General features: G+C 42.4%; 1 protein-coding gene across 5 annotated transcripts; it reads left to right on the forward strand.

Moving 5' to 3' along the window:
- Nucleotides 1–2,226: 2,226 nt before the first annotated feature.
- Nucleotides 2,227–72,667, forward strand: GXYLT1 (glucoside xylosyltransferase 1). 5 transcript variants are annotated; one of them, XM_075124414.1, is made up of 8 exons: nt 2,227–2,537; nt 25,522–25,614; nt 38,732–38,906; nt 42,998–43,123; nt 43,596–43,847; nt 65,090–65,213; nt 65,571–65,743; nt 71,385–71,750. In XM_075124414.1, the coding sequence occupies exons 1-8, from the start codon at nt 2,314–2,316 to the stop codon at nt 71,436–71,438; spliced, it is 1,221 nt and encodes a 406-aa protein (XP_074980515.1). In that variant the 5' UTR covers nt 2,227–2,313; the 3' UTR covers nt 71,439–71,750. The 5 variants fall into 5 exon arrangements, with proteins under 5 accessions (XP_074980515.1, XP_048691980.2, XP_048691978.2 ...); XM_048836021.2 differs by lacking the exon at nt 71,385–71,750 and adding an exon at nt 71,821–72,664 and having other exon boundaries at nt 2,230–2,537; XM_075124415.1 differs by lacking the exons at nt 2,227–2,537; nt 71,385–71,750 and adding exons at nt 5,197–5,281; nt 71,821–72,661.
- Nucleotides 72,668–144,179: the final 71,512 nt, after the last annotated feature.

The raw sequence follows: 144,179 nt of genomic DNA on the forward strand, positions 1-144,179 counted from the left end.
AACAGTTATTTTCTGGTATGGAAAGTAAGTCCCTTCCTGCAGCTGTTCAAACAGACCAGAGTTCCTGAAGATGTGAGCGTCATGTACCTTTCCCGGCCATCCCACGTTGATGTCGGAGAAACGTCCCTTATGATCCACCGGTGCTTGCAGCACCACTGAAAAGTACCCCTTGCAATTTACGTACTGGCTGCCAAGATGGTCCGGTCCCAAGATAGGGATATGTGTTCCGTCTATCACCCCACCACAGTTAGGGAATGCCATTGCAGCAAAGCCATCCACTATGACCTGCACATTTCCCACACTACCCTTGATAGCAGCAGCTCAGTGATTGCGTTGGCTACTTGGATAACAGCAACCCCCACAGTAGATTTGCCCACTCCAAACTGATTCCCGACTGACTGGTAGCTGTCTGGCGTTGCAAGCTTCCAGAGGGCTGTTGTCACTTGCTTGTGAACTGTGAGGGCTGCTCTCATCTTGGTATTCCTGTGCTTCAGAGCAGGGGAAAGCAAGTCACAAAGTTCCATGAAAGTGCCCTTATGCATGCGAAAGTTTCGCAGCCACTGGGAATCATCCCAGACCTGCAACACTATGCGGTTCCACCAATCTGTGCTTGTTTCCCCAGGCCCAGAATCGGCGTTCCATGGCATGAACCTGCCCCATTTCCACCAGGATGTCCAAATTGCTGGGGCCCATATTTTGAGAGAAGTCTGTGTCCATGTCCTCATCACTCTTGTCACTGCGCTACTGTTGCCTCCTCACCTGCTTTTGCAGGTTTTGGTTCTGCACATACTGCAGGATAACGTGCACGGTGTTTACAATGCTCATAACTGCCGTGGTGATCTGATCGGGCTCCATGCTTGCCGTGGTATGGCATCTGCAGGAGAGCAGAGTTGCAATGGAAGCAGAGGCTGACGACGGATGCCACGAGAATAGATATTTATAGAGAATGACGAAAGGACCTGTGAGGTACATTCATGAAAGCAGGAGAGCAGAGTTGCAGCGGAAGCGGTGGTTCAATGACCCTTAGCAGTCCTACTGCAGTCTGCTGAAAGCAGTGTGGCATCTGCATGGAAAAAAGGTGTGAAAAGATTGTCTGCCATTCACAGAGGGAGGGGTGACTGACGACATGTACCCAAAAAACACCCGTGACAATGTTTTTGCCTCATCAGGCATTGGGAGCTTAACCCAGAATTCCAATGGGCGGCAGAGACTATGGGAACTGTGGGATAGCTACCAACAGTGCAATGCTCTGAAAGTTGACGCTAGCCACGGTACTGTGGACGCACTCTGCCGACTTAATGTGCTTAGTGGGGACACACACAATCGACTGTATAAAATCGCTTCCTAAAAAAGTGACTTCTATAAATTTGACCTAATTTCGCAGTGTAGACATAGTTTACCTAGTTGATCTGCTAACTCATATGGACACTAAAACTCTACTTTGTCTTCACTAGGATTTTACCGTGTGTTGACTTAAGGCCACACGTTTTTTTCCCTAATGAAGGCTGAATAGCGGGTCAGATTTGTGCTCCGCGGCCGTAATTTCCTAGCAGCTACTTTGCAAGACAAAAGCTGTGATTTTTTTGCCTTAAAGGGAACCGGATCAGCCTTTCACCACCACCACCACCGCAGCAGGGAAAGCAATCACCCAAGGAAAGGATTCAGAGTAGAGTCGCAGCCGTGTTCGTCTGTATCCGCAAAAAGAAAAGGAGGACTTGTGGCACCTCACGAAAGCTTATGCTCAAATAAATTTGTTCGTCTCTAAGGTGCCACAAGTCCTCCTTTTCTTTTCACCTGAGGAAAGTTGTTTCCCCCCTCCCAAAGGGCAGATCATCTCTGCTAGCATCACCTAAAAGTCAGGGAGAAGGGAAATTTTGTGTTTTTCTTTGTATGTTGCAAGCGCGGCCACTGTTTCCCGACTCTGCTCGACTGGAAACCAGCCGCTATTTAAGGCTGCAGCAATTAACACGGCTTTTGAACGCACGGCCTTGGGTGGTGAGACGCACACCCTGAGCGCGGTGCAAGCGCCCCCGTGTCTGACTGCCCCTGCCACGGCTCCCTTTCTTCCCGTTCCCCCTTCTACCTCAGCTCCTCCGGCCACCCCCGCCGACCCGTCATCACCGCGCCACTCGGGCGCCCCCTCGCCTTTCCCCACTTGCCCCCGCCCCCTGGCTCCTCCCAGCCCCGCCCCCTCCCACACGCAGGACGCTGCTGCCTCAGCGCCACGGTGACCCCAGCGCGGGGCTCGCGCTGCCGCTGGGTCCGGGCTCGCGCTGCCCGCGCTGCCGGTTGGGCCCCGGCCGCCGGGGCAGGATGCGGCGCTACGTGCGGGTGGCGCTGCTGTGCCTGGGCTGCGGCTTGTGCTCGCTGCTCTACGGCTCCAGCCAGCTGGCCCTGGAGCAGGAGCCTGGCGGGGGGAAGCCGCAGGCCCCGGACCCCGCCGCTCCCGTCCGGAGACAGCGCGCCGGCGGCGGGAGGGCGGCGGCGGCGGCGGCGGGGGGAAGCGCAGGCCGCGGGGAGCCGGAGCTGCCAGACAGGTACGGATTGGCCCCTTCCCCTCCGCCGCGGGGGGGCCGCGCTCAGGGGCTGGTGCTGCCGGGGCTCGTGTGGAAGAGCCCCGGGTGTGCGGGGATCCGTGCGGGCGGGCTCGGGCCGTCCCGTCCCGTCCTCCCTACACCGTAGCGGTGTTAAAGGACCCGGGCTGGGACTCCAGCGTCTCTCCAAAGGTGGGCGGCTCCAGCCCCGGCATGAGCGGCGCTCTCCTGCCTGGCGGGGGCCGCTGCGAGCCCGGGCGGGGTGTTCGGGGCACGCCGCCCGCTGGGGATCGAGCCGCTTTTCAACAGGAAAGTTTTGAAGACGCTTTTCAGGCCCTGGCCCCCGCCAGCCTGGAGTTGGAACAGTCCCGCCCCGGGCTGCGGCTTGGCTTGTCCTCTCGTGGCAGGGTGGAAAATCCCCCGCAGAGGCGGGGGAGAGATTCGCCAAGGTCTCTGCCCCTCAAGGAGCTGCTCCTGCGTGGAGCAGCTTGCGGGACTGGTACCCAGCCGGCCACCCAGGAGAAACGGCGACGGGGTCTCAGTACAAATCCCCAAAGGACCCCTGAAAGAGGGGGGCAGTATCTTCTCTCCCATCACAGTTATAGCAGCCGTTCTCAAACTGTGGGTGGGGACCCCAGGCCTGGTGTTAGATGTGTTTGGGCCTGGGGCTGAAGCCCAATCTCCACCACGCTGGCCGAAGCCCTGGATGGCAGGGCTCAGGTTACAGCTTCCCCCATGGGGCTGAAGCCCTTGGGCTTCAGCTTCTCCACCCAGAGTGGTGGGGCTCACCCTTTGACTTGTGTTCCCCTCAACCTGGCGCGGCAGGGCTCAGGTGGGCTCAGGCTTTGGTCCCTCCTCCTGGGGTTGTATAGTAATTTTTATTGTCAGAAGGGGGTCGTGGTGCAATTAAGTTTGAGAACAGCTGAGTTATAGTAATTTTATAGGGTGTAGGATGAAAGGGATAAGGTTAGTTTAGCTTGGATAGGAAAATTACGTGTGCTTTGTAGCTTATGTAGGTGGTTAAGCAAATTAATAAGGCCTTGAAAAAGAGCAGGTTCATGGGGTAGGAGGAGGGTGGCATCTAGTAAGACAAGTTTTTGGAGGATGCCAAGCTTGTTATATGGCTAATAAGACAAAAAGGAGGCTTCTGGGTAAACAGTCTGTAAATGATAGAAGACTGTTTAGAAAATGATTCTTACAGACAAGTATTTTTTTTAATCTGATAAATGTATAATATCCTCACATACATATGTTATCTTAAAATATGGGCCTTTGTGGGAAGATAAAATGCTAGGTGCAGCTAGTTTTAAGATCCACACATTTAAGATAATTTGAAAGAGAGAATCCCAGCTACCATATGTTTCAGATATCAGAGTAGCAGCCGTGTTAGTCTGTATTCGCAGAAAGAAAAGGAGTACTTGTGGCACCTTAGAGACTAACAAATGTATTTGAGCATAAGCTTTCGTGAGCTACAGCTCGCTTCATCGGATGCAGGCGGTGGAAAATACAGTGGGGAGATTTATATACACAGAACATGAAGCAATGGGTGTTACCATACACGCTGTAACAAGAGTGGTCAGGTAAGGTGAGCTATTACCTGTAGGAGAGTGGGGGTGGAGGGGTAGGTGTGCAGGTGAACGAGCCTCTGATAGTGTGGCTGATGTGATTAGGCCCTATGATGGTGTCCCATGAATAGATATGTGGATATAGTTGGCATTACAAAAGGTTCCCTCCCCCGTCCTCCTGCTGGTAATAGCTCACCTTACCTGATCACTCTTGCTACAGTGTGTATGGTAACACCCATTGTTTCATGTTTTCTGTGTATATAAATCTCCCCACTGTATTTTCCACTGTGTGCATCCGATGAAGTGAGCTGTAGCTCATGAAAGCTTGCGCTCAAATAAATTGGTTAGTCTCTAAGGAGCCACTAGTACTCCTTTTCTTTTTCCAGCTATATATGTTGTTTTAGCCAAGGCGAAGAAAGGGGTCGTACCCAAACAGGCCAAAACTTGTTTTGTAGCTAAGCTAATAATGGTCAATATGGAAATATTGTTTTAGCCCTATATAAAGGAGCAAGGCTTGTTAGGGGTTTTTATCAGATCCTATCCGAACATGTTGGAGCAAGCCAGGATGAGTGTTATCCCTGGGACTGATCCTTTCATGAGTATTCTGATCAAATGCTTCTGAATGTTTGTTACTGTATGAATGTAGTAATTGCTTATTATTTAGACATTTAGTATTTATACAGTTGTTCTATTTGTCCTTTTTATTTAATAAAGGAATTACTGTCTGATGGTACCCGTATTCATAAAATTAATTATAATTTCAACATCTTGGTGCCCACAAAAAGATACCACTGACATTAATTTCAGTTGCTCTAAATGCTGCCCCATTTCTCCCCCAACAGAGAGTAGTGACCTATCTTCTGGGGCCACTGTAGAGTTCTCTCGTAGAGCAATTTAGTAAGATAAGGGAAATGAGGATGTACTTTAGGTACCTCTGTAGAAGAATTCTTGGCAAAGCACGATGTAGGTGCATTGAATGCCATAAGTAAATTGCTGAATACAGAGGTGAAGGTTTGTTGAATGCCGTTGATATTTTAAATGAATTTATGATTGAAATGGTTTAGGTGGTGTATATCCATGGTGTGATGAATCATTGCCACAGACTTAAAGTCAGCTGGAAAGTGGGGGAAGAAGTGCAGTGATGACCTGGGTGATGTCTGGCACTGGCTGTTCGCTGGCATGGTAAGCTGTCCAGGAAATGGCTTGATCTCCACTGAAGGTATCCAGGCTTGCGGGTGGCTTGAATAAGTAAGGCAAAAAGCATTCTTCTTGCAGGGCTTGGTAATCAGTTGGCAGTCAGTCTTGATTTCAGCATTTGCAGTAAGAATGGGAACATTGGTTTTCTGGAATTATGAACTATGTTGTGTACGCAACAGCAGCAAACAGACCACCATGAAGTTTTAGAGGACAGACTATTTCTCGTCCTCAGTGTTGGCATGCGCTGTTTGCCATGCTGGTAGAAATGGCTAACGTTTTGTCATAGGAGATGGACAATCAAAGTTTTAAAATGGTATCTGCAAGCTCCCTTTTTAATGTCTCTGCATGAAGTGTCAAACAAATGAAGATTGTAAAGTGGTGGTCCTCACATTTTTGAGGGTTGTCTCCCCATTCCCCTGGGGCTGGGAGCGGGGCCATGGCTTTGGGGGGAAGGGGGTGATGCAGACAAGGGTAAGGCCCCTGGCTGTGGCCCCAGCCTGGGCCAGGAGTGGGGCCTGTGGCTAGGTGTGGCTCCACTCCCAGCCTTGGCCCCAGGCTGGGAATGGAGCAGTGGCTGAGGGCTGGCATGGGATCAGGAGCGGAGCTGTGTTGAGGCTGGTGATGGGGCCAGGCGTGGGGCTGGGAGCCAGGGACGTAGCTGGGGGCAGGACTGGAGCAGAGCTGCGGGGGGGAGGAGCTGGTTGGTACTCCCTCCCTGCCCCTGGGGAGCTGGCTCAGGCCCCACCATGGCTCCCAGACGTTCCTCCCTGCTCCCTTAGGGGGGTGTGCCCCACATTTCAGGGACCACTGTTGTAAAGGCATTTCTTGAGCTTTGTCGTGGTACAAACTTTTTGTTCCTTCACAGCGATGGATGTTGCTATTGTACTGTAACTGTTGTGCCAAAGTGAGGGTAGCTGGATGAATGGAAACTTGTAATGACTGAGTTCTGATGTTTTTGGGCCATCTGATACCTTGGACATCGGCGCCAGCAGTGACTTGCGCATAGCTTTTGCTTCACATCCTGTGTTAGATGATCCAGTAAACTGTTTTCATTTGAATCATGTCTCTTTGAATGATTTTAGCTGTTTAGGACAGGTGAAGTACTTCTTTGTCAGTCTTTCTCATATGCTTTTTGGAGGACATGTCCAATATCCTTTCTGGAGGCAAGGAACATGGGATTTTAGTTCAGTGCTGTGAATGTGCCCATCCAGGGTCATCCCCTCATTATGTAGAGCCTTATGAGATCTGCTAGTTTTTAAATGCTGAAACCATGCCTTTATTCCGTCTTGTCTCTTCAGTGTATGTGGTCAGTTAGTTCATCAAGGGGAATCCCATGCAACATCATCTTGTTTTTTCTGTCGGTGTTCTTCTTCGTGACTTTGTAGAGAGATACCAAGCATCTTGCATGATACTTTGCCTTTTGGGCTACTGTGTCCCCTGCACTTAGTTTTGCAAGCAAGTACTGGTCTTTTAGCTGAAATGCACACTGGCAGACTTAACTCTTAATGCCAAGGGTAGAAACTTCATTGAGGTCTTCTGATGGTATCCACAAAAACTACGAGTCTGGTGGCACCTTAAAGAGTAACAGATTTATTTGGGCATAAGCTTTTGTGGGTAAAAAACCATATGCCCAAATTAGTCTTTAAGGTGCCACCGGACTCCTCGTTGTGTTTGTGGGTACCAACTAACATGGCTACCCCTCTGATACTTCTGATGGTATGTTCATTTCACAAATAAAACAGGCTTCTTTTTCTGGATAGCATTTGTGTTGGGCACTTAAACGTGTGTATTTGCTCTGCAGTTTGTCAGCTTTCAGAGTTGTTTTTTTCCCTCAGTCTTTTTAAGTTTGGTCCTGTTAAACTTGATGTAGCAGGATTTGTGCTAACATCCATTGTTCTTCTTTATGGTTATGGTATTGAAAAGACTAATCTAATTGGCATATGTCCGTGAATATAGAAAGTGCGTTCAGCTTATGAAAATGTCTGAGATTTTCTACTGGAGTTTGATAGCCAAATCTAACATACTCTTTTTGATTCTGCTGGATTAATCAACTCTGGACCCGTGTCTCCTTAGACAAAGCACATGCTTGCTACAGTCAGTAGAGGAATGGGGTTTCTTTGTTGATGGACTTGGCTCTTGAACAAGCTTGTATCTTTTTGACATGTTTGAAGCAATAGTAATAGCCAGTAATAATCTAATAACTTTCGATAAGGTGTGCAGTTAATATTACTGAATCACCAAGCAGCTTTCACACGACCAAAGTAGCATCTAAAAGGAAAAAGAGAAATGATATTAAATTCTACCAAGACCACGTTGACAATCAAAAGTAGTACAAAATGTCTTTGCATCAATTATAAGGTCTCGTTGAAGCAAAGCCAAGAATACACTCCTTGTATGTCCAACTGTAAAACAATGTTATTTGCCAGTTATGACAATGTTGTTAAAATGGCTGCTACAGCCAATATGCTATGAACTGGCAATGGCCCCATTTCTGAAAAGCTTTATTAGGTCATGCTCTAAGTCTGTAGCAAATGTTATGCTTTTATCATGAAACCCCCAATTACTTTTTTTTAACAACTCTGATTGGCTAGTAGTGCAAAGCAGGTTGCTGGATAATTGGGTGAAATCTCGTAAATTACTGTGCTAAGGAGCTGTTTGTTTCTAAGGCTACAGAAACCAGGAGAACAGGATGACTGGGAACTAGAAAGCATACGGGTGAGGTAGAGAGAAGTGAGAGATAAGGAGGGGGAAAAAATGAAATGGTGGAGAGGACCAGCAATGAATTTGGCCTAGAAAGCAAAAGCTGCTGGGTTTTTTTTTCCTTGCAGTTATAATTTAGGATGCTGTAATATTTTCTGCAGAAAGCATTACATCTGCTGCAGCATTTAGGTGGAATGTTTGGAGACCATATACAAGTTCTAGAGTCAGTTAAGTTTGCAGGCAATGAGTTCAGTGAGAAACTAGAGAAAGCAGTTGCAGAACATGTAGGGAGCATTTTGTCTCTGACAGAAGTGGAGAAATCTAGAACAGGGGTTCTTAGCTTTAGGTTATTACCTTGGAGGGTCTTGAAGATACAACCAATTCCCTCTCCCTTCCTCCCCTCCCCCTTCAAAGAATCTATAAGAACTTGTTTTGCTGCAGAAGAAATATCTTTGAAGCTGACCAGCAGCCAGTTCTTGCAATTGCATTGGATTGGCATCACTGAATTGATATTTGCCCTGATAGTATCCCAGCTCTGATGGAAAAACACAGCAACCTTGAGACTCAGATTTCAGTCATTTGCACCCTAAACCATGCAGCAAAGAGGATGCCAGTGGAATTGAAGAATGTATTGGATAAAACTGCAAGTTATGAGCTTTTTAAAGATAAATCTACTAGTGCATCTGTCTTTGTTTTATGTAAGAAAAAAAGTGCACTTAGCTTCAGCAGCTCCTCTCAGAAGTTAATTGGCTTTCCCATGGCAAAATCTCAAATTTCTTTGTTTGAGCTCAGAGGATGCAAGATTTTTTTTTTCTTCCCTTATTGATTGTAGCTCTGCCATTTCTGAATACTTCACTCCCCATTGTTGGCTTGCTGTCAGTGCTTTGTTTCAGGGGCAGAACATGAAAATCCTCATTGATTGAAAAGGTTGAAATCTTTATTGACTACTTGCTGAAGCTAAATTATCCACCAAACTCTTCTCAAACTCCTGGATGTCTATGAAGGAGAAATACCCAGAACTTTAAGTAAAGCTTTGAGAATACTTGTGCATTTTGTCCTGACTTAGCTCTGTGAATCAGGCATTTTTGCTTTGATTTTTTTTTTTTTGAGAACTCCTTGCTGTTAAAACACATCCTGCTCTCACCTCTCTGATGAAGATGATCTCTGCTCTTGCCTGGCAAACACTGAGCCTCAGGTACAACATCTTTGCTTATTAAAGCAGGCACAGCACTTAATGAATTCTTTGAACTTTTTTGATCATGACACCTTATTATTCTAAACCTTATAAGTATCTTCTGCCAAACGTTTTCCACTAATTTTCAGATAGTTTTATTTGATTATTGGCTTTTGTTAACTACTTTCTGATGGTTAAGTCTTTAGAAGGCATACAGGAGATGTGAACTTGCAATCTGAATTTCACAATTTCTTGCATCTGCAAAGGGTTGTGGGATATAATGGGATGTGGTGAGAACTTTTTTTCTCTAGTCATTTGGTGGGTTGCAGACAAAAAAAAGTGGAAACAAATGCTGTAAGTGAATTACATACCAATGATATACATGCGTATATATACATGCACAGTCTCTCATCCCAAACAAGTAATGGCACTTGAAGATTGCAGACAGAAGTCAAAGCATCATGACAGCCCTTTCCTTCTTGTATTGCTAAATGGCAGGTAGGGAGGTTCTGATATGGAAAAGGCTGATTAGAATAATGACTAAACTCACCTTCCTTTTTGTTATCCTGCCGCTTTAGCTAGACAAAAAGTGGCTAGCTGCAGCTGAGGAATATATTGATCTAGACTAGAGACTTTGGAAGGAGGAAGCCCTTTATGTCCAGGGCTAATAAACAATTGCTGTCTTGCAAGAGAGCATGTCATAAATATAAAGGGAAGGGTAAACCCCTTTAAAATCCCTCCTGGCCAGAGGAAAAAAAATCCTCTCACCTGTAAAGGGTTAAGAAGCTAAAGGTAACTCACTGGCACCTGACCAAAATGACCAATGAGGAGACAAGATACTTTCAAAAGCTGGGAGGAGGGAGAGAAACAAAGGGTCTGTGTGTCTGTCTATATGCTGGTTTCTGCCAGGGATAGACCAGGAATGGAGTCTTAGAACTTTTATTAAGTAATCTAGCTAGGTATGTGTTAGATTATGATTTCTTTAAATGGCTGAGAAAAGAATTGTGCTGAATAGAATAACTATTTCTGTCTGTGTATCTTTTTTGTAACTTAAGGTTTTGCCTAGAGGGATTCTCTGTTTTGAATCTAATTACCCTGTAAGGTATCTACCATCCTGATTTTACAGAGGTGATTTCTATTTACTTCTATTTCTATTAAAAGTCTTCTTGTAAGAAAACTGAATGCTTTTTCATTGTTCTCAGATCCAAGGGTTTGGGTCTGTGGTCACCTATGCAAATTGGTGAGGCTTTCTATCCAACATTTCCCTGGAAAGGGGGGGTGCAAGTGTTGGGAGGATTGTTCATTGTTCTTAAGATCCAAGGGTCTGGGTCTGTAGTCACCTAGGCAAATTGGTGAGGCTTTTTACCAAACCTTGTCCAGAAAGTGGGGTGCAAGGTTTTGGGAAGTATTTTGGGGGGAAAGACGTGTCCAAACAGCTCTTCCCCAGTAACCAGTATTTGTTTGGTGGTGGTAGCGGCCAATCCAAGGACAAAGGGTGGAATATTTTGTACCTTGGGGAAGTTTTGACCTAAGCTGGTAAAGAGAAGCTTAGGAGGTTTTTCATGCAGGTCCCCACATCTGTACCCTAGCGTTCAGAGTGGGGAAGGAACCTTGACAGAGCACCTCTAGTCAAGCTCTGTTTCACACATGGAGTCAACTAATTCACCTTAACAGAAGCCAGTATCCATCTATTTGACGGATTTTGAAATCATTGTAAGTCCATAAAGGATTGTGTTCTTCAGATGGTCAAAGAAACAGGTTTCTAGTGTGCCTTGCAGTTCCTTAGAAATCTCTTAGAAGAAGATTCTTGAGGTTATACTCTACATTTCCGCCCCCCTCTCCCCGACCCCCAAAAGTGCGAGTGTACTATCAATCAAGATGTGGACAAGTTAATGCTACAATCCATGGAAGTGGTTGTAAAATGAAAGGGACACATTGAAAGATAATGAATGACAGGAAGATTTTCATGACAACCCTCTACCCAAATCTATTTATTCCACAAATTGGTTCAGGAGAATGATGGTTGTCTAATTTTTATTTCCAGTAGGTTTATGCTGCAGTTTGTCACCTTGCAGTTTCAGAACATAAGAATGGCCATATGAGGTCAGACCAATGGTCCATCTAGCCCAGTATCCTGTCTTCTGACAGTGGCCATTGCCAGATGTTTCAGGGGAAATGAACAGGACAAGGCAGTTTTGAGGGATCCATGGCCTGTTATCCAGTCCCAACTTCTGGAAGTTGAAAGTTTAAGGACACCCATTATGGGGTTCTGTCCATAACCATCTTGGCTAATTGCAACTGATGGACCTATCCTCCATGAACTGCTCATTCTTTTTTGAACCCAGTTATAATTTTGGCCATCACAGTATCCCATGGTGATGAGTTCCAAAGATTTACTGTGTTGCATGAAGAAATATTTCCTTATGTTTGTTTTAAACCTGCTATCTGTTAATTTCATTGCGTGACCCCTGGTTTTTGTGTTTATGTGAGGGGGTAAATAACACTTCTTTATTCAGCTTCTCCACACCAGTCATGATTTTATATCATATATATATCCCATACTTACTCATTTCTTTTCTAAGATGCAGTCCCAGTCTCTTTAATCTCTGCTCACATGGAAGGTGTGCTATACCCGTAATAATTTTTTTGGCCTTTCTCTGTACTTTTTCCAGTTCTAATATCTTTTTTGAGATAGGGTGACCAGACCAGCACAAATCCAGGTTTTCTCACCCTCCGCCCCCCCCCCCCCCAAATTCACTCTCCTGTAGCTTTGGATGGGCTATTACCAGCAGGAGAGTGAATTTGGGTGAGGGGGGGGAGCGGAGTGTGAGAGAACCTGGATTTGTGCTGGAAATGGCCCAACTTGATTATCATACACATTGTAAGGAGAGTGATCACTTTAGATAAGCTATTACCAGCAGGAGAATGGGGTGGGAGGAGGTATTGTTTCATGGTCTCTGTGTATATAATGTCTTCTGCAGTTTCCACAGTATGCATCTGATGAAGTGAGCTGTAGCTCACGAAAGCTTATGCTCAAATAAATTGGTTAGTCTCTTAAGGTGCCACAAGTACTCCTTTTCTTTTTACTAAAAAATTTGTATGCTGTTCATTTTTGTGTCCTTTGCTAGTTGCTCTTCATATTCTTTTTTGGCTTGCCTAAATTGTACTTTTACATTTGACTTGCCAGTTTGTCCTTTTCTCTTTTCCTTAGTACACTGTGACTTTCAATTTTTAAAAAATGTCTTTGTCTCTAACCGCCTCTTTTACTCGGTTGCTTTAGCTATGGTGGCATTTTTTGGGCATCTTACTGTTTTTAATTTGGAGGTATACATATAGTTTGAGCCACTATTGTGTTTTTATAAAGTTTCAGGGTGCCAGCTTGTGGTGGTCTGCCAACACGTGGGTAGGTATAAAGTAAGGTGGTACCAGAAGCAATGATCTCCTCTAAATTATGCAACTGTCCAATTGGACAGACTATTTAGCTTCAATTAGAGCTCATGAAAGAGACTCAGGCCTTGTCTACGCTACAGTTTCTTTTTTTTTTTTTTTGTGACAAAAGTCAGGTTTTGTTGACAAAACAGTGGAGGTGTACACACTGCAATGCTCCTTCTGCCACAAAACTCTTCTGCTCTGATGACAAAATGTGGCAAAGTTATATTGACAAAGTGTTAGTGTAGACACTATGCTTGGTTATGTCACTGTAAACGGCCTCCAGGAGGCCCATCCTGACCACTCTGGCCGGCAGTTTGAATGTCGCTGTTTTGCATTCAGATACACAGGCATCTGACCCTCCCCCTTTCAGGGTCTGGGAATTTTTGAAATTCCACTTCCTGTTTGCTCGGTGCGAAGAGCTCACTTTGCATCTTCCTGGCTGATAGGGGCTCCATACAGCAAACGCTTTTCCCCTTGAGTTGTTAGATCTGTTGGCATTGTGGGAATAGGGGGCTCCACTCTAGGCATAGGAATTTTGGTACCTCGTGGCATATTGGATAAGAGCTACGAATGGGACATGCATCAGTGCTGTGCAAAGATAAAGGAGATGAGGCAGGTATACCAGAAGGTAAGGGAGGCAAACTGTAGCTCTGGTGCTGGTCCAAAGACCTGCCACTTCTCTAAGGAGCTGGACAGCATCCTCGTTGGCGATCCTACCTCCACCGCCAAGAACCTGGTGGATACTTTGGCGTGACTGGAGATAGCGGACAGTGGACGAGGAGCTCGAGTTGGCGGATGAGGTGTAGCACATGGCAGAGTTGTCCAGTAGCGTGGTGAGTCAGGACCTCATTTTCACTTTGGAGGGATCTAGCTAGTCCCAGCAGTCTGTTTCTGGCACTCATGCAGGAGAGGAGAGCTCTGGTAAGTGATCTTTTTGAGTTGATACTGCTCAGTTATATGAGGTAGAGCTGTCCTTTGCCCTGTATATTCTAGAAGTGGGTGAAGGGATAGATATGTACAAGACTATCTGTGTTCGTGTGTGTTCCACATTCAGTTGTGGAGCTAAGCAGTGTGGCATAACAGTGTGTTAATGCACACCAAGATTTCACGGGAATCCTCCAGAGAGATCTTGAGGAAACTTTCCTGGAGGTACTTGCCAATCCTCTGCCGAAGGTTCCTTGGTAGAGCTGCTTTGTTCCTTCCCCCATTGTAGGAAACTTTCCCGTGCCAATCGATAATCACTTGTGCAGGGACCAAAGTGGCACATAGGCGAGCAGCATGGGGACCAGGTCTGAAGCTGCATGCATGCAGAAGATGCACCCTTGCATCCTTGCCCTCAGGAATGAGGCATCGGCTTCAGTGACACACACACATACACCCCTGCCTGTAGAAAATGGTGGCAGAATTTACAATGTTGTCCCTAGTCACCCGCAGTGATCCCCTTAAAAAGCCACCTAGAACCTTTCCCCATCTTGTGCCCCCACCCCAGGCCAAACTCACAATGTTTAGGGTTCAGAGTAGCAGCAGTGTTAGTCTGTATCCCCAAAAAGAAAAGGAGTACTTGTGATACCTTAGAGACTAACAAATTTATTTGAGCATAAGCTTTTGTATTTCAAGGAATCCCTGTTGAGGTCACAGGGACAAACCATCCCAATGAGTCGAAAGAATAGTAAATATGGCAGGCGACCAGCTTGGCTTAATGGTGAAATCTTAGCGGATCTTAAACATAAAAAAGAAGCTTACAAGAAGTGGAAGGTTGGACATATGACCAGGGAAGAGTATAAAAATATTGCTCGGGCATGTAGGAATGTTATCAGGAGGGCCAAATCGCACCTGGAGCTGCAGCTAGCCAGAGATGTCAAGAGTAACAAGAAGAGTTTCTTCAGGTATGTTGGCAACAAGAAGAAAGCCAAGGAATGTGTGGGCCCCTTACTGAATGAGGGAGGCAAACTAGTGACAGAGGATGTGGAAAAAGCTAATGTACTCAATGCTTTTTTTGCCTCTGTTTTCACTAACAAGGTCAGCTCCCAGACTGCTACGCTGGGCATCACAAAATGGGGAAGAGATGGCCAGCCCTCTGTGGAGATAGAGGTGGTTAGGGACTATTTAGAAAAGCTGGACGTGCACAAGTCCATGGGGCCGGACGAGTTGCATCCGAGAGCGCTGAAGGAACTGGCGGCTGTGATTGCAGAGCCATTGGCCATTATCTTTGAAAACTCGTGGCGAACCGGGGAAGTCCCGGATGACTGGAAAAAGGCTAATGTAGTGCCAATCTTTAAAAAAGGGAAGAAGGAGGATCCTGGGAACTACAGGCCAGTCAGCCTCACTTCAGTCCCTGGAAAAATCATGGAGCAGGTCCTCAAAGAATCAATCCTGAAGCACTTGCATGAGAGGAAAGTGATCAGGAACAGCCAGCATGGATTCACCAAGGGAAGGTCATGCCTGACTAATCTAATCGCCTTTTATGATGAGATTACTGGTTCTGTGGATGAAGGGAAAGCAGTGGATGTATTGTTTCTTGACTTTAGCAAAGCTTTTGACACGGTCTCCCACAGTATTCTTGTCAGCAAGTTAAGGAAGTATGGGCTGGATGAATGCACTACAAGGTGGGTAGAAAGCTGGCTAGATTATCGGGCTCAACGGGTAGTTATCAATGGCTCCATGTCTAGTTGGCAGCCGGTATCAAGTGGAGTGCCCCAAGGGTCGGTCCTGGGGCCGGTTTTGTTCAATATCTTCATAAATGATCTGGAGGATGGTGTGGATTGCACTCTCAGCAAATTTGCGGATGATACTAAACTGGGAGGAGTGGTAGATACGCTGGAGGGGAGGGATAGGATACAGAAGGACCTAGACAAATTGGAGGATTGGGCCAAAAGAAATCTGATGAGGTTCAATAAGGATAAGTGCAGGGTCCTGCACTTAGGACGGAAGAACCCAATGCACAGCTACAGACTAGGGACCGAATGGCTAGGCAGCAGTTCTGCAGAAAAGGACCTAGGGGTGACAGTGGACGAGAAGCTGGATATGAGTCAGCAGTGTGCCCTTGTTGCCAAGAAGGCCAATGGCATTTTGGGATGTATAAGTAGGGGCATAGCGAGCAGATGGAGGGACGTGATCGTTCCCCTCTATTCGACATTGGTGAGGCCTCATCTGGAGTACTGTGTCCAGTTTTGGGCCCCACACTTCAAGAAGGATGTGGATAAATTGGAGAGAGTCCAGCGAAGGGCAACGAAAATGATTAGGGGTCTGGAACACATGAGTTATGAGGAGAGGCTGAGGGAGCTGGGATTGTTTAGCCTGCAGAAGAGAAGAATGAGGGGGGATTTGATAGCTGCTTTCAACTACCTGAAAGGGGGTTCCAAAGAGGATGGCTCTAGACTGTTCTCAATGGTATCAGATGACAGAACAAGGAGTAATGGTCTCAAGTTGCAGTGGGGGAGGTTTAGATTGGATATTAGGAAAAACTTTTTCACTAAGAGGGTGGTGAAACACTGGAATGCGTTACCTAGGGAGGTGGTAGAATCTCCTTCCTTAGAGGTTTTTAAGGTCAGGCTTGACAAAGCCCTGGCTGGGATGATTTAACTGGGAATTGGTCCTGCTTTGAGCAGGGGGTTGGACTAGATGACCTTCTGGGGTCCCTTCCAACCCTTATATTCTATGATTCTATGATTTTGTGAGCTAGAGCTCACTTCATCGGTGTTCGCCAGGTTGTGTGCTTACCAAGGGTCAGTGAGAAACTGATTCATGTGTAAAAAGAGGGGTATTTTACAATAATGATTCGATGCTGTGCATGAACTAACAGTCATGCTTCTGTTTGTTGTGACTTATGGTTTTGCAGATGTTGCCTTCTGGGGAACCCCTTACACACTGGAGGAGTGCCTCTGCCAGATAAGGAAGAGCCCAAGGAGGACATGTTCTGAGACGTGCTCCAATTCTCAGAGGCCAAAAAACAAGAACACAAGGAGTAGAGAGAGATTTTGAAGGAAAAAATTAATGTAGACAGGCAGTTCAGAAAGGAGAGCAAGGAGTGAATTGTAATGGGCCAGGAGCAGATGATAAAAGTTTTGGAGGAGCAAACAGAGATGTTGAAGTCCCTAAATAACGCTCTAGGCAGAACACATGCTTGCTTCTCCCACCCCTCTCTGCAGCCAGTACAGAACTACTTTCTATGCCCTCCCCAAACTCCTCCCGCACATTCCTTGCAACTTCTTGGAACATCCCGGTACCCTGTTCACTCCACCCCTTCGGACAGCTTTCAAAATGAAAGCTAGACTTACACACAGCTATGAGAGCCTACATTGCCCTGCACTGTTATCTCCCTTCCCACCAAGCCTTTTGTGTGTGGTTTTAATTGGTATTTAATAAAAACAAACGCTCTGAAAAGATAAGCAATCTCTGTCTTCTTCACGTGGTGGTTGCTGCTGGCATTAATACTCAGTGGCAATATGATCATTTTCTGACTGCAAATCACAATTTTCATACAAGGCGGCAAGTTAAAACATGGCAGTATGCTGTATAGAAAGACACATTACTGGTGCTCATTGTCAAAATGTTGCCTCAAAGTCTCCTTGAGTCTAGTAGCCCCCTGTTGTGCCCTTCTAGTAGCCCTGCCATCTGGCTGCTCAAAATCAGCCACCAGGCAATTGGCCTCCGCGCTCCACCACGGAGGAAACTTTTCACCCTTAGCCTCATAAATATTACGGAGTATGCAGGAGGCTGCTATGACCATGCGAATATTTTCCTCATTTAGGTCTAAATTGCAATAAAGGAAGCGCCAGTGTGCTTTTAATCTGCCAAAGGCATATTCTGTGGTCATTCTGCACCTGCTCAGTCTATTGTTGAAGTGCTCCTTGCTGCTGTCCAGGTTTCCTGTGTAAGGCTTCATGTGTCGTGGGAGTAAGGGGCGCTCTGGGTCTCCCAGGGGCACTATGAACATTTTAACATCCTCAACTGGAATCTTCTGGTCTGGAAAGAAAGTTCATGCTTGGAGCTTTCTGTACAGGCCAGTGTTCCTGAAGATGCATGCATCATGCGCCTTCCCGGACCACCCACGTTGATGTCAATGAAATGCCCACAGTGATCCACAAGTGCCTGCAATACCACAGAGAAATAGCCCTTTCTGTTGATGTCACAGGATGGTCAGAGGACAAAATTTGGATGTGTGCCATCTATCTCCCCACCGCAATTAGGAAATCCCATTGCTGTAAAGCCATCCACTATTTCATGCACATTGTCAAGAGTCACAGTACTTCATAGCCGGATGTGATTTATGTCTCTGCACGCTTGCTTTAATGCAGCTCCAAAGGTGGACTTCTCGACTCCAAACTGATTTGTGACTGACTAGTAGCAGTCTGGAGTCGACAGCTTTCGCACAGCAGTTGCCATACACTTCTCCCCCGAGAGGGTAACTCTCATTTTGGTGTACTTGTGCCGCAGTGCTGGGTGAAGCTCTGTGCACAGTTCCAGAAAGGTGGCTTTCTGCAGCCACTGGTCGTCATCCCAGACTTGCATAACAATGTGATCACTCCATTCAGTGCTTATTTCCCGAGCCCCAAAGCGATGCTCCACTGTGTGCAGCTGTTGCGTGAATGCTGAAGGTAATCTGGTGGTGTTTTTTTCCATGGGACACAGCAGTTCAGGCAACTCTGATTGTTGTTCAGATTGGGAGTTCATGATATACTGCATGACCATCTGCAATATGGTCATAACAGTGACCACATTAGAGAGCAGTGTGGGATGCATCCTTTCAGACAGAGATGACAGGCTCACAGTAAACAAGAGTCATTGAAAAATGTCATGAAATGCAGCTGGAAGCCCATGGAATGATGGGATGGAAAAAACTGCATCATGGGAAGTTGAGCCCTGCACCCATGATGCACTGCTATCCACTCTGCCTTCCCACAACTTATAGCTTTAGAAAGTTGTGAGTAGCACAGTGGGATAGCTACCCACAGTGCACTGTTCTCACTGTCAGTGCTAGAGCACCAACTGTGTACGTGCTCTTCTGACAGGAGCGTTGTGTGAACATGCACAAGCGATGTAATTATACTGGTTTTTGATTGTTGGTGTAAGTTGGGTCTACAAAACTGTGTAGTGTAGATAAGGCCTCTGTGTAGCAGAGACCTGATTTTGCAGCAGGACTGTTCATCAGAGGAGTGAAATCTGAGCCGAGATATATTTAACAGGGCTGTCAAATGATTAAAACAGTCGTGATTAATCACAAAGTTTTAAAAAGTCGCAATTAATCACCATTTTAAGTGTACTGTTAAACAATAGAATACCATTTAAATATTGTTGGGTGTTTTCTACATTTTCAGATATTGATTAAATTATAAGATGGAATAGAAAGTGTACAGTGCTCACTTTATATTATTTTTGATTAAATATTTGCATTGTAAGAAAGATAAAAGAAATATTTTTCTGTTCACGTCATACAAGTACTGTAGTGCAATCTCTTTATTGTGAAAGTGCAACTTAAAAATGTAGAATTTTTTTTTGCATAACTGCACTCAAAATAAAACAACTTAAAACTTCAGAGCCTACAAGTCCCCTTGGTCCTACTTGTTCAGCCAATCACTAAGACAAACAAGTTTGTTTACATTTATGGGAGATAGTGCTGCCTGCTTTTTACTTACAATGTCACCTGAAAGTAGAACAGGCATTCGTGTGGCACTGTTGTAGCCGGTGTTGCAAGGTATTTACGTACCAGATATGCTAAACATTCATATGCCCCTTCATGCTTCGGCCACCATTCCAGAGGACATGCTTCCCTGTTGATGATGAGTTCTGCTCGATAATGATGCAAAGCAGCGTGGACCAATGCACATTCATTTTCAGCCTCTGAGTCAGATGTCACCAACAGAAGATGTGGCTTTTGTTTTGGTTGTTTTTTGGTGGGTCGTGTACTGTAGTTTCCACATCGGGGTGATGCTCTTTTAAGATTTTGGAAGGCACTTCAGATTCTTAAACCTTGGGTTGAGTGCTGTAGCTGTCTTTACAAATTGGTACCTCATATTGGTACCTTCTTTGTGTGTTGTCAGATCTGCAATGAAAGTATTCTTAAATCGAATAACACATGCTGGGTCGTCATCCGAGACTGCCACAACGTGAAATATATGGCAGAATGCAAGTAAAACCATGGAGTGGGAGACATTATTCTCCCCCAAGGAGTTCAGTTACAAATCTTCAGGGCTCCCGTAGTGTTTCTATCTTTTTGTCAGTTTTTCAAAATCCTTGTTGGCACTGATAGATTGTGCTTTTGAAGAGCTAAGGTGGCTGTGATAGCGACTTTGTTGCAAAGCAGGAGCTGAACCATACCCAATGTGGAGTTCCATCTGGTTGAAATACCTTGTTTCTGTCCATTTGCAGCTTGTGGTATTCCTAGCTCTGTACTGTTAGCTGCACTGTTTGAAATGGCCCTCAACTTTTCTGTATTTTGCAAGCACATTTTCAAAACCACCATCACTGAGCACCACTGTAATGGATTGCTGCAGACTGTGAGCGATGCATGCTTTGTGTTCAAAAGGCTGTCTGCTGCTATCATATTATGTGCACTGTCAGGGCTAAGTGTTACCTTTATTTGAATATTTCACTCTTTTGTAATATCCAAGAAACACTTTGCACATGCTTCAGCATAATGTCTCTTCAGTATGTATTACTGTTTAAAGCAAATGACTGCAGTGTCCATGCAGTAATCAGTCAACGCCGAGATAGCTGTAATTGGTCAAGGATGTCCAGTGATCACCAGTCAAAGCAACAGCTAGTGCATTTTTCAGAAACTCCAACTTTATAGTAGTCTTGTTGTGATATAGGTCATGTATTCCTCTGGAGGGCAAAGTATATGACTGATTGATTGGAAGATGCAATTTGAATAACATCTCTTAGCCCCCTGTCGTTTACAATGGTGAGTGGGCTGCAGTCCATAGCCATCCACTTTGCAATAGCATTGGTTAAGCTGTTGTACTTTATTTGATCCAGGGGCTTGTAGTGATTCTGAAACTCTTTAAGCATACTCTGTTGTTCATTTGCTGTCGGTGGGTTTTCTGTAGCATAAAAACTGGCAATTAAAGCATGTTTAGTGCGTAGGTGGTACTGCAGACTTGAAGTACTTCAATGGTGTTGGAACTCGGCATTGCAATAACTACAGATAAGTCTTTTTTATCCAGAGAACCATCCAAAAGTTTTTTTTAAAAATTAAACTTCCCCTTTAAAAGACCTGAACTTTTACTACATTGCTCCATTAACTTTTTCTGATATTTAATCACCCCAGATCATGAGAACACAGTAGAACTGTATCAATGTCCACCAAGCGATGAAATACTAGTAAATAAAGTGGGTCAAAAGAGAGGTGTGCAATTAATGCTTGTTTAAAAAAAAAGTGTTAATTTGTTTTGTGTTAATTGCTTGTGTTAACAGAGATTGACAGCCCTAATATTTAACCATCTGATAAGTAAATGGAGACATCACCTAGTAGACTCACTTTTCTTTTGGCAAATGAGGAGATCATATGTATGCCCTGTCATGTTGTTTTCAGCAGCCTATCCACAAATGTCGCTTGTTGAGAAGATGAAGATAATAATATATGTGTAATACTCTACGCTGAGTGAAGAAGCACAGCTATTCCAATAGTATAGAGATTTTGATGGCACCACTGTCTTTCCTGATTAAGGAAGAACCTATTATACTGAGACCCAGTTCTACCTCGAGCCATCTGACAAACTGGTTGAATTAAATTATATAGATTTTGTGGTGTTGCTTTAATCTTCAGAAAGGACTCAAAATCAAAGATACAGTACTGCAGAAAATACAGTATTGCTGGTGCCTCAAGGGGGGAATCTAAGCTTTTGAAGCATACCGTCTTACAAAGTGCCTTTTTATAACAAAGTGTATCTATCTGCACAAGCATTTTAGACAGTGAAGCAGTATCCTGGAAGAAACTGAATATTGGATTTACATGAGTACTGAACCATACTGGAAATATTCTGTCCTCTTTGTGTTTCACCCAAGGTTCAAAGACAAAAAGATTGCTGGAGTCAGAGGTGTAAGAAATGTTCTTGTCTTTCAAGACAAATGATTCATCACTTCAGGGAACTAAAGCCAATTCCATGAAGGTTTTGATGGTCACGGCACAGAGCATCAGTGGAAGAAATGTGTAAAATAAGTACTTCTTCATTGCAGTACAGAAAAAGCTTTTAAAATGCCTATTCAAAAGTCTTAGTGTAAGTACGGGTTGAATATACTGGTCTGGTCTCCTCTTGGCATATCTGCAAGCTTTAGGCAATGGTTTACATAAAAAAGCAAAAATATAGGACTATTTAATTTTGTCCAAACACTGTCTGCCTCCAATTTTTTACTTTCAGCAACTTCCCTGTGGTGGTGATTTGACATCCTTTTGATATGACACAAGATTATTTCTTATCAATTTCCTTTTTCTAGTTAATGCATGTCTGCCAATTTGGTACACTCATTATAGTAGGTACATGTGTGTTTAAAAAAAGATTTTGCTGTCCTTCACACTTGAGAGCTCATGCTTACATTAGCCTCATTTTTGGTTGTCATGGTTACACACATTTGATATGGTATGTCAATTGAATAAACTTTGAAATAATTCTGTCAGGAACATTGGATGAATGGGCCTTCCTATATCTCTTGTGAGATTTACAGTTTTGTTGCAATTTCTTTTGGCATATATGAGAAGGGGAGGTGGATATGCATTTTAGCGCCTGGGGTAAGCAATCATACTCGTACCCTCTAGAGGCAACATATGTGTGGGGGGGCCATGGTGTCATGTCCCCAGATTTCTACCTCCCATTTAGCACAGAAGTTTTTAAACTGTAGGGTGTGCCTCCCTAGGGGGATGCACCCCCCAAGTTAGAAAACCGTTGCTTCCTGCCAGGAGCCAGCAGATGAGTAGCTGGTGGGAGCCGCTTGGGCCCGTAGTTCTCTGTGCTGTGGGCAGCACAGCTCCAAGCTGTGTCCCTGACATGCTCTTGCCTCTGCCATGAAGGAGCTTGGTGCGGACTTGTGACACCTCCTGGAGCCAGCCCCTGCCCATGGAGTGTGGATGCTATTAGATGCTCCCTGAGGTTTTTCCTGCAGTACTCATGCCCCTTGGGCACCTGCCTCTCAGCAGCCTGGTCACACCCTGGTTGCCATCCAGCAACCTGCCATTGCAGCCGGGTCACTCTCCCCTACTCCCTGTCCGTAGAGCGGAACCGCACCTTGCTCTCCTTTGCTGCCCGGCCCCTGCCCCAGCCTCAGGGCTGCTGGGCTCACAATGACACAGCCTGATCTCTGAACTCAGCCATCTGAGCCCAGTGCCCAGCCCAGGAACTGGGAACCGGCGGCTGCTGGAAGGGTGGACTCTTTCCTGCCAGCTCCAAAAAGCAAGGCTATGAGAATGTTGCAACCTCTAGGCTTAAACACTGCCCCCCTTCCCTGCCTCCTCCCACTATGGGCACGCATCGTTGTACAGAAAACAGGATGGTGGCCAAATAGAGGGCCCAGCACATGTAGAAGGCACTAGGATTCAGGAGATGGCATGCAGCTGCAGAGGTACTGTTTCCGGGAGAAGCAGCGTCATGCCATCCGCTCCCGGCCCGGGTCTCTATTTGGGGGGAGGTACAAAACCACACCTCACCCCAGACTATGCCCTTGGACTCCAACCAATGGTGTTGAGTCCAATCCTGTGGGGAATGAGGAGGGAGACCTGATGCTGTTGGGCCCAAGCCTGCACTGCCCCATTTTTGTGCCCCTGCCAGCTCTGTGTCCTAGGCAGCTGCCCATCTTGCCCCATCCTAGTTGTGGCTCTGGAAAATGGGGAAAGGAGGTCACTTCAGAGGATATATGCACTTTAGAATCCTCAAATTTATCATTTTTAAATGTGTGTTTAAGTGAAGTGTTTAAGTGTTTTGAGGTTGGTTTGCTCACGTAGGCCTTTGAACATGCATTTAAAAAGCTTTCCCTAATCATTACTTGACTACTACTGTGTAAAAGTGGGTAGGGCAGCAATAGTAGCAATAGCAACTGCTATTTCAGTTCTTAATCTAGTAGAGGTAAGGAAATTATTGCGCATGTCATTAATATGAAGGAGGGAAAACTTGCCAAGGATGGTTCTGATGACACTGCACAGCACTGTAAACGTGACTACAAAGAAATAAGGTTCTGCCATGTCATATCTTACCATCGTCCATGAAAATAACTTTGTGTAGACTTGTTAGATTCCAATATTAAATGAAGGTTTTGGGTGGATGGGAATGACATTTAAATAGACAATGTCATTTTAAAAAGATTACATTTAAAAAGCTATTCTAATTTAGGACTGATTTAGGCTGTCTAGAGGGAAAAACACTTATTTTTTTAACAGGTTGAAGGGCTAGCATATGCTATGGTGAAATACTAGTGGCCCCCATCTACACTAGGGCTTTGAAGCCTGTTAGTTTAGCGAACAGGTTTTTTTGTATAGAAAGCATTTATTTTTCTAGACTAGACAAGGCCTTAGAAAAAGAAAATTCCTAAGAATACTTAAATGGAAGTTCACCTTGCTCCTTGTGTCACAAGAGATCCAGTATTTACAAGGTACCCACTGATTCTAATAAAAATATCCCTGTAATGTAGATAGTGGTTTGCCACTTGCCCATGGCAAATTAAAAGCTTGCTCTGGACCATTGTGGGGACCTACACCATCAATTTCTGCAACTTTTAAGTTTTCATTTAAAAAAAAAAATCTGGTTCTTGGGGTTGCAAAAACTACGTCTAAATCTATGTATTGTATTCCTGACTTACCCATAGCAAACAATTCTGCTGCTCACAGCTTTGGTAAGCAGAATGAAATTAGACTGGTCATTTTCACTGCTGTTACTGAAAACTCTGTGGGCAGCAATGAAAATGTCAATTTCATGCTTCTATAGCTTTAAAAAGAACCGAGGAACAGTAGAATCAAGCACTGGAAATAGTCACCAGGGAGAAAAATCCAGTAAATAGTATGTGCATGTGGAGAGGACATATACAGTCACAGAAATCCTCCCTCCTCACAAGAGTAAGAAGTATGTGCATGTGGAGAGGATAGAAAGCTCCTCCTTGCCAGCCTTTAGAGGTGAAGCATTTCAAAAGTATGATGCCTATTAACGCCAGGCTAATATCCAAAGGGAGCCCAAGAAGAGTCTAGGGCAGAAGCCTGGTAAAAAGCCTAGCCTCCTCTCCCTTCCTGGCATCTGGCGGTAATGGTGGGGTGGGGAAAAGGGAGAGCAAGAGTGGGGGACTGGGCTTCTCATAATAGAACTGCTCTTGGACATTGCTGATGGTGCCCAATACTCTTATAGCTGTACCTCTGTGGGGCCCGCATGCATGGGGTGTGCCCCCTGGGGATCACCGAGGAATATTCGGGGGGGGGGGCACAGCTGGGCCTGGGACAGCCGCCATGGGGGGCAGGGAGGGAGTCCCACCCTGTTCCACTCCTGGCCACAGCCCCAGTTGCCAGTCCCCCCACCAGGGGTCCCAGCTGCAGCCGGTGTTTGGCTGTTGGCCTGTGCCTGGCGTCCCGGCTGCAAACCCGTGCCCAGGGCTCCGCTCCTGGCTCCGCACTCAGGGTCCTGGCTGCCCCCAACTGTAGCCCCAGCATTAGCCCCCTTACCCCGTCTGCATCCCCTGTACTGGGGAGCAGTGGAGGGGCGCGGACAGAGATAAGAGGGGCACAAGGTAAAAAGCTTGGGGACCACTGCTCTAGCTAGTATGTTTAGTGTTTGGGCTAGTAGGTATCTGGTTTATCTAAGCCTTGACACAATATAAGCTAGTGTTCTCTGTGGAATTGCTATGCCATGGAATAACAGTTCAGATGTTTGAGCTGAAAATAATCAATTTCATTTTGATGTAAAACCAGTAACTTTCTTATAGGATTGTTATTTCTGTCTTATCCTGTTAGGTGTAAGAATTTGTCTATATCTTACTGGAATTCCTATTGGATGCTGCCCTCTGATGTTTGTGGAATGAACTGCTTTTGGGAAGCTGCTTTTAGGTAGGCTCTAATATTAAATAGAAACTTATTACTGGCAGCTAGTATCGTTGGTTATATAACAAACTGGCAAATTAAGCACACTTTAAAAATTACTTCAGATGTATTTTCTTGTGCTCATAGTGCAACTGTCTTCATAAACTGGACTTGTATGCCCCTTAATGACACTTTGTGCGTTATCAGTTATCCTGAGAAATTAAATATCAAGAAGAAATCCAAAGAATATTTAACTAATTTTCTTTATTGTATTTGTTTTCTTTTTATTACTACTTATTTAGGAATTATTAACAGGCTTACAAATCCTTGCCATGTAAATATCAAAAACAAAAGAATAATTGTTAAAACAGTGAGCTTTTGTTTCAAAAGACATGTAGGAATATAGTCTTTAGCTCTCTATTTAACAGGGTGTTATGATATTACAAAATGAGCATCATTACAACACTGACATCATTTCTAGTGATTTTATTAAATTGAGTAAAATCTCTATTTACTCATATTTAACAGACCAGGCATGTCTATCAAATGCTGATATTCAACATTATCTTTTTCTTCTAGCCATTCTTCTAGCCTAACATAATGAAAAACTATTTGTGGGTCACCATTTTTAACAAACTGATAAGATTTGTTGCAGTGAGCTGTAAACCTGCAGATTAATTCAGTAGAGATAGAACAAGTACACATTTTTTCAATTACTCATTTCCAGTGATCAGATTTATTATTTGAAACCAGGAGTTCTAATTAACTTTTTTTCCCTAGGATCTCATGACTAGCTGAGAGCACTAGCCAAACAATTCTGAGCTTACTACTTTACAGCATGCCATAAGTAACCTGAAACAATAGTTGTACAGTACGTTGAAGTGTTGGCATGACCTCAAAGTTTCATCTTTAATGAGTAGTTTACACACATTACAGCTGTAATGTAAATTTGTTTTCAAATGATGCAAATAGTTCATTCTGAGAAGTAACATTGCACGTCTGGCATGCTTCAGAACTACTTGACAAAGACGCGGTCCCCAAGCAACACAGTGCTTTTCAGTGTACATCTAATACGGCAAGTTACTTGTCTTCTGTTAAAATCTGATCAGGTCCTCTTTAAAGATATCTTTGTGCAGTATATCTGACTATCTCTGAGGACCCCTTTCTAACCAGCATGGCAATCCATCACCACAGACAACTGGGTACTGGAAATAATGCATTCAGGCTATATGATACCATTCATTTATCCATCCCTCTTCAGGGACCCCTCTCACAAACACCTTCTATGGAAAGAAGTAAACCACCTCCTACATCTGGGCACTGTGGAACAGGTACTATCACAGCACAAAGGGAAGGGTTTTTACTCCCACTCCTTCTTAACTCAGAAGAAGAAGAACAGAGGATGAAGTCCTATTTTATACCTCAGAAAACTCAACAACTTCACAAGGGTCCAACAGTTCAGGATGGTCACATTAGCAACAATAATACCAGTGCTGGAGCAGTGGGACTGGTTTTCGGCCCTTGACCTCCAAGATGCCTTTTTTCATGGAACCATACGTTCTGTTCACAAGAGGTTCCTCATGTTTATTCTGGGGACAGAACATTATTAATACATGGTTCTGCTCTTTGGCCTTTCGACAGCCCCTCAGGTGTTTTCCAAAGTGTTCGTGCAGTGGTGGCACACCTCCGCAAATAGGGAGTGACAATTTTTCCCTATGTAGACAATTGCCTGTTAGAAGCACCCACCCGGGTAGATGCCATAGACACTATCAACATGACAATCATCCTCTTTTTGCAGCTGGGACTACAACTCAGCGTACAAAAATCAACATTGATACCCATGCGGAAACTGGACTTCATTGGGGTGGATATCGATGCTCTAGAGGCCGAAGCATCATTACCACTGACAGGATTCCTCACTATAGTCAATTGGATTTCCACCATACTGAACAGCCCACAGGTATCTGCATGGATCTGTGTCCAACTATTAGGCCAGATGACAGCAACCACATTCATGGTACGACCAGTGTTCCCTCCTAATTTTTCCCACCCGTGTGTGGAATGAACTTTTTTATGTGCACCAATATGGAGGTGATGTGTGACACATCACCTTCATATCGGTGCACATAACAAAATTAATGTGGTGGGGGTGGGGCCGAGGGGTTTGGAGTGTGGGAGGGGGCTCAGAGCTGGGGCAGAGGGTTGGGCTGCAGGGGTGTGAGAGTTCTGGCTGGGGGTGGGGGGCTCAGGGCTGGAGCAGAGGGTTGGAGTTGGGGATGGCGCCAGCTGGGGGTGTGGGCTCAGGTGGAGCTGCCGATGACGGGTTTGGGGTGGAGATGGGGGCTACGGTGGGCGTGAGGACTCCCCCCAGCAGCACCTGGGCTTGGGGGGAGAGGCACCTCTCCCCGCTGTGGCAGCTCCGGGGCTGGAGCCATGGGATAGGCGCCCCTACCCTGGCCCCCGCAGGTCCAGACAGGGTTGGGTTCAGGGAGGGCCGCCCTGCAAAGGGGCCGGGCCACCCCGGCCGGGGCCAGGCTGCCCTGGCTGTGGCAGGTTGGGGCTGGGGCGTCCCCCGGCGGGTTCCCTGAGCACCTGCGCAACACTAAATAGGCTGCTGCGTGGCCGCGCACCTTACAGGGAACTCTAGGGTATGACACGAGCATCTTCACGTATGCTTCCTTCAGGCCTGGCTAAGAACAGTCTACATACCACACAAACACAGCCTAAACAAGTGCCTCTTAATGCTGCACAAAGACAAAGACTCGCCATACTGGTGAATGCAGCCCAACAATGTGTGCGTGGGAGTCCCTTTCACACAGACTCCACCTTCAGTGATTCTCACAACCAATGCCCCTTGATAGGCTGGGGAGCCCATATACAACACTAAACAATTCAGAGCTGGTGGTCTCCTACCAAGACGCTGTTACACATAAATCTCCTGGAACTGTGTGCATTTTGCAGTGCGTGCTTGCACTTCCTGCCATTGATCAGGAACAAGACTATATGGGTAATGACGGACAACATTGCCTGCATGATTTATATAAACTGAAAGCGAGGGGAAAGGTCACACACCCTATGCACCGAAGTCATGAAACTATGGAACTGGTGTATCTGACACAGTGTCAAAATGTCAGCTTCATATCTCCCAGTACGTCAAAACACCACAGCGGATACATTGAGCAGGGAATTCTGGCAGGACCAGAAGAGAGAGCTAAACAACACAGTTGTGCAGAGCATATTCAAACATTGATGTCACCCATCCATAGACTTCTTCGCAGGCTCCCAGAACTGCAAATGCCTGCAATTCTGCTCAAGAGCAGAGTTGGGTTCCCATTCCTTGGGTGATGCCTTTCTTTTCAAATGGGATACGCTTCTGCTGTATGTGTTTCCACCAATCCCCTTGCCATTGAGGGTAGTATACAAAATAAGAGACAAGATCAGAGTCATCCTTATAGCGCTCACGTCGCCCAGACAAACTTGGAAATCGTACCTATTGAGGATGGTGGTATGTGCACTGCACACTCTTGCTGAATCTTCTCTTGCAAAATGCTGGACAGGTTTACCATCCAAACCTGGAGAGAATTCACCTGAGAACGTGGCTTCTACATGGTTCCAGCCTGACAAACTGACCTGCACTGCATAGGTAAAAGACATATTAGTAAACAATAGGAGGACAACCACATGGAATACTTACCTGCATAAATGGAAGAGATTTGCCATCTAATGCCAAAACAAATGAGCCCGACCTGTTACCTCCCCTTTACCAATGATTTGAGAATACGTTCTAGAACTAAAGAACTCCAGCCTATTCCTTAGCTTGCTTAGAGAACACCTTACCACTATTACTGCTTTTCACCACAAGGTGGACAGGATATCGATATTTGTCAATCCTACCACCAAGCACTTTCTTGGGGGTATCAGAAACCTTTACCCTGAAATACAAGTACCTACCCCACCTTGGGACTTGAACTTGGTACTACGACTGCCTTACCTGGGCCCCACTCAAACATTAGCAACATGCTGTCTAACACATTTGTCAGTCGCATTCTTAGTGGCTATCACGTCCGCCTGATGAGTGGGAGAGTTAGGAGCCCTCATGGCGCACCCACCACATACCATCTTTTTCAAAGATAAGGTCACCTTAACCTTAAGATTTCACCCTGAATTTTTACCTAAAGTACCCTCCTCTTTTCACTTGAACCAACCAATCCATCTTCTCTAAACCTCATGGGAGCAAACAGGACTCAATATTACACACCCTGGACATCAGACACACACTAGCGTTCTACCTTGAGATAACCAAGACCTTCGGAAAGTCAGAGACTTTTTATTTCAACTTCAGAATGATCTAAAGGTTCCACCATTTCTAAGCAGAGACTGTCCAAATGGATTTCTGGATGCATCAGAACCCACTCTACCAGGTCATTATCAACCTCAGTAGTTTTTCTCAACAATATCCTATCATGAACCTATGTGAAGTGGCCACCTGGGCATCCACATACATGTTTACAAAACACTGTACGATAGATCAGAGCTCAAGATCGGATGCACTGGTAGAACTTACTATACTATCATCAAGTATCAGGGTTCATCTGAAGAAGTGGAGTTTTACCCACGAAAGCTTATGCCCAAATAAATCTGTTAGTTTTTAAGGTGCCACCAGACTCCTTGTTGTGTTTATACTATCAGTTACCAATGCAACTCTGAAGCCCCTTCCATCCACTGAGGGGCACTGCTCGACAGTCACCTGAAATGGAGCACCCACAGAGACACTCCTTGAAGAAGAGACGGTTACTCACCCTGTGCAGTAACTGAAGGTCTTCAAGATGGTGTCCTGTGGGTGCTCTATTACCCACCCTTTCCCCCCTCTATTTCGGAGTTTAATCTATGGACTTGGTGGTGGTGAAGGAACTGAAGGGGGGGAGACCGGGAGAGTGCATGCAGTGACCCGGACAAGCACTGCTGCTGAAATTCTCTGATCAAAGGCACAGTGAAGCACCCTCAGGGACACCATCTCGAAGAATCTGTTACCTCACAGGGTGAGTAATTTTTTTTCTGGTTTTAATTCCAACACTTGTAAGCTTTGAAAACCCTCCCAGCAGTTGTCAGTCAGCAAGCTTAGAGTGTCTATTACTATCTGCCTCTTCCCTTCAACAGAGGACCTCCTTTGTTAAGACCCAATGTCACAGCAATCATTCTTGGCCACAGAGGGCTGGATAGGACTTTATTCAAATCTTGTTAACGTAATGTCTATCTCATAGAGCTCATTCTAGAGCAACACAACGCATTTCTCCCCAAAGCCTGCTGTCTTGAAGTGTCTTAAGACTGGACACAGGTTTTTATTTATATTTGACCGAAAATTTCCTCCCCAAATCAGGGGAGAACATTAGACGTGAGATCGAAAGATAAGGGAATGAGAGGGAGGAGGGAAAGGAGACGAAGTGGGGGTAGGAAGGGAAAAGGAGAGAACATCTCTTCTGTTTGGTAGGAATTAATGAAAGGTTTCTAAAAAGTTAGATTAAATCTTTTCAAATTTGTCTGTGGTGTCATCTCTGAAACATTACCTGTTCTTTAGCTGCTAGATTAGGTGAGTTGCTGTGACAAGCTTCCATCCCTGGGGGCAATGTGCTCTTTCATCTAAGCAAGTTGTTTGGTTGTAAGCAATGCTATAGAGAACCAAGCTTTCTGGGAGTTGGAGAGTTTCCAGGATGATGGGATATATCCCAAAATGCAGGTCTGGGAAGTAATTTTTAATCCTATTAATCCTCCAATCTACTTTTAGTCAAATGGATTATGTTTTGGGATAGTCCCAAAACATGTGACCCAGTGTGGCTGGATCCAAGTTTTGTAGCTGTGTCAAGTTCATTTACATGGGCACTGGGCTAATCCAGTTTTCTTTATTAGAAAACATTTATAATAGTGAAACCTTGCTGTATTTGATTAATTGAACATCAAAACTTATAACCACAGAGACACGCTCCATCTCTGAACCATAAATATTCTGCAAACATGTAAAACTTCTATACTAATCAGATTCCTGATTTGTTGCCCCTTAGATCTGTATAGTGCAAAGGCATTATACGAGACTACGTTCTCTTGTGGGAGAGGGTAGGAAGTCGGAGAAAAGAATATGGACTTTGAGGAACATTACAATTTTGGATTTGTGTTCTAAAAATATTGTTTCACATCTGTTGATTAAAAGTGTAGCCAATTGCTTGACAACCCTTGTGTTAATTATTAAGAATGTTTGAGGCCAGTTAACTATGTTTAACCAAACGTATTGCCTAAAGACAAAACAGTACAATACAAAGAGGAGACGTACATATCCTCCTTCTGGGAAGCAATTCTTCTCTCTGTGTATTCACCGTACTCAGAAGGTGTGCTTCAAAGATACATCCTCGCTCATATTGTGGGTTGTTCATATTGTGGTTGTTTACAGGCTAAAAGCCTCATATGTTAAAGTTTTAAATTTAACCCACTAGTTTGTGCCCGCGTTGTCCTTCATATCTCCCTGTATTTTCTCTATCTTGTTTTAAAACTACATTCCAAGTGTTGTTGAACCATGAAAGTACTCCCTAATTGTTGCAGGTACTGGTCCATGAAAGTACTCCTCCAACTTGTATCCGGGCAAAACATTAATATATTTTTGGTTCGATAAGTTTCTTATTTTCTAATGCCAAAGCTCACTCAGCATAGGTGACCAGAATTATAGAAAGACATAGGCCAATTCAGGCCATGTAACTTCTAGAAATATGTATATATATATATATATATATATATATATATATATATACACAATATATTACATCAATACTACATGTCTAATGCATATTAATATATCTGTGGTGTGAATAATACATATTGACGTATACAATAGCTCAGCATATATTGGTCAACATTGTACTTGGTACATTCTTATTCATGCATCTTGGCGTAGACATATTTCCTATATTCAAATGCCAAAGCTGACTTCATCTTTGCAAAGTGTTGTGGGGTACTTGACATGGATGAACAGACTTATGGAAAGAACATATGTATTCAATTAACATAACATCCGAACACCCCTATATATAATGTACTACTTTCTTTGCTCTGTCCATGCAGGTCATTGTGGTTCTCTAGCAGACAAGTAGAGTGTCTGTGGTACAGAACTTGCTAAATGACAGCCCAAACCATCCATATGGACCTTTATCCGTCAAGGGACTAGTGTTGTTCTTACTTTCTGGACCAGTGACATTCAAGTATTTGATACAAAGTGATACAGTTTCAACAGGAGAGGATAAAAGAGACCCACACCAGAATATACCTGGTGGTTAGGTCAGTCACTCACCTGGGAGAGGGGAGACCTGAGTTCAAGTCCCTGAACTAGAGCAGGGATTCACATCTGGGTCTCTCACATTCCAGGTAAGTGCCCTGGATATTGGGTATAAAAGAGTGGGTAAAGGGAATGGCACCACTGGTTCTGTGAATAGTGCCTAAATCCCCTTTTGAATGTAGCTTGAAAGCAATGTTTGTTTTGATAATGTCAAAATGGTTCAGTTAGATATTTTGGAAATGCTTTCTTTTTTCAGCTAAAGCAATTTGAAAATTGACAGACATTCATGGAAACGTTTCTCTCTCCAAATCTGCAGATTTCAGGGAGAAGTTTCCTCTGAAATAGTTCATCCAGCTTCATTCCAGAGTTGCTGGATGTTATCACCCCTTGAATCTTATCATAAGAACTCCCTCTTGTTGAGAGAAAAGCATGGTCCACACCCAGTTATTAAGTTTAATTAACTTTAAAGTTTTATTGGTGAACATTTTAGGATTTAGAAGATTTTATCACCACTTTAATTAAGCAAAAAGCATGATTAAAGTGGAGTAGGACAGGGTAGTGATCAGTTGTTTTAAAGGATAGAAGTTCACCAGTTTCTTTTAATGTGAATTCTTTTTTATTATGAGTAACATTTTATTTCATTTTATAGGACTTGGAACTGTACATATTAATGTGTTTTTGCCTGATTGTAAAAAGTTAACATATTTGCAAAACAGCTTTTGATAACTTGAAGGCAGCTTTGTGCATAACTGTCTTTAATTAAATACATGTCTTAATGGCATACATTGCATTAAAGATTATGCACTAAAGATCATATTATTTTTCATTTTGAAATGTAGCTCTCATTTTTGGAGGATTGGTGAGAATGGATAATACGGTAGACAGATTCTTTGTGTTTTCCTCTGTATTTATTGCTGACAAACTTCATTAAAACAATTGGATTTATGCATCTAAAATATATTTCTAATGCTATTTTCCCATGTATGTAATTTCAGTAACAGCTACAAGTAGTTATGTGCTGGGGCAGGAGGATGGATAGGAGGAGGAACTAGGGGAGCAACTGACACTTGTGGAGGTGGGGTGGGAACAGGATCCAAGCTGGGAAGGAGCATCCTGACAGTTGCTATTTCTGTTCCTCATCAGCTGGTGCTTGGTGCCTTGTGCTCTCCACAGGCTGGTGCACGTGTTCCTGACCCTCTGGTGGGCTGGGTGACTCTGCCAGAACCCACAATTGCTGGAAGGCAGGGAGAGGAGAACCGTTCATACCTTCTCCCCAGGGGGCTGGCCTGATCCCGTGCACTGTGATGGCTGTTTAAGCCCGTTCTCCAGGTCCTGCTCTGGCCTCTGCAAGATAATGTGTTGGAAAAAACATACATCAGCTCCCCCAGTAGGCATTTGTCCTATCCCTCCAGTTCTGCTGTCCATCTTTATGAGATCACAAATGGGAAGGGATCAGGTCTGTATGGTGGAATGAGGGTTGCAGGGGATGCTCAGTCGTGAATGGGAGATGCTTTACACATGTCTAATGAAATATGGCTTTTAGATAAAGTTTGAGACCCCTGAGAGATCCTTTAATCAGATGTTATGTATGGTCTCAAACACTATGGTGTGATATATACAGTGAATTTTGATTTGCTGTTGTGGAATCAGTAGTTTAGTTGTCTTCACAGGGCCTCTAGATACTTTTCACCTCAGTTCACATTTAATGTTGCATACTGTCCTCTGTTGGTTAGCTAGTAAGAATAGGTTTGGTAGTCAAAAGTTTAAAATTTTAAAAAAAGTTTCTTGGTCAAATAATTATTTGTGAATGATTAAAATTTATCCCTGAGCAGTGTTTTGGCTTTTTCTTTCGTTACTCTAGGGGGAGGAAGGGAAACTTGGGTGGGGGAATAAGAAGTTAAATTTGAGTTAAGGTTTCTGGACTACATATCCCACTAATGCAAACCATAAAGAGCATTCAGTTAAGCAGCTAAGTCTTTCAACAACCCATCTACATTCTACTTCAGCAGTTTTTTTCATAATATCAATTACCTCCCTTCCACCACCCATAATTCATATGCCTCTGCTCTCTTCTTAAACAGCATGCAGCCTTAACTCTGGCCAGAAATGTAATATATGAGTGCGCTTGCTTATATGGATTTGAATTATGTAATTTATATGAAAAAAAGTTACTACAAAATTCAGAAAAATGTCTTAAAACAGACGATCCATTCACAGAACTTTGTAAAGCGTTGCAGAAAAACATCTCACAGCCACCATTTGCAATGTAACATCTAATTTACTTAGATCAATACAAAACCAGATGAAGAACTATTCTGAATGTTATTTATGAAAGTCTTCCACCAGTCCTCTGTTATGAGGGCACTTGTGGCTCCATAGTTAAGGTTGAGTTGAGGGTTTTTTTGCACTTAGTGCAGGGATTCAACTACTTGGTTTATATATGAAAAATAGACTGTCTTTTCCCACAAATTGCACCACTTTTTGACAGGAGAAAGAATTTTCTGAGATTTTGTATGTGAATTAATTTGAATTAATTGTGGGAAAAAAAGGGGGGGCATTTGAAGAAATCTAGTATTGTCAGAATTTTTGTTGTTCTGAATGATCTCAACAATGGAATAGTTCACTCTTCAAATTTCCTGTGTAGTTAAAACTCATGGAAATCTTATGCACAGGTTAAATTTTGAAGAAATTTGTGCGTAGGATTAATAGTAATTCTTTGCTGTTGATTCATAACTGAAGGTTTCTTTTCTAGAATGGTGTGACACAGATACTCTTCACAAAGGATCCTCGGTTCTTTGCAAACAGCTCTCACTTCAGACCTGACAAACTCACTCCACCAAACATGTCTTACTTTTTATGGATAAATATCCTTTAACATGTAAGATATCAATAGAAAGCTCACAACTTGTCAAAACTCATAATCATTGTGAGATGTATGTACACATAATATTTAAGGGATAATGTATTTATATTGAAAGTATGTTTTATGCACTTGGAGTAGAAATTAGTCACCAGGTGGTAATGTGTCTCTATGATGACCCATTCAAACAAAAGGGAGTTGTCACCCCTTCCTGATCGGTTGGTGAGGTAATGAATGCATGGTTCTATTGTCTACCCTTGCCACAATCCATGGAAAACTATCAGAGACCGAGACGACAACAATCAATCAAAACCACTTAAAGGTAGAAAAGAAATGCTACCACAGGGCAGGGGTTCACCTTTTTGATTAGAAACAAAAGACTGTTTTCAGTATAACAGAGATTAGGGAGAGGCACTCTAGATCCATTCACTGAGGAAAATCCCAGGCACAAAGGGAAGCGTTCTTGCATGTTTGTATTCTGGTTCTTGAGAAACCAGTGATCTTGGAACTTTGGGGTGGGGAAGATGGAAGTCTACTAAGATAGGAAGGGTAACTCTTCGTGTAGAGCCAGCTTTGCATTTTTATGATTTTGTTTTGTATTGCAACCATTTGTTTCCACCACTATCTTCTTCCCAGTTAAATTTCTGTGTGGTTTACAGGAGCAGTGGTTTAAGGTAAAATTGGTAAACAGGGTACAATATACCTCTCTGAGAATAGTCAGTGTCGGGGGCTGGATGTCACATGGGAACAATTCAAAGGGATTTGTAGATTGGGGTGCACCTTATTGTTAGCTTGCAAGGTGAAGAAAGGCTGACATAAGTCTAGAGGAGAGCTCTTGAGTGACTGAAGGGTTGACAGGTCAGAGAGCTGACACCCAGCTACAATAAGAGAGACTTCCTCTCACTAGAGGCAGGGGGTAACAAGGTGACTCTCAGTCCTGGATATCCCAAGAACCATCACACACAGGTTGAATAATGTTCTTCAGAATTCTATTATACTGCCCTGTAGTGGTATCAAGTGGGGGGAGGGGGTGGTAAAATCTAATTTGTCATTAAATTAAATTGATTGATTTTGGCACCATAAACACAATTTTGTATTAATCATATGATTATTGCATTGCTTAACTACATAGTGGTGATAAGGTTGTTTGGGTGCCTTAACTGCATTTCCCTAAGGTAATCCAAACATATTAAACTAAGTTTAACCTTAATTCTGAATTTCCTTCCTTGCGGATAATTACAACATCCATGTCATTTTTTTTAACCTTACTTTTACATACTCCCAACTTTAACTCCATCTAAACAGTTAATTATTAAAACACATAACCTCTAATGACCAATAAATATAGTCAGAGCTGCACATTGGTTATGCAGGATGTGGATGGAGATGCACAGGCTATGGATGATGGAAGGGAGGTAGCTGAAATTGAGAAAAGGATGTGCTGAGTGGGGAATAGGTGGACTGTTGAATGACTTAACTTGAAGTTGACCATATTTTTTCTATATTAGTTTTCCAGTTTATATAAATAAGAATATATGTTATCTATCTCCTTAATTGCCATCCTCTGCTCTGCTCCTCTGAATCCAAATCCCTACAACCCTGTTTCTCCTCCTGGTCTCTGGGGAGATGCATTCTTTCCCCCATGTCACGTACTTCCCTGCCATATTCAGCTTTTAAACTCTTATATATATTGATACTTAACAGTTGAATGGTGTAGGGGAGCATGGTGAAGAGTAAGGATTTGGATGGACGGAAACACATTGAGGAGCAGGGCTGTAGGGTCATGGTTCAACATGAAAGCAATTTGGGGATGGGGGAACCTGAGGGGGTGTGGAAGTAGGTGCATGGGCCGGCCAATAGTAGCTGTTCAGTAAGGTGTGGAGTGCTGAGTGGAAGTTGGGAGAGCTAGAGCTGGAAGAAGTCTGGTTGGAGAGGATCTGTGCTTTGAACCACTTGTGGCCAGTCAGGGTTTCTCTCTGCTTCCACCACTTCTCTCCTGCAATATTACTTCAGTTCAAGCCCCTTCTCCCTATAATTCTGCTTCCCTTGCATTTCACCCCTATATGCTCTGTCTAGTTTCATATTATGGAATCTTCTCTAGAGATGTAGATGTCCTTTCTTTTATTATAAAAATACTATTTTTAGGCACTCCTAAATCAAGCTTACCAGATTAGGAAATGCCAGTGTTAATTCTATCTGCTTGTATATATGCATTATGTTTATTATATGCTTGCTTTTCTTGTTTAATCCAGCTCACAGTGAATGGGGTGTGCAGCATTTATTTCAAAGTAACTTACGAGAACAGAAAAAAGCTGTACCCAGTATAACTGCTTAAGTCATCCAGAAATTTTCATCTGTGGAAAATTGTTTTTAAATGACTTATAAATATTTACCCTCGTTCAGTCTTTGGAACCTTGCCTCATTTACTGCACATTATCTAGACTCTGCATTAAATTAGGTAGGATCCCGTGAGAAAGGAATATAATGAGCATATAACTAAGAACTTCATTGTAAAATAGATGCATAAGATTTAAGGTTGCTCTCTCAACCTTAATTGTGGCATTTTTGACTTCATGACGTAACTCTGTAACCATATTCTGTTAATGTAATTATTTTGATGGAATTACTCAGTAGGTGAATTTACAATGAAGGATAGTAATGCAAAGTTTTTCCAATAATGTGGATATTTCCTTTTGTGAGTGTTGCTAACATTTTGTATCTGTATTGCTGTGTAATTTTGTGGATATGAAACTAGATCCAACTAAACTTTGATCTAGACAAAATGTAACTCAGTTCCATTTTTTCTGTCCTGTTCCAAGTTATCTTTTGTTAAAGATATCCCATTTTTACTTCCTAACCTCAGTTTAGAGCAAGAATGTTTTGTTAATCAGATTATGCACTTAAGAAGACATAACTTTTTATATCTGTTCTTGGAAAATGCCAATTTAATTTTTACTATTTTTCATTAGATATGATTTTATGAAAACTCAGCCTGCTGAGAAGATGCACCTAGCAGTGGTTGCCTGTGGTGAAAGGCTGGAGGAGACTGTTACTATGTTGAAATCAGCCATTATTTTCAGCATCCAACCTCTACAGTTTCATATTTTTGCAGAGGGCCAACTGCACAACAGCTTCAAAGGCATAGTAAGTATCCAAGTCATGCACTGAATCAGTTTGTAGCTTAGTGGAAGTATGTGTGGCTTTCTCTTAGACATCTGCTACTGGGTATTGTTCTGTTAGATGTAGTTGCAATGATTCAGGTGTGTGTAACATTATGAAGTCCTTATATTCTCTGTTGGTCAGACCATTGCACTACACTTCAGGCCCACTTCACTGCTTCCATCAGTGAGCACACTTGGTCACTTTTTTCCTTCCCCCGCCCCCCCAGTATTTTTTCCAGCTGTGTGTCTCCTGCCCACTTCACCCCCGAGGGGTGGGGTGGGGTGGGAAAGGCAGCACGGGTAGTGTTCCAGAGCCCAGTCTTGGATGTGGGATTTAGGGATCCTTCCTTGCCAAGCACTAATCCAGTTGTGCATTTAGCACTGGGGAAAAAAACTGTGTAAAAACTGTCCTGCAGCATACTGGATTATTGCAATCTGACAGGCCTCCTTTTTAGTGTTTCTCAACAAGCTTTGCACAGAAACAGTAGTGCTGTTCAAATTTTTATTACTGGTTCTGTTCCCTGTTTCCACTCTAGGGCTACTGAAGGATGGCTATCAGAGTTTATGTAAAAGTTTATGTAAAAAGTGGCCTCAGAATGGGAGGGGATCCATAACAGGTACTGTGGCAGATTATTTCTTTGCAACAGTGCTTTCTCCTCAACCTCAGGCCAAGGGTTACCCTCTGTTTCATTGGGGTTGGTTATGGCTCCTCTCTAACCCTAATCATCATTGTGGCTCCAAGCTCAAGTTTCATTGATCTGACCTGTTAGTCTCTGGTTTAATCTCTGGTTCTGTCCTTCAGTGATACATTTTCAACTGTTTTGGACTCTAAGTCCAGTTCCCCTCTGGGACCCACACTTTCCCCCCTGCATGGATGCCCCTCTGCAGGTCTCCTGCCAGGCGTTTAGAAGAACCAACTTATTTTGTTTTGTGGTGTTTTGTTTGGTGGTGGGGGAACAAAGGGTTCTCTCTGTCTGCGTGTGTCTTTTGCCGGGACCAGAGCAGGAATGCAGGTCAGAACTTCTGTAAAGGGTTAATAAGCAATCTAGTTAGATCTGCGTTAGATTCTGTTTTGTTTAAATGGTGATAAAATAAGTTGTGCTAAATGGAATGTATATCCCTGTTTGTGTCTTTTTGTAACTTAAGGTTTTGCCTAGAGGGATTCTCTGTTTTGAATCTGATTACTCTATAAGGTATTTACCATCCTGATTTTACAGAAGTGATTTTTACTTTTTCTTCAATTAAAACTCTTCTTTTAAGAACCTGATTGCTTTTTTCCTTGTTCTTAAGATCCAAGGATTTGGGTCTGTGTTCACCTATGCAAATTGGTGAGGATTTTTATCAAGCCTTCCCCAGGAAAGGGTGTGTAGGGCTTGGGGGGATTTTGGGGGGAAAGACATTTCCAAGTGGGCTCTTTCCCGGTTATATTTTGTTAGACGCTTGGTGGTGGCAGCAATAAAGTCCAGGGACAAAAGGTGAAATAGTTTGTACCTTGGGGAAGTTTTAACCTAAGCTGGTAAAAATAAGCTTAGGGGGTTTTCATGCAGGTCCCCACATCTGTACCCTAGAGTTCAGAGTGGGGAAGGAACCTGGACAACCGGTCACATAGTCATCTCAGCCTCTTACCTTCCTGGTATACAAAACACCATGGCTGATGATGTCACCAGGCACTTCTTCCAAGATTATGAATGTGAGCTAGACTTGTGGATTCTCAGAACTTTTTTTTTCTAATCTGGAGCTTTCCACAAGTGGTGCTCTCTGCCACCATTGCCAAAAGGAAGTGCATGAAATTCTGTTTGAGAGGAAGACTGGGTCCTCATTTCCTAGGGCATGCCTTCCCCACTCCTTAGATGAAGGTCCTTCTCTGTGCATACCCTCTGACACCATGATCTTGAGCATGTTGAACAAGAGCAAATAAGAAAAGGCCAGAGTCATTTTAGTTGTACTGAACTGGCAGAAATAAGCCTTTACTTGATCCACCTCGCTTCCTGTCCTGTGTGAAGACTTCCAACCTAGTTCTTTGACTAGGAGTTTGGCTCCTCAATAGCTCTCAGGAATAGAAACTTCCTGTTTCTAGAAGTACATGTGGTGTTAAACAGAAAACTATATACGCAAAATGTTTACCTTCACAAATTGAAGAGATTTCACCTTTTCGCTCTCCCTCTCTGCTAATCTCAGTTTATATGCCCTCTATTAGATTTAAATCTCATCTGTAATTAGCGTATGAAGCCTTCTTTTGAACCACTGACGACTAGTTCTCTACTTCACTTGTCTCTGAAGAAGGCTTTCTTGGTGGCCACCATCTCTGCCTGAAGTGTCAGATAAATGGGGACTTTAATGGCTGATCCTCCCTTTAAAATATTTTTTAGGGAAAAGTTTGTTTCAACCACACCCTAAATTTCTACCTAAAGTATCTTTTGAATTCAATATTAACCTGATTATTCATTTTCTGTTTTGTTTTGTTTTTTTCTCCCCAAAGCCACACCAGAACAGGGAGGAGGCTGCACTACATACCTTAGATATCAGAAAGCCGCTGTCCTCCTCTTAGGACAGAACCAAACCATTTAGGAAGTCTCCCAGACTTTTTTTATTTGAAGACAGATCAAAAGGATACACCATCTCCACTCAAAGACTCTCAAAGTAGATCTCTGGGTGTATTATCTCTTGTTTAGAGGCTGCCAACATTGAAACTCCTTCTAGAGTACTACCCCAAATCTATTTCTATGGCATTATTGAAAAATGTTTCCAGTTGTTGAAATTTGCAAAACTGCAACCCTGGACTTCAATACATATTTTCTTCGAACACTGTGCGTTGGTTCATGCTTCCAGATCAGATGTTGCAGTTGAAAATTCTGTCCTGTCTTCCGTGTTGGATCTGATTCCAAATCTCCCTTCTCCCTCTGGGGATACTGCTTCTGAGTCACCTGAAGTGGAGTACCCATAGCAATGCTACTTGAAGAAGAGGTTGTGCACCTTGTGCAGTAACCAGAGTTCTTCAAGATGTTGCTATGGTTGCTCTGCTACCTAACTTCCTTCTACTCTGCTTTGAATTTCGTCTCATGGGACTTTGGGTAGAGAAGGAACTGAGGGCAAGACACCCGTGCAGCTCTTTATGTCCTCGGTACCGGGCATGAGAGTGTCTGGATCATATGAACAGGCCGAATGGTTATTGTGACCCATAACTCTTCAATCATAGTTACATGTGCACATGAAGTGGAGCACCCATAGAGGAACACATCTCAACTCCAGTTACTGCATAAAGTGAGTAACCTCTTATTCACTGCATAAGCTGCAGTGACCCGGTTCTGCCAGCATGAGTTCATTTTAAATCCAAACCAGCTTCCTGCTCAGAACATCATCCAGCTGAGAGCTTCTTTCAAAACAGCCAAGGAATAGTTTATTTTCAGGAGAAAATCTGACCTGTTCCTTCTGACCAGGCACTCCCACCAGCTGTCTGCATGGCAGTGTCTTTGCAGATTGGAATGACAGTAGTGGTAAAAATAATCAATTGGTTTATGTCTCTTCTTGGCAAACTCCAGCTGCTGAATAGAAAATTATGACCAGATTGACAATCTGAGGCAGGAATTGGGTTCATTGATGCACAGTTACGGTAGGTTTGGTTATTTTTGCATTTAAAAAGTGGATACTTTAAATTACCAAGGTTACTTGAGACCTATCTTGTTCCGTGACAGACTAATGTGACTCTGCTATATACCAGTTTTGTTTTTAATTTTAGATTCCCCTACAAAATCAGCAGTTTGCTTAACATGTTTTCTGTGTCCTTTACTTTTGTATCCCATCTTTGATTTGCTCTAATTTTAAAGTCCTTCGGTGAGTCACTTTTTGCTTGACATTAAGCATACTTGAACAATATTCTAGCAAATTTTTGTAGTTAAAAAAATCTTTCTGGTTGGGGGGAGGGAGGAGAAGATTAATAAAATCAATTAATTAGATCAATACATACTTCTGCATGTCTTCAATTAAATGACCAATCTAAATGGTCAGTTCTTCTTATGATACATTATCCTCTGGTAAAATTAAGCTTAAACAGATTTATGTCCTTTCTTTACCTAGCTCAATGGTTTGCCATATCAAGGAAAATTTAATTATACCGTATACCCAATAACATTTCCGACTGAGAGTGCAGCAGAATGGAAGAAACTGTTTAAACCCTGTGCTTCACAAAGGCTATTCTTGCCAGTAAGTTAGCTTATTTCATAATAGTACAGTGTTTACAGGTTTTTTATGAATTCATTAAGATTTGTTTTCGAATTTACCAAACTTTTGGCTGCAATTGTGCAGGAAACTGTTTTCACTAAAAATCATTTTTGTCACATTTTACAAAAACAATCCCGTTTTTTCCCTTTAGCAGCAATGTACTAAAATAAAAAACTTGCATTTTCGATTGCATGGTACACCAATGTCTTAAACTGTTCTACATCAGGTTTCAGTTTCTTTCTGTTCTTATGATGTATAATAAAAGAATTCATACATTTGTAAACTATCTGTCTGAAGTGAAGTCATTGGCTCATGAAAATACATAAACTAAACTACTCTGTAAGGGCGAGGAGGGAATGGTTTCCAAATAATCCTTTTGTCTATGTAAGCTATAAAGACAAAACAAATACTTCATGGATCACCCTAGTTTGATTTTAACTTTTTTTCTTCACAGTTAATCCTCAAAGATGTGGATTCGTTACTGTATGTTGATACTGACATCCTGTTTTTGAGACCTGTTGATGATATTTGGTCTTTTCTGAAAAAATTTAATTCCACACAAATTGCTGCAATGGCACCAGAACACGAGGAACCTCGTATTGGATGGTATAATCGCTTTGCTAGACACCCATATTATGGAATAACTGGAATAAATTCTGGAGTAATGCTAATGAATATGACACGTATAAGAAGAAAGTATTTCAAGGTATGTATGCTGCTTTGGTTGATTTGTCAGCATTCACCTTTTTTCATTCAAATTGTGAGGGGGAAAAAATAGTTTCAAATAATGAACATCAATTTTGAAAAATAATGCTCCAGTATATTTTTCTCTTGTTTTGGAATCAGAATATTGCATAAACATTTTTTATTTCAGAAGTGCACGAGTTCGCATTTAGTTGCAGGGATGTTTTTAAAAAAACTGAATTTGTGACTTTTACTAAAAACTTGTTTGCTCAGTTTCTCGAAATCTGGAAAAATGTTTGCTTGTTAATAATTTTCTGTCTTTTGCATCAAGTTGTATTTGTCAGCAGATATTTTAATTTACCTTTATTTCTCAATATACTTATATCTCTTTGAGAAAATGATTTGTGCATTTTTTGTTGTATGTGGCAAAATTAACAGCAAGTAGAATGTTTTGAGCCTTCGAGTATATGTGCATGGTAATATGACCAGGAGGTGGTGCTACTAGATTACTTATTAGGGCATTGTGACTCCTTAGTGCCATATGCTACATTATTTCTTAAGTTTAATCTTTACTTTTAGAAGATCATTCAGTTAAATTAAGTAATGGTGATTGAGTTGTTTCTTCAACACCTAAATCATTAAAATGACTTATTTCTCTCCAACTTTTATTTTGTATTGTAACCAGTTGTATCACTACAGAAATTGAAATGTTTATTAAAGCAAAGTGTACAACAGCTGAAAATATACATAGGAAATCTTTCAAATCAGTGATGTAATATGCTTGAAAAACCGTATTACAGAAGTGGTGCCATATGTAGTTACAGTTGGAGAGGGCACTTGTCCTGAAAACAATTTTTTACAATAAATTATAACTTCAGCCCAATTGTTAATTTCTGGTGAACATTCTTTGTCCTAGAATTTTGTTTCACTTTATTTTAAGAGGGAGGGTGGGGCAATGGGGAGTCCATTCTGCTAGCCCTAAGTTATCAGAGAGTTAAAAATACTGGTGATTTAAAATTTTTTTAAATGTTTTTCAAGTTATTTTCTTGCCTACGGACTAGAATGTGGGGCTGGGTGTCAGGAGATCGAGTTATGTTTTTAATTCTGCCATTAAAGTGCAGTGTTACCCTGGGCAAGTCGCTTAGCCTTTCTGTACCTAAACTACCCACTCTGTGTGACAATAATCACATCTAGAGAGTGGTGGAGCATTTACCGCAGGTGTGGTAGGGTAGGTCTGGCTGGGCCCAAAATCCCTTAATCTCTTGTTCCCCAGTGTGGGGCTTGTATACCCCATCACACGGGGAAATAAGTTATGCTAACTAGGGGGAAAAATAGTAATGAATAGACCTTGGAGGACACAATAGCATTTTGAGGTTCAGCTAAGTTTTGCTCTCTCCATATAGTCCAGTACAATAAATTGAGCTCACTTCAGTTTGTGGTGCGTTTGTGAGGAGCTGGGAGCAAGAGGCACTAGGAGCTGAGAGTGAGAACGCGGACTGTGTGAGGACTGTGGAGTACAAGCATTATCAGACACCAGGAAGAAGGTCCTATGTTGAGAACAGGACCATTGGGAGGCGGCCATGGGGAAGTAGCCCAGGGAGTTGTAGCTGTCGCACAGCTATTCCAGGAGGCACTCTAGACAACTGCATTCCACAGGGCCTTGGACTGGAAACCAGAGTAGAGGGTGGGCCCGGGTTCCCCCCAAACCTCCCCACTCCTGGTCAGACACAAGAGGAGTTGACCTGGACTGTGGGTTCATGAAAATGGCCAAACTGAGGGCTGCTGTGAAGCTCTGAGGCAAGCAAATCCGCCAATATGTGGAAGACCCACCAAGGTAGAGGAGGAACTTTGTCACACTATTCTATACTTTTGACAAACTGCTGATGTATTTTTTGCTATAAGCATGTGTGTCTTGTCAGGTTTTTTTATATTATAAACTCTTTGGGGCAGGATCATCTTTTGTTCATACAATGCCTAGTACAATGGGGCCTAATCCTGGTTGGAGCTTTAACTGCTAGGAAAATGTAAGTAATGAATCACCATCAGTCACCACACTGTCTGGAATAAGGTAGTACTCCTTTGCAACCCTGCCTCTTTCAGTGTGTGGAGTCACAGATCATATCACATCCATACCTACTAAAAATGAAATTCCACTCAACTTTCTTAAGCATCAGTGGTGTCCCTAGCATCTGTTTGCCAGAAGCTGGGAATGAGCGAAAGGGGATGGATCACTTGATGATTACCTGTTTTGTTCATTCCCTCTGAAACACCTGTCATTGGCCACTGTTTGAAGACAGGATACTGGGATAGATGGACCTTTGATTTGATCCAGTATGGCCATTCTTATGCTCTTAATAAATTGAGAGTATCTGTTCATTATAAAGTTTCTCTGCAGTTTTATTTATGTATGTACATACTGCGTTGATAGTACACTGGCACATTTGTTTCCCATAAAAACAGAAAGCAATGCACACGCATGAAGTTAATTTTTAATAGTCAGAATTCGGCCAAATCCCAACTATCTTTCACCAAACTACTAAAAAGCCATCTCTTCCCTGGAAGTTAGTTCTTTTGAAAATTTTAACTCTAAAGTCACTAGACACTTAAGTTCCATTATCAAAACTGACTTAGACCGTTTAGATGCTTTTGGAAATTTTAAACTAGGTGCTTGCATAGGAAGTACATTCCTGCTAAATGTCAAGTTTCTGCCAACTCTTGTTGAAGTACTAGAACTTAGTTCAGAGGTAATTCTTATATAATTGCAAGTATGTATGCTTAATCAAAAAAGGCTTATATGGCTTGGTCAGCAACAATGCAAATTCTGGGTTCCTTGCTTACTTTGAAAGGCAGGGTAATTACCATTCACCATCCAGGTATTGCCTACTATGAGCAATTCCCTCAGCTTTCTCCACTTGTATTCCTGCCTTTTTCAGCATAGTGTGAAGGAAGGTGATCTTTGCGGCTGAGCGTTATGGATTTGGCCATGACCTAGTGCGGTGGTTGTGCTGTATCTTCTAAGCTTCGTATTACAGCCTGTCACTTTTGACAGGACTATCTCATTTGTCAGGTAATATTTCTGAACCAATTTACCAGCACAGAAGCTTCTAATCTCTCTTCCCCATAAAAATGTTATTTCACAGTCAGTAGATTCCTTCCTAAGTGTAAACCTTTTTCCTGTTTTTAGGAGCTGTTGTGACTTCTGTCTCCCTGGAAATAAGTCTAAGCCTTCTTTTTCAGCCTGAAGCTGCTATGACTGTTTACGGACTATCAGTTTTCTTCTTCTGTGCATTTGGGTAGGACGATGATCTCTCATTTTCTTTTCTGCTTGTGGAAAGCCACCTCCTCAGTGTCGCAAGAATTTCTGTTCCCTTCATCTTCTCCTTTTCCCAGATTAGAACTGGCTTTTTTCTGTGCATAGCTTCCCAGTTCTGGGGGTTGAGGGCCCTATCTTGATGAACAGCGATGTTGAAGGGAGGGTTATTCTATATTTTTGTGGCCTCAAAGAAGGAGGCAGTAGACCATTTTTAGAAAAAGTATATATATTTTTGGATGTTAATTGAGTGAATTGGCTCCTAAAATGTCAGATGAAAAATGAAATATTGCAGATCCACGCTTCTAGCAGTGGATCAGGGCGTTTTCCAGGTATAGGTGGACTTGAAGATTCTTGCATGTGCAACCCATATTCTCTTCCTGAAAAAGTTTTTGAGATTCACACTGGACAGTTGGCATTTCCAATTCTGCTTTCTTCCTTTTGAAGATCTCCACCCCTAGAGTGTGTTTATGAATGTCATGTCATTTGAAACGGCATCCTGCCATCAGTAGAGGGATTTGTATTTTCTTTTTGAACAACTGAATTTTATACTCTGGAGACCGAGCCACCAAAATAGCATGTGAAACAGTAGCTTTGTTTACTTCAATTAATTATCATAGTGAACCAAAAAGTGTCCTAATTTTATCCAACATGTTGTCTTCAAAATGATCATTTGAGGTGAGGTCACATGGATGCCCACTCACTGCTTGGAATATTAGCTTCATGGGAAAGAGTTGCACAAAAATACCCTTAAGCCTTGGCTGATCAAATTTAGTCATATTAGTGTTTGGAAGATTAAGATGAGAAAACACATTCTCAAAATCTGACATGTCTGTGTACTGAAACCACCAAGGAAGCATGAGAAACCAGAGTCTGCTAAGGAAGTAGTCTACCCCTTTTTGTTTTCTTGGGTGGAGGTGAACCAATTTTTAGTAAGACCCTGTTCGTTCTGGAACACCTTAATAGTGCAGCAACCTAGTTAAATCGATCTAAAATTTACAATCATTGCTTACCTTCCAGAACGAAACCTTCTACCTTGACAAAACAACTTGGTTTATTTATTGATAAGGAGAAGACAAAATATATGGCTGTTAGTGTCCCCGAAGTAACTATTAGAGTGGACAAAGAAAAACTAGAAATATAAGTCATTTTACCTATGTAGGGAATGAGATGTGAAATGATGGTGAAACCATGTTAGATGTCAAGCAATTAATATAAAAAGCAGCAACAACTTTTGTAAAGATTTGGACAAGGAGCATGATTGACACTGATATTGAAGTACTTTTTTTTTTAACACTGGTATCATGTCTGTCTTCTTTTATGAAGCAGAGTCATAGAAACGTACAACAGAAATTGATAAGAACAATTAATTCCAAAGTAAATGCTTATGGCAGATGTTCAGAGACCACCAGAAAGAGTTCTTTTGCAACATCAGAAATTTTAAGAAGAGCAAACCAATTTTAAAGTATCAAATATAGTAAAAAGACAAAGATGGACATATTTAGGACACACTTCAAGTATGCCACTAACTTGACTTCCATGGCAAGTGATAACATGGACATCAACTGGAAAGAAAAAGAGGGTTGCCTAGAGAGAGACATAGAACAATAGAGAGAGAAGCCAGATCATCAGTTTGAAACTCAGAACAAACCAGCACAAGACTAACATAAATAGTGGAAACTGATGGATGCCCAGTACACCTGTGGGTGCAGGAGGATAAGGAAGAAGAGCCCACCTTCCTTCTGTTTCAAAGTTTGCTGTACACCTGAAACTTACAGTTCAGGCCAAGGAATGGAGATGAAGAGGGCTGCACTTATAAAATAATTTGGGTATCAAATATTCAGCATTATGAGGGGGCATGTAAGCCACTGGGGCAATTCACTAGCTGGAAAGTGGAATGAAGATCCCAACAACCGACCATCTAGTTCAAGAACCTTTCTGTAGGGTTTGGTTTATTTAAATAACAAAAAATGCAAACCAAAATCAAATAAACTCAGAGTACCAATATGAGGCTTTCCCTGATTTTACCAGCTGGGAAGGGGGAGAACCTACCACCCATCACCTTTAATAGCTTTTCCTGACCGCTGTTCAGCCCTTTTTCCACAGCTTCACAGTCCTTCCAAGCTGAGGCTCTCCCACTACCCCCCAAGTTGGCACCTGCTCCTCTCAGACTTTCACAGACAGGTACAGAGAACCCTTTACTTTTTCTTGGTTTCTCCTGTTTGTTGCCTTGCCTAAGAGGCAGGAAGCTTTGAGTATTTTCCTGTAGGTCCCATGACTAGGAACAAGTATGTGCCCTGCAACTAACAACTTCCAGTTTTAAAGGGCCCCAGGGCCATAAGTTGCACTCTGGCATCTGTATATATGCCGCAAGGCCCATCATCCTGTTAGATGACACTTATGCATCCCCTATTGACTTGGATTTCTGGAAGCTTAAGCTACTAAGGGATCCATCCCATGAGTGTGATTGTACACTGACAACTCTCTGGCCTGGTCTATACTCAGGGTTAGATCGATGTAAGCTGCCTTGTGTTGACCTAGAATTTGGAATTGTCTTCAGTTAAATTTGGCTCCTGCCAACATAAGTGCCTCTTTACGCCTATTTAGTAGCACCACCTTCCTCAGTCAGTCGATGTAATTAGGTCAATGCAGTGTCTGTGTATACACCGCGTTGCTTATGTTGACTGTTAATGGCTTTCAGGAACTCCCACAATGCCCCATGCTGACAAGACAATCGATACAAGCGCTCCTGGTGAGGATGCGCACCACCGACTAAAGGAGCCAAGTGTGCACAAATAAGCAATTTAATAACTCTGGTGGCTGTATGCTGATGTAAATTTGGTTGACGTAATTTTGTAGTATAGATGTGGCCTCCAAGAACTACAGTTACCAATAAATAACCTTTCTTTCCTTTTCTCTTCGTCCTCACCACCCTTGTTCATGTGTTGGGGATTGGTCCTGCTTTGAGCAGGGGGTTGGACTAGATGACCTCCTGAGGTCCCTTCCAATGCTGATATTCTGTGATTCTGTGATTCTATGTTGGTTGGGCAGTACTACTTAAATCCCATCTGTTAAGGTTAGAGAGACTGTTGGAGGGGGGAAGGCTTTCTGTTCTTTTTGCAGTGAACTAGAACACTCCCAGACTTGTTAGTCTATCCTTTCATATAGACCCTAGATTCCTTAATAGTCTGTATATGGTATTAATTCCAGTAATCCGAATTCCCTTTACAAGAAAATCATAATTATTGAAATCCACAGTTTTCCCCATGTAGCCCTGCATTAGTTAATCATCTGCTAATAACTCCTCAACTAGCCTCTTAGTGCTAATCAACAGCTTTGTACTTTTAATGCTTAATATTTTGTAATTTAATACAGAGTAAAAAAAATTAATGAGTTTACTGAAACACCAAAATTGTATTAAAACCACTGTGGACCTAATTGTAATACGATGTTGGTGTTTTAATAAATTTAATAAAGTACAAAATATTAAGTAAACATCTTGTGTTTGTCTGTCTTTGTTTGTTTGTTTGAAGGACCGTGTGCTGTGGCCAGCAGTTGGAAGCTGTGAGCTTCTAAACAAGGTTTGAAATCTAGAAGCCTCAGTTCACTGGCTGAGCCTTGGTCAGGGGGTGGGGCTATCAAGGAGGCTAGGGCTTTATAAAACAGTGAGCAAGCAACCAGGGAGCTTTGTGAACAGTGGCCACTAACAGGGAGTTTCAAGAGGGAGTTGGGAAGGGGAGTGGGAAGGGGGCAAGGTACACTTGCCATTCTTTAAAATCTTTACACTAAATTATAATCAAAACTTCTTGATTTAAACAAAAACCCTATCATTAACCTAGGTAACGGTAGGAGAAAATGCAGGCAGAAGCCCAGCAGCAGAGTGGGGGCTATCCTGTTTGTTGCACTCAGTGTAGCATGTGTGATTACCTGGCCTGTGGGCGGGTGGCATATGTGTGCATTCGGTGCAAGGAACTCCTGACCCTCAGAGACTGTGTACGGGCTTTGGAGGCCAGGGTAGCAGAACTGGAGGAGCTAAGGGAGGCAGAGAGGTATGTTGATGAGGCTTTCCGGGACACTGTAGATTTGTCCCACATCCGGTCAGACAGCCTCTGCATTGTGAAGGAGAGCAGTAAACGGGAACAGAGGGAAACCTTCCCATGGTTGGGACCCTCCTTCCAGGTGATGTTGGGGTATCCTCTCGCACTGAGGTTACCTCTCCGGGGGAGGGAACTCCAGTCATTAGGAAAAGGCAAGTGTTGTTAATAGGAGAGTCGATCACTAGAAACATAGATAGCTGGGTTTGTGATGACCGGGAGAACTGTATGGTGACTTGCCTGCCTGGTGCGAAGGTTGCGGATCTCTCGAGGCATCTAGATAGACTTATGTGTAGTGCTGGGGAGGAGCTGGTGGTCATGGTACATGTAGGTACTGTTGCCGGCACCCAGTGCCGAGAGGCTGAACAACAGCTTGAGTTGGTTCGTTACCCGGTGTGCTACACCCAATAATCACAACGGGGTGGAGAAGCAGAAAAGTTTATTTGCAGCTGCAAAAAGGTACAGGGAGAATAAAATCTCAAATCCTGCACAACAGAGCAGGAAGTTACACAGGCTTTTATACATCCTTTTTCCCAGCATACTTATCCAATAGCAAGCTGCCCCAAGTATCCATATAGCCAGCCAATCCAGTTCCCAGCTAGTTCCCTGGTTCTCTGTATCATTTGTTAAACTATACATAAAGCTGCTTTATTCAGCATTGTTCTTCCATATCTCCCCTGTTCGGCCTTGCTTTGTTTCAGGCAGTCTGACTCTGCAACATATTGTTGCAGATTCTCAGCATAACTGCTGTGTGTGCCTCCAGGTGGGGGGGCCAAGGACACTTGGGCCTAATACGCAGAGCTGCTGCGAGTGCCTCCAGGCAGGAGGTGGGGGGCAAGGACACCTGGGCCTAGTGCGAGGGGGCTTCATCGACACTCGTGGTCTTCCATCCCCTCAAGTTACCTAGTGGCCATGCCCCAGTGTCCCCAACAGTACCAGTGACGTAGGAGGGACATGATGGATGCCAAATTTAGGCTGCTAGAAAAGAGACTGAAATCCAGGACCTCTACGGTGGCATTCTCAGGAATGCCACAAGTTCCACGTGCAGGGCCAGGTAGGCAGGCAGAGCTTCAGAGTCTCAATGCGTGGATGAGACGATGGTATAGAGAGGAGGGGTTTAGATTTATTAGGAACTGGGGAAACTTTTGGAATAGGGGGAGCCTATACAGGAAGGATGGGCTCCACCTAAACCAAAGTGGATCCAGATTGCTGGTACTAAACATTAAGAAGGTTGCAGAGCAGTTTTTAAACTAATAGATGGGGGAAGGTCGATTGCTGCAGAGGCGCACGTGGATCAGACAGACACTTCTCTTAGAGGAGAGTCTATTGATAAAGATTCTCTAGGTTTTAGTCAGGAGGAGGGGATGAAAGAGGACAAAGTATGGGCCAGATCAGACGAGAAACATTCACATGAAGAATCTGACATATCATAAAAGAGCAGACAAATAAACAGTGACAAGTTTTTAAATTGCTTGTACACAAATGCTAGAAGTCTAAATAATTAGATGGGTGAACTAGAGTGCCTCGTGTTTAAAGCAGGATATTGATATAATAGGCATCCCAGAAACCTGGTGGAGTGAGGACAATCAATGGGACACAATCGTTTCGGGGTACAAAATATATCTGAAGGACAGAACAGGTTGTTGGGGGTTGCGGGGGAGTGGCACTATATGTGAAAGAAAATGTAGAATCAAATGAAATAAAAATCTTAAATGAATCCACATACCCTAACTGCAGGGTGCACTATGTGCAGAATCTCTATGGATAGTAATTCCATGCTTTAATAAGAATATAACAGTAGGGATCAATTATCGACCACCTGACCAGGACAGTGATAGTGACAATGAAATGCTAAGGGAGATTAGAGAGGCTATCAAAATAAAAAATTCAGTAATAGTGGCGGATTTCAGTTAACCCCATATTGACTGGGTACATGTCACCTCAGGACGTAATGCAGAGACAAAATTTCTCTGTACTTTAAATGACTGCTTTTTGGAGCAGCTGGTTCAGGAAGCCGCAAGGGAAGAGGCAAGTCTCAATCTAATCCTGAGTGGAGCACAGGATCTGGTCCAAGAGGTAACTATAACAAGACCACTTGGAAATAGTGACCATGATATAACAACATTTAACATTCCTGTGGTGGGAAGAACACCCCAACAGCCCAGCACTGTGGCATTTAATTTCAGAAAGGGGAACTATGCAAAAATGAGGAGGTTAGTTAAACAGAAATTAAAAGGTACAGTGACTAGAGTGAAATCCCTACAAGCTGCATGGACACTTTTCAAAGACACCATAATAGAGGCTCAACTTAAATGTATACCTCAAATTAAAAAACACATTAAAGAACTAAAAAAGAGCCACCATAGCTTAACAACTATGTAAAAGAAGCAGTGAGAGATAAAAAGGCATCTTTTAAAAAGTGGAAGTCAAATCCTAGTGAGGTAAATAGAAAGGAGCATAAACACTGCCAAATTAAATGTAAAAATGTAAATAAAAGCGAAAAAGGAGTTTGAAGAACAGCTAGCCAAAAACTCAAAAGGTAATATGTTTTTTAAGTACATCGGAAGCAGGAAGCCTGCTAAACAACCAGTGGGGCCCCTGGACAATCGAGATACAAAAGGAGCACTTAAAGACGATAGTCATTGCGGAGAAACTAAATGAATTCTTTGCTTCAGTCTTCACGGCTGAGGATGTTAGGGAGATTCCCAAACCTGAGCTGTCTTTTGTAGGTGACAAATCTGAGGAATTGTCACAGACTGAAGTGACACTAGAGGAGGTTTTGGAATTAATTGAGAAACTTAACAGTAACAAGCCACCGGGACCAGATGGCATTCACCCAAGAGTTCTGAAAGAACTCAAATGTGAAATTGCGGAACTATTAACTATGGTTTGTAGCCTGTCCTTTAAATCAGCTACTGTACCCAATGACTGGAAGATAGCTAATGTAATGCCAATATTTAAGAAGGGCTCTAGAGGTGATCCTGGCAATTACAGACAGGTAAGTCTAACGTCAGTACCGGGCAAATTAGTTGAAACAATAGTAAAGAGTAAAATTGTCAGACACATAGAAGAACATAAATTGTTGGGCAAAAGGCAACATGGTTTCTGTAAAGGGAGATAATGTCTTACTAATCTATTAGAGTTCTTTGAGGGGGTCAGCAAACATGTGGACAAGGGGGATCCAGTGGACATAGCGTACTTAAATTTCCAGAAAGCCTTTGACAAGGTCCCTCACCAAAGGCTCTTACGTAAATTAAGTTGTCATGGGGTAAGAGGGAAGATCCTTTCATGGATTGAGAACTGGTTAAAGGACAGGGAACAAAGGGTAGGAATAAATGTTAATTTTCAGAATGGAGTGGGGTAACTCGTGGTGTTGCCCAAGGGTCAGTCCTAGGACCAATCCTATTCAACCTATTCATAAATGATCTGGAGAAAGGGGTGAACAGTGAGGTGGCAATGTTTGCAGATGATACTAAACTGCTGAAGATAGTTAAGACCAAAGCAGATTGTGAAGAACTTCAAAAAGTGATTGGGCAACAAAATGGCAAATGAAATTTAATGTGGATAAATGTAAAGTAATGCACATTAGAAAAAATAACCCCAATTATACATACAATACGATGGGGGCTAATTTAGCTACAACTAATCAGGAGAAAGATCTTGGAGTCATCATGGATAGTTCTGTGAAGACGTCCACGCAGTGCACAGCAGCAGTCAAAAAAGCAAACGGGATGTTAGGAATCGTTAAGAAAAGGATAGAGAATAAGACTGAGAATATCTTATTGCCCTTATATAAATCCATGGTACACCCCCATCTTGAATACTGCGTACAGATGTGGTCCGCTTATCTCAAAGATATACTGGCATTAGAAAAGGTTCAGAGAAGGGCAACTAAAATGATTAGGCGTTTGGAACGGGTCCCATATGAGGAGAGATTAAAGTGGCTAGGACTTTCCAGTTTGGAAAAGAGGAGACTAAGGGGGGATATGATAGAGGTATATAAAATCATGAGTGGTGTGGAGAAAGTGAATAAGGAAAAGTTATTTACTTGTTCCCATAATATAAAAACTAGGGGCCACCAAATGAAATTAATGGGTAGCAGGTTTAAAACAAATAAAAGGAAGTTCTTCTTCACACAGCACACAGTCAACCTGTGGAACTCCTTGTCTGAGGAGGTTGTGAAGGCTAGGAGCATAACAGTGTTTAAAAGAGAACTAGATAAATTCATGGAGGTTAAGTCCATTAATGGCTATTAGCCAGGCTGGGTAAGGAATGGTGTCCCTAGCCTCTGTTTGTCAGAGGCTGGAGATGGATGGCAGGAGAGAGATCACTTGATCATTACCTGTTCGGTTCACTCCCTCTGGGGCACCTGGCATTGGCCACTGTCGGTAGACAGGATACTGTGCTCGATGGACCTTAGGTCTGATCCAGTACAGCCATTCTTATGTTCTTATCAGCATTAATCCCTTTTTCCCCCATATTTCTGACCGTGAAACTGCTGCTCAAAATAACACTTCCATTTATCTGAATGGCCAGTTACCCAGAAGTTTTGGATATTAGGCAACTTGAGAAAACAGGAATGTACTATAGATGCTGAATATTACTGTTCTTATTTGACGTGTAGTTGTGGTCTCCCAGTTGTGTATTGTATAGTTCTTGAAGCTCTTGACTGGAGCAGCAGTATGTGGAGTTTCCATTGGGGCAATAATCCTGCATTCTGATTGGTGTGCCTGCCTCCACTCTTAAGACTAGAATGCCTTTCTGCCCAGATTATCATCTCTTCTACACAGAGAATTAATGAGCACATGTAATTTAGCTCTTTTGCAATGGGAATCATAACTTTGACTGTCCTGGTTTTTGTGCATCTTCTCTGTAAACGCAGGAGCTATTGTAATACAAGTTAATATTTTTCCTATAAAGTTTAGTAAGTTGATATGGGTTTGTATTATACCTAACACAATAGGTCCCTAGGCACTGTTACAATACAAACAAATAACAATGTAAATATATTATGTTAAACGGGTTTTTAAAGCTTTTTGTACTGCATTGTTTGACTGCACAAATATGTGTGATGTAATCTCTGAAACATGTATGTTGCTTAATTTATTTTGACTTTGTATCACACACTCTCACTTCCAATATTAACAGAATTCAACTACATTAAATAGTATCTAACTTTTCAAATTAGAAGTGATCTTAAACAAGATACTGAGTTGGTGGAAAGGTGTCTAGTGACCGCCATTAATTCTGTTTTTAGATCATGATCAGAAAATGTGGGGTAAACCTAGAATATTAAAGAAACTTTTGGGAAGATACTAAATGGGGGGTGCAGCAAACAGCACTGAAGATGGAAAATAAAACAAAATTACCTAAAGAGATTAGAAACATGGACAGAAAATAGTTAATTGGTTTGGAAAAATGCAAGCAGATATAATTGAGGAAAAAATCTGAATGTGACAGTAAATGGAACATCAGATGAATTTGCAATCCAGTGTTGCAAATAGTTTCACTGTTTTTGGATATGCAGAGTTACCCTGGGAAAAAAGAAGGGAGATAAGTCTGAGGCCATACTTGGAAGATTCTATTCATTTCTATAAAGCTCAGTACTAGAAAAATTAAATTGGAAGGATTTAGAGAAAACTAACAATGATTAGAGAATTGGATCATTTAATATGCTTCAGAGTAGTAGCCGTGATAGTCTGTATCTGCAAAAAAACCAGGAGTACTTGTGGCACCTTACAGATGAACAAATTTATTAGAGCATAAGCTTTCGTGGGCTACAGCCCACTTCGTCGGATGCATAGAAAGGAACATATAGTAAGAAGATTTTATATAAATGTTCCATTCCGTGCATCCGATGTAGTCGGCTGTAGCCCACAAAAGCTTAAGCTCTAATAAATGTTAGTCTCTAAGGTGCCACAAGTACTCTTGTTCTTTTTTATATAAATAAAATCTTCTTACTATATGTTCCTTTCTATGCATCTGATGAAGTATATACACACACATACAAAGAAGGTGGAAGTAGCCATACCAACTGTAAGAGGCTAATTAATTAAGATGAGCTATTATCAGCAGGAGAAAAAAACTTTTGTAGTGATAATCAAGATGGCCCATTTAAACAGTTGACAAGAAGGTGTGAGGATACTTAACATGGTGAAATAGATTGAATATGTGTAGTGACCCAGCCACTCCCAGTCTCTATTCAAACCCAAGTTAATGGTATCTAGTCTGCATATTAATTCAAGCTCAGCAGTTTCTCGTTGGAGTCTGTTTTCGAAGCTTTTCTTTTGCAAAATTGCCACTCTTAAATCTTTTACTTAGTGGCCAGAGAGGTTGAAGTGGTCTCCTACCGGTTTTTGGATGTTATGATTCCTGATGTCAGATTTGTGTCCATTTATTCTTTTGCATAGAGACTGTCTGGTTTGGCCAATGTACATGGCAGAGGGGCACTGCTGGCACATGATGGCATATATCACATTGGTAGATGTGCAGGTGATTGAGCCCCTAATGGCATGGTTAATGTGATTAGGTCCTATGATGGTGTCACTTGAATAAATATGTGGACAGAGTTGGCATCGGGCTTTGTTGCAAGGATAGGTTCCTGGGTTAGTGTTTTTGTTGTGTGGTGTGTGGTTGCTGGTGAGTATTTGCTTCAGGTTGCGGGGCGGTCTGTAAGTGAAGACTGGTCTGTCTCCCAAGATCTGTGAGAGTGAGGTATCATTTTTCAGGATAGGTTGTAAATCTTTGATGCGCTGGAGAGGTTTTAGTTGGGGGCTGAAGGTGATGGCTAGTGGTGTTCTGTTATTTTCTTTGTTGGGCCTGTCTTGTAGTAGGAGACTTCTGGGTACTCTTCTGGCTCTGTCAATCTGTTATCATTATTATCACTACAAAAGTTTTTTTCTCCTGCTAATAGCTCATCTTAATTACAGTCTCTTACAGTTTGTATGGCAACTTCCACCTTCTGCGTGTATGTGTGTGTATGTGTATAATAATCTTCTTCCTATATGTTCCATTCCGTGCATCCGATGTAGTCGGCTGTAGCCCACAAGAGCTTATGCTCTAATAAATGTTAGTCTCTAAGGTGCCACAAGTACTCCTGTTCTTTTTATTTTATATGCTGTTAACCTATTCCCCCATAATTTTTTCCATCCAAGGTTTTTTCTTGTCAAAGGAAGGAGAGAATGGATGGCAGGTTTCTCCACTTTGTCCCTAATAATTCTTTCCCTCAAGGATTTCTAGCATTTAGACACCATCAGTAATTCTAATAACTAGGACTGTCAAGCGATTAAAAAAATTAATCACGATTAATCATTCTGTTAATAATAGAACACCATTTATTTAGATATTTGTGGATGTTTTCTACGTTTTTAAATGTATTGATTTCAATTACAATACAGAATACAAAGTGTACAGTATTCTTTATTTTTATTACAAATATTTACATTGTAAAAAAACAGAAGAAATAGTGTTTTTCAATTCACCTAATACAAATACTGTACTGCAATCTCTTTATCATGAAAGTTGAACTTACAAATGTAGAGTTATGTACAAAAACCCCCTGCATTCAAAAAGAAAACAATATAAAACTTTAGAGCCTACAAGTCCAATCTGTCCTACTACTTGTTCAGCCAGTCACTCAGGCAGACAAGTTTGTTTACATTTGCAGAAGATAATGCTGCCTGCTTCTTGTTTACAGTGGTACCTAAAGGTGAGAACAGGTGTTTGCATGGCACTGTTGTAGCCGGCATCGCAAGATATTTACATGCCAGATGTGCTAAAGATTCATATGTGCCTTCATGCTTCCACCACCATTCCAGAGGACATGCATACATGCTGATGATGAGTTCTGCTCGATAATGATCCAAAGCAGTGCAACCAGGTGACCTGTTCATTTTCATCATCTGAGTAGGTTGCCACCAGCAGAAGGTTGATTTTCTTTTCTGGTGGTTTGGGTTCTGTGGTTTCCGCATCTGAGTGTTGCTCTTTTAAGATTTCTGAAAGCATGCTCCACACTTCATCCCTCTCAGGTTTTGGAAGGCATTTCAGTTTCTTAAATCTCGAGTCGAGTGCGATAGCTATCTTCAGAAATCTCACCCTGGGATCTTCTTTGCATTTTGTCAAATTCACAGTGAAAGTGTTCTTAAAACGAACATGTGCTGGGTCATCATCCGAGACTGCTATAACATGAAATATATGGCAGCATGTACGTAAAACAGCAGGATATATACAATTCTCCCCCAAGGAGTTCAATCACAAATTTAAATAACACATTACTTTTTAACGAGCGTCGTCAGCATAGAAGCATGTCCTCTGGAACGATGGCTGAAGCCTGAAGAATGTCATGAATCTTTAGAGCATCTGGCATGTAAATATCTTGCAATGCCAGCTATAACAGTGCCATGCGAAGGCCAGTTCTCACTTTCAGGTGACATTGTAATTAAGAAGTGGCAGCATTATCCCCTGTAAATGTAAACAAACTGGTTTCTCTTAGTGATTGGCTGAACAAGAAGTAGGACTGAGGACTTGTAGGCTCTAAAGTTTTACATTGTTTTCTTTTTGAGTAAAGTTATGTAACCAAAAAACCCTACATTTCTGAGTTGCACTTTCATGATGAAGAGATTGCACTACAGTACTTGTATGAAGTGAATGAAAAATACTGTTCTGTTTATCATTTTTACAATGCAAATATTTGTAATAAAAATCATATAAGGTAAGCACTGTACACTTTGCATTCTGTGTTGTAGTTGAAATTGATATATTTGAAAATGTAGAAAAACATCCAAAATATTTAATAAATTTGTTGGTATTCTATTGTTCAACAGTGCAATTAATCACTATTAATTTTTTTTAGTTAATCGCGTGAGTTAACTGCAATTAATCGACAGTCCTACTAATAACTAACGGTAGAAGTAGTACCACTGTCTAACAGAACTTGTGCTACCAGAGATTTGTGAATGAAACTGTGCACTATAATCTGCCTTATTTGTCTGTTTTTCAGGAAAAAGTTATAGACTTCAATACTACCAGTGCCACTCCAATCAAATGGAAGTTGGAGGAGGTTGGGGTCCCCTCCTTCTCTCCCGATATACATTTATGGGCTACTCTTAGGACCTGTTTCATTCTCCTTTGTCTCTCTCATGACAGTTATCATTGGGACTGTTTGAGCTAGTTTTAAAAACATTCTCAACTCTCTCTAAGTATCAAGCCTAAATTTAAACCTCAGCATATCTCCACAGATGTTAGTGCATTGTAGGTAGTGTGATTAAAGTGAATGAGTTTTCTCCATTTCCTTTGGGGCTGTTACTCAGTCGAATAGATCTGACTATTAAGAGGTTTTACTTGATAATTAGTATACATTTTCTTTTCCTTAATTGCATCCCACCAATCTTAATGATACCCCCCATCCCCCGGACTATGATAAACTATTCCTCTCCAGCCCTGTCGTCTACCCTCTTCAAATACTTGTAAACAGTCATAGATTCATAGTCTTTTTTTAAAGACCAAAAGGGAGTGTTGTGATCATAAACCCAGAACTCCTACATAATACAGGCCATAAGGTTTCCCTGGCTTAATTCGTGCGTCAAATCCAAGAACATTTCTTTTCAAAGTCATTATTTGGTAAAAATGTACAAATTTAGTTTTTAATCTTTTCTCATAAATCAGTCATTTCAGCCACTGACTCTAATTTCTGCGTTTGAGTGATCTCTTAATTCCTTTCAGTTTGTCAACATCTTTAAAACGTCAATCCTAAAATGAGCACAGTATTCTAAGAGCAACTAAGTGTCTCTGATTCTTGACATAGTGTGTCTGAATACACAGCCCAAAATCTAATTTTTTTTGGCTATCGTATGCAATTGTAATCGGACTTCTAAATTTATTGTCCACTATCATTAAGGCTACATTTTAGTCAAGGGTATTTTTTAGTAAAAGTCATGGACGGTCATAGATTGTGTGTAAAAACAAAACAAAAAAACAATGGCCTGTGACCTGTCCATGACTTTTACTAAAAATACCAGTGACTAAAACTTGCGGGGGGGTTGGCAGGACCAGCAGGCTTCCTACCTGGCTTTGTGCCTCCCCCCAGTAGCAGTGTGAGGGGACAGGGGATTGGGGTGAGGTAGGCTTTGGGTGGCACTTACCTGGGGGGCTCCCTGGAAGCAGCAACATCCCCCTTGCTCAGTTGCTAGGCGGAGGTGTGGCAAGGCAGCTCTGTGCGCTGCCTCTGCCTGCAGGCACCGCCCCCGCAGCTCCCATTGGCCATCTCCCAGCCAATAGGAGCTGTGGGGGAGGTGCCCTGGGCAGAGGCAGTGTGCAGAGCTGCCTGGCCATGTTCCTGCCTAGCAGCTGAGCGAGGGGGATGTTGTTGCTTCTGTGGGGCTCCCCAGATAAACACCTCCCAGAGCCTGTGTCACCCCATCCCGTGCCCCTACCCTCTCCCACACCAAGTCTCTTCTGCTGGTGGGAGGGAGGGCGTGGTGGCCCGAGACTGCCCCAGCAGCAGCTGGTGAGCCTGGCGCAGGGGCTGCCTGAGCCAGGCGCACTGGCTGCTGCAAAAGTCACAGAGGTCATGGAAAGTCACAGAATCTGTCACCTCCATGACAAACTCACAGTCTCAACTATCATCCATAGATATTTTTTCAGTGTAGTCCCTTCTGTGTTTCTCCCTTCTGTTGAGCATGTTTCAAATTACTTTTCTGTGTTGAATCTTATTTTTTCCTGCCCATATGTGTCTAGGTAACTTTTAGATATCTCTGTCCTTGTGGATGTTGGCAAGACCTCTCAATTAGTATAATTTGTGTAAACATGCTATTTGCCCGCCTTTATGGACAAATAATGAGAATGTTAGGTCCCCACAGATCCCATTCTTTTTCTCTGTCCAAATTGGTATATTATTGTCCTTTGTTTAGGATTCCACCTATTTTTTATAGTGGTCAGATCCAAAGTAGCTTGATCTTCTTCTTACAGCTAGTTGTCCCTTTTATTTTGTTAAATTTCTTTTCCTTTATTAATCCGCACAGTTTCTCTTGCCTCTTACTATTTACTTATTCCTTATCTAACTTTTTCACACTTAGCCTAAAACAACTGAACAATACACTAAAATATACCATTGAGAAGAATTTTGCATTGGCAGGAAGGTGAATTGGTGACTCAACAAGTCTTTCCATTCTTACCATCTTATTTTTTTCCTACCACTTCTGTATGTATGTGCTTCTTTTTTGAGACCTGTTCTTGTAATTTGCCCACAGTTCAATCTGCTGTCTTTTTAGAAGTAGCCCATTTCACCTGTTTTTGTCACAACTATTTGAGAAAAGGACTTGCTGCTATACAAGCACCATCTTCTCATTCACCAGCCTTTTCCACCATACCTTTAGGTACCCTCTCTGCAACTGTTTTTGGACTTAAGAATGCAGTAGTCTTTGAGGTTCTGTTCTTTAGTTTGCTTCACAGTTTCTTAAACATAGTCCCCTGAACCTCATTTGCTGAACTGGAATCCCTATTTAGCAGTATGATGAAAGATTCCAGAGCTTGAAGTTTTGAAGGAATGATCAATATCCTATTTAGAGAACAGGAACCCACTAGTATAGGCAAAAAGGCTGTAGGTCAATACCTCCCAAGTTGGAGGTTGAGCCAAAGTGTGCCTGAGGAAAGGTATAGGACTCACACTCCTTGTAAGTGTGCTGCTTATAAAGATGCAGTTTATTCCTTGAAAGTCACCACCTCTGTTCTTGCTCTAGTTCAGGACTGTGGGAGCATCTTAGAAGTACAGGTCTGCAGATTCAGTTGGCAAGCAGCCTGTAATCCAGGTTTCTCTTCTCTGTTCCTATGTCCTTCAACTCATCTGGGGGTGGCATCAATGAATGCTCTTACCCTCAGTGTCATATATATAATCTGATGAGCAGGACTACAGGATGGAGTAATAGAGCTGCTGGGAGTCAGTGGGGAAGGAAAAATCAGCAAAACAAATGAAAGCACACCAGAAAAAATAAGAAGAAAAAAAATACACAGGAAAAATGAACAGACCCAAAAAGGAGAATCAGAGTAAATGAACGGGGAAAAAAGGAAAGACTGTGGCAACTTTATGAGGGCATAGTGTGAGGGGAACAGAAAGCAACACATTCATTCACTAATCCATCCCCAATGGGTGGCTGAAACGGAAAAATTTGGAAACTACTGCAGTAGCTTATTATTGAGTATGTTTGACACTACCCATTATTTGTTCATATATTCGTATGCATAGTATCAGATTTGGTATTTATATTCTTGTGCTGAAGTTTGTTTAGCTGGCAGGAATTAAACTATATCTCTTTCTCCATCTAGATTCAGTTCTAGGTGTGTAATCAAAGATTACTTTAACCTTGAAATCAACGTACCAGTAGAAAGGCTATTGTAACCCGACCATATAACGTAAGGGTGCTCATCACTCTTGTTGAGGATTTTCTCCTCCTGATTTATATCCCCATCTCTTTGCAGCCCCTCTCCGTTCACTTGCTTGAAGTGGAAAGTATTGAGTGAGCAGTCTCTGCCTTAACCCTGCCCCACCTCATCTAGAGTCTCAGTCTGAGCAACATTACTCAACGAAACACCTCTGAGCTAGGAGAATTCTCCTCCGCCTTACACTGGAAATTTGAGGTTCAAGAGTGTGATTTTTGATTAAATTTCACCCTCAGAGAAGGTGAATTACAGCAAATGACACTATGGAACACCAAATCAGATGTCTAAATTTTGTCATTTGTAGGTATCAAAATTAGGTACAAAATTGTGACCCAGTTTATCTGACAATTTACACTAGTGTTGTAAAATCTGGCATGTGGGGCCATCACCCATGGTTCGATATTGCTTTATGTTGTAATTAGCTTTCCATTATTTGTTCTGTACTTGGCATTTAGTTTGGGAAGAATATATGTTCTTCAGATGTAACAAGTTGTCAAAACCCTCCCTGGTTTAAATCCAAAATTCAACTCAACTTTAACTGTAGAACCACTGCTTCTTCTGTGATCCCTGTCTTTACAATCTTCTTGCACTCTCCAGCTTTAATTCTTCAAAGTATTCATTTGAATCTACAGGTGAAGAGTTTGTGTAGTTACTTTTCTAGATCAAGTTACAGTGCCATAATTAAGAATTAGTTATAAGTTAATATTTAATAAGATTGATTCAGTGAAAAACCTTAATTTTATACACTTGTGCAATCATTTTATAAATCTTTCACAGCAGTTTTTATGTGGGAAATCTAGCCAATTCAAAGTTAATCAAGACTTTTGTTTTGAAATCAATTTTTAAAAAATTTCTTTTCATCCTGTTGCTCAAAACCTGGTCTCTGAATGATGTCTGCTTCATTCATATCTAACAAGGCTTCAGCCCCAGTACAATACTCTCTCTCATTAATGTTAGAAAAACTGCTTGAGGTATGGGTTTTGAGGAGAGACTGAGAAATCTGAAGTACAATTTAAAATATCTTGCACAGCCTTATGCAGAATTTTCTATTAGAATAGATTGTGTTTGATTCCATTAATCCATAGCAAAGGGTACTTTTTGTTTCTTGGTATTGTTTGTGTGTAAGGCACTTTCTAGGGGAAATAATGCATGGTCACAAATGAGAAATTACTACTTTATTTTATATGGTAATTGAGAGGAGGAGATGAACAAAGTTGCAAAAGTTGCCAACTAATATTTTCAAGAGAAACAAGGCATAATCTGAGACTTATTGGACTTGGATGTAATTTGATTTTCATGAAGTATGAAAAACATGTTTAGAAGAAAAATCCTATGCAATTTCAGGGATTCCAGTTTTGAAAAGCAGATTACTGGGATTCTTTGATTTCTTTTTTGACTTAGTTCTAATGTTTTGTTTTTTTAAAATAGAATGATATGACAACTGCTCGGCTACAGTGGGGAGAAATTCTTATGCCATTGCTCAAAAAATATAAACTAAACATAACGTGGGGTGATCAAGATCTGTTGAATATTATGTTTTTTCATAATCCAGGTATGTCTCTTTCTCTGTTTAACTTTGATAATGTTTCACACTACCACTGTAAGATATTAATCTTGTATTTAGTTTCTAAATGCAGAAAACGCTGCCCTTTTCAGAATTTTCAATGGATATGTTCCAGATAGCTTTTGTTTATGCCTTTTAAAAAATGTTCTTTATGTTGCTTTTGAGAGATCATTTAGTCCAAAATAGATTTGTTGTATTGATGCTAATTATTTCAAATATAATTGTATACAAAAATTTTAACACAATCTTTGCAAGATGTTACCTTACCAAGAAAAATTGATTAAATTTTTGCTCTCTCCCAAAGAGTTTTGTTGTGAACTGTGTACTGTATATTTTTCTGAACAGAGAGCCTTTTTGTCTTTCCCTGCCAATGGAATTACCGTCCTGACCACTGCATTTATGGAAGCAATTGTAAGGAAGCTGAAGAAAAAGGAATATTTATTCTTCATGGTAACAGGGGTGTTTACCATGATGATAAACAACCAACTTTTAGGGCTATATATGAAGCAATAAAGAAAGTAAGTAACTGTGTAAACTACAATCATCCATATCTTGTGTAGAATTATTTAGAAAACTTATCTGCTAAAGTTTAACATGTTAGGACATTGGCACTTTTTCTTGTATTAATACCTCACCTTTATCAATTCTAGATAATTAACATAGTAACACTAACGAAACACAGTAACAGTAACGAAAGCTTATGCTCAAATAAATTTTAGTCTCGAAGGTGCCACAAGTACTCCTTTTCTTTTTGCGAATACAGACTAACACGGCTGCTACTCTGAAACTTTTTAATGACTTCCAGTTCAGCTGGACTTCAGGCTTGGTTTTATGACAAAATAGAATTGTTCATTGTACTTTGGAACTAACATTTTAGGTTATTCAAGAATTATGATCAGTTTGGAATCTAAGTGTACGTCTACACTATGAAATTAGGTCGATATTATAGAAGTTGATTTTTAGAAATCGATTTTATACAGTCGATTGCGTATGTCCACACTAAGCGCATTAAGTCGGCGGAGTGCGTCCTCACTACCGTGGCTAGCATCGACTTACGGAGGGTTCACTGTGGGGCAACTATCCCACAGTTCCCACAGTCTCCGCCGCCCACTGGAATTCTGGGTTAAGCTCCCAATGCCTGATGGGGCAAAAACATTGTCGCGGGTGGTTTTGGGTACATGTTGTCAGTCCGCCTCCCTCCGTGAAAGCAACGGCAGACAATCGTTTTGTGCCTTTATTCCATGTGGACTCCATATTGCTTTCAGCAGACAGTGCAGTAGGACTGCTAACTGTCATCCATCGCTTCTGCTGCAACTCTGCTCTGCTGCTATTGTCTCAATAGTGAATTTCTCCATGTTGTCTGTTATGGGCTCCCAGGTACATGTGTTCTTGGGAAATGTGCGTGGTGCTAACAGTCATCCTCCACCGCTTCTGCTGCAACTCTGCTTTGCTGCTTTCATGAATCCACCTCGCAGATCCTCTTGTAGTTCTCTATAAATATCTATTCTCGTGGCATCTGTCGTCAGCCACCGCTTCTGCTGCAACTCTGCTCTCCTGCAGATGCCATACCACGGCAAGCATGGAGCCCGATCAGATCACTGCGGCAGTTATGAGCATTGTAAACATCTCGCGCGTTATCCTGCAATATGTGCAGAACCAGAACCTGCAAGAGGAGGCAACCGCAGCACGGTGACGAGAGAGATGAGGACATGAACACAGACTTCTCTTAAAGTACGGGCCCCGGCAATTTGGATATCCTGGTGGCAGTGGGGCAGGCTCATGCCGTGGAAAGCTGATTCTGGGCCTGGGAAATAAGCACAGACTGGTGGGACCGCATAGTGTTGCAGGTCTGGGATGATTCCCAGCGGCTGCGAAACTCTCGCATGCGTAAGAGCACTTTCGTGGAACTTTGTGACTTGCTTTCCCCTGCCCTGAAGTGCAAGAATACCAAGATGAGAGCAGCCCTCACAGTTCACAAGCAAGTGGCGATAACCCTCTTGAAGCTTGCAATGCCAGACAGCTACCGGTCAGTCGGGAATCAATTTGGAGTGGGCAAATCTACTGTGGAGGCTGCTGTGATCCAAGTAGCCAACGCAATCACTGAGCTGCTGCTATCAAGGGTAGTGACTCTGGGAAATGTGCAGGTCATAGTGGATGGTTTGCTGCCATGGGATTCCCTAACTGTGGTGGGGTGATAGACGGAACACATATCCCTATCTTGGGACCGGACCACCTTGGCAGCCAGTACATAAACCGCAAGGGGTACTTTTCAGTGGTGCTGCAAGCTCTGGTGGATCAGAAGGGACGTTTCACCAACATCAACGTGGGATGGCCGGGAAAGGTACATGACATTTGCATCTTCAGGAACTCTGGTCTGTTTGAACAGCTGCAGGAAGGGACTTACTTTCCATACCAGAAAATAACTGATGGGGATGTTGAAATGCCTATAGTTATCCTTGGGGACTCAGCCTCCCTCTTAATGCCATGGCTCATGAAGCCGTACACAGGCAGCCTGGACAGTAGTCAGGAGCTGTTCAACTACAGGCTGAGCAAGTGCAGAATGGTGGTAGAATGTGCATTTGGACGTTTAAATATGCGCTGGCGCAGTTTACTGCCTCGGTTAGACCTCAGCGAAACCAATATTTCCACTGTTATTGCTGCTTGCTGTGTGCTCCACAATATCTGTGAGAGTAAGGGGGAGACATTTATGGCGGGGTGGGAGGTTGAGGCAAATCGCCTGGCCGCTGATTACGCGCAGCCAGACACCAGGGCGATTAGAAGAGCACAGCAGGATGCTCTGTGCATCAGAGAAGCTTTGAAAACCAGTTTCATGACTGGCCAGGCTACGGTGTGACAGGTCTGTTTGTTTCTCCTTGATGAAAACCCACCCCCTTGGTTCACTCTACTTCCCTGTAAGCCAGCCGCCCTCCCCCCTTTGATCACCGCTTGCAGAGGCAATAAAGTCGTTGTTTCAAAATCATGCATTCTTTATTAATTCATTACACAAATAGGGGGATAACTGCCAAGGTAGCCCGGGAGGGGTGGGGGAGGAGGGAAGCACGGGGTGGGGTGGTGGATGAGGGGAGGAGGGAAGGACAAGGCCACACTGCACTTCAAAACATATGAAATGCCAGCCTTCTGTTACTTGGGCAGTCCTCTGTGGTGGAGTGGTTGGATGCCCAGTCTCACCCCCCACATTCTTGGGCAGCTGGGTGGGGAGGCTATGGAACTTGGGGAGGAGGCTGCGCGGTTACACAGGGGCTGCAGCGGCGGTCTGTGCTCCTGCTGCCTTTCCTGCAGCGCCACCAGATGCTGGAGCATATCAGTTTGATCCCCCAGTAGCCTCAGCATTGCATCCTGCCTCCTTTCCTCATGCTGCCGCCATCTCTCGTCTTCCCTTTCATCCGCAACCTTTCATCTCACTCGTCCCTCCCATCCTCGCGTTCATTTTTTGCTTTCCTGGACTCTGCCATTGTTTGCCTCCACGCATTCTGCTGAGCTCTTTCAGTGGAGGAGGACTGCATGAACTCAGAGAATATTTTATTGCGAGTGTGGTTTTTTTTCACCGCCTTATCTGCGCTAGCCTCTGGGACGGAGATGATAGGGGGAACATTGAAACATTTGCAGCTGCAGGAGGAAAAAAAGGGAGAGTAGTATTTAAAAAGACACATTTTAGAGAACAATGGGTAGACTTTTTCATGGTGAACCAAGCTGTTAACATTACATAGCACATGTACTTTCTGTACAAGTTCACACTTTGCCTCTTATATTGAGGGCCTGTCGGTTTGGTGTGAGAGATCACACATGAAGGGCCGGGCAACAGAATTCGGCTTATAGGCAGCCATGGTAAGCCACAGTCTTTCGGCTTCTTCAACCTTCATCACATGTGGGAATAGTTTCAAACAGCAGCACCCTCCTTTCCTATACCATAAAAGGAGGGGCTGAGGTTTTCGGATTGATGTGCAGCACAAACACAACTAACCCCCCTCCCCTCCCAGTTCTCTGGGATGATCGCTTCACCCCTCCTCCCATTGCGTGACTAGTATCAGGGAGATCCCTGCCAGCCAAACGCGAACACCTCAGTGTAAACGCCCCACCCCAACCCACTACCGCGTGGCTAAAAGTGGGGATGATTTCTTTTAAGCCACAGGCAAACAGCCCAGCAAGAACGGCCACCTCTGAATGTCCCCTTAATAATGTCTCTGGAGGATTTCAGCTACATCCCCAGACACATTAACAGACTTTTCCAGTAGCTGCACTGGCCGTGAATGTATCCCAAGTCTTCAGGACAAATTAATCAGTAAACACGCTTGCTTTTAAACCATGTATTATATTTACAAAGGTACACTCACCAGAAGTGACTTCTCTGGCTTCATGGTCCGGGAGCCCGCCTTGGGAGGGTTGGGAGGGTATTTGCTCCAGGGTGATAAACAGTTTCTGGCTGTCGGGGAGAACGGTTTCTCCGCTTGCCTATTGTGTGCTGTGCTCTCCTCCTCCTCCTCATGTTCCTCTTTCCCAAAATCTTCATCCCTGTTGTGTGAGACTCCCCCCTTGCAGGTGTCCACAGACTGGGGTGGGGTAGTGGTAGGGGCACCCCCTAGAATTGCATGCAGCTAATCATGGAAGCGGCATGTCTGGGGCTCTGACTCGGAGAGGCTGTTTGTCTCTGGTTTTTTGGTAGGCTTGCCTGAGCTCCTTAATTTTCATGCAGCACTGCTGCGGGTCCCTGTTATAGCCTCTGTCCATCATGCCCTTGGAGATTTTTTCAAATATTTTGGCATTTTGTCTTTTGGAACGGAGTTCTGATAGCATGGATTCATCTCCCCATATAGCGATCAGATCCAGTACCTCCTGTTCGGTCCATGCTGGAGCTCTTTTGTGATTCTGGGACTGCATAGTCACCTCTGCTGATGAGCTCACCACTCTGGCCAAACAGGAAATGAAATTCAAAAGTTCCTGGTGCTTTTCCTGTGTACCTGGCTAGTGCATCTGAGTTGAAAGTGCTGTCCAGAGCGGTCCCAATGGAGCACTCTGGGTTAGCTCCCGGAGGCCAATACTATCGAATTGCATCCACAGGACTCCAAATTCGATCTGACGATGTCGATTTCAGCACTAATCCCCTCATTGGAGAGGAATAGATTTTAAGAACCCTTTAAGTTGACAAAAATGGCTTCGTTGTGTGGACGGGTGCAGGGTTGAATCGATCTAACACTGTTAAATTCGACCTAAACTCATAGTGTAGACCAGGGCTAAGACGTATTCTGTAACTGCAGTAGATTTATTAAAAGACCTTCTGCTGAGACTTATAACAGTTGAACACAAATATTTAAAGAACCATATAATATTTATTTGTATTAGTATAATTCCCTCAAACCAACAGAGATTGCGGTTCCATTGTGCTAAGCATTATACAAACAGAGTAGGAGAAATTCCCTGTCCCAAAGGGAATGTTCATAGTACCAAACAATTGTTAAAATTTTATTGTAGGCATACTTTGCCCACTGGAAAACAAATACCTGTATTTTTGTATCATACTGTGATCTGTTTTGTATGCTAGGCGTATTAATATGTAGTTATCACTTTAAATGCATGCAAGTTTCTCTTCTAAGTACAATGGATTCTTTTTTATTCTGCAAATAAGGCTTCCAATAAAGTATTTATCACTACATCAGTATATTCACTGAAGAGCTGTAAAAAGTAGCGTTGATACACATTTTAATGTAGCACACTATCTTGTATATGACCTTCGAAAATCAGTAGTATATTTTAATGGCACTTTATTGCAGGTTGTCATATGGATATAAAAATGAAGAAAAGTAATTTCAGGGGACTGAAAATACACTACACAGAAAATTTGTTCCCATAAAAATAAGATTCTTTGTTTCCTTTGAGCATTGTCAAAAAGAAAAAAAAATCTCCTTTTTATTTATGATACCATTTGGTTTATGAATATTCCACAAAAAGTATATAAAACAATGCTGATCTGATGGTTAAGATTAGCAAAATTATTCTGGTTTTGCAAATAATTTGTATCATATCTCTTATGAAAAAATATAACTGAATTAATTATTGTATTTTTACTTTATGTTCATGTTAAACACAATATATGCTTGACATTCATTCAATTTAATGAAATTGTTGTGTCTATTGGTACTATAGATTATCCGTCGTGCTGTTGATTCACTGTCACTCCATAAGAATTGTAATTTTTAAAGAAGTGCATTTAGACTGGGATAATTATAAATTTTTCAAGCCAAAGGTGAGATGCAGTAGGCATGTGATCCTCATGTGACCAACCCATGAATTGTTAGATCGTTAAAGCTTATTTTTAATTTGCTTGGGTGGGTTAGTATGTTGATTTTGTATTTTGTCTAAGCAATATTTGAGAGATGACTTTTTCATGTTGTATTCAGAACAAGCTGTGCAAAGTTTTTACTAGCCTTAGAGCATCAAGTAACTATATTTATGCAGTAACTTTTGTGTTTCACAATAATGATGGAAGGCATTTTCATAACACTCTAGCTTCTTTGAAAAAAAGGAATATTGTTCTTGCACATGACCTTAATGTCACTTCTCATTTATTTCCCCTCTTTAGTATTCCTTTGGCGATGACCTGGTTAATTTCCTGTTACAGCCCCTAGAACTGGAACTGCAGAAGACAATGCATACATACTGTGGAAGAATATACAAAGTGTTCATAAAGCAGCTAACAAAAAGTATAAGAGATATTTATGATAGAAGATCAAAGGGAAGTTGATTCTTACTACAAACTCACAAAACTATTTAATTTAAACAAAGACAGAATATATAAAATGTATGAAGGATGTTCATGCAAGAAATATAATATTGTGTGTGCCCAGGTAAATGTTTACCAGTGTAGATAAAATGAAGAAACTTCATATTATGAAGAATACAAACACTTTCCTGCGAAGAAGATATTTTTAATCTTTTAATCACTGTTAATTTTCATTCCAGTTCTAGTGAATATGGGAGTTACTGGCTGTTCTAGTCGGTTTTTTATTCTGCATAATTCAGTTGTCTGTCATACTCAAATGGGTAAAACAGAAATGAAGATAGATCTATTGGTAGAATGTACCTCATACATTATCTATGATTCTGCTAAACTGTGAATGTAGCAATAATTGAGTCAGCACTAACCTCACTTTAAAAGTGTGAGAACAAAGTTGTTTACAAGGGCAGAAGTTACTCTGTTTTCAAAGAAATGTGATGTAACCATTGACAATCTGTATGTGCCTTTAGATGTGTTCATCTCCTATATGTTAAAATATTGTTTTGACAATCGTGTTTCATATTTTAGATGTAAACTGCACATTATAAACAAGAAAAGGAGTACTTGTGGCACCTTAGAGAATAACCAATTTATTTGAGCATAAGCTTTCGTGAGCTACAGCTCACTTCATCGGATGCATACTGTGGAAAGTGTAGAAGATGCTTATTATATACACACAAAAAGCATGAAAAAATACCTCCTCCCACCCCACTCTCCTGCTAGTAATAGCTTATCTAAAGTGACCACTCTCCTTACAATGTGTATGATAATCAAGGTGGGCCATTTCCAGCACAAATTCAGGGTTTCTCACCCCCCCCCCCCCCCCCCCCCCCCCCCCCCCCCACACACACACAAACTCACTCTCCTGCTGGTAATAGCTTATCTAAAAGAAAAGGAGTACTTGTGGCACCTTAGAGACTAACCAATTTATTTGAGCATAAGCTTTCGTGAGCTACAGCTCACTTCATCGGATGCATACTGTGGAAACTGCAGAAGAAGGTTTTCTCACCCCCCCCCCCCCCCCCCCAAACCTGGATTTGTGCTGGAAATGGCCCACCTTGATTATCATACACATTGTAAGGAGAGTGGTCACTTTAGATAAGCTATTACCAGCAGGAGAGTGAGTTTGTGTGTGTGTGCGCGTGGGGGGGTGGTGGTGAGAAAACCTGGATTTGTGCTGGAAATGGCCCAACTTGATTATCATACACATTGTAAGGAGAGTGATCACTTTAGATAAGCTATTACCAGCAGGAGAGTGGGGTGGGGGGAGGTATTTTTTCATGCTTTGTGTGTATAAAAAGATCTTCTACACTTTCCACAGTATGCATCCGATGAAGTGAGCTGTAGCTCGCGAAAGCTTATGCTCAAATAAATTGGTTAGTCTCTAAGGTGCCACAAGTACTCCTTTTCTTTTTGCGAATACAGACTAACACGGCTGTTACTCTGAAACCTGTCATTATAAACAAGATTTTCAAAGCAATTAATCACTAGTGTCAGAGGAACTAGTTTCCCATATGTAGTTACTGATATCTTGTTGTGATACAACCTCATAACAGATGTTCAGCCATCTTGCCAAAATACTCCAGCAGAATTTTTTACAAAGATACAATATGAAATTTTTTAAAAAATAGTTATCACTTTTAATGATACTTTTTTGCAACTTCACTGAGCTTTCTGGAAGCAAAAATATATAATGGAACGTTGCCTCTATTATATTTAATTACTAAGAATGATTACATGATACGGTAGAGAGCTCTGAGTGGGGCTCTTAATTGTTCACCAAAATGCATATAGGACATGTTTCCTATGAGAACTATTAATCATGAGGAAATATTACAACATTACCACTTCCCCTCCTAACCCCTCTCCCCAATAGATTTGCATATGTGCTTAATAACAAAGCTTAAAAATCTTGGACAGATCCTCAGATGAATGGTTCCATTGACTCCAATAGAGCTGTGCTGATTTACAAGAGTATTAGGTCCCTGTGTTTTTGTTCATAGTTTCTATTGTTCTATTGTTTCCAGGATATAAATTATTTCCTTTTGAAAAACGAAACAAAATAAGAAAAAATCTATTGGTTCTAATAGTAATAAAATATTATATCTCAATGGCATGAAATGCTGTTTTAGGTAATACTTGAGCTGAATTTAGATCAGGAGTTCTCACACTGGGGGTCGGGACCCCTCAGGGGGTCGTGAGGTTATTTTGTGGGGGCGGGGTCGCGAGCTGTCATTCTCCACCCCCATCCTGCTTTGCCTCCAGCATTTATAATGGTGTTAAATTAAAAACACTTTTTAATATATTTATAAGGGGGGTCGCACTCAGAGGCTTTCTATGTGAAAGGGGTCACCAGTACAAAAGTTTGAGAGTCACCGATTTAGATAATAGTTCTAACTGGAATGAAGTAATTATATGGTGTTTTTTTCTGGGAGTTCCTTTGTAATCTGAGCCTAAAAGATCCTGTCACTTTCTAGTCATCCCCACCTTCCATGAGGCCCCATATAATGGCCATCTTTCTGTCTGAGGATGTCTGGGTCTTATGTCTGTCAGACCCAGCTGGATCTAAGGAGTTGCTTAACGGTACAAAAGCACACCCTCTATTGGGAGCAGTGCTTCTGTTGCACTCCCAGCCCCTGCTGGCTCAGGGAGCAAGAGACTGGATGGGAAGTAGAAGCCAGAATCTCTTGCATGTAGAGCAATGCACAACCACTAGTCTTATTAGACATATCTGGAGCTGTTTTTAATAGGGATAATACAGGAAACTGTTTATGGGTTTTGATTATAGTCATCGTACATAAATTCAGATGCCAGAAGGTAGTCTGCCCCGACTTCACTCAGTGATTTTTTGTACATATACATGTTGCATATAAAATAAAAAGTATTAGTGAGCCAGATAAATCCTGTTAATTCTACTCAGCCATCTATTGGAAGTCACCAGATGGTCACCACACCGTATAGTCTTATTTTTAGAATAATGTGGAAATCAAATAATTCTCTTAATGTTTGGGTATTTACTTATATTTTGCACACCAAGACACCATAGAAAATTTACTTTACTTTTGAAACTAGTTCATACTTACTGTTTCCATACTTATGAAGTGAAAGATGTTTATTTCCTTAAAAACTTCCTAGATTTAAAATCTGACAGTGAATGCAATTGTAAAGTTGAGTGACTTGCAGCATGCAGTGCATTATTTTTTTACATAAACGTTGTTTTGCATCCATTTTTGTCTTCAATTTTTTACTTCTATTAATAGTACTGTGTGATTATGTTTACAAACACTTTCCTTTGTAACTCCCTGCTTTTGCACATCTATAACTTGTTGAAATATTCACTCTTGGGACTGTTGTTTCATGCTTGATCTTTATACAGATGTTGGGTGGTTGTTTTTTGAAAATTTTGGTGAATCCTTTGAGCCATTTTTCAACAAAATGATGGAGTGCAAAAAGCAGTAACTTTTTCATTTAAAAAAAATCCACTTGTACTCTTTTTGAACAGAACTGAAACAAAAATGTCTGAATTTGAAAGTTAAAGCTTGTCATAGAATAGACAATCTGCAGTGAGTTATGCTTTAATTAAACAGATTTTGCTTTAACATTTTTGAAAATTGCATTCTGTGCAATAGACTTTAACAGTGTATAAACTTAAGACAACCTCAGTGAACCTCTGGGCTTCTTGGAAAGTGTAAACTTTTCAAAAGTGGTTAAAAAGGAGCATGTGCTGCTGGTGAACCTTCCCACTATCTGATTAGCTTTTCAGCATAATTGTCTCCTATATTGTTTGGGATTTTTTCAGTTTCAAGTTCTCTAGGGTCTACGAATCATAAAATTTTCTACTTGGAAAAACAAACCTAACTTGCAAAACACACATTCTGGGGACAATAAGGAGAAGAAAGGGTGGTCATGTGAGGGGAGGATCTTGCACTTCCTTAAGAATTTCTCAAACTGTGTGTTGGTAAGGTTATTTGCATAGAGGTATAAAAATATGTATTTAGCCTGAAACTTAGCTGACTTGTGCTTTCTAATTTTAGAAGTGTGCTGTTTATTACTGACATTGACAGGTGCCATTTGGCTGTTTGCGTGTAATTATAAAACTAAAGGCTTCCCCTTTTTCCTATTTTTAAATTAAAAGAAACAAACCTACACTAATGGAAAGTTTTTCTTCAAGGGATTATCTCTATGTGTATTTCCCTCAAGATGTGCATGTGCTGTTGATTGGAGCTAGCAGTGTCCACTCCATCTGTGTGTGTGCCCTAAACCCCCTTGTGCTCTGTATCAAAAATATAAAGGGTGGAGTCAGATCAGTCGCCATTCCAGTTCCTCTCTACTGTCTTAAGCTTGAGACAGAGGACTACAGTGTCCATGCCCTTCTTACATCTTTTTTTAATAACTGAAAATAGTTGTTAGATACAGTACTCATTTAGTATTAGTGTTTTGCTGTTTAGCAAATCGTTTTATTAGTATTTGTAGATTTTTATAGGCATTTGAAAATTTCTTCTCTATTCCTCCATCTTTGTTCCTTCATTTTTTTTTTCTTGAAGGGACTCTTCCGCAGTTCCATTTATTTATTTATTTTTTGATTGACCCATTCAAAATCCCCTAACTTCAAATACAGCACCTTTTGAGATGGAGCTTTTCCCCAGAATGATGGATACTCTGTCTATTGTACCTAAAGGAATCTCATATTTCAGCAAAGTTTGGAATATGTAAGTCTTTCTATATAGGACAAAAAAATCCAGGGAGGCATGTTTAAAATTTACCTCTTGGACATTTCCATGAGGCCAGCTTCTGATTCCAGTCCCTCTGACCCCTCTCCCCATGACCATGGTTAGCAGTGACTTAAAAAGACATCCTCCAGTTCCGCCTCAGTCAGTTTCAAGGTGCCTCCCAGCAAGAGTGCTTGTAGATATGTCAGGGAAGGCTGTTGGAGATAAGTCTGCACAATCAGGTGTAGAACTTAAAGGTAGATCACCTCAGAAATCTCACAAAAGTGAAGTCTTAACTCCCTGAGTCAACCCCATACTGAGAGAGATTCTGTGGCCCACTCTGGAGTGATGGAGTTTCTAGGGAGTGCGGTACAGTTTGTTCAGTACTGACCGTGAGAGGGCCCAAATCCATTCTGGGTGCCAAGTCTATGAATGTCTGGTTGCCTCTGGTATTTAAAGTATTGGTACTGGTAGCTGCTGCTTCCTCAGTACTGGCAACGTCTGCAGTGCTGAATGTTTCTTTGGTACCTAGTATTTCTGTCCTGAGTAGCTAGATACCAGGCACTTGGGTACTGAGTACTTCTGTTCTACCTATGACTATATCTCCTGGGTTTTTGGTTCCATTAATGTTGGTGCTGGTTACTTATATGATACCAAGAGACTTGCAGGTTTTCAAGGAGCCTGAGTTTCCCTTACTCTCAGGAGGTCTGCTTTTGACTTTGGTGCATGGCTCTAGGGATATAATGGTACCATCCCATTCCCTGGCACAGTCCCATTCACAAAGGTTTCCTCCTACGCATGTCAACATCTTTTGAGGTAGATGTTTTGTACACTTAAAAGTGTTAAGTGGAGGACCCATAGGGTCACATGTCTCAAAGATCTAGTTTCTGCACAGGGTGAGTATCCTCTCCTTTTGGTTTTCTCTGCTTTTATGTCCTGAATTGCCCATCAGTACTGCTTCTGCCAGATCCAGACCTGTTATCCCTCTCAACCTCTACACTCTCTATCTAACTACATGGCCTTTGGATGAATATCAGAAGTAGAAAGGGAATGTTCATCTGAAGTACAGAATGTATTAATCAATAACACAAGAGTCTCTACTAAAAGACTTACAAAATGAGAAGATTTATGGCCTGGTGCAAACAACATCACCTGATGCCTTTGGACTCTAAAATTCCTTTTGATTCTGAAGTATATACTCTCCCAAGAACTTGAATGTCTCAGTCAGTTCTCTTGTGGTACATTTTGTTGTATTTGTGCTCACCATGCAGCTATAAAAGCATTCATGGTTTCTCTCCTTTCCTCCACCCCATCCTAACACTACCAGATATCTAAAGGGAATATTGTTGGTATTTCTACCGAGTAGGGAACTGACCCCTACCTATGCTTAAAACATAGTTTTGTCAGGCCTCGTGGGTCATCCTTTTCGAACAGTTGGTTACGTGTTAATTACGCAACTTAACTGTGAGAACTTCCTCCCTTCTCACAACATCTGCAAGGAGGGTGGGTGAATTAGGGGTTCTTGGGGCTGACCCCCTTACATGATCATTTTTATCCAGATTAAGATGTCCCTCAAACCATTCCCCCCAATTCACATAGCTAAGCTGATTCACCGGCCTGGTAAATCCCCATCATTCCACATTCATTTGGCCACCGATTGGCAGCCATCTGCAGTGCCTGGGAACGCATAACATTGAACTGATGGGTCCTAGAGATCATTTGAACTGGGTACTCAATCTATTTTACCTCCCTATCCCCTCCATGACACCCTTCCCCATCCCTCTTCAGGGACCTTTCTCACAAGAGTTTACTACAACAGGAGATAGATCACCTACTCCAGTTAGGAGTCATCAAACTAGTATCTCAACATCTAAGAGGTAAAGAGTTCTACTGTTATTTCCCAATATCCAAAAAGAAGGGAGGTTGGAGACACATACTAGACCTCAGCCCTCTCAACAACTTTGTCAAGGCTCAAAAATTCACAACGGAATGATCATTGATAAGGTGACCAGCGTTGGAACAGGGAGATTGGTTTTTGGCCCTCGACCTCCAGGATGCCTATTTTCACAGACTATTTCTCAGATTCACTCTGTGACACAACCACTACCAATACAGAGTGCTCCCCTTCAGGCATATTTTCCAAGGTTCTTTCCGTGTGGCCACTCATTTACATTCTCAATGGATAATGATTTACATTTACCTGGACGATTGCCTCCTCAGAGATTGATCTCTGAAAAGCTCACAAAGTCTCCGAAGCTACAATTCACATGTTTACAGAACTGGGTCTACAGATTAACACCCAGAAGTCAACCCTCACTCCAGTGCAACGCCTGGAATTCATAGGGGCCAACCTTGATTTTGTAACAGGCCAAAGCCATCTTACCTCATCACATGTTCCTATTGTAGTGAGGCAGCTGCCCCACTCCTGGAGAACAGGGGTTAAAAGCAGCCAAGCTAGGCAGATTGGGGAAGCAGCCACAGCTGGGGCCATACCAATCAGGGCCCAGCTGGCCCTGATAAAAGGGCTGTGGAGCCAGGAGCTGGGGAAGTCTCTTTCCAGCCCTGGAGGAAGAAGGATTAGCTGCCTGAGAGGAAGGTACCTGAACTGGAGCAGAGCTGGGGAATAGGGCGAGAAAGCTGGGGAGCTCCAGCCTGGTAAATCCCTGGGCTGCAGGCCTTGTTGAAGGCCTATAGAGGTACTGGGGCTACAGAGATACAACCTGGGAATAGGCAGAGGCAGCTAGTCCTAACCTCTTGCCAATGATGAGTGGCCTTTACTGCAGTCTGCCCCAGTGAGCGGGGGCTAGCTGATGACTGGCAGTAGCCACTAAAGCAAGGTGGGTTTAGAGGGTGGGGTTTTCCCCGGGAGGGGAGATCCAGAGTAAGGGGGTACTGCTGAGGCAGAACCCTGAGGTAAAGAGCCCCGCGGTCCAAGAGGGACATGAGGCCAGTGGCAGGCGAGACACCGGCCTGCAGAGGGTGCCCTGTACGCTGGAAAAGAGCTAATTCCCAGACAACCAGCAGGAGGCACTGTGCCGGTGAGTCTTCGCTTCAGTACACTATCCTTAGTCACACTCATAGACACTGTTCAAAACAGACCACAAATACCAGCCAGGCTCTGCTTCCAACACTTGGGGCATATGGCAGCGGGCACAATGGTAATGCCACGTGCCAGACTTCAAACGTGCATCGAAATGTGGTTCAGCTCAGTTTACAGACCAAACAAGGATGGGCTGGACAAATCGCTGTCACCACCCACCAGGATCAGAAATTCCTTAGACTTGTGGAAGGACCCAGCCAACATTTGCAAAGGAGTTCCCTTCTCACAAACATCTGTCGTTTCTCCTCACCACCAACATATCACTCATAGAGTGGGGTGCACATCTAAACAGCCTCATAACACAAGGCAAATGGTCACCCGTGGAGATACCCTTTCACATCAATCTCCTCAAATCCCTGTGCGGCTGACCGAAGAACTTCAGTAGCAGTGTCCATTAGGCCTACACATGTGCTGTCTCTCCTCATGCTGTGCCACGAGGCTAGCTAGAGCATGTGGGCTAACCCCCCTTAGTTCCTTCTCTACCACAGAGTCATAGACAAGAAGTCAGAAGTAGAGGGCAGGAGGGTGGGTTGTGGAGCATCCAGAGGGGGACACATCTTGAAGAGCCATCATTACTACACAAGGTGAGTAAATTCTTCTTCAAGTAGTTTCCTTATGGGTGCGCTACCATAGGTGACTCCCGAGCAGTAACCCTTCTGGAGGGCAGGGACTTCAGATTTGGGTCAGTTACAGATGACAGTAAAATGGAGCTGAAGATGGCATCGGAGGCGGAATCCCCAGTGATCACACAGCATTCTGTGAAAGTGTGGACTGTCCCCGCTCTACAGATCTCTGAGATAGGGACATTCTTGACAAAGGCGACAGAAGAAGGGACCTTGTGGCATGTGTACGAATAGAGTCTGGAGGGGTGTAAAATATAAAGGGAAGGGTAAACACCTTTAAAATCACACCTGACCAGAGGAAAAAACCCTTTCACCTGTAAAGGGTTAAGAAGCTAGGATAACCTCGCTGGCACCTGACCACAATGACCAATAAGGAGACAAGATACTTTCAAAGCTGGGGGGGGGACAAAGGGTCTGTCTGTCTGGGTGATGCTTTTGATGGGGACAGAACAGGAATGGAGTCTTAGAACTTAGTAAGTAATCTAGCTAGATATGCGTTAGATTATGATTTCTTTAAATGGCTGAAAAAATAAGCTGTGCTGAAAGGAATGGATATTCCTGTCTTTGTGTCTTTTTGTAACTTAAGGTTTTGCCTAGAGGGATTCTCTATGTTTTGAATCTAATTACCCTGTAAGGTACTTACCATCCTGATTTTACAGAGGTGATTCTTTTTACTTCTATTAAAATTCTTCTTTTCAGGATCTGAATGCTTTTTCATTGTTCTTATGTGGCATGTGTACAAATTGAGTCTGGAGGGGTCATGCTGAGGACTTGGTAACATTGTCTGATCCAATTCGGGACCCACTTGGAAAGGCTTTGGGGTGATATTGCAGAGCCCTTGGATCTTTCCATGATGGAGAGGAAAAGCCTAGGGGATTTCCTGAAGGCCTTTGTCCTGTCCAGGTATGTGGCCAGGGCTCTCCTGACATCCTGGGTATGTAATATAGCCTCCTTGTTGTCTTGGTGATGCTTGGAGTAGAAGATTGGAAGGGATGAATTTTGGATACAGCCTGAGCATAACCTAGTCTGGAAAAAATACACTGTAGGGGGGATACGGCGCTCTCTCTCCTGTTCTCCTGGCTGAGGTAATCGCTATCAGGAAGGCTGTTTTCACTGATAGGTGCACCAGCGAACAGGTGGCCATGGGTTCGAAGGTGGGCCTAGTCAGTCCTTTCAGTACCAGGTCTAGGTTCCATGTGGGGGTAGGAAATCAAGATTGAGAAAAGGTTTACTATACCCTTGAGGAATCTTTCAGTAGTTGGGTGTGACAGCACTGAGTACCCTTCTGCAGGTTGGTGGAAAGCGGTTATAGCTGCTAGCTAGGTGAACCCTCAGAGAGCTTACAGATAGTCCAACTGTTTTAGGGTCAAAGCATCATCTAGGATATGCAGAAGAGTAGCAGATGCTGGGGAGATTCATTGGGACATGCACCAAATCTGAAACCTGGACCATTTCTGCAGGTAAGCACATCGTGTTCAGGACTTCCTACTGTGTAGCAGTACGTCTTGTACCACCTCTGAACAGTCCACACTTTCACAGAATGCTGTGTGATCACTGGGGATTCCGCCTCCAATGCCATCTTCAGCTCCATTTTACTGTCATCTGTAACTGACCCAAATCTGAAGTCCCTGCCCTCCAGAAGGGTTACTGCTCGGGAGTCACCTATGGTAGCGCACCCATAAGGAAACTACTTGAAGAAGAATTTACTCACCTTGTGTAGTAATGATGGCTCTTCAAGATGTGTCCCCCTCTGGATGCTCCACAACCCATCCTCCTGCCCTCTACTTCTGACTTCTTGTCTATGACTCTGTGGTAGAGAAGGAACTAAGGGGGGTTAGCCCACATGCTCTAGCTAGCCTCGTGGCACAGCATGAGGAGAGACAGCACATGTGTAGGCCTAATGGACACTGCTACTGAAGTTCTTCGGTCAGCCGCACAGGGACCCAAGTGCACCTACAATAGAGCACCCATAGGGGGACACATCTTGAAAAACCATCATTACTGCACAAGGTAACTACTTCTTTGTGTCAAAGTTAATTCCATATTGATAACATGGGTTGTGAATGAGCTGCTGTTTCCATTTGAATGATGTATATTTAGAGCAGTCTGTGCATAGCTTTAACTTTTTTATGAAGAGTACTAGTACTTCTAAGTTTGTTCCTTTTTGTAATCTCCATCACGGAGGTAGGTAAATAGGTTCCTTACCATGACAATATAGAAAGGAATGGGTCATTTTTACCTTTCAAAATGGTTTGAAATTAGGCCCATTTACTTGAAACACCACCTAAAATCAGTGCCTACTGGTGCATGCACACATGCCAAGATTGAGCGTACATCAGAAATTGCAGCCCAGCCATCCCGTTTCCTGCCATTGTATATGAGGAGTTGGAGAATTGCCTGTATTTTCTCCCCTCTTTTAGAAACTTTCCTTTGCTTGTTATTTTTTAATCATGGTGGTAAAATGTTTTTTTCTTCGATATTTTAGTGGCAGTTATATCCATTCTGCATCTCTGATGCAGTTGTGCCATTCCAGTAAGTCAAGGTAGAGCAAACTCACCCAGTGATTGCAGTTTTGTCCTTCCTAGAGCTGTTTTCATAGCGTTTGTTCTAGTTGCAATTAATTAAATGCAGTCTTGTATTAAGTATGGCTCTGGTTTTGGTAATGTCTGGAACAATCCAGTTGGCTTATTCACAAGAGTTTGATGAGGGAGAGTTCCTGGAGAAGGTGTTTTGTGTGGGTTTTAACTCTCTAGCTTTCCTTCAGTGGGAAGGACTTTCTCATCCCAAGTTTCAGTTTATTCTGTGCTGAGGGCTGTGAAGGATTCACCTTTCTCGTCAAAGAAATCTAATCAGTATGTCTGATGCAAGGGCCCCTTCAATTCCAGTGAATTGTTGAATTAGTGAGTTTCAAAGAGCAGAAATGTTGAACAGCAGTTAGGGATTACAGGGAATTGTCTGCTATGTTGTTTATGTAGCAAACAAGTGGTAGGCACTTTGCAGATATGTAGGAAGATAGATCTCTGTTCTAAAACCTCACTTTCTAAGTAGACAACTGACAGTCAGCGGGTGGATACGGCAGTATAAATAGGATAAAATGCAACAAAAGATTTTATTTTTTCTGATTTTATTTATTTTGAGTTTTCATCACCTTTCCTCTATCAGCCCTTTCTGCATGGAGCACTCCTCTCTTACTGTTTTTGACGATCACTGCCAACTCCAGTTATCGTCCCTTCCTGTCATGACTCCTGTGCTATTATAATAGTCACCTTGATCGATCGATCCTTCAGCCCTCATATAGATTGCGCCAATCACAACACATCTTCCATTCTTCTTTTAGCCTGGCCTCTCTATGACAGACAGTTGTTTGCTCCTCTGTCTTCGTCAGTGCCCATGTTTTGATGCTATACGACATTGCCGGCCATACCGTTGAATTGAAGAAGTTGGTGCATGTTGCCTTGTTGATTTTTCCTTGGAGTACGTCCTTGATAGAACTGAATGCGGGCCAACCAGCTTTCTGTCTTCTCAAGAGTTTTCCAGCATTTTCTGTAGTTTGATAGTGTTTTCGGCAATCAACACAATATCGTCTGCAAATCTGAGGTGGTTTAACTGCTTTCCGTTGACACTGATTCCACCCTTCCACTTCATCCGTCTCATTACCATTTCGAGGAAGGCTGTGAGGAGTTTTGGTGAAACAGTGTCTCCTTGTTTCACTCCTTCACACATAATAGTCACAAAATTAAGAAAACCAATATGTTATATTTGGACCCAGGAGAGAAGGAGATAGAGACAGCTATCTGCTGTGGAGACTCTATTCTTCTTGTAGCAGCAAAACTGAAACCAACATGAAAGTGGGTTTTTTCACTGGAGGGGAGTTGCTCAAACATTTAAAGGGACAGCACATCACGTTCCTCCACCCTACTTTAAAAAAAATTTCGTACACACACATTATTGTTTACGTAGGTAATATAGTGTTTGTTTCCTAACTAAAAGTTGCAGCTGGACTACTACAGACTCCCACATTGCAAAGGATTATTCTGCCCTAGAATAGCAACTCACTTAACTAAGCAGTTTATAATTTCAGGTGCACCACTGGTTTTCACACTCGAGATAATATGGTAATGGTGGTGCAGCAGTGTCTTGGACAAAAGGAACAATCAAGGGAAAGGAATCACCTGGATCTGGTATCAATGATTTTTCTACCAACTCCTTAAAATTAAGAGTTGTAATGGAAGGAGGTTCGATTGGAGGAACAGAAAGTCCTACTGGAATATCCCAACTCCAGCACTTGTTCAGGCTGCAACTAGTCCATATGGAGCTTCCACAAAATACCGTTGGATAGTTGTACCATGAACGAAACAGGTCCTGTGCATTTTACAGTTTCACCAGGTATCCATTTCAGTCCACACTAGCTCTCCTATTTGAACAGAACGATGACAAGTCTCACGTTGTCAATCAACTTGCATAGGTTTGGATTTGGCTATAAGTCAGGCAATATCAGGACATAGCAGGTCCCAACAAATACGCAAAGATTGTGTCAAGAAAAGAGTTGTAGGTGACTCTTGGGTAGTAGCATGTGATGTTTTCCTGTAGACAAGCAAGAAATTGTCCAATTTCTGCTGATGGCTCAAAATACACTTGTTAGCCCTGAAAGCATGCCTAACTGTACAAAGTGTTCCACTAATCCTTTTGTAGCAGGATGGTATGGAGAAGAACATATGTGCTGAATTCCATTTGAAGCTAGGAATCTCTGAAATTCTTCTGAACAGAATTGAGGTCCATTGTCACTCACCAACTGTAATGGCTAACTGGCTAAATAAGGTATGAAGATGTGCAATGGTCTTGATAGCTGTAGTAGATGTCATTCTGAAAACTTCTGGTCATTTTGAATATACGTCATCTACGACCAAAACCACACAACCTTCTAATGTTCCAGCAAATTCCACATAAATATTTGTCCAAGGAGTCTGAGGCAATGACCAAGCATGTAGATGAGCTGGGCCAGGATCATTCTGAATTTGCTTACACATTGCTGCAGTAATTGCAGCGTACATTGTAATGCTGGATATAAGTTTGAGAAAATAGGTCACATAGCAGTCCGTATGCCTCCGGACTCATGACTGTCAGTGAGGCTGAAGCTCTTTGTCCATCTGGAATGGTGTTGTAAGCTACAAATTGCTCAAAACATCTGCTTTGTCTCTGCAACAGCTAGGCAGTAATAGCAGAAAACTCCTCCTGTGTTCTGACCGTATTTGCCAACCTCCCCTTGTCTAGCTGGCTTGTTTCAGCTGTACCTGAAGCAAAATGTAGCATCAGTCTGCCACCCCGTTTCTAGGTGAACTTTTTTCCTGTGGTGTTTTTTTTGTTTTTTTTTTTAATAGTATCTGTTTTCTTTTTCTTGTTCAGGCAGTGGGAGCACTGGACACTCATGGGATACAAGATCTTCATTCTATTTGAGCATGAGCTTTCGTGAGCTACAGCTCACTTCATCAGATGTATACCGTGGAAACTGCAGCAGACTTTATATACACACAGAGAATATGAAACAATACCTCCAGGACAGTGGGGTGGGAGGAGGTATTGTTTCATATTCTTTGTGTGTATATAAAGTCTGCTGCAGTTTCCACGGTATACATCTGATGAAGTGAGCTGTAGCTCACGAAAGCTCATGCTCAAATAAATTGGTTAGTCTCTAAGGTGCCACAAGTACTCCTTTTCTTTTTGCGAATACAGACTAACACGGCTGTTCCTCTGAAAGATCTTCATTGCTGATATCTTACACATGAACCCAGCAGTGAAGGATAGATACATAGGTAGCTAACAACACAGCTGCCTGCTGTACAGACTTTATTGTTTTTGTGGCAGCAAAACTGAAGCCATCACAATAATGAGGCTTTTCACTGGGGAATAGGGCATGCTCAAACACTGAAAGAGATAGAACATCACCCGATAAGTGTCTGCATTTGTTTTGATTCACCAGCTGGCTGGCCCTGCACAGCAGGCTCTTCTCCTTTTGCATCCCCTGCTGACAGCTGCTGCAGTCCTGCAGTGGTCTGCTGCTGCTTGCAATTCTGCCCTCTGGCTGGGTCATACATACTCCTACACTTTCCTCATTGGGCTTGTAGGGGAACCCAGGCCATTGGGTTCTGGTCCAGAAACTCTTTAATAACCAGTCGAGGTCTGGCTACACAGAGCTATTACTGACTCCCTGGACCACTTCTACCTTGCCCTGTCTTGGGCCTTTTCTGCAGTCTCTTCCTGGGTTCACAGTATATCAGCTCTTCCGTTTCTAAGCCTCTTCCACTGGCTTACCACAGGGTTCTGAACACTTTCTACCACCTAGATGATTCTGCTGAAGGAGAATTCTATATTCCCCTAGAAGGTCAGGCCCTGACTCAGCAGGAGTCTTTCCTCTCCCTGCAGACCCTTCCACAAGCACAGAGAATCTGGGTGGCCTCACTTCTTGCAGGCCTACCTTCCTTCAGGGAGGCTCTGTCTGCCAGTAGCCCATCTCAGCTCCCTGTGTGTGCCGTAGAGTAAGGTCTCCAGGAAGTGTACAGGTGCCACGGTTCCTGAACACACTCTTCAGTCTTTGGTTTTCTATGTGACACTTCCTGCTTGGGAAGAAAGAAAGAAGTCCAGGACTGGGCAGATGCAGCTGCACAGCAGTAGGAAGTTTTTTTTACCGCATTTCCATACATATTTCTGTTCATAGCAAAGGGTTATCTTGACACTACTCTGCTTATCAATAAGATACTACCTGGTATCAGCAGTAGAAGGCACAGCATGCTGGAAAAAACAGTGAGAGGTCACGTTGTAATGGCTGCTACAGAGCCTGTTTAACTGCACATGGCTCCTCCACCAGCCCCGAGAATCAGGGGAAATACTGAACATGCCTAGAAATGGTTCAAACAGCAATTTGAGCTGTATATGAAAGTCAGAAGGGCAAATAAACTCGAGGATGAGCAAAAGATTGCTCTGCTCTTACCAGTGGTAGGCACAGAAGCCCTAGATAGACAATATGCATTTCGTACAGATGGTGGTGGGGAAAGTGAATAAAGTAATGTAAAAATAATGAAAAGGTTTGAGGATCATTATGTATCCAGAAAAAAAAAGGTTATGAGATATGTTCAGGATGAGAACACAGAATGAAGGGGAAACAATAGAGGTGTTTGTCACATACTTAGAACTAAAAAGTCAGTCCTGTCGTTAAAAGACTCATTAAGGACCAGATTATTCTGGGATGTAACAATAAGAAAATATGTGAATGGTTACTAAGGGAGATGGATCTGACACTAGAGGGCAATACGTATACACTAAGCAGCAGAGCGCATGCACGCACAGCCAAGAGAAAGGCACAGAGCATATGACTTGTCGGTACCATAGCTTAAATCAGCAAGAGAAAAGTTCATCAAAATTAAATTAGCCAGGGATAGAAAATGGAAAGCAGGAAACAATGCCAGTGATGTGGCAACTAGCATGAGTATAGAAAATGACCAGCTTTCATAAAAACACGAAGAAACTTTAATAGGACCAACTATTATGCTAAAATGTGCAAAGAGCAGGACAATGCATGTATTGAGTGCAAAAATCAATTCCTCAATGGCAAAGAAAATCCTGTTCTTAAACAGAATAATGGAGGAGGCTGAAAACTCAAAAGATTGGCTAATTAAAATATACACAAATGACACAGACACTGAGGCACCAGTAAATGTAATAACGAAGTGAAGCAGAGAAATGTAAGGAGTACGTAAAAGTGGATGAGTCAAAAATGACTGTGAAAGGCTATAATGAAGGAACAATTCTAGTATTGGGAGAGTGCACACTGACATTTAAATACAAAGAGAAAATGATAAAACAAGAGTTTGTGGTCGTACATGCAGTTGAGCAACCAGTTTTGGGCTTACACATGTGAGAAGTGCTTGGTTTCATTAAAAGGATGTATGCCACAGAGAGACAGAAAGACAACATAGAACCAAATATGAAAGTATTAATAGCATCATATGAAGATATATTCCCAGGGGATGGGTGCCTCCCAGTAATACAGAAAATGCAGGACCTATGGTACCTGTTACATGAAAAGCTCCATAAGTCTAAAGAAAGAGGATAGAAGATGAGCTGCAAAACATAACTGCAAACAGTGTCATTTGGCGAATGGAAGAACTGAGAGGTTGGGTTCACTTCCTAGTAATTGCAGAGAAAAAAGGAGGGGGGACTACAGCTGAGCATGGACCCTGAAGAGTAGAACAAACAAACAAACATAAGAGAACACTTGTCCACGAGAAGTGAACTATTTCAGATATCAGGACCCAAATTCTTCAGCAAATTAGATAGCAGCAGTATTTTGGCAGATCCTCTTGGACACAGAGCTCCCTAAATTTTACTTTCAATACACCAGTTGGCAGATACTTCTTCCTAAGATTGCTGTTTGGAATATGTTCAGTTTCAGAAGTATTTCACCATACCATAAGACATAGGATAGAGGGTCTAGCAGTCGTGAAAGTGTACACTGATGTAATTTGGGGCAGCAAATCACCGCCAGAGCCCCGTGGCTCCCGGCCGCTGCCACAGCTACTGCTACCATGGCACTCCGGCCGTGATTTAAAGGGCCTGGGGCTCCCAGCCACTGCTGCTGGAGCCGCGGGCCCTTTAAATTGCTATTTAAAGGGCCCACCTCTTCTGGTTGCAACCCCATCCCCTTCTCAGGACCCCGGCCCTGTGTAGCGGTAAGTCCTTTATGTTACTTTCACCCGTGCTCTACTGGCCTTGTTTCTGGTGTGGGAGAGGGAGCATGGGCTCCTGCTGCAGGGCAAAAAGGCTGAGGAAATGACTCCTTCCCTGCCAAAAAAGATCATATCCTTGTTGCTTCTCTTATACTTACTTCAGTAGAAGACTTTGACTTCGAGTCATAGACACTGGAGATCTAGCTTCCTCATCTTGGGTCTGAAAATAAATGGGATCTCAGTCCTCCCAACCTTGATGCTGATATAGATCTTGAATCTGGCTCATGCTTTGACTGCTGCGCTTAGTTCTGATGATTTTAATCTGCTCGTGTCATCTCTTAGACACTGGAACCCACAGATGTACTGTTTTAAAGTGCACTTTTTCCAAATGAACCTTATGGTATTTTCTGCCACGTTTCTAATCTCATTAATGTACCTTGTACTATTCCCTCTCCCTGTTGGCATTTGCAGTATTTTTTCAATTTAGCATTATCTGCAGCTTCCCCACTCTGCGGTTAACTCCCTCTGCTAGAAGATATTTAATAAATCCTTGACGGTAGGAGAAATTCATTGCCACACATCTTTACTCCAGTGCCAGCTGAACAGGCAAAGTATGAGTCCAATAAGTCAGAGCTTCATAAGTGGAGCAACTGAGGTACACACACAACTCTGAAAAAAATACTAGTCTGGCTCCCAGGTTTAGTGCTATTCAAGAAATTTTTATAATTTGTTTTCCATATTTAAGTCCACTGCTGGACCCTATATAATGCATTGGCAACCTTCTGTAAAATATTGACTGCCTCACAATTGTTTTGTAATGTTGGTAGATCGATATACAATAGTTGCTCATCTTTAAAGTCTGAATAAATTTGCAGAATTAATAATGGGTGAGTTTACCTCACAAAGTAAAGAGAAATCTCATTTTAAAAAAAGTTTGAAAATCTTTCTTGAAACTGCTTAATGGAGCTACATAAAAACAACTTGTCCTCTAAGACTATAATAACATTTAAGATTCACAGTACTCTGATGCCTATGATGTCTTAAGCCTATGTGGGCCTATAACATTTTCAAGGTTCTTGAAGACATATTAAATATCAGAAGAGTGTTTTTTGGGGGGGTTTGAGCAATTTGCAAAGTCTCATGTATCTTCAGTTTTACTGACAGTTTATATACCACTGCATTAGCTTCATTGGAGAATTACTATCAAAAACTATTTGGACATGCATCCTCCAGAATAAAACTTGGAGAACTTGTACATGTCTTTCCCCCTGTTTTTTAAGTAGATTGTATATTTATTGGCCCAGATCATCTCTAAAGGAGAGTCTGTGAAAGAAGATATCTCTGTGAGGATTTACTTAGAGACACCTTCCCCCACCCCCAAACATTGTCCTTTCAGGGTATGGTCAAGGTTTTCCCTTCTGTGGAAAAGGCAGAAGAACATATCACCACCTCTGGCAGATACCCTGGGATGGACAGGAAGCCCCCCACCTGGAGGCTCTCTAGGGGTGTGCCCCCAGCAATGTCCCCTATTTCCCTGGAAAATTGCCTTCAGTCAGCTGAAATACCAGGGTCTACATCTAGATACATGGGCTACATAGAATATGCAAAATTAGTTCTCTCATGAGTAGAGCTGGAATGATAGGTCATTTCCTCAAGCCCCTTATCTATCACAGATCCTAGATCATGTGCATAAACCTCCATGAGGACCACAGGGACAGGGGTGGATAGATGCTGAATTGGTGCCTGCGCCCCCATTCTATGCAGAAAGGACAAAATTCCTGTGCAGAGGGCTTTCTCTATTTGCTGAGTGCATAAACTAATAGACAACCCCTATGACCATTCCAACTTTACAGTTTATACGTACAGGAAATCAAGGACCAGCCTGTAAGGATAAACTATGTTTTTATCCCTTGAAAGGTTTTGGATCAGTTTAAATGCCAGGAAAAGAAACAGGGAAGGGAATCAGATACCAAATAAGTGAGTAATCAAGCAATCACGCAGCAGTAAACACTAAATGCCCACAAACTAAGTACAATTAACCCCAAAGTTTCCCCACTGGCCTTATCTGGGACTAGACATTGATGGGAGCGGCTACTTTTGGCTGGAGTGGGTCCTTGTTGGCCCCAAGCCCTGGTGGTCCCCTGGGTCCTGGTGGAGGGTAGTTGCATGTGCACATCTGGCAACCAGTCCTCATAGGTGCAGTGGAGGTTCAGTCTTCATTGTGGGTGCTAGGAGTTTCAGGTCAGTCTCAAGGCTGCTACCTAAGAGAAACAAAGTGATGCCTTCCCTTTGGCCACAGAGATCAACTCTAGGGTCTATTCTTCTCTTGCTACTGTAACTAAACTCCTGCAGCCAGATCTCTGCCGCAGAACTTGGTCCCAAGCATGTGGAGACTCGCTGGTGACTAAATTGGTCACCTGTAACTCTTCATCCCAATATGTGGTTTGTCTGGGCTCTTTTCACATGTCAAGACAATCCCAATAGATTGACTGGCTTGTCAGTTGGTCTTCTGGTCTAGCTCCTACCAGTTCTTTGCATCTCTCAAGCACAGGTGTGGCAGGCAGTATCTGTTTCAATTCTTGTCTCTGTTCAGTTGCCTCTCTGAAGACCCACATTGGCAAGGGGGCTACATTTACAGGAACCTAGGCAGCTGCTGAGAGTGATTGTCCACATGGATTCCACTCTTAGAGCACATGTCTAGAGACTGCGTTTGTTAGGGCTAGGCCTGAGCCCATGCTGACAGACAAGAGTCAGTAAGTGTCTGGCTTGTCTCAAACTCTGCAGCTGAAGGATATCCAACAACCTGGCATAGAACCTTTTGTCACATTGGTACTGATGACTAAATTTGTGCCTGCAGTACCAACAAAACCTGTGGCCCACCCTTCCTCTGGCACTGATGTCCTCGGTAGCTGTCACCTTGGTAACTTGATCATTGGTACATGGTGCATCAGAAGTCCCTATTGGCGCCTAGAACATATATGGTACTAAGTGGGCCCACTACTGGAGTCACCTTTGCTGGATAGGTTGAAAGTGGTGCTAACTTGACCACTGGGCACTGATACCTTGATAACGCAGACCAGAGGTATCAACAACACTGATTCCTTCCCCTGTTCAAGTAGAGGGGATGTTAGATCATTCTAATACACCTGAAAGGGTAGCTCCACCCTTTGGAGGAGCTTTACTCTGTTTCAAACCTCCCATCCCCATTTGGTGCACAGTAGGGACTCAGCTCCTGCCCTCCCCCACCTCCCCAGCTCTCCCTCATCTCATGGGGACTCCAGGGACTATTCTCTATGTAGGAAAAAAGGTGTGGATTTCATAGAGAACAGGTCCCCAGGTATCCTCCTTTGTGTCCACCAGTCCAGGACTCATATGCCTATCAATCAGACTTGGGCACTAGCAAGACAGGAAGAGGAGAGAGAGAGCAAAAATCAAGCAGATGAGGGAGAACAATTCTCAGCTGCAATTTTCTCATCCTCCACATATGAGGCAGAATGAACCACTCAACATCTTCTCCAGTCAGTGGTTTTAAGGTATTCCAAAATTTTGTTAAACATGCAGCACATGTTCCCAACATACCATTTGAAGTGGGGGGGTAGAGAAATCACAAATTGCTGGTCACTCTGCACCCTTCCATGCCAGGAAGGCTAGTCCTACTTAGGCTACACTAGAACTTTTGTCAGCAAAACTTTTGTTGGTCAGGGGTGTGAAAAAAACACCCCTGACCATCATAAGTTTCACAGACAAAAGCGCTGAGGTGGACAGTGCTATGTTAGCGGGAGATGTTCTCCTGCCAACATAGCTACGGCTGCTCATTGGAGGTGGTTTAATTATGCCAGCGGGAGAGCTCTCTCCCACCGGCATAGCGCGGCTAAGCAGGAGATTTTACAGCGGTGCTGCTGTAAGATCCGTAGTGTAGACATAACCTTAGAAACAAATGGATGTTGGAGCCTGCAAAAGACCTGTGGCAGACTCCAGCATCGATTCTAGCCACATAGCCAGGCATAGAGATAGAAGGTACCAAGTCCTTTGCAAGGGATTTGGGTGAGAATACATGTACTCAATACTGGAATATCTTGTGGCAGCAGCTGTCCAGGGGAAATCAAAACAGCAATGACCTCCCAAATCAGCATGTAGTGGAAAGAATCAAAAAGCTGGACCTATTTGGACATAAAATCCACTTGTCCAGATGCAAGTAGCTAATTACCAAGGACTTCTTGCAAAATATATTACCCAGGGACAAGCTCTCTCTATTTATGGATAGGCTTGCTCCTGAAGACAGGGAAGAATTCAAAATCTGTAATAAATGAGGAGCAGCTGCACTTCCCTGCAAGCATCATAGATGTTTACCACCTCAGAGAACTGGGGAGAATTGCTGCTAAACTGTTCCCCTCTCCCCATGTTTTATGTTAGAAGAAAGTTAATGAACTCCCCCAAAAAACACTTCTGCTTATTCTTAAAGGACCCCTTTCAGTTAGTTTTGTATTAATAAAATCACTAAACCAGCTGAGATGAACAATTTATTAGGATGGCCTAATACATTTTTCACTACCCTCATATTCTATTAGGTCAATTTGTCTCACGCTCTTCCTTTGGATCATTTAACATGATATCCTCATTCACATAATTATAGACTGGGTACAGTAGATTCATTTTTTTCTTTTATGTTCTTTTCTTATGAATCTTAATGTTCTGCCAGTCATTCGTATACACATTTTACCAGAGCAATTAACATTAAATCAGTTTATAATATTCATATGAATTGTTTTAAAATATAAAATGTGGATGTAGACATGTTTCCTAAATTAAAAAGCAATGTGGTTGAATTCACAAGTATTTAGGGCATATTTTAAGCTTTCGAGAAATTGGAAGATATTTTATCAGTTTTTACTCCTAATTTAGGAGTGTAGGAAATTAATTTTTAATTAAGGTGGATGTTTTAGCCTTGTAATACTAACCTACTGTGTCTCATTGAACAGCTGATACCTAGAGACTCTCTGATTGCCTGTGGTTGATATTGAGATACTTCAGAATTACTGTGTAGAGTAGATACTGGTCCTCTGCCTGCATATTTCTTTTGCGTTTTTAAAATATGCTCCGTCTGCATTTTTTTGACTTTTCATTCCAAGATTAACATTATAATGGGAGAGTTATGATTACAGATCTGAAAATGAAGAAGTAGAAATAGCTGTATTCCTATTGCTTACAGAGTTTGAGATGTGTTATGTATATTTCTAGACATTTTAATGTCAAAGAAGTGATTCTTTTTACTAGACTAAAAAAATTAACAAGGCCATAAAGTTGTGATAATTTGGCCTCTGCGGTAGTGTATTATTGAGAGTCTATTTTCTCCCTTACAATAACTACCATTGGCCCCCTTCTGTACCTGTTTCCTTCCTTCCACCCACTTCCCTCATGCGTGCTCTTCCTGGCCTGTTCATGACTACTTCCTTTTTCCACTACCCCTCAGCTATAATATTCTGCTATCCCTGTCACCATCCCTTCCATCAAGCATTGTGTAACCCTGTGTATTCTCCCCCATTAGTTATGCGACTACTCCCATGTGCTGTCTTCTCCATCTGATTGTGCTAGTTGGTAGACACACTAGATAAATCCCCTTGGCTCCTTCTGCTGCCACTTTCAGGACCAGATCTGTGGTGGCATTAGGGCAACTTTGTGCCACTTTGGTCCATAGCAACCCTAAAGCTGAGGCAATCAGTCACAAGAGGCTCCACCCTGCATAGATGTATCCTCAGGTAGCACTGAGCTGCCATAGAGGCTTCTATGCCACTTCCTATCTGCTGTTAGTGCTAGGAGCATGGCCTTTCCTAGACCCAGGTGATCCCTATCTGGAAGTTTCAGCTGGCCCAGAGTTGTCCCAAAGCTGTACTGGGTGCTCCTTGGTTGAAGCTCTGGCAATGAGACCCATTGTTTTCTCCCCAGGCAGGAGCCTGAGCTTTATTTTCGTTTTCAATCCGCTAATGCAAGTTTGAAATAAAAACAATCACAATATTTGATTCTTTTTGCTTCCCCTAGTCTCCAAATGGAGAACAGGTAAATCTGGGTGGGTAAATCTGGTTTTAGTTGCTAGAGGCATGCTTCAGAGAGGTTGCTGGGCTGGTGGAACAGTAACAGTTTAACAGTGATCTCCTGAGCCATTCTGCTTGCTTAAGGCAGACATGGGCTCGGAGCTCATTGGCTCAGCAGAGATCCTTACAACTGATCTGAAAAGCATCATGGACTAAGGGTAACTCCATTAACCAAGCTATCTAGTGTGCAATGGAGTGCTTGGTTGCCATTCTAGCTGGCTTCACAGGAGTGCGGGGGCTTATGGGAGGAAGCAACCGGCACCCTCTTCCTCTTCCCCTTACCTCTCTGCACCTATATAAGAGAAGTCAAAATTTTAGGCCTATCTATAAACACTATATTTTTAAATGGATTGTAGAACACAAAGGAAGCGCTGGGTGTATAAAAATAACTCTTGCTGAAAGCATCACAAGAGAGCTGCTGTGCGGCATACAGCTCTCAGGAGAAGGTATGCTGTTGAGAACTACTTTCTTCTCAATTCAATGAAAACAGCAAAGTTGAGCAAGATAGATAATGGCAGAATATTACTAAAATGTGGATCAATATCTTGCTTTTATGGTAATGTATTGCTGTACCTTGCTTTTTCTGTGGCCAGTTGAACAGGGTGTACTTGTGGGAAATTTCTTGAAGTTTCACTGTGGATCACAAAGTTTTTTCCAGCTTTACTGATTTTAAAAATAGAGCAAATGTCTAATGCATACCATTTTTGCTATTTTAACCCTTGATGGCTGTCTAAATATGTTGGATGTTCCATTGTTAGTATTAGTGTATCCTGGGATGCATTGAGAAGAGCCTGCATTGAAATGCTTTTATAATCTAACATTGTTAAAATGAGAAACTGCTGAACTGCAGTAGTTTGCAGACCATATTTAATTCCTTATACTGATAGTAGCAAATTCTAAAGCATATCACCACATAGTCAAAACTACCAATAAACAGTATAAAACCAAAATATCCTGGAAAATACTCTGGAGTGTATATAAATTGGGGTTGCAATCAGGTTTCAATTTCTGACCGGATTGCAGATATCTGAAATTATTTTTCTTTAAATTATGGTCTTACTTTAGATGATGGTACATTTTCACATTGGACCCAATTCAATGTTCTTTTTATACCCAAATCTTCAATAGGCAAGGAATACAGGATTGGCTTGTTATGTCAACAAACCATTAGACTGATATACTAAGCAATACTGAAAACCACAACACGGAAAATAATTGTTTCAATTTATTCATGAATACGTTTGCAATGGTATAAGAAATGCAAGGAACCATTATTGTCTCCAGCTATATTAAACAGAACTATTCTTCCAGTACTCAAGCATGCACAATCCAAGATTACTAGGAGACTGCTTTCAAACACTACCCAAGCATGAAGAAAAGTTCAGAGACGATGCAATTCGCAACAGGTGGAAAAGACAAATCTAAACCAAAATCCTATCACAAGCAGAGCTTTTGCCCCCCAAAGGGAGAAGTGCTGGAGACCACTTTATGTCCACTAGGTACTTCACTATTGCTATTGATTTTATATGGAAAGTGCTGAACTGTGATGGGTGGCAATATAAAGAATTGATAGTTTCATAGAGGTTAAAGCCAGATGGGACCATTATATCATTTCATCTGACCTCTGATATATCACAGGTCATTACATTTCACTCTCTTCCCCCTGTATTGAGCACAATAACTTGAGTTTGGCTAAAGCATATCTTCCAGAAAGGCATCCAGTCTTGATTAGAAGACAGCAAAAGACGGAGCTTCCCTTGGTAGTTTGTTGTTAAAAACTTTGTGCCTTATTTCTAATTTGAATTTGTCTGGCTTCAGCCTCCAGCCATTAGTCCTTGTTATGCCTTTCTTCACTAGATTAAAGAACCCTTTAGTACCCTGTTTTCTCCACAGGAAGGTACCTAGACACTGTAATCAAGCCATTTCTCAATATTCTATTTGATAAACTAAACAGATTGAGCTCCAAGTCTTGCTCTGTAAAGCATTTTTTCCAGCCCTCATATCACTTTTGTGGTCCTTTTCTGCACCCTCTCCCATTTTTCCTCATCCTTTTAAAATGTGGACACTAGAACTGTTTGTAGGCAGTATTCCTACATCAGTCTCATCATTGCTGTATACAGAGGTAAAAATCACCCTTATGCTCTTATTTGCTACTCCCCTCTTCTATATATCCATTATATAGGGTCGCATTAGCCATTTTTACCCCAGCATCGCACTGGGAGCTCTTGTTGAGTTGCTTGTCCACTATGACCCCTAAATCCTTTTTAGAGTCAGTGCTTTCCAGAGTACAGTTTCCCATTCGGTAGGTATGGCCTGTGTTCCTTGTTCCTAGAAGTGTAATTTTGCATTTGACTGTATTAAAACACATTTTGTTTAAATGAGCCTATTTTATTAAATAATCCAGATGGCTCTGTGTGGTTTCCCGGTCTTCATCATCATTTACCACTCCATCAATCTTTGCATCATCCACAAATATTATTAGCAGTGATTTTATTTACTTCCTGATCATTGATGAAAATGTTGAATAGCATTGGGCCTAAAACCAATCTCTGTGGAACCCCACTAAAAACATCTCCTTACAATGACAATTCCCCATTGACAGACTTATGAGATCTGTCACTTAGCTAGTTCTTAATCCACTTACTGTATGTTCTATCAATATTGTATAGTGCTAGTTTTTAGTCAGAATATCATGCAGTACTATGTCAAATGCCTATAAAAATCTGTTTATTAATGGTTACCTTTATCAATCAAGTTTGTAATCTTAAAGAATGAAATCAGGTCTTTGTTTGACAAGACATATTTTCCATAAAGCCATGTTGACTGGCATTAATTATACTCCTATCCTTTAATTCTTTATTGAATAAGTCCTGTTACAGCTTTACCATTATTTTGCCTACAATTGCTGTCATGCTGTCCATCCTATAGTTACCTGGGTTATCCTGGTTGCCCTTTTTGAACATTAGCACTCTTCCAATTTTATGGCATGTCCCTGATATTCCAAGATTTATTAAAAATGAACACCAGCAGGCCAGAAATCTTCTCAGGAACTTTAAGGAGTTCCTAGTTTCCATTGGATGTGAAGTCCTGGCAAAACTCCCATTGACTTCAGTGGGGCCAGCATTTCACTTATTCTCTTAAAATAGTGTGGAAATGACCTCTAGTTGTGTTTTTATTTCTAAATCTGTATTGAGTAAATATTGTAGAAAGAACTAGATAAGCTATTTTCAGTTACTGAAGGAATTGTAGCTAAATTGGTTACAATTATTTTAATTTTACTTATGGATTTAGTGGGATTTATTAATAGAATTTCTTGTCTCTAAGGGCTTTAACAAATAACACCCCAAACCTGGCTACTATCCCAGAACACTATGAGGAAACAGATGGGTCTTCAAGTGTATATTGAAGGTCCAAGAACACAGATTATTTTGGACTAGGGAGCAGGATACAGAAGGCATGAGTTCTCAATCCTGAAAACCTCCCCTGGAATAAAGTTAGGCCTACATCCTGGAATCAGGTCCACTCATGTGCAATCTTGCACTTATTCAAACTCATTGCCATCACCACATGTGCATAAAATTGCCTTCACCACTCCCACACTGATCTGTTTTCATTACTTGCTTTTTTCTAAATACCCATAACTGTGCATTTATTTTTGGTTTGATATACATTCAATTTTATTTAGAAAGCCTGATTGGAAATCTTAGATTACTAATGACAATGTAAACAACATATAGTTGTGGCTAATATGAGGTTTCTTTTCAAAAAATCGCTTAGCTTAATTTTAAATGTAGGATTGAATATTGCATTTGATGTGTTCTGAGCTTTGCACGATTTTTGCTGGGCACCATCTAGTGGTAAAAAGGTGCCAATGGAGATGGTAGTCTCTCACAGTCACATATTTCTAGCGATATTTTCTGAGTGGAAAAAAAAATCCTCCTAGATGTCTCTGTTTGATGTATGAATTAATTGAATATTCATTGCAATTGGTAATTACCATTCTGGGTTATTCTGCATTGAATCTGACAATTTTATTTTTAATCTTAAAATGTGTCCTTGTGTGTTGAGGTTTGTGCCTCCACCTGCTCTGAAACAAAGTAAATTGTATCAATAAACCTATGCTTAGCTCATGATATATGTTCCTTTTGTGTCATAAAGGAAACAAAACTAACCTAACAGGGTGGCTGGTGTAGAGCCAGTTTAGGGGGCCCCATAGGGTGGGAGAGGTGTGACTTTAGTGTTCTGTGCTTTGAAGATCCCCAGACAATGAAACATCTCCAAGGGGAATATTACAAGCCAGTAGAAGTTCACAGAAGCCCTGAGGCTACGACATCTTATGCCGGGGTGAAGCCAGCCCGTTTCAGGCCACAAGGCTTGGGGAATACAAAGATAGCTTTCTGATCCCTCCTCTTTTGGTCTCTTCTCTAGGTGTCCTGTGTAAAATACAACTCACTAGGACCCAAAGATGTTGGCCAAAGATTCTCCACTCCCTTGAACTTTGTGTAGCCAGAAGTATTAAATGTAATTCAATAACGTTTATATTAATTCCATAAGGTTTGTCCAGGTCAGTCTGTCACAATGTCAGCCAGCCTACATCCAAGCCATCAGGTGCTACGACCATGGGTCTGGCTACAATATCTGACTTTGGCTCAGAGATTTTATGTCTGGGAAAATCAGGAGGTGAATGGGGTGGTGGGGGAGCGCAGCCTGAACATCTGCAATAGGTCCGACTGCCAAAATTGCATCCTCCAGTAAGAGGCTAGGATGACTGTAGCCTTGTCCCATCTGATCTTGGATATTATTCTGGGAACCAGGGCAATCGTTGGAAAAATCATACATGCGTTCTCAAGACTATCACAGGAGAAAGGTTCCTGGCAATGAGCCAGGGCTCAGGACCCCTCTGGAGCAGAATTCAGGCATTTGGCATGGTCCTCTGTGGTGAGAGAGTCTTTCTTGGGAATCCCCCATTGATGAAATATCAGCTGTACAGTATGATGACCTTCTGCAGTGACCACCCATGGCTGGTTATCCTGTGTCTACTCAAGGAGTCTGCCAGGTCACTGCAGACTGATGGGAGGTGTAGAGCTAGTGGGGCTATTCAGTGTTGATGGTACCGCATTCACAGCCCGATGACTTGCTGGCAAAGTAGGAATGATCGAGTCCCTCCCTGCTTGTTCATACAGAGCATTGTGGATATATTGTCTGGCAGGACTTGCACTGTGGATTTCCACAGAGCAGGAGGGGATGATGTCCCTCAGATCCAGGATATTTGTACATAGCTTCAGGTTGTTCTGAGACCATGTTCCTTGTATCTGCAGATGGTTCAGGTGGGCACCCCAGCCTGTCCCTGAAATGCTGGTGTCATAAATATAAAGGGAAGGGTAAACCCCTTTAAAATCCCTCCTGGCCAGAGGAAAAATCCTCTCACCTGTAAAGGGTTAAGAAGCTAAAGGTAACCTCACGGGCACCTGACCAAAATGACCAATGAGGAGACAAGATACTTTCAAAAGCCGGGAGGAGGGAGAGAAACAAAGGGTCTGTGTCTGTCGGTACGCTGCTTTTGCCGGGGATAGACCAGGAATGGAGTCTTAGAACTTTTATTAAGTAATCTAGCTAGGTATGTGTTAGATTATGATTTCTTTAAATGGCTGAGAAAAGAATTGTGCTGAATAGAATGACTATTTCTGTCTGTGTGTCTTTTTTGTAACTTAAGGTTTTGGCTAGAGGGATTCTCTATGTTTTGAATCTAATTACCCTGTAAGGTATCTACTATCCTGATTTTACAGAGGTGATTCCTTTACTTCTATTAAAAGTCTTCTTGTAAGAAAACTGAATGCTTTTTCATTGTTCTCAGATCCAAGGGTTTGGGTCTGTGGTCACCTATGCAAATTGGTGAAGATTTTTTACCAAACCTTTCCCAGGAAGTGGGGTGCAAGGGTTGGGAGGATTTTGGGAGGAAAGACGTGTCCAAACTTTGTTTCCCAGTAAACCCAGTTAGAGTTTGGTGGTGGCAGTGGATATTCCAAGGACAAAGGATAAAATTAATTTGTACCTTGGGGAAGTTTTAACCTAAGCTGGTAAAAGTAAGCTTAGGAGGTTTTCATGCAGGTCCCGACATCTGTACCCTAGAGTTCAGAGTGGGAGAGGAACCTTGACAGCTGGTGATAAGAGTCCCATCATCTAGGAGAGGATGCAGAAGGGAACCCCTTTCCTTATGTTGTTTGGATCTAGCCATCAAACAAGCTGTTATAGGATCTGAGGCAGGACTATGACTCACTTGCTCATGTGATGCCTTGACTACACTGATCTCAGTCTCAATCATAACAGCTGCAGGTGAAATCTGGCCAGTGGCATCATGTATGTACATACCTACATGTGGCGTGACCGTCTCAGACATGTTTGCACTGTTGCCTTGGGATCTTTGATCCTTTGGCAATGACTGAAGAGATGGGAACCTGCCCTCTGGGAGGCAGGCTTTTTCGGATTAAGAGTAGCTGCTATGAACTATATAGACACTGGTGGTGTGAGTAAAGATTTTCCGTAGTTAACAAGGAGTCTTAATTGAGAGAACAGGGAAAGGACATGGGAGATTTCAACAGCATGAGACTATTGGTACCTTTCTCTGAACAGCCAGTCATACAGATACAGGAAGATACGGATTCCCTTCCACAGAAGTGGCCATCATTTGAGGCATCCATTGTTGCCTGTGGGGAAGTCCTGGCCACCACTTTCTTAATGATGTCTTTAAACTCCTCTCTGTTACCAAGCAGGAGCTTTGTAAGGAAGGGTGTCAGTCTGTCCCAGGGTCGAAACTCATACTTGGTTCATAAGGCCTGTAGGGAAGTAGAGGAGTCTGACTTTCTCACAAAAGGTCTTAACAATTCTCCCAAGGAGCACCTGGAATGATTTAAAGTCATCCAGTGCTGTTACCATTTCCATGTTGTACCATTTTTCAGGTGATGAAGACAAGAAAGTCCTTTGCTGGGGATCAGGGTGCTCCTCTGTCCCTGAATCTAGCTCTTTCTGGTATTCTGGTGTAGATCTGGCCAGGGATGCGGATCCTGAGGTGGTGGGCTACAGTGGAGTGTTGTAGGAAATGACTGGGGTTTTGGGTACTGGCCAGTCCGGTGCCATTCTTGACAAGCCAGTGGTGGCTGAGCCCTGTAGGGTAATCTTGTAGGTCTGTCTGCATCATTGCCTGCTGACTTCAGAGGAGAGAGTTCTCTACTGGAAAACGGGGAAAATGTACATGATGAGGAAGGGGGTAGACTTTGTCCAGGAATGGCACTGGAGCATATGGCACTCTTGGTACAATGGCCTACATTTATATTGGTAGTTGTCTCAGTCCCGATGACTGTCTTGGATCTCTTCTGGGCTCATCCTCTGAGGTGGGGGTTGACGCTGATGGATGCTGGAGGAGTTTGCTGCATCGGCGGTCAATGCTGAAGTAGTCTGTTACATCGTAGGCTCTGCCTTCTTTGCAGCCCTTGATGTTGGATGGGATTTGGTGGATTTATCTTCAGAGGCTTTATGGAGTCTGTCCCTATGGGAGAACACTGAGCTACATCTGGAATCTCTGCTAGATCTTTACTCAGCGCTGTCTTCTCTGGACTGCTCTTTAGTGTGATGTGTCTGCTAGACGGGGTGCTGGATGAAGCTGGTTTGCCTGCCAGCAGCACTCTGGAACTCGTCTCCTCAAGCTCTGATGAGACCTTCATGGATTGTTCCAGAAGACTGAGCTCTAGTCTTGTCTCTTGTGACTCAGAGAACAACAAGCAGACTGAGCTTCTGCTTCGTATCTGAGATTTCTCCAATCAGAAGAGAGACCCTACATGTCCATCTTTCAGGGGGATTAGTCCATTGCAGGATGGACAGGGATTAAAGCTTGCAGGTTTCAACTCTGCTATGTCAAGGAGCCCTGTACAAAGGGGAGGTGTACAGGGGGTGTCTGACCGGTAGAATTCAGTTCAGATTGACAACTGTGAACTGTTGCATCCATGTAGAAGATCAGAAGTAGTTCTGAATGTGTTCTTGAAGATTTGTAGAAATTAAGGCTGAGCTGAGAACTAGCAAGTCTGACACTCACCAGGTTCTCTATCTGTGCCATGGGTGGTAAGAGGAAACTGAGAGATGGTTGCAGCTATCTCACCTCTTATGCCCTCATATGGGAGCATAACGTACAGGGCAATTGCATGCCCCCTATGGACATTGCTATTTTAAAAGAAAACCTTCTGCTCTCACTTGCATATGTAACATGTTCACCTTCAGTGGGATCCACACTGATACACAATCATAGAAATGGGGAGCTGGAAGGGACCTTGAGCGCCAAGCCCTCCCCCCCCCCGCCTGCCCAAGGTGAAATGGACCAAGTATACCTAGACTATCTCTGACTGGTATTTGTTCAACCCGTTCTTATAAAGCTCCAATGACAAATTCCACAGCCTCCCTTGGAAGCCTAGTCCAGTGCTCAACTATCCTTATAGTCAGAAAGTTTTTCTAATATCTAACTTAAATCTCCCTTGCTGCAGATTGAGCCCATATGGCAGTACCATATCCACTTCACACAGATGTAAATAGCTACATGAGATGGAAGAGGGGTGGCTGCTGGACTATGTTGCAGCTTTGAGATCTCCAGCTGGTAAATCTGGGTTGGTCTTAACTGTGGTGAGATTTTGTGGTGTTTTGTATTTTCACCCTGCCTAGAAACAATGTATGTAACACAAATATGGGTGTGTGGGGGGGAGGGGGAATAACCAGTAGAGAAGCAAATATCTTGAACATTTTTGCCTCTTTACGCAAGACACAGACAGCAGAAACCAAATGCAAGAGAGAGAATACAACATAAAGCAGCTTTGAGAAAATCTACAGTAAGTACAAATTCTTCAGAGTACAAATAAGTACAAGCACTTCAAACTGTAGTGGAAACTACATTACCCTTCTGCTCCTTTCAGGTATCTGCTTAGTTCAGTGGTTTTCTACCTGTGGTCGGCACACCCTTCAGAGTCTACAGACTATGCCGAAGATTTATAAAAGGGTCTGCACTTCCATTTGAAATTTTTAGGGGTCCATAACTGAAAAAAGGTTGAAAACCACTGGCTTTAATTTAAGTAGCTGTACTAGTATTGCCACAAGGGAGCACTTCCACTCCTCCTCCTCACTACCTGAACACTCAGCGTGGATTCACCAAGGGCAAGTCATGCCTGACTAATCTAATCGCCTTCTATGACGAGATTACGGGCTCTGTGGATGAGGGGAAAGCAGTGGACATGTTGTTCCTTGACTTCAGCAAAGCTTTTGACATGGTCTCCCACAGTATTCTTGCCAGCAAGTTAAAGAAGTATGGGCTGGATGAATGGACTATAAGGTGGGTAGAAAGTTGGCTAGATCGTTGGGCTCAACGGGTAGTGATCAATGGCTCCATGTCTAGTTGGCAGCCAGTATCAAGCGGAGTGCCCCAAGGGTCGGTCCTGGGGCTGGTTTTGTTCAATATCTTCATAAATGATCTGGAGGATGGTGTGGATTGCACTCTCAGCAAATTTGCAGATGACACTAAACTGGGAGGAGAGGTACGTACGCTGGAGGGTAGGGATAGGATACAGAGGGACCTAGACAAATTAGAGGATTGGGCCAAAAGAAATCTGATGAGGTTCAACAAGGACAAGTGCAGAATCCTGCACTTAGGACAGAAGAATCCCATGCACCGCTACAGACTAGGGACCGAATGGCTCGGCAGCAGTTCTGCAGAAAAGGACCTAGGGGTTACAGTGGACGAGAAGCTGGATATGAGTCAACAGTGTGCCCTTGTTGCCAAGAAGGCCAATGGCATTTTGGGAAGTATAAGTAGGGGCATTGCCAGCAGATGGAGGGACGTGATCATTCCCCTCTATTTGACATTGGTGAGGCCTCATCTGGAGTGCTGGGTCCAGTTTTGGGCTCCACACTACAAGAAAGATGTGGAAAATTGGAGAGTCCAGCGGAGGGCGACAAAAATGATTAGGGGACTGGAACACGTGACTTATGAGGAGAGGCTGAGGAAACTGGGATTGTTTAGTCTGCGGAAGAGAAGAATGAGGAGAGATTTGATAGCTGCTTTCAACTACCTGAAAGGGGGTTCCAAAGAGGATGGCTCTAGACTGTTCTCAGTGGTAGCAGATGACAGAACAAGGAGTAATGGTCTCAAGTTGCAGTGGGGGAGGTTTAAGTTGGATATTAGGAAAAGAATTTTCACTAGGAGGGTGGTGAAGCACTGGAATGCGTTACCTAGGGAGGTGGTGGAATCTCCCTCCTTAGATGTTTTTAAGGTCAAGCTTGACAAAGCCCTGGCTGGGATGATTTAGTTGGGGATTGGTCCTGCTTTGAGCAGGGGGTTGGACTAGATGACGTCCTGAGGTCCCTCCCAACCCTGATATTCTATGATACCTGGTTGGAGGAGAATTTGCCTCTGGCAACTTATTTTCCACTTAAAGTTAACAGTCTAGTTGTGATATCACAACTGGTTATTATGGAATAACTGATATAAAAACATGACTTCATGGGGAATAAACAGAATATGAACTCTGAAAAAACAAAGATTGTGTTTTCATGAAAATATTCCTAGTGCAGTAACTTTTTAAAAAGTGGAGAAAAACCAATCTAAAAAAATACAGGCACAATTATTTCTAAATCAGCAATTGTCAAACGTTTGTATGTGGAACATTTACTAGTGATCTGCAGAGAGCTGGCTGGTCACATGATATTTGCTTCTCCTTCCTTCTAGCTGCTAATTTGCTAGAAAATATGTTAATACTTTACTATTCCTGTTGTAGAAACACAGTTACTATAGATATGATATTCCTAATGTTACCTTTCCACATAAGATTTAGTTGACACATGATTGTGTTGTTAGGGTGAATGGGCAGGGAGGTGATCCACACAAATATGAATGGAAGTTAAGATGCCCATTATTATTATTATTATAATATATTTGTGCTTTATGCTAGGTATTCTCCAAACACTACTACACTACACTAAGGATACTACCTGTCCTGAAGAGATTGTAGTCAAATTGTCCATAAAATCAGTTTCCCTATTATAAAGATGCCCAAACGATGAGAACATACTCTGTTCTAGATATAAGATAGCAGTGGCATGTGATTTGCCAGACGTGGCTATTCCATGTATTTATCCAAAAATAAATCACTGGTTTCTCAAACATATTTGTTAGAAATAATCTTCTGGATAATTCAGCCTATAAATCTTGGTCTGTTGCTAGTTTGAGCAATTCATTGGGAGTACTCAGAATTCAAACTGTTTTGACTGGACATAGTATGTTAATGTTCCTTGATTGGACAAGAGTAAAGGCTTGTCTACATGGGGACATCCAGGAAAATTAATCTGAATTAACTAAAAGTGTGAATTTGAAGTAGATTAGTTAAACTGCCTTAAATCCCTGTGTGAATACCTTAATCAGAATTAAAGTGTTCTTAATTCAGTTTAGTTGAATTCATTTCCAAAGTGAATTTTGCTAAATGAAATAAAGGACATTTTAATTCAGCATAACACTGTCTGCGGAGATTTAATGAGGTTTAACTGATCCAGTTCAAATTCACACCTTTAGCTAATTTGGATTAATTTTCCTGGATGTATCTGTGTAGACAAGCCCTAAATCTTGGAATGGGGTTTTGAAATTGTATTTGCAGCAAAATACAATTTTTTCCTACTAATTGTTTAAAATTTACTATGTTTTGAAAAACTTTCCTGCTGATAATCTTGTTTCCTAGAGTCTATGCACAAGGGAACTCTAAAGGGGTCTGAACACCGTCAAAGCAAGTTCACTTAAAAATTCAACTGAATAATTGGAGATAATGTTAGTAGTACATAAGATACTACTACTGCTACACTGGGACACTGGCAAGCTAAGAGTTGTGAGACTGACAGAATAAAGGTAGCATAATCAACCATTCCTCACTGGTCAGTCTCTCAAACACATTGATTATTTTTGGTTTACCTCCTTCAGCTTGTCAATATATTTCTGATAAGATGATGACCAAAACTGAAAGACCCTGTGTAGGTAATATGTGACCAGAATTGGAGTTCCATACATGTTACTTTTAAGAATCGAAATAGGGCCCTTTGTCTGTAACTTCAGTAAGGAATGGGTTTCAATATGACACATTGATTAAGGCTATTCCATTGAATAGTTATTAGACAAGTTGCTTTTAGACTCTTCTCTGTGTGCTCATTAAGAGACTTTCTGCCAGGTTCTTCATATAGAAAGGAGACAAGTTTTCAGAATGCTGGAAACTAGTTGTATTCACCACCTGCCTGTCTGTCGATCTAAAGTACCTGTCACTTTGACATTTAAACCCAGAATAGAAACCCATATCAAAAGGGTCGAGGGAGATACATTTTTGTCTTTTTTGTCTTTTTCTCTTTTTCAACTTGTGGTAAGAGACAGCCAACATCAAGGCGACATAATAGGTTTATTGAGCGAGTCATAGGCACAAATTAAAAAAAACAACAACCCACAGTTAGCAACTTCAAGACATCCCTGTCCTGAAAAATCCCTGCTGATACAAAATCAATAAAAATGGCCCCAGCTCACTCATTCATCACACAGTTCTGTTTAACAAGAATAATTCAAAGTTAAAGAATGGCCTCTGCTGACAGGAACAGAGACATCAAAAGGATTATCAAAATCGAGTTGAAATCCCACATAGGTTACACATCCTGGGGTATAGAAATTAAATAAGACATACTCTAGATAGCAGGGTGGAAAGCGGGTTCTCTGGAGATGGGATATTTTGAATAGAATGGCTCCAGTCAGAAATTGTTGGCATATGATCTTGCAATGGGATGTTACTATAGTTCTTTCAGAACAAAGTATAGAGATGGTGTATCCCTTTGAGAACAAGAATAGGCACATTTCACTCCGTGCACTTTCCTTGCTCTGCATGGGCATGTGGGAAGAAAGGCTCATGCCACCAAGATCAGTGGAACAGTTTCCCACAGGGCTCCATGTATTCCATGGCTGGAGGCAAATTCTGTGGATGTGAAATTCGGATGCACAGCAACCTGATCAGATAGAGATATCTGAAGAATACACAGACAAAGTTTTCCTCTTGAGATGTTGAATTCTAATACTTGTAGAGAGAAATTCTGGCTAGTAAATCAATATTTTCAGAATACCAAACAAACACAAACGAAACAAAGAGTAGATACGAGTCATGGGCACTTATAATTTATGAATGGAAGGCATATGTGAAAACGCAAGATTATGACAAAAATGGCTTTCAGAACAAATTCTTTTGGCAAAGCAATTTAATTATTGTCTTAGAATAATTTAGGTATAAAAGAATAAATGCTTCTTGTTCAGTTTGATTCTTTTGTTATTTAGAAGGTTACGAATTAAATGTACGGGGCACTGAAGCTTTAAAATCTCAGTTCTCCAGGGACTGTGTTACCAAGAGCGTAGCCCTATTCAAATAATCAATCTGACTGAAATATTGAAAAAATTGTGTGTGAGAGAGATTCCACCTAGATTATATGAAAAGAAAAGGACAGGATAAGTTCAGTCCATCCCTTCTAAAAAAGGTGACGCCCCCCCTCCCCACTCAAATCTGGCCAAGAATTATAGATGGATCAGAATCAAATATCTGGATCTGAGCATAGGCACAAATTACCCATGAACATTGGGGCTGTCTGAATTCTGAACCCAGATTGGGAACTGAATTTTGCAAATGGTTCTTCTATTTATACCTGACAAATCCATAAATATGATCTGAGTAAACCCAAACTCAGGAATGCTAAAAATCCAGGTGTGAGGTTTTCCAGTTTTGAGCCCTTCTCTCCCACAAATATGGTGAAGTCACCCTGCTGTCTTTCGCTCATGCAGCATCTCTTGCACCAGCACTATCTAGGAAAATGAAGAAAAGGTCATTACATTTCTCTCTGATTCTGATATGTCTGGGCTGCCACCCACATCATGGGGTACTTTAGCCAATTCAGAAGGAAAGTTAATAGGTACTTTAGAATTTCTTAGAATGGACTGAAAGGATAGTTCCCATTAAGATGTCTAGGAATTACATTATTTCAATAATTTAGCTCTTTCAATATGGTTATGTTAGGATGGCTTGTGTAATAATAATTTGATCTGCTTACTGAACTTATTTTATAATAGGCTGATATGATCCTGGCAAGTTTAAACAGGGGAATCTCAAGTAGGAATAAGGAGGTTTTGTTACCTCTGTGTTTGGCACTGGTGTGACTGGTCCTGAAATATTGTGTGCAGTTCAAGAAGGATACTAATAAGAGAAGAGCCCCTAAAATGGCTAAAGGACTGAAAAACATGACTTAGGGTGAAAAATTTAAGAAGCATAATCTATTTTTTTAACAAAGGTTAAGGAATGACTTGATCACAGTTTATAAGTACCTACATGGGGAACAAAAGTTTGATTATGGGCTCTTCGATCTATCAGACAAAGATATAACAAGATCCAATGGCTGAAAGTCAAAGCTAGTCAAATTCAGACTAGCAATAAGTGGCAAATTTTTAATGGTGAGAGAAATTAACCACTGGTACAGCTTACCAAGGGTTGTGGTGCATTCTCCATCATTGGCAATTTTAAAATCAAGACCAGATCTTTTAGGAAAATATCCACTTTAGTTCAAACAGGAATTAATTCAGGGAGATCCTGTGGCCTGTTATACAGGAGGTCAGACTAGATGATCAGTGGTGCTTTCTGGTATCATAATCTGTGAATCTATATTGGTGCTTATCACTGCAGTGCCCTTCTGCAAAGATGTTTAGGGTGCTACATGACAAGGGATGTAAGGTGACTCTTTAGCTGAATGAATCTTGACACTTGCTCTCTTGGTTTATCTAGAGGGAAGCTCCCCTTAAGTTCACCTGGTATCCCCTAGATCTCCAGGCTTTAGTTTGAGACTCAACGGTGCTAATGGTAAATCTACACATGGAGCAACCTGGTCCCTTCTCTGACTCTGGAGGACTCTCATGCCCAAAATACATGAATTTTAGACCTTTATTTTCTAGACGTATCCATTTTTTGGGTTCTTTTTTTCAACATCACCTACCTGACTGCTAATCCCACCTCTGTGATACAATTTGCCCTTTTCATGAGTCTCCCTTGGCCCACATCATTATCAGTGTTTATACTCTCTCTTCCATGGCAGTTCCTTGCACTCATCTTGCAATCTTTCCTAACTAAACCCTGGCAGGTCTGGAATACCTCCACTCCTGTTGTGTCCCTGTTACTTACCTCCACTGACTATCCCTCAAAGAACAGTGTTGTGATCTCTGAGCAATGGGTGTGTGTGTGTGTGTGTGTGTAATATAGCTTGTCCAATCTTGCAAACTTTATATATATATATATATATATATATATAAAACCTTGTACACCCCACCATGTTTGCCTGTACTGTTCTCTTATCTTTGGACTACAGCACTTTTTGTTTTCCCTGTTCACCTCTTCACCTTTAGGGCAAAGTCTTTTGCCATTTTGTCTTCTATTTTATGAAACAGCCTTTTCAACCAACCTGAGTCTCTCTCTAATACTCTTGACTTTTCCAAATTCCACCTAAAAATCCACTGTCTTGCTTTATTTAGGAAAATGAGTGAAATTCTCCTCAATGCAGTGGGCCAGCAGTAGGCATATTCACCACTTCAGTCCCACTGAAGCCCTCTGCTCAAAGGTGGATTTCCTGAGTAAGGTATTCTTGTAAGTTCTGAACATTGAAACAGACTGAGAAATGTTTGCAACATTGCTATATTTGTATGAAAAAAGCTTTATAAAAAAACCCAATCTGTTACCATAAAGGATGCTGTTTTTCTGTGTTATCTTGCTCCAGACTGATATACTCTTGAATGGCAGTTGAAATCTTAGTGTTTCCATGACACTAATAGTATGCCTAAATTATGAGTGCAAATAAAAGGTAAATTAACTATAAATTGACAAATGGATCCTATAGGAAAGGATAACATAGGGACTTAGCCTATTGCAGCCCCTGCTTCACCTTTTTTCCATTCTCAAACTCTGAAGTTATATGGTGTCATTAAGTCACAGCTCTGAGATAGGGTGGAGTAATGCTGCAGCATCCCAGGGGTACAGTCATTTCTGGAGCTCCCAGATGCACTGGAATAGCACAGCTGCTCTGCCATCTAATACAGGGGTATAGTGTCTGTTTCCCTTCTGGTCAGCCCTGCTGCCTACAGGGGCATGGGATGCATAGTCAAACCTTGGAGTGGCTGGCACCTTAAGTGGCACTAGCTTGCTAGTTCTTGTGCTTGGGGAGGACAAGGACTGCAATCATTGCTGGGGTTGCCAACTTTCTAATTGCACAAGATTGAACATCCTTGCCCTGCCCCTGCCTTGAGGCCCCGCCCCACCCATTCTCTGAAGCCCCGCTCCCACTCACTCCATCCCCCTCCCTCTGTTGCTCACTCTCCTTCACCCTCACTCACTCGCTCATTTGCCCCGGGCGGTGTTTACCTTGGGTGGCTCCCTGAAAACAGGAACATCTCCTTTGGCTCCTAGGTGCAGGGGCAGCCAGGCAGCTTTGCATGCTGTCCCCATTTGCAGGTGACATCCTCAGAGCTCCCACTGGCTGCAGTTCCTGGCCAATGGGAGATGGGGAGCTGGTGTTTGGGGCTGGGGCAGCGTGTAGAGCCCCCCTGGCCATCCCTCTGCCTAGGAGCCAAAGGGACGTGTTGCTGCTTCCAGGGAGCTGGGTAGGGAGCCTGCCAGTCCTGCGCCAACCAGACTTTTAATGGCCCGGTCAGCAGTGCTGACCCGAGTCACCAAGATCCTTTTTCCCAGGTGCTCGGGTCAAAAACCAGACACCTGGCAACCCTAATTCATCGCTAGCCCTTGAGCGCTGGTGTAAGATGGAGGCTCCTTGTGCTTTCTATCCTGCTGTACACCCACATAATGACTGCTCACAATATGGTCCTTTTTTTGTCAGCTGGATTCAAACCTGCACAGATTCCCCCTCTGCCCTCATCCTTTTGGCTCCATACTTGCATGCAGTGCCCTTTCTCTGATATCCAGCCCCTATTTTTTGTTCCCACTCTATATGACACTATGTGAATAGACTCTCTTCACTGGCTATACCTTCTGCAGTTCAAGATCATTCCTGTACAGCTTCCTTGCCAAAACATAGCTGCTAGCCATGGACCTGATCCGGTCAGGTAGTGGGTGCCTTCCACTCTCATTGATTTCAGTAGGTGTCAAGGGTGCCTAGCAACTCATGGCACTGGACTGTTTATTCACCTTGTTTACTCTATGTTTAAAGATGCCCTTTTGATTCCCTGTTACAGGTCACACAATAGCACAGCCTTCTTCTGCCCTTTCCTTTTCCATGTACAGATGTACGGTAAAATGGCACAGCACTTACACTCTGATTACTTTACTGGAAAACATTACCAGAAATGCTTAGTTGGGTCCTTTTCTCTGGCTCTATTATGTATGAACAGAATTTCTTTTGTAATGGGTTCTGGTTCAATGTCTTGCAGCTTTGAATAGAAGGATTTATCTAGTCTGTGTTTGTCAATAAAGAAGTAGTTGAAAGTCACCTTTAGTACTTCCCTTAAAAGTAACTAATCTTTTGATACCTTGGGGCCTTGAATCAATGGTCCCAAATCAATATTTTCTATATACAGTTATTGTTTCTCTTCTGTGGACTGGAAATCAACACACTGTGGACTGAAAATCAATGGGGGTACATTTGTGAATTTTACAGAACATTGGATAGGCCAAGAATTAGGCATTATACTCTTTTGGGAAATGCACAAAGGAAATTATGTGGCACTCTCCTGAGAGATAGCCTTGAGTAACTATATCACTGCTATCAGACAGTATTGCTTTAAAACATCTTTATGGTTCTGTCTGAAAAGAAAGCATCCCCTTTACTTTCTAGTAATGCAGGGCAATGCTGGAACATCAATTAAAATATGAAACATCAAGGCAGCTTTTGCTAATGTAATTGGCTTTGAATACCGGAAGAGTTTACCAACTGCTTTGCAGTTCTTTCACATTTGGACTTCATTTAAAGAGTTTATTATTATGCAGTGTTTTAAAGGAGTCCCAGATTCAGCAGGATCCCAGGGGGAATAGACAGCATGAGTCAATTGTTTCTGTCAGCTTAGTAGAAATAGATGTATTTATCTTGTTGTTGTTGTTTTTAAATCCCCAATATTAGTTATAAATATCTTTAAAAGTGGTGCTGTCTGGACTCCATCAATGGTCTTTAAGAGAAGGCTGTCTGGTTTGAAAGATTTCCAGAAAGTGCTTGTCAGCAGTTTTACAGGGGGTTAGCTATGCTGCATATTTCATGAAATAAACACATTTCTGTGGTTTGAGGGAAAACTGACGGTTGATCATACATTTTTTTTGAAGCCCGAAGGACAGTTTGCCAGATGGAATTTGCAAACTCTGCCTTAGTGACCTGAAAACCAAGCCTCAGAAGTCCTGTGAGCTACCAGGACTTCAGCAAGCAACACCTTTTGCCAAAACAATAATTAAAATGTTTAGCTTGGTCACAATGATACCCCTTTACCATGTAAGTAAGCCTGCTGGCTCCTAGCAATCAGTGTGCTGTTAACATGGACAAATCCTTTGCCATTTAATTTCAGACAATTTAGTGCTTTAAAACTCTATTTTTTTCCATAACAGGCACAAATGCAAAAAGTTACCTTTGGCACATTGTTTTTTGCCTGTAACACTTGGAGCAGAAGCTAAAATGGTCTTTGTTCTGGGTTTTTTAAATGGAAATTCTGCAAAATTAAGTTAATGAAGTATGCAAAGCAGGGTACATGGACAAACTCCATCATCACACAACACAGTTGGACCTAATGCCAGAACAACAAATTCAAGGTGGAGAAAGAGAGCCTGGGTGCATCTGTCACTTCCATCAACCTTATAAGAACTTAAGAACAGCCATACTGGGTCAGACCAAAGGTCCATCTAGCCCAGTATCTTGTCGTCCGGCAGTGGCCAATGCCAGGTACTTCAGAGGGAATGAATGGAACAGGGCAATTATCAAGTGATCCATCCCTTTCGTCCATTCCCAGCATCTGGCAAACAGAGGCTAAGGACATTTCGTTGGATGGTTTTGCCTCCTTGTCCATCCTAGCTAATAGGTCCATCAATGGCTATCTTCCATGAACTTAGCTATTTCTCGTTTTGAACCCTGTTATAGACTTGGCCTTCACAACATCCTCTGGCAAAGAGTTCCACAGGTTGACTGTGCATTGCACGAAGAACTACACTGGACCCTCACTAGAACGTTGGGTTTGGGATCCATGCGCAGTACCACAGTAACACGGGGACCACGTTAAAATGAATTGCAATTTAAAGTAATTAAATTTGGGATCCATGGCTGCCACCGTGTTATATACAAATTCCCACTATAGAGACATGCTTTCTAGCGAGGGTCCGGTGTACTTCCTTTTGTTTGTTAAACCTGCTGCCTATTAATTTCATGTGGTGACCCCTAGTTCTTGTGTTATTAGAAGGAGTAAATAACACTTACTTTCTTCACACCAGTCATGATTTTATAGATCTCTATTGTATTCTGCCTTAGTCATCTCCTTCCAAGCTGTAAAGTCCCAGTCTTACTAATCTCTCCTCACATGGAAGCTGTTCCATACCCCTAATCATTTTTGTTGCCCGTTTCTGTACCTTTTCTGTACCTATAGAATAGATTACATGCAGTTCTGTTGAACTGAATCAGGAAACAGAGGAACAGCCGTGTTAGTCTGTATTCGCAAAAAGAAAAGGAGTACTTGTGGCACCTTAGAGACTAACCAATTTATTTGAGCATGAGCTTTCGTGAGCTACAGCTCACTTCATCAGATGCATACCGTGGAAACTGCAGCAGACTTTATATACACACAGAGAATATGAAACAATACCTCCTCCCACCCCACTGTCCTGCTGGTAATAGCTTATCTAAAGTGATCAACAGGTGGGCCATTTCCAGCACAAATCCAGGTTTTCTCACCCTCCACCCCCCCACACAAATTCACTCTCCTGCTGGTGCTAGCCCATCCAAAGTGACAACTCTTTACATAATCAAGTCGGGCTATTTCCTGCATAGATCCAGGTTTTCTCACATCCCCCCACCCCCATACACACACAAACTCACTCTCCTGCTGGTAATAGCTCATCTAAACTGACCACTCTCCATTACCAGTAGGAGAGTGAGTTTGTGTGTGTATGGGGGTGGGAGGGATGTGAGAAAACCTGGATCTATGCAGGAAATAGCCCGACTTGATTATGTAAAGAGTTGTCACTTTGGATGGGCTAGCACCAGCAGGAGAGTGAATTTGTGTGGGGGGGTGGAGGGTGAGAAAACCTGGATTTGTGCTGGAAATGGCCCACCTGTTGATCACTTTAGATAAGCTATTACCAGCAGGACAGTGGGGTGGGAGGAGGTATTGTTTCATATTCTCTGTGTGTATATAAAGTCTGCTGCAGTTTCCACGGTATACATCTGATGAAGTGAGCTGTAGCTCACGAAAGCTCATGCTCAAATAAATTGGTTAGTCTCTAAGGTGCCACAAGTACTCCTTTTCTTTTTGTGAATCAGGAAAGTATGTTCTGAGTTGGTTCCATACACTGAAATTAAATGTTTCAGCATTTCCCAACACAATATTTTGGAATTTTTCATTTGTTTTTATCTTATGTTTTATTTTATCATTTGTTTTTGTTTATGGGATGAAAAAAATCAAAATGACATTTCCTGTGGGATGGGAATTCCAGTTTTCACTCAGCTCTAGACTGAATTCACAATACTCTGTAAAAGCCCTGCTTTGTAGCTGGCCAGGGGGAAGGTCTTTGACAGCATGTTACCACCCTCTCCACTGGTTGTTACAGGGCTTGTCTGTAGCCCAAGCTCTTTTTGTTTTTCTGTTTACGAAAACCTCTTGTTATTGCCACTGCACCCTCAGACTCAAAAATAACTCCGCCCACAACCTCCTCTTGGCTGCTGTGATGGGGTGTACTCCCTACACTGGCCCTAGAAGAGCTGAGTTGGGCTAGGTGGGCCCAATCGGCCAATTAGGCTGAAATCTGGGAGTATTAAGCCTGGGAGGAAAGCCCTAATTAGGGGAAACTCACCTGTGTGGGAACTGGCAGGGCTTATATAAAGACAGCAAATTAGAAATAGGGGAAGCAGCAAAGAGGTAGTCTGCAATCACTCCCTGGGAGGAGGGAGATGTGTTTTGGGGGAAATAGAGACAAGCAGCCCACAGTTACTCCCTGGGAGAAAGGAGTTGAGAGGCTGGTAAACCTAGGGGAGTAGGGAGAGGCAGAAAGTAAGGGAAAGACAGCAGGGGGCAAGAGGAAACACCTTGGCTGCTGTTTAGAGAATCCTGGAGCTGGAACCCTGGGTGGAGGGTGGGCCTGGGTTCCCCTACTGGCCACTGAAGGAGAGGCACCTGTGGCTAGGGGTGCTGGAACAATTTTTATAGTGGGGGTGCTGAGAGCCATTGAACCAAACTGTAAACCCTGTATATGATGGAAACATATGATGGACAGTGAATGGGAGGACTGCCTGAGACTGCTAGTGAGCAGGGACTTTGATACACAACCCCAGAAGAGGAACCACACAGAGACCTGCCCAGAGGCTGTGGTTTCTGGAGCAAGAGAGGGGCTGTAGAGGGAAAAAGAGGTGGAGTGCAACTGCAGGAAAGGGCATCTGTCTGTGCAGAGCTAATCCCGGGAAAGGCCAGGAGGGGGCATCATAATGTGGTGAATAGAGCACCCAATGATAGCCTATACCAATGATCATTCTTCCTTTAATCCCTCCTCTGGTCTTAATTACTGCAACCAAGTCCATTCAAAACTTTGCTGCCAAAAATCATCTACTGTGCATATTGCTTTAATTATATCACACATGTGCCTTTTGAATCTTTCCATTGGCTCCCCTTTATCCTCTGCATCGAATATAAGCTTGTTCTCACCTTTAAGGTTTGGTAAGTTAGACCTAAATTGCAAGCTGCAGCTCTCCTTGGACAGCAGTTAGAACTGTCTGATTTGGAGGTGGCCAGCACTAAGGAAGTTATGCTGTGACCTCTGTGTCCACCTACAGGCTGTTGATAAGGTGCCTTTACAGAAATGGCTTTTTTTTTTTTTAAATGCAGGATCTGTTGCAGTGTCTGACCGTCTTCCTTTTTGTGAGGAATTCTTGCAATGCCAGAAGAGAAGACAGCTTTCTCAGGGAGCTCAGTTTCCCTTTAAACCTCTGAACTAGTGAAAGGTGTGAGGCTTATTTAGAATCTCAAATAGTAGAAAAGAAATCTATCTGCAGGCTGTTGAAATGAAGGGAATCAAATAGAGCAGTGCTAGCTTCAGTGAACGAAAACACTGCTGTAAGGAAATGACCCATTTTTAACTGAACAGAATGGCTTTAATTACAAGCAGTTAAAGGCATCCCGGTTAGGCACGTTGACTTGGATACTAAACTATTTCAGGTTAATTATTTGTTGTATAAGTAGTATTTCCTTTTATCAGTTTTAAACTCATTGTGGTATTCAGCCAGCATGACTTATAATGTAAGACTCAGAATCTCAAATGTTAGAAAAATAACAGAACCACTAGTTATTTCCTGACAGGCTGTGTTTTGTTGCTATCTGTAAATCAATCCATCTGAGAATGAGCCTGCAATAGCTTGTCTTCAAGCTGATCAACATTCTGGGCTATCCATAATCACTTGCGGCTTGACCTAGTACCCACTGAAATCAGTAAGTCTTCCCATTAGGGAAGGGGATTGATCTTAGGAGGGGATTAATCAGTCCCTCTGATAGGATCATTGAAGCCAATGGATCTACTTGCATGATAAGGTAAGCAGAATTTGGCCTTGTGTGTTTTCAACCAAGTTACTAAAGTCAGCTAAATTGAAAGGTTCAGAGAAATGAAGCATGATGGGGCAGCCTGTGAACTATTCCATGTTAACTGGTGTTATGAATTGCAAGATTTGTGGGGGAGTTAGATGCTAAGGTACAAACCGCTTGGTGTAGACTGCAAGACTGTTCCAGCGATTGGACTGCACAATGTTTTCAGCTTTGGGAAGTATATCAATGCAGTGGTTTCACCTGTGATGAAGTGATGGTCGGGTGTAGAGCAGAGCTCTTGCACGAAGAACAAGCAGCATTCCAGCAGCATTTTTCTTCAAGTGTTTGTAGGTGCACTTCATAGTCTTGAAAGAGATATCAGTGGCTATGTCTAAGTTAGAGTTTGTGATCCTGTTTTAATTCAAGTTAACAAACAACTGTAAATGCAATTCTGCACATTCCACAAATGTTCTAGGCCACACGTTTGTGCTTTAGCTCAAGACTCAATCAATTAACTCACATTAAAACAGGTCCATTAACTCTAGCATAGGCAAATCAGTTTACACAGGTACTTTGCAAGCCTCCACACATAGCTCTGCCAATGTCAGGCCTGACGTAAATCACCAATACTGTCCTGACTGCGTCTTCAGCAGTTGTACCTAGTTACATGAGGTTTCTCAAGCAGCCTAAATTGCAGCATGGATGAGGTGCCCAAGTTCACTGCCAGTTGTGCTTTACCTATAAAAATGGGATTTAAACAATGATTTCAAGTGGCAAAAGTCAGAAGAGCCAGGATTTTATCCTTAAAAGTCAATAGCAAAACTTCCCATTGACTTCAGTGGGGTCAGGGTTTCACTGTAGACTGGGATCCTGCAGGCTCATTTAGATAAAAAGGCAAAATGATGGAGCAGTTAAGAAACAGGTTGAACATTTTGGGGCTGATTCTCTTCCCACTATAGTAATTTCCAGTGGTGTAGTTCCTGATTTATGCTGGTGTGTAAGTCACTGGAGAAACAAGTTTTAGATACTGGGGCTGGAAATACACCAGTAGAAAAACTGGTTAACTACTTCCAATGGATTGTATGCATAAACATCTACCATTACAACACTCTGTGCATTCTTGATAACTGACTATAGCAAGAGCCATGCGGGTCTTTTTAAAGCTGACACTTGGCTGAGCACATGCAATTTTTTGAACTGAGTTAAGGCCTTGCACTAGAAACAAGTGCATGCAATATTTTAAAGTTTTGTGCTGTGTACATTTTAAGGTATTGTTTTGGCTCCTGTTTTCTGTAGGAATTATGATGTGTATGGAGGGAAAAGCATACCCTGTTGTGGGGACTCAGAGCAATGACAGGAAATTCTCACCAGCCATAAAAAATAGTTGTCTCAGTTCATGAAATAGCAAAGCCTTTTTGACTGCATTATTTTTTGGGATGTGAAAAACGGAAAATAGTTTCCATGGGCAAAGGCCTCTCATTTCATGCCAGAAAAACTGGGGACTATTTTCCATAAAACTCTGCCTAGGAAAAATTAATTGAAATCTAAAACTCTGCTCTTCCAACTGAATTTCTACTCATTCCCCCCACCCCAAGAGTGCAGAATGCAGTGGCTGAAATAGTGACATTTTCAGTCTGATGCCCATTTATTGGCACACTAGTGAATATTATTTATGGCACATTACTGCTTGTGATGCAAAAATCGGTCACTTTGCACAGCTCTAGGTTTCATCAGTAGTTTTTTTGTTGGGAACACAAAAAGTCTGACAATCTTCAGCTTCAAAACTCTGGAGAACTTGTTGTGGAATCACTGGCAATTTTCTTAATTCTCCACGGTAGGCCAGATTGGGTTCTGTCTTATGCAGGTGTGCATGGAGTAGAGGCCACAAAGGAGCTTTCATCAGTTTCCCCCCAGGGCAAAAGCAGGGCACAACAGTTAGGATGGGCAGAAGGATGTTGGGCTATGGCCCCCACAAAGTGTGCACTGCACATGTCACTCTCTCAGAAGGTGCATTTTTACTACAAGAATTTCTAAGTATTTTTCTGCATCAGTGCAGCTATTCCTGTGCTACCAATAGCTTGATCTGTGGTGTAGACAGGACACTGGCATACTTTGCCAGTCTGTTGTATAATCTTGAGAGCAGGGTTAGATGACATGGTCACAACAAATACTCTGTTTGCATGACTGTTCCCAACATTGGAGGTTTGGAGTAGATGCATCAATACAGAAAAAGGTTTACAAACTTTCTTTTGTTCCTCAGTGCCTCCCAGATCTCCTGCTGCAGGGCAGTAATCTTTTGCAGCGTCCCCGATCTGGAATGGTGCCATCAAGGATCAGCTGAGTTCTGTATCTTTGGAGATCATTCCTGTGGTAACCCTTGTGGCTGAAACATTGCTACTAACTATTTTCTACGTGCAGCTTTTAATAACTCCCTTGCTCTGTGTGCTACCTGCCTGCTGGCTCTGAATCCCCATTGTTAGTCTTGGTCTATAACATCTGGCTGCTTCCATCTCAATGCTGTGTAATGAAGCCATTATGCGAGTCACTGCAGAATATTTTGTCAGCATAAAACTAAGTGTACTGTTCATTCTGTGTGTACTCTTAAACATAGATATATATGCACAGTAGATGGTGCTGTGCTTCCCTGTCTTTCTGCACTGAATGTGATATCTCATTAGCAAAGCTTTTCAAAGCTAGACTTCAAATTATTAAAAATTTCTTCTGAATTGGCTGATCAATTGATATTACATATTTGGAGAGACATTTTTCTTAACTGTGCACCTGTTTTGCTTAATGGTACATAAAGACTTAAAGACTATGTGTGGTAACTTACAATACTAATCTAAATTCTTCATACACTCAGAGGATAATATTGACTCTTAAATCTTTTAAGGGAGGCTTTTAATACATTTGGAGACCAGGCTTGTTTTGGATTGATAACTTTTACTACAACGATATCTAATATGTAAATTACAGAGGACAATGCAGAGTGGTGTATTTAAATAAGCCTGGAGTAGTTAATAAATTAGGAAGCCTTGAGAAATGTAATCTAATGGAACCGCTAAACACAGGAAACAACATCACAGTTTAAACCATATACAGTGTAGCAAGAAACTGCTTGAGTCCAGGGGAATTCAGTGAAATGAAAAATATCACTTATTTCCTTGTGCTTCTAATCTTGAGGATTTCATTGCAAAAGACCTAAAACAGCAAGGCTAAATGCTATGCTATGGCACCTAGTCCAGGCTTTAAGTGTGTTTGTCTCAAAAATGGTAAGTCTTAAACAACTAAGAATGTGTAGCAAAGTGGCATCTATTCACAAGGCTATGGTAAACACTGCAGTAAGCTTGAAATATTGTAGCTGAACATCTGTAGCCATTTTCACCAGCTTTAACAGACAAACCCATTTAAATAGGCTTAAAACCTATCAGGCCGTAGACTTATAATCACAAATGTTGGGCTGGAAGAGACCTTGAGAAGTCATTTAGACTCACCCCCTACACTGAGGCAGGATCAAGTATTCCTAGACGATCTCTGACATGTTTTGTCTAACCTATTCTTAAAAACATCTAATGATGGGGATTCCACAATCTCCCTTGGAAACCCATTCCAGTGCTGAACTATCCTTGTCAGAATAGATTTGCTAATGTCTAACCTAAATCTCACTTGCTGCAGATTAAGCCCATTAATTTTTGATCTACCTTCAATGGACTTGGAGAACGGATCACTGTCCTCTTTATAACCGCCTTAACATATTTGAAGACTGATAGGTCTCCTCTTAGTCTTTACTCGAGAATGCTCAATAATAATTACTGTAATGTAATCACATTTAACATCCTTGTAGAGGGAAAAATTCCAAAGAAACCCACCACAGTAGCACTTACCTTCAGAAAGGGGAGCTACGTAAAAATGAGGATGCTATTTAAAAGAAAATTAAAAGGAACAGTCACAAGGGTGAAATGCCTGCAAACTGCATGGACACTATTTTAAAAACATCATAACAGTGGTTCAAACTAAATGTATATCTTCCCCCCAACCCAATAGTAAGAGGGACAAAAAATGCCACCATGGCTAAACAGCAGAGTAAAATGGGCATTTAGAGGCAAAAATGGTGGGATAACTCACATGACTGGAGTACGGTCATGGATGGATATAAGCTGTTCAGGAAGGACAGGAAGGGCAGAAAAGGTGGGGGAGTTGCACTGTATGTAAGGGAGCAGTATGACTGCTCAGAGCTCAAGTATGAAACTGCAGAAAAACCTGAGAGTCTCTGGATTAAGTTTAGAAGTGTGAGCAACAAGAGTGATGTCGGTGGGAGTCTGCTACAGACCACCGGACCAGGGGGATGAGGTGGACGAGGCTTTCTTCCGGCAACTCGCAGAAGTTACTAGATCGCAGGCCCTGGTTCTCATGGGAGACTTCAATCACCCTGATATCTGCTGGGAGAGCAATACAGAGGTGCACAGGCAATCCAGGAACTTTTTGGAAAATGTAGGGGACAATTTCCTGGTGCAAGTGCTGGAGGAACCAACTAGGGGCAGAGCTCTTCTTGACCTGCTGCTCACAAACCGGGAAGAATTAGTAGGGGAAGCAAAAGTGGATGGGAACCTGGGACGCAGTGACCATGAAATGGTCGAGTTCAGGATCCTAACACAAGGAAGAAAGGAGAGCAGCAGAATACAGACCCTGGACTTAAGAAAAGCAGACTTTGACTCCCTCAGGGAACTGATGGGCAAGATCCCCTGGGAGAATAACATGAGGGGGAAAGGAGTCCAGGAGAGCTGGCTGTATTTTAAAGAATCCTTATTGAGGTTACAGGGACAAACCATCCCGATGTGTAGAAAGAATAGTAAATATGGCAGGCGACCAGCTTGGCTTAACAGTGAAATCCTTGCTGCTCTTAAATACGACAAAGAAGCTTACAAGAAGTGGAAGATTGGACAAATGACCAGGGATGAGTATAAAAATATTGCTCGGGCTTGCAGGAGTGAAATCAGGAAGGCCAAATCACACCTGGAATTGCAGCTAGCAAGAGATGTTAAGAGTAACAAGAAGGGTTTCTTCAGGTATGTTCACAACAAGAAGAAAGTCAAGGAAAGTGTGGGCCTCTTACTGAATGAGGGAGGCAACCTCGTGACAAAGGATGTGGAAAAAGCTAATGTACTCAATGTTTTTTTTGCCTCGGTCTTCACGAACAAGGTCAGCTCCCAGACTACTGCACTGGGCAGCACAGCATGGGGGGAGGTGACCAGCCCTCTGTGGAGAAAGAAGTGGTTCGGGACTATTTAGAAAAGCTGGACGAGCACAAGTCCATGGGGCCGGATGCGTTGCATCTGAGAGTGCTAAAGGAGTTGGCGGATGCGATTGCAGAGCCATTGGCCATTATCTTTGAAAACTCATGGTGATCGGGGGAGGTCCCAGATGACTGGAAAAAGGCTAATGTAGTGCCCATCTTTAAAAAAGGGAAGAAGGAGGATCCTGGGAACTACAGGCCAGTCAGCCTCACCTCAGTCCCTGGAAAAATCATGGAGGAGGTCCTCAAGGAATCAATTCTGAAGCACTTAGAGGAGAGGAAAGTGATCAGGAACAGTCAGCATGGATTCACCAAGGGCAAGTCATGCCTGACTAATCTAATTGCCTTCTATGATGAGATAACTGGCTCTGTGGATGAAGGGAAAGCAGTGGACGTATTGTTCCTTGACTTTAGCAAAGCTTTTGACACCGTCTCCCACAGTATTCTTGCCAGCAAGTTAAAGAAGTATGGGCTGGATGAATGGACTATAAGGTGGATAGAAAGCTGGCTAGATTGTCGGGCTCAACGGGTAGTGATCAACGGCTCCATGTCTAGTTGGCAGCCGGTATCAAGTGGAGTGCCCCAGGGGTTGGTCCTGGGGCCGGTTTTGTTCAATATCTTCATAAATGATCTGGAGGATGGTGTGGATTGCACCCTCAGCAAGTTTGCAGATGACACTAAACTGGGAGGAGAGGTAGATACGCTGGAGGGTAGGGATAGGATACAGAGGGCCCTAGACAAATTGGAGGATTGGGCCAAAAGAAATCTGATGAGGTTCAACAAGGACAAGTGCAGAGTTCTGCACTTAGGACGGAAGAATCCAATGCACCACTATAGACTAGGGACCGAATGGCTTGGCAGCAGTTCTGCAGAAAAGGACCTATGGGTTACAGTGGATGAGAAGTTGGATATGAGTCAACAGTGTGCCCTTGTTGCCAAGAAGGCCAATGGCATTTTGGGATGTATAAGTAGGGGCATTGCCAGCAGATGGAGGGACATGATCATTCCCCTCTATTTGACATTGGTGAGGCCTCAGCTGGAGTACTGTGTCCAGTTTTGGGCCCCACACTACAAGAAGGATGTGGAAAAATTAGAAAGAGTCCAGCGGGGGGCAACAAAAATGGTTAGGGGACTGGAACACATGATTTATGAGGAGAGGCTGAGGGAACTGGGGATGTTTAGTCTTCAGAAGAGAAGAATGAGGGGGGATTTGATAGCTGCTTTCAACTACCTGAAAGGGGGTTCCAAAGAGGATGGCTCTAGACTGTTCTCAGTGGTAGCAGATGACAGAACAAGGAGTAATGGTCTCAAGTTGCAGTGGGGGAGGTTTAAGTTGGATATTAGGAAAAAAATTTTCACTAGGAGGGTGGTGAAGCACTGGAATGCGTTACTTAGGGAGGTGGTGGAATCTCCTTCCCTAGAAGTTTTTAAGGTCAGGCTTGACAAAGCCCTGGCTGGGATAAATTAGTTGGGGATTGGTCCTGCTTTGAGCAGGGGGTTGGACTAGATGACCTCCTGAGGTCCCTTCCAACCCTGATATTCTATGATTCTATGAAAAAGACATCCTTTAAAAATTGGAAGTCAAATCTTAGTGAGGAAGATAGAAAGTACCATAACCTCTGGCAAGTCAAGTGTAAAGTATAGTAAGGCAGGCCGGGAGTGAATTTGAAGAGCCACTAGCTGAGGACATGAACAGCAATTTTTAAAAATTCTTCAGAAGAAGGAAACCCATTAGTCAATGGAGCCACTGGATAATTGAGGTGCAAAAGCAGCACTCAAGGAAGACAAAGCAGTTGTGGAGAAGCTAAATAAATTATTTGCATCAGTCTTTATCACAGAGGATGTGAGGAAGATTCCCACATCCAAACCATTATTTTGAGGTGACAAATCTGAGGAAGAGCTCCAAACTGGGGTGTCAATAGAGGAAATTTTGGAACAAATTGATTAAACAGTAAGTCACCAGGCTAGACTGTATTCATCTAAGAGTTCTGAAGGAACTCGTATGAAACTGCAGCACTTCTAACAATGGTATTGTCACACAGTCCACTCATACTGGGGTGCCTTCTTGTAGCCACAGGTGGGCATTAGCTTCACTCTTATTCTGCTCACCCTGCTACTATTGTCTCTCTCTGACTGTATGCAACTCAGTGTGTTTTGTCTTTGTGGCTTGGTCCTCCATCCAGGTCACTGTGTTTTCCCCTCTTCTGGGGTATCAAAGGCCTACTGGATCAACAACCCACTTGTCATTCCAGTCAGCCTTCTAGTCCAAGAAGCTAGGTCCAGTGCTGCTTTCCCAGCAGCTGGTAGGGGAACCCAGGCCTGGCCACTACTCTGGGTTCCAGTCCAGGGATCCTATATCTGACAACTATGGTCTGCTTTCCCTTAGACTCTGTTGCTCTTTCCCGGGACTCCTTCCTTCAGCTTCTGACTCCCCCCCTCTCCAGGTGTACCAGCTCAAACTCCCTCTTCTCAGGGAGTAACTGCAGATTAATAAACTCCATAGCTTCAAACACTACTTCCTCTTGAGCCCCTTTTTGCTCCCAATTTCCTGGCTTTATAATAGCCCCTCCCCTTCTTCCCCAGCTGGGCTACATCTTCAATCAGTCCTTCAATCCCTGACTCTTCCCCAGGTGCAGTTTGACCTAGAATCCTATTTTCGATGTCTCCGACTCAAGGAATATTTCCAAAATACCTCTGAACAACATACTAATCCACAGAGGTCTCCCTACCAACACTACAGAAAGAGGGATTCTAGGTGGACTCCTCCTGAAGGTCGAAACAGCAGACTGGACTTCTACATAGAGTGCTTCCGCCAACGTGCATGGGCTGAAATTGTGGAAAAGCAGCATCACTTGCCCCATAACCTCAGCCATGCGGAACGCAATGCCATCCACAGCCTCAGAAACAACTCTGACATCATAATCAAAAAGGCTGACAAAGGAGGTGCTGTTGTCATCATGAGTAGGTCGGAATATGAACAAGAGGCTGCTCGGCAGCTCTCCAACACGAGTTTCTACAAGCCATTACCCCATGATCCCACTGAGAGTTACCAAAAGCAACTACAGCATTTGCTCAAGAAACTTCCTGAAAAAGCACATGATCAAATCCGCACAGACACACCCCTGGAACCCCGACCTGGGATATTCTATCTACTACCCAAGATCCATAAACCTGGAAATCCTGGGCGCCCCATCATCTCAGGCATTGGCACCCTGACAGCAGGATTGTCTGGCTATGTAGACTCCCTCCTCAGGCCCTACGCTACCAGCACTCCCAGCTACCTTCGAGACACCACTGACTTCCTGAGGAAACTTCAATCCATCGGTGATCTTCCTGATAACACAATCCTGGCCACTATGGATGTAGAAGCCCTCTACACCAACATTCCACACAAAGATGGACTACAAGCCGTCAAGAACACTATATCCGATAATGTCACGGCTAACGTGGTGGCTGAACTTTGTGACTTTGTCCTTACCCATAACTATTTTACATTTGGGGACAATGTATACCTTCAGATCAGCGGCACTGCTATGGGTACCCGCATGACCCCACAGTATGCCAACATTTTTATGGCTGATTTAGAACAACGCTTCCTCAGCTCTCGTCCCCTAAAGCCCCTACTCTACTTGCGCTATATTGATGACATCTTCATCATCTGGACCCATGGAAAAGAAGCCCTTGAGGAATTCCACCATGATTTCAACAATTTCCATCCCACCATCAACCTCAGCCTGGTCCAGTCCACACAAGAGATCCACTTCCTGGACACTACAGTGCTAATAAGCGAAGGTCACATAAACACCACCCTATACCGGAAACCTACTGACCGCTATTCCTACCTGCATGCCTCCAGCTTTCACCCTGACCACACCACACGATCCATCGTCTACAGCCAAGCTCTGCATTTGCTGCATTTGCATTTACAACCGCATTTGCTCCAACCCCTCAGACAGAGACAAACACCTACAAGATCTGTCAAGCTTTCTTACAACTACAATACACACCTGCGGAAGTAAAGAAACAGATTGATAGAGCGAGAAGAGTTCCCAGAAGTTACCTACTACAGGACAGGCCTAACAAAGAAAATAACAGAACGCCACTAGCGGTCACCTTCAGCCCCCAACTAAAACCCCTCCAACGCATTATTAAGGATCTACAACCTATCCTAAAGGATGACCCAACACTCTCACAAATCTTGGGAGACAGGCCAGTCCTTGCCTACAGACAGCCCCGCAACCTGAAGCAAATACTCACCAACAACCACATACCACACAACAGAACCACTAACCCAGGAACTTATCCTTGCAACAAAGCCCGTTGCCAACTGTGCCCACATATCTATTCAGGGGACACCATCACAGGGCCTAATAACATCTGCCAAACTATCAGAGGCTCGTTCACCTGCACATCCACCAATGTGATATATGCCATCATGTGCCAGCAATGCCCCTCTGCCATTTACATTGGTCAAACTGGACAGTCTCTACGTAAAAGAATAAATGGACACAAATCAGATGTCAAGAATTTTAACATTCATAAACCAGTCGGAGAACACTTCAATCTCTCTGGTCACGCAATCACAGACATGAAGGTCGCTATCTTAAAACAAAAAAACTTCAAATCCAGACTCCAGCGAGAAACTGCTGAATTGGAATTCATTTGCAAATTGGATACTATTAATTTAGGCTTAAATAGAGACTGGGAGTGGCTAAGTCATTATGCAAGGTAGCCTATTTCCCCTTGTTTTTTCCTACCCCCCCCCAGATGTTCTGGTTTAACTTGGATTTAAACTTGGAGAGTGGAAAGTTTGGATGAGCTATTACCAGCAGGAGAGTGAGTTTGTGTGTGTATGGGGGTTGGGGGGGGGGGTGAGAAAACCTGGATTTGTGCTGGAAATGGCCCACCTTGATTATCATGCACATTGTAGGGAGAGTGGTCACTTTGGATGAGCTATTACCAGCAGGATAGTGAGTTTGTGTGTGTGGTTTTTGGGAGGGGGGTGAGGGGGTGAGAGAACCTGGATTTGTGCAGGAAATGGCCCAACTTGATTATCATGCACATTGTGTAGAGAGTTGTCACTTTGGATGGGCTATCACCAGCAGGAGAGTGAATTTGTGTGGGGGGGTGGAGAGTGAGAAAACCTGGATTTGTGCTGGAAATGGCCCAACTTGATGATCACTTTAGATAAGCTATTACCAGCAGGACAGTGGGGTGGGAGGAGGTATTGTTTCATATTCTCTGTGTGTATATAAAGTTTGCTGCAGTTTCCACGGTATGCATCCGATGAAGTGAGCTGTAGCTCACGAAAGCTCATGCTCAAATAAATTGGTTAGTCTCTAAGGTGCCACAAGTACTCCTTTTCTTTTATCAGGTTAATTATCCTAATTTAACCTGCTTTGTCTTGTGTGGGGTGGACACCCCATCACAGGTATGTAAACTTTTGCTTAAATCAGCCCCTGTACCAGCTGACTGGAGGCTAGCTAAAGTAACACCTGTTTTTTTAAAAAAGGCTTCAGATCCTGACAATTACAGGCTGATAAGTCTAACTTTAGTACCAGGCAAAATGGTTGAAACTATCATAAATAACAACATTATCAGACACATAGATAAACACTATATGTTGGAGAAGAGTCAGCATATTTTTTTAAAGGAAAATCATGCCTCATCAGTCTATTAGAATTAAGTGAGGGAATCAATAAGTATGTGGACAAGGGTGATCCAGTTGATATGATGTACTTGGACTTTCAAAAAACCATTGACAAGGTCACTCACCAAAGGCTCTTAAACAAAGTCATGGGATAAGAAGGAAGGTTCTATCATGGATTGGTAACTGGTTAAAAGATAGTAAACAAAGGGGAGGAATAAGTGGTCAGTTTTCACAATCATAGAATCATAGAATATAAGGGTTGGAAGGGACCCCAGAAGGTCATCTAGTCCAACCCCCTGCTCGAAGCAGGACCAATTCCCAGTTAAATCATCCCAGCCAGGGCTTTGTCAAGCCTGACCTTAAAAACCTCTAAGGAAGGAGATTCTACCACCTCCCTAGGTAACGCATTCCAGTGTTTCACCACCCTCACAGTGAAAAAGTTTTTCCTAATATCCAATCTAAACCTCCCCCACTGCAGCTTGAGACCATTACTCCTCGTTCTGTCATCTGCTACCATTGAGAACAGTCTAGAGCCATCCTCTTTGGAACCCCCTTTCAGGTAGTTGAAAGCAGCTATCAAATCCCCCCTCATTCTTCTCTTCTGCAGGCTAAACAATCCCAGCTCCCTCAGCCTCTCCTCATAACTCATGTGTTCCAGACCCCTAATCATTTTTGTTGCCCTTCGCTGGACTCTCTCCAATTTATCCACATCCTTCTTGAAGTGTGGGGCCCAAAACTGGACACAGTACTCCAGATGAGGCCTCACCAATGTCGAATAGAGGGGAACGATCACGTCCCTCGATCTGCTCGCTATGCCCCTACTTATACATCCCAAAATGCCATTGGCCTTCTTGGCAACAAGGGCACACTGCTGACTCATATCCAGCTTCTCGTCCACTGTCACCCCTAGGTCCTTTTCCGCAGAACTGCTGCCTAGCCATTCGGTCCCTAGTCTGTAGCTGTGCATTGGGTTCTTCCGTCCTAAGTGCAGGACCCTGCACTTATCCTTATTGAACCTCATCAGATTTCTTTTGGCCCAATCCTCCAATTTGTCTAGGTCCTTCTGTATTCTATCCCTCCCCTCCAGCGTATCTACCACTCCTCCCAGTTTAGTATCATCCGCAAATTTGCTGAGAGTGCAATCCACACCATCCTCCAGATCATTTATGAAGATATTGAACAAAACCAGCCCCAGGACCGACCCTTGGGGCACTCCACTTGATACCGGCTGCCAACTAGACATGGAGCCATTGATAACTACCCGTTGAGCCCGACAATCTAGCCAGCTTTCTACCCACCTTATAGTGCATTCTTCCAGCCCATACTTTCTTAACTTGCTGACAAGAATACTGTGGGAGACCGTGTCAAAAGCTTTGCTAAAGTCAAGAAACAATACATCCACTGCTTTCCCTTCATCTACAGAACCAGTAATCTCATCATAAAAGGCGATTAGATTAGTCAGGCATGACCTTCCCTTGGTGAATCCATGCTGGCTGTTCCTGATCACTTTCCTCTCATGCAAGTGCTTCAGGATTGATTCTTTGAGGACCTGCTCCATGATTTTTCCAGGGACTGAGGTGAGGCTGACTGGCCTGTAGTTCCCAGGATCCTCCTTCTTCCCTTTTTTAAAGATTGGCACTACGTTAGCCTTTTTCCAGTCATCCGGGACTTCCCCCGTTCGCCACGAGTTTTCAAAGATAATGGCCAATGGCTCTGCAATCACAGCCGCCAATTCCTTCAGCACTCTCGGATGCAACTCGTCCGGCCCCATGGACTTGTGCACGTCCAGCTTTTCTAAATAGTCCCTAACCACCTCAATGGAGAGAGGTAAATAGCCGAGTCCTCCAGAAATCTCAATGGGGACCAGTGCTGTGCAACATATTCATAAATGATCTGGAAAAGGTGGTGAACAGTGAGGTGGCAAAATTGGCAGATGATAAAAAATTACTCTCCCTGGCTCTGGTTCCTCCCAGGTTAGCGGGGGAAGGATAGCTCAGTGGTTTGAGCATTGGCCTGCTAAACCCAGGGTTGTGAGTTCAATCCTTGAGGGGGCCATTTAGGGATCTGTGGCAAAAATTGGGGATTGGTCCTGCTTTGAGCAGGGGGCTGGACTAAATGACCTTCTGAGGTCCCTTCCAACCCTGATATTCTATGAAAACTTACTCAAGATAGTTAAGTCCAAAGCTGACTATGAAAAGTTAGAGGGATCATGAACTAGGTTACTTAGTGACAAAATAGCAGATTAAATTCAATGTTAAGTGCCAAGTAATGCACATTAGAAGAAGTTATCCTAAATATACATACAAAATTATGTGGTTTAAATTAACTGTTACCAAGAAATAGATCGTAGAGTAATTGTGGATAGTTCTCTGAAAACATCTGCTCAATGTGCAGCAGCAGTCAAAAAAGCTAACAATGTTAGGAACCATTAGGAAAGGGATAGATAATAAGAAAAAAAAATATCAAAGTGCCTATATATAAATCATGGTATGCGTGCACCTTGAATACTGTGTGCAGCTCTGGTTGCCCCATCTCAAAAAAATGTTAGAATTGGAGAAGTTGCAGAAAAGGACAGCGAAAATTATTAGGGGTATGGAACAGCTTCTATGTAAGGAGACCACAAGGAGTCTGGTGGCACCTTAAATACTAACAGATTTATTTGGGCATAAGCTTTCGTGGGTAAAAAACCGCACTTCTTCAGATGCATGGAGTGAAAATTACAGATACAGGCATAAATATGCGGGCACGTGAAAAGAAGGGAGTTACCTTACAAGTGGAGAACCAGTATTGAAGAAGGTGGGTGTTTTACCCATGAAAGCTTATGCCCGAATCAATCTGTTAGTCTTTAAGGTGCCACCAGACTCCTCGTTTTTGTGGATACAGACTGACACAGCTACCCCTCTGATACTTGGCACCATGCAAGACACTGAATTTAGCCATATGAAGTGGAAATCCATCAACTTCATTATAGCGGAGCGGTCACCCTGTTCCAACTCAGGAAGGGTTAAAGCCAGCCCTGGGAGAGGGCTGGGGCTGAGAGAAAAGGCTAGGCTGATTGGGACGGCAGCTACAGCTGGGGCCATTCCCTAATCAGGCCACAGCTGAGCCAGGAGCTCGGGCAGACTCTCTCTCTAGTTCTTGAGAGAGAAGGACCTGGCAGCCTGGAGTGGAGCAGGGCAGGGGAAAGTCCAGAGGAGCTGGGGAGCTCCAGCCTGGAAAACCCCTAGGTTGCAGGCCTTGCTAAAGGCCAGGAAAGGTACTGGAGCTACAGAGGTGTAGCCTGGGAATAGGCAGAAGCTGCTGTTCCAACCCCCTTGCCGATGATGAGTGGTTTATAGACTGCAGTCTTCCCAAATGAGCGGGGCTAGATAGTGACTGGCAGTAGCCACTGAGGCAAGGTGGGGAGAGAGGGTTGGGGGTTCTCCTGGGTGGGGAGACCCAGATTGTGGGTTTCTGCTGGGGGGCAGAACCCTGACGTAGAGGGGCACCGAGGTCCGGGAGGGACACGGGGTCCAGAGGCAGGCAAGACGCTGGCCTGAAGAGGGCACTCTGAGCTGGAAGAGCTAATTCCCGAGACAACCAGCAGGAGGTGCCACGCCAGTGAGTCATCGCCTCACTATATTCATGAAAAGAACTTGCACAGATATAGACAGACAGACATCTTCCTCTCCAAGTGCAAACAGATGGACATCATACCAAATGGACTGAAGGTAAAAAAATCCATTGCAATCAACATACTACACTGATCATAGTGAGAGATTGTGCCACACACTCTCAAAGAAACTGAGGAACCCCCTGATCAGCATCCCGTATAGCAAACAGGAGAAGATCAAGAATGACCTCTCAAAACTGGAGGCTGTCATACAAAACCAATCTTCCACACAAACTTCCACATGGCTGGACTTTACAAAAACAAGACAAGCCATTTACAATGCATACTTTACTTCTCTACAGAGGAAAAAGGACAGTAAACTATCTAAACTCCTACATGCCACGGGGCTACAACAGTGGTACCCTTAACTCATGCAACAATATTGTTAATCTATCCAACCACACACTTAGCCCGGCAGAAGAGTCTGTCCTATCTCAGGGACTCCCTTTCTGTCCCACCACCCCCACGCACATGATACAGTTCTGTGGTGATCTGGAAGCCTACTTTCACCATCTCTGACTCAAGGAATATTTTCAACACACCACTGAACAGTGCATTAACCCACAGGAATCCTCCTACCAACACTACAAGAAGACGAATTCTGCATGGACTCCTCCAGTCTGTCATTTCGACCATCAGGACTTCAACATAGAGGGCTTCCACAGATGTGCACAGGCTGAAATTTTGAACAAACAGCATCACTTGCCCGATAACCTCAGCCGTACAGAACACAATGCCATCCACAGCCTCAGAAACATTATAATCAAAGGGGCTGACAAAGGAAGTGCTGTAGGAGTCATGAACAGGAGGCTGCCAGGCAACTCTCCAACACCACATTCTACAGGCCATTATCCTCTGATCCCACTGAGGAGTATGACAAAGAAACTACACCATCTGCTCAAGAAACTCCCTGCTATAACACAGGAACAAATCTACACAGACACACCCCTAGAACTCCGACCAGGGGTATTCTGTCTGCTACCCAAGATCCATAAACCTGGAAATCCTGGGTGCCCCATCATTTCAGGCGTCGGCACTCTTACAGCAGGATTATCTGGCTCTTTGGACTCTCTCCTCAGACCCTATGCTACCAGCACTCCTAGCTATCTTTGAGTCACCATGGACTTCCTGAGGAAACTACAATGCATTGGTGATCTTCCTGAAAGCATCATCCTGGCCACTATGGATGTAGAAGCTCTTTACACCAATATTCCACATGAGGATGGACTACCAGCTGCCAGGAACAGTATCCCTGATGAGGCCACGGAACACCTATGGGTGAGCTTTGTGACTTTGTTCTCACCCATAACTATTTCATATGTGGGGACAATGTATACCTTCAAATCAGCGGCACTGCTATGGGTACCCGCATGGCCCCACAGTGTGCCAACATTTTTATGGCTGACTTAGAACAACGCTTCCTCAGCTCTTGTCCCTCTAGTGCCCCTCCTCTACTTGCACTATATTGATGTCATCTTCATCATATGGAACCACGGGAAGGAGGCCCTTGAAGAATTCCACCTGGATTTTAACAATTTCCACCCTGCCATCAACCTCAGCCTGGATCAGTCCACACAAGAGATCCACTTCCTGGACACTACAGTGCAAATAAGTGATGGTCATATAAACAGCACTTATACCGGAAACCTACTGACTGCTATACTTACCTACATGCTTCCAGCTTCCATCCAGGACACATCACACGATCCTATAGCCAAGCCCTAAGATACAACAGCATTTGCTCCAATCCCTCAGACAGAGACAAACATGTACAAGATCTTTATCAAGCTTTCTTAAAACTACAATACTCACCTGGGGAAGTGAGGAAACAGATTGATAGAGCGAGATGGGTTCCCACAAGTCACCTACAATAGGACAGGCCCAACAAGGAAAATAACAGACCACCACTGTCCATCACGTACAGCCCCCAGCTAAAACCTCTCCAGCACATCATCAACAATCTACAACCTGTACTGGAAAACGATCCCTCACTCTCACAAGACCTTGGGAGACAGGCCAGTCCTCACTTACAGACAGCCCCCCCAACCTGAAGCAAATACTCACCAGCAACTACGCATCACACAACAGAAACACTAACCCAGGAACCAATCCCTGTAACAAACCCCGTTGCCTTCTCTGTCCCCATATCTACTCTAGCGACACCATCATAGGACCCAACGACATCAGCCACACTATCAGGGGCTCATTCTCCTGCACATCTACTAATGTGATATATGCCATCATGTGCCAGCAATGCCCCTCTGCATGTACATTGGCCAACCTGGACAGTTTCTGCATAAAAGAATAAATGGACATAAATCAGACATCAGGAATGGTAATATACAAAAGCCAGTAGGAGAACACTTCAATCTCCCTGGACATTCAATAACAGATTTAAAAGTAGCCATTCTTCAACAACAACAAAAACCCCAGATTTCAAAGAGAAACTGCAGAGCTACAATTCATTTGCAAACTTAACACCATTAATTTGGGCTTGAATAGGGACTGGGAGTGGCTGGCTCACTACAAAAGTAATTTTCCCTCTCTTGATATTGACACCGCCTCATCAATTATTGGGAATGGACCACATCCACCCTGACTGAATTGGCCTTGTCAACACTGGTTCTCCACTTGTAAGGTAACTCCCTTCTCTTCATGTGCTGGTATATTTATGCCTGTATCTGTAATTTTCACTCCATGCATCTGAAGAAGTGGAGTTTTTTACCAATGAAAGCTTATGCCTAAATAAATTTGTTAGCCTTTAAGGTATCACCAGACTCCTCATTGTTTTCATGACTACAGACTAACACGGCTACCCCTCTGATATATAAGGAAAGTTTAAAAAGACTTGGACTGTTCATCTTAGAAAAGAGACAAGGGGGTATATGATAGAGGTCTTTAAAATCATGAATGATGGAGAAAGTGAATAAGGAATAAGACAAGTGAATAAGGAATAAGAACTAGGGATCACTTGCTGATATTAATAGGCAGCAGATTTAAAACAAATATAAGGAAGTACTTCACACAACTCATAGTCAATCTGTGGAATTTGTTACCATGGGATGTTGTGAAGGCCAAAAGTATAACTGGGCTCAAAAAATAATTACGTAAGTTCATAGAAGATAGGTCCATCAATTGGTATTACCCAAGGTGGTGGGGGATGCAACACCATGCTCCTGGTGTCCCTACACCTCTAACTGTGAGAAGCTGGGACTGGATAACAAGGGATGGCTCACTTGATAATTGTACTGTTCTGTTCATTCCCTCCAAAGTATCTGGCACCGGACACTGCCAGAGACAGGATACTGGGCTAAATGAACCTTTGGTTTAACCCAGTGTGAAAGATATAAGAGATCAGAGATTTTCAGCTGGTTGCCTGGCAGATTAGCCTGCTGCATCTGAGAGAAGTGGCTCTGGCACTGGTCTGCTGAGTGACCCTGGGCAAATCACTTCATCTCTCTGTGCCTCTGTTCCCTACCTCATCTATTTACATTATAAGATCTACAGGGCAGGGACCGTTTCCTTTATGCCTAGGTGACATTGCTTAGCACAATGGGACCTTGATCTTGGTTGGGGACTTGAGGCATTATTGAATGCCATAAAAGATGAAAAAACTAAGTGGACACCTTGCTCTCTCTCATCCACAGAAGAAATTTTATGACTACAATAGGGGAACTCCTGAGTCCATTTGAAGTCAAAGGCAAAATTCCCGTTGACTTCAATGGGACCGTGATTTAACATCATGATAAAACAGCCTTCAAAAAGTGATAATCTGTCCACCTCTACCTGGACCATTTGAAAAGTTAACTTTCATGCTTCCATACAATGCTTGCTCATGGTTTGGTAAAATACAAATGATGAAAGAAAACAACACTTACTTACTTGATAGGTATTTTCAAATCATGTTAGTAGAATTTGCACAGTATTGTATTAGTGAAACCCCTGTCGTTAGGAAATAGTATTTTGAAAGAGAGCTGATAATAGGATACAAAGATCCTAATCTGATTAGGTGAGGAGCTGATAATGGAATTTTTTTTTTCCATACCAGGGACTTACATTTTACACTAGCAATGCTGATCTCTTTAATATGATATAATAAAAAGCTGGGCATGGTGTCAGAAATGGAATTTATGTTGCAAAGTCAATAAATTTTGCAGATCTAGGAAGATTAGATTTTAAAATAATGTTGAGGAAAAAAGTATTCCCTAAGGCAGCACCTGTGGGTCTTCTAGTACATTATGTATCGTCTAGGCCCCTGATTCTGGAATTTGTTCCATACAGACAGACACCTGCTCTCTTACAGGGCTCCACTGAAATCAGTGGGGTTCTGCATCGGTGCAGGGTTTTTGTGTGGAACAAGTTGCATGACTGGGGCTGTATTCTGTAAACTTGTTTCCTTGGGTTAGGGATTGTGGGTAAAATCCTGGTCACATTAAAGTCCCATGGACTTGAATAGGGGAAGGATTTCCCCTCTTCTGTTTCTTGTATGGCACAGAGTGCACCAATGCTTAACATTATAGTAAATATTATTTCTAGAGCTAGTCAGGAGTTTTTCAACTACATGTTTTTTCACTGGACAATGCCAATTTGTCTGCCTTGAAACATCCCCTAGGAATGTGTTGACTTTAATGAATTGTTTGTTTAAAAAAAAATTAGAAGAAAAATTGGAAGGAGAAATTGTTCTGTTTTGATGTTTTTGGAATAAAACATTCTAACTTTCAACTAGAAATGACATTAGGTTTTGAATTTTTTTGTTTAATTTTTATCTTAAATTTATTTTAAGAAAACAAAATCTAAATGAAACAATCTGAAATTATAAAAATGATAAATTTCAATCTACCTGAACCATTATTTCCCCTGGGTTTTCTGTTTGTGAAAATTTTTGAAATTTTGACTTCCTGTCCGGATGGCAAAATTTTTCAAACTCTTGACAATTATTATGGAAGAAGACAACCACTTCTTGTCCAGCTTTAATTATTTCAAGCCTGCAATATGCCTGCATTCCTGTCCATCAATTTTCTTACTCTTATTTCAGAGATACCAAAACAAAAATTACACTTTTTTTTTTGGTTGACAACTTCCCTATGCATTTGTGAACAATTAATTTATTGTCATGTTAGTGAAGCTAAAAGTATGATACTGTATTGACATATGAGTGATTCACTAAAGTCTGGAATTATCCGTTCTGAAGTGCCAGAGAGTTACTGATGACAGGTTCAAAAAAATGAATAAGGAAGGGTTTTTTCCTTAATGAAACTATGAATCTCTCAGCAGTAATGTTGCTGCAGCAGCTTTCCAGCTTTTCACATGCTGGAAGTTGAGCGCATGTGGCATCTTATAGGAAGGTCCCTTTTCAAAATAGGCCCTAAAAGAGGAGAAGCGACCTGAATGACGACGGCTCCAGAGTTATAGCCAATCTCATTTTAAAGAAAAAGCACTAGTAGTACCTGAAAGTCAAAGCTTTGATTGGAAAGGGAAAAAGCTACTATTTACACCATAGTCAGAGGGCAAATCTCAAGGGGAATCTACTGCCATCGTCATCTTTTTATTATTTTTGTATTACTAATATGGGACGGAACATACCACTTAATGTAGTAGAGTCCGTCTTTGTCTTATTATATTACCATCTAAAGGTTGTTCATCACTGACAAAGGCCACAGTATGATGTAAAATAATCCCAATAGCAACTATTGGCCTGTTAGATTGGTGACCAACAGTTCAAGCTTTGCTAATATGATGTAATATGATGACTAAAATGCAGTGTGATGAAACTGGTGATTTTTCTGAAGTTTTATTTTTGGGGGGGCCGGGGGTACTCAGGATAAGGATGATTATGATGAACACAACAGTATTTTAGGAATAACAATTACTCACATGAGCAGTCCAGTTGATTTCATCCATTGACTTCATGGGAATACTCAAATGAGAAAGGAATGATTATGAGTAAAAGGTTACAGGATCTTGCCCTTAATTCCTGCATACAGAGTTTCGTTTTTTTCAATTCTGAAGGATTAAAAGGTGGTTGACAAAGTAAGAGGGGGTCACTCAGCTCCCTCTGATATGCAGGTATTATACTTCTGAGGTGGAAGGTAGCGGCTCTTTAGTGGCAGCAACAGTACATCACAGGATTTTAAGGTGGGGAAAACAACAAACAACTAGTTTTCGTATTTCCCTTACAATTTTAGGCCAAAATTGGCAAAAATAAGAGCCTAAATTTAGGATCCTAAACCTATATTTAAGCAGCTAAATAAGTGGCCTGATTTTGGTAAGTACTGAGCACCCAGCAGCTCCTACTGAGGTTAGCAGTTGGTCGTGTAGAGTTGTATTTTAAAAAAAATCTTGGCCTTAATCTTAACCTTTACTGGCCTTTTCATTTAGTATCCTGGCAAGCTCTGACTCTGTTTAACCACCAGCGGCATAAACAAATGACACACTAATTTTGAGTTCACTAACATTCTCAACAGCCCAGCAAGGGGATTTAGTTTAATTATTATTTGTATTACCAGAATGCTTAGGAGCCCTAATCACGGACCACAACCCCCATTGTGCTAGGTGCCCTACAAATACACAACAAAAGCTGCCCCAAACAGCATGCTGAGCTCGGAAGGATAGAGCTCTTGTCCTTCATGTGAGAGAGAGGCTTGACAATGACAATCAAGCAAATCTAATTCAGTTCAAATAGGTAGGTGCATCTTGGCTTTTTTGTCATTTGGTTTTATATTTGTCCTACCTTTCCCTATAGCATGAGGGGTTTGCCTCTGCTGCAGGCATGATACTGGAATTGATGGACCAAGGTCTAGCCCTCGTTGGCAAGTAGAAAGATAACATAGTCCTGGGTGCTCTTTTTAGAAATCTAGTGTATCCCCCTGTACGTGAAATGGAATCTCCTCAGGCATTTAATAACTCAGCAACAGCTGATCCTGTGCTGGCAAGTATGGCTGCTGGATTGCTTGGGGAATCTCAGAAGAAAAGTGTTGGCAGTAGCAGTGGACGGGTTTCTTTCCTCTGACTTATTAGCAGCCAAGTAAACTGCCTCCAGTGGCAGTGAAGAGTCACTCCATCAGAGGCCTTGTTTCTACGCCTTGGTCAGAGAGAGTGGAGGCCACATCCTGTGAGATCTGACCTCAGGTTCACCACCTCTTCCACAGAAGTAGATGCCAGGCATAACGTGTACTCCAGCTACCACTCAGGTAAGCCATCCTCAGCTCAGGAGATAAAGTTCTGTTGGCTGTTCTGAATGCCAGTACTATGGGAGAAGAGGAGGATGCTCGACAAGGGAAATTTTACTTAAAAGAGTTTGTTGAAGTCTTTCCTTTTTACCCCAACCATCATCCTTTCCTTACCTACTCCATTCTCTTTCCTCTATGATGCCTGGCTTTTGGACTATCTAGATGGGAGGGCAGGAAATGGCATCTGCCCATATATGCTCTCAGACTTTCGCTATTCTTTGCCTCCTTGCTCTGTGGTAAACAGCATCTTAAAGTCAGCTGTTCTGTACTGCCCACAGGGTGGGAGAGTAGGGGGATGCTTGGTAAAATATGGATGTGCATAAGTCTTGATATTTGGCATTTAGCTTAGTTACTGTCTACCAATGCTGCATGCAGTGTTGGATTTTCCTCTTCTCAAAGCAATGGGTCTGACCCAGATGGAATATTTGGTAGCTGATACAAGTCGTCTTTACCATCTCCCTTGGAAGAGCCAATTAGGGTAGTCTGGGTGGGGATAATTTTTCTTCCCAACCCTGCCATGGAGAGCAAGGAAGGGGGTGCTGAGGGTCAGAAGGGTTCTTTCGTCTTTTCTCGTGTGACTGAGAAGTAGGACAGCTTAGGTCTGATGGCTCAGAGGTCATCAGGTCTTCTGGCAGCTGGAGCAATAATTGATTATTGCTTCCCACCTCTACCTTTCTGTTTCTTTGGAAATTTCAGATTTCCTGTGAATTTTTCCTGTTCCAAAATTAAATGAAAAGGGGGTGGGTGGGAGAGAGAGCTATTTCCTGCCAAACAAAATTCTAAAAAACATTTTGTTTCATGTCGATCCAAACATTTCATTTCAATAAAATAAAAATGTTTCATTTCAATTTTGACATTTAAAAATTCAAATTATATTTTTATAATTGTTTGGTTTTTTTAATTGTATTTTATAAATGTCATTTTGAAGTGGAAAATCAAACCATCTGTTCTGAAGCAGTCTGTTCTGACCATATCAGAATACTCCATTCTGCTTTGTCTAAATAAAATGTCAGAATCAACACAGTTCCACGGAACATTTCAATGAATCAGCATTTACCTTATGAAAAAACATTGTCAGGAAATTTCCAAGCAGCTCTACTAGTCACTCAGCAGCAGACCCACTCTGAATATTTTTTGACTGTAAATATTACATAGACTCTAAGGCCAGAAGGGACCATCATAATCATCTATTCTCACCTCCTGCACATTGCAGGACACAGAATCTCACCCACCCACTCTTGTAATACACCCCTAATCTCTAGCTGATTTAGTGACTCCTCAAATCATGATTTAAAGACTTCAAGTTACAGAGAATCCACCATTTACACTACTTTAAACCTGCAATGTGATTAATATAATTTGTCTGAACACGAGTATTACAATTTTCAGAGTAACAGCTGTGTTAGTCTGTATTCGCAAAGCTGTAGCTCACGAAAGCTTATGCTCAAATAAATTGGTTAGTCTCTAAGGTGCCACAAGTACTCTTTTTCTTTTTGAGTATTACAATATTTACTATCTGGCAGAGGTGGTAGATAGAAGGGTGGGTGAGTTAGTTTTTTCTGAATGATACCAAGTACAAACAAAATAGTGTGCTGGCAAATGGTATTAACATTGTGTCTAACAGACATATTATTAATAACCATAGTTCATATTGTTATAATTCCAACAAAGGGAATAAACCACAAGAACAAAGAACCTTATGCTGCAATAAACCACAAGAACAAAGCTCAACTGTGGGCTATAACTGTAACCTTGCAATCAGCATATGCAAATACTTCTATTTGTAATAATGCATAACTTTTAAAATATTTTTTTCTTACAAGAAGAGGGATTATCTCACTAGTGTTTGCCACCTTTTCTCCATAGGTTATTATTTGTGTATTACTAAAGCTTATTCGTTGGAAATATGTTAATAGTTTAGAAATGAAATTGGGATTTTGAAGTATCTGATACCCTTTTAACACATTTGTGCTGTGCCTTAAGCAATAGTACTGGTTCTAAAACACAACCAGGTTCAAAAAATGTGGCTTTCATTACAGTGTATGTGTCTGGATTACAAGCTAGAAAACTGTCACTGATTGCTGGGGTATAACTGACCACTGCATATGATAAACACACGATTGATTGATTGAATGTGACCTGGTTGTGTTTGAAATGTCAAAGAAAAAAATTGAGTTGTCATATTATGTTGTGTTCTTGTTTGAGAAACAGACAAATATTATAACTAATGACAGCCTACCAAGGGTTATCTCAAGAATGTAGGGAATATTAATCATATGTGGTAGATCCACATTGATTCATCTTTGGTTATAAGAAGTAGACAGGGAAATAACATTATATGCTTTGCAATGTGTTTTTTTTTTTTTTTTTTAAAAGAGGCACTTCTTTAATTACACAGGTCCATCCTCTGTGACGGTCTCATTTTTCACTATGAAAATCTGGCTACTCTACCCAAGAGATGACACTTCCTGCCCCCCAGTCTTCATAGTGCCTCCAATCTCTCTGAGGATGCATACATCAGGACTTAGTCCCTCAAAGATTTCACAGCTTGCTCCTCATCATTTGGTCTGAAAGAAGAGGGAGGAGCCAGCTGTAATAGTTATCCTGTATGGGTCCCTTCCACTTCAGTTTTGGTAGCTAGCCCTGGAGAAGCTGCCCTGGTTCATAGTGTGTGAAATCGGTGATGGGGAAGGCTTACTGGCTCTGCAGTCTTAAGGCTATGCAGTAAGAAGCAACTCTCTTGATAAGCAAAGAAACATGGGAGTGAGTTTTTTAGTACTTTATAAATCAGTTGAAGTATATTATGTTTTATTTATGATTATTTTAAATATATTTGAATTTTTATTATACATATTTTTCAAAGATCTATGGATTCCTGAGGGGAGAAAAGTATCTCAAAAGAATACTGGGGACGACCTGATTGGCTGAAGAAATGACAATTATTCATAATCTAGTTGAACTAACTCTCTAAGGGACCAACTTGGCATAGAATTCCAAAGTTTTATGCATGGTCTTATTGCAGAAGGTTATAGGGAAATGATTTAGGGTTGCCTTTTCTGGAGAACAGATCTTTCCAGAAGCTCAGGAAAAGACAATGACGATGATATTGTGAGCAGAAAAGGGTTTCTAATGGTACTGAAAATATTTTTAATTTAGTCCAAAGAAGAGTGTTGCCATTTCCATTAGGGAACAGTGTCCTGAGCTGGAAAAAGGCCCAATTTCCATCCTAGACTTAATTTCACATTTTCAAACTTGACCTCAGACTAAATTTTTTAAAATTCAGAGTAATGTTACCACTTTTTCAACAAAAACATGGGACAACATGCAGTGGTGTCACTAGGCATGGTGTCACGTAGCAGCTCAAGGGGTGCCTGCTATATTATTACCCGCCATCACTGTTCATCAGATTTAATGTGGACTTGTTAGCAAGTGTATTAGTATATGTTATGTTCATATATATTTTTTGATTTGTGGAAATAATTCAATTAGTATTTGTAGGGGATTGGTGAGGGGTAAAGGGGGTCCTAAAATATTCTTGGTTAGGGCTCTCAGTGGATTAGCATTGCCTCTGCCTCCATGAAAGGAGTAAGAACACCTCTAATACACCTGCATGGGCTACCCTAGAATTTGGGTCTGGGTAAGACTCCTTCTGCTCCCACTCCAGATCAAGTGGGCAGAGACTGGGCAGAGCCTTGACTCCATTTCCCCATTGACTGTCCAGTGCAGCTGAAATGACAGGGAGGTGACTGTTGAGGGTGGAAATGATCATAATGAAATTTTGCTGCACTGTATACTGAATGTCTGAATCCAATTAATTTGAAATGGCAGCTGGTGACAAGCACACACTAACCCAGCCACTGAGTAGCCGGCTGCTATTGTGAAGCTTCTTGATCTTTTGAGAACATGGAAAACAAAATTACACCTTTCTAAACAAGAGGCAACCAGTTGTATATGACAGTTGTGCACAATGGGTAATGTTTTCAGCAAATGTTTAATTACAATAGACCGGTGCCTAAATTGTCATAATTAATATGAACCTGTGCTAGAGTTCACAGCAGCCAAGACACTTTATACTGGTGGATCACTCTCTTTGAAATACTCTGCACTCAAATGGCAGGAAAAGCTGCTATTAGAAATCTCTGTAATAGCTTTTATGAAAGCTATGGCTAATTTAGAGCCCAATTAAACTCAGAAATCCAATTATTTCTGAATAACATAATTGCAAGAAAGTGCATACTTACAATGCTAGCTACTAACTATTATGGAAG

The sequence above is a fragment of the Caretta caretta genome, chromosome 1 (genome assembly GCF_965140235.1).
Source record: "Caretta caretta isolate rCarCar2 chromosome 1, rCarCar1.hap1, whole genome shotgun sequence".
Lineage (NCBI taxonomy): Eukaryota > Metazoa > Chordata > Testudines > Cheloniidae > Caretta > Caretta caretta.

Coding starts and splice junctions, on each gene's coding strand:
- GXYLT1 (XM_048836021.2), top strand. CDS start 2,314: ATGCGGCGCTACGTGCGGGTGGCGCTGCTGTGCCTGGGCTGCGGCTTG. Junction 43,848..65,089: donor TAAGAAGAAAGTATTTCAAG/GTATGTATGCTG, acceptor TTTTTAAAATAG/AATGATATGACAACTGCTCG. Junction 65,744..71,820: donor TATATGAAGCAATAAAGAAA/GTAAGTAACTGT, acceptor TCCCCTCTTTAG/TATTCCTTTGGCGATGACCT.